The sequence below is a fragment of the Rhipicephalus microplus genome, chromosome 10 (assembly GCF_043290135.1).
Source record: "Rhipicephalus microplus isolate Deutch F79 chromosome 10, USDA_Rmic, whole genome shotgun sequence".
NCBI classification, from domain to species: Eukaryota; Metazoa; Arthropoda; class Arachnida; order Ixodida; family Ixodidae; genus Rhipicephalus; species Rhipicephalus microplus.
This window is the reverse complement of record NC_134709.1, coordinates 61,369,292-61,513,470: the sequence shown is the minus strand read 5'-3', so window position 1 is coordinate 61,513,470 and position 144,179 is coordinate 61,369,292. Positions and strand designations below refer to the sequence as shown.

Sequence of the window (144,179 nt, the reverse complement as noted above, 5' to 3'; positions counted from 1 at the left end):
CAGGTCCGCACAAAAGCAACAGTTCTTCCAACTGCTGTGTTTTGTCTACGATACTTCTTGCATTAAAGCAAAGACGCGTAAGTGGCTCTTTTGTTTTCGGTCACGCTTGAGAAGCGATTGGCTTCTTGTGACCATTGGTACGAGCACGTTTCACATCTACCACTTTATTTTCTATCTCATTCCATGTGAAGCATTCTCCGTTGATTTTAAGTTTGTCGTAAACTAGTGTCACCTTATCTCCGTTACTGCGATTCAGCGCAGACGCCTGCCACAGCTTCCTCCGAGTTTCACGAACAAACTTGAAATAGTCTTCTGATACAGATATGGCTGTATTTTTTAGTTTATAACAGTTTCGTAATACCAGCATTTTTTCTGTAAAATCATAGAAGCGCAATATAACCGATCGGTCGCGGTTAGGCTTCTGAAGACTGAGCCTGTGCACACTCTCAACAGATTTCATTTCGATTGATTGATTTGCGGGATTTAACGTCCCAAAACTACCATATGATTATGACAGACGCCGTAGTGGAGGACTACGGAAATTTTGACCAGATTTCACTTCGATGCCCAACATTTCAGAAAATATCCCTCGCGTCACAAGTCGTTGCACCATTTCTGGTTTTTGTTCTGTTTCTTTAAGACCATAAATATTGATACTGTTTCGGCGGCTTCTATTTTCAAATTCTATTTTGTTGTGCATTTCAGTAAACTCACTGTGCATAGCCGATACGGTCGCTACACAATTTTCTATCTTCTCCTGACAATTCTTTAATGACGTAAGGGTACTTTGAATCTGAGACAGCCTTAGCTGGAAATCTTTAAGACCCGTCTCAAGAGCTGTATGAGATGTCTTAAGTTCATTGACGACCTTAAGTATTTGATCTATTTTGTCAGGACCTGGGTTCTCTTATACGTCACCACTCAGTTGCAATAACAAAAATATCACGCGAACACACTGCAGATAGCAAAACAACATGTACTGTGGGCTTGGCAGCGCAACTAGTCGAACGTAACTAGTTTTAGTACATTTAACAAAGGACCGTTTATCACCAACCTGTATAACGAAGAGCAAGTAGTTTAGCATGATGCTCCGAATGGAGCCACCAAGCCCAGTGAAGCGCGCGCGGGTCATGTTCGGCCTTTTATGCAGTGTCGCCGATGTGCCAGATGTCGCTGGTGCGCCGAAAGGATCCTCCGGACGTGACGTGCGAAGCGTCGCATCATGATGGGGTTCGTTCTGCCATGCTGATAGCAGTAGCAGCGTCGTCTCAAGTTGCACGTGTTGGATACTTGATGACATCGGCGTTGTGGCGGAATGACCACAGCAACCCAGCAGGGAACTTAGCTTCTATTAGCGCGGCACATATGAAAAGGAAAGAGGAAAGAATACAGAGACGTCAAGACAGGTAGGCGCTAAACTTCCAACTGTTTATTTCATGCCCTTGACACCCATCTTATACATGCGTAGAAACACGACTCATCTTGCACGTGGTGACATCCCAAGAAACGTCATTTCCTTATCTGTCAAAGCAATCGAAGGTGAACTCACACACAAGTTTCCCATTTTTTCTATTGCCTCGGCTTCTTTGATCTCACGTGTCAGCTGATTGCGAGACCGGCTGATAACGGTGCAGCTATACAGATCAGGGGAGCACCCACACCCCTTGCAGTGCGCCGCCAAAGAAGATAAAGAGGATAGTCTTTCTTGGGGACCTTCGATAAAAAATTTTGGTCAGAAATGGTACCAAACAGTACCCCAAACAGCCGATCCCATCCTTAGCACCCAAAAATATTGCTCAATGTTCAGCGTTCATACTTGTGCGACTGTCAATTAAAAAGCTATTATTGCGCACATCTGAGGCACCATAACAATACGTCAATATTCTGCATGTGTGTCTTCATCCTAGAAAAGGCATACATAAGCAATTCTAAGAACCGTAGCGTTTATCACGTTGCGCTGACGATGCAACGCTTGCACAAAAAGGCAAGTGTTTCCAATGCATTGCTAAGACGACACAGTGGTGGCAACTTATTAGTCGCCTTGAGATCTACATCTTATCACCTCACAGACGGGCACGCACGCCACGTGCTTCTTTTTCTAAGATAACTGCCAGATAGCGTCCATGTCTCACGTGTGACGTGGCTTTCTGCGCTCGTTCGTCTCCGCTGCACGCTCGAGGCACTCTAACGGAGCGCCTCCAGAATACCATTCACCGATTTTCTTGCACAGAACATCGAATAAACGTGATATTCACTCTCTCCAAACGCAATACTATCGTCTTTCAGTGTAACGTTTGCAGTGTAACATGGAGATACATGACCAATTTTTTTTTTCCAACGTCTCGACAGGAGGGTCTGCCTTCGTCAAGTAATACAGGGCAAATGCAAAAACGCACTTCCTAAATACATGACTATGGCCGAGGCCCTCCACACGTGCATAACTGTAATCGTCGTAGATATAGCTTATATTATGTTACTATGAATAAACACAGGCATTTATAAGATAAGGTTATGACTCCATGAAAAAAACATTTCGTGAGCATGAGGTAGTTTTCAAGTACAAAGTGTAGGTTGGGCGCTGGTACCGGCTTACTTGTGGACACGAAAAGTCTCGTTAGGAAAGAAATCCATAAAAAACTTCAGCCGAAAAAATTATGACATGGTCACTGTGGTGTATACGAGATATCAGCGAGATGTGCCAGGACACGTCACAGTGGAGTTGTACAAGAATTAAGTGAAAAAAAAACATTATTAGCTATGATTCTGCCTTCTGTTGATAGCCATTCGGTGTGCCTACCGGTTTCTGTTTCAGCCTTTGGGATTTCGCTGCTTGCTACTTTCTTTCCTTGTGGCTTCATTTAATTTATACAATCTTTCCAACCGGAATTTCGCCCCGCCATGGTGGTCTAGTCGCAAAGGTACTCGGCTGCTGACCCGCAGGGCGCGGGTTCAAATCCCGGCGGTGGCGGCTGCATTTCCGATAGAGGCGGAATTGTTGTAGGCCTGTGTGCTCAGATTTGGGTGCACGTTAAAGAACCCCAGGTGGTCGAAATTTCCAGAGCCCTCCATTACGGCGTCTCTCATAATCATATGGTGGTTTTGGGACGTTAAACACCACATATCAATCAATCCAACCGGAATTTCAGGCGAGTGCTTCTATCTTTGCAGTTGTAGCTCTCAACATCCTCCCTCCATACTCATTATCCGCCCGTGTGCTTTTACGCATACGATTTGAAATACCAACAGTAGTAATAATAGTATTGACATAAATATTCTCTGTTAACCTTTTTTTATTTACTGGTGGCATTTCATCCTTTGTTTACAATGGGAATTTTCGCTTTTATTTCACTGTACACATTTCTAAACTCCGTTCTTATCTGCTTCAGAGCTACATACCTGCTAAGCAGGCCTCAGTCGGGAAATTCGCTGTTGGTTGGTTCTTCGTCCAACGAATTCTTTCATGCGACCACGGACGACGTTTCAGCTATGCAAAAAAGTTCTGACCTCAATAACATAGGAATTTGGCTTCGTTGAGGGCTGAGGTCATCACACAAATATATTTTCTGTATTAATTCATTCACAGTCTTATTTTTCTCGTTGCCTCTTCAGCCCATTCAGACAAGCTGGTCAATCTGTACACTCCCGAACCAATTAACATCACATTTCATTAAATACATTATTCTGCTGCTGGGGTCCTGCTTTTGTGAATGAGTTACCTTATGATTTGCTCTTCGCTGCTGCGCATAGCGCGATACATAAAAATAGCGTCGACAGTGCCTTCATAATCTTAGGGGCAAGGAAAGCTGTCGTATATTATAGAGCTGCGGGTGGGTGAATTAGTAGAGCGCCAAACAATAAATAAAAGGAATAGAAAACGAAAAAAAAACTTGTTTTTGCCTTAAATGAAGTTCACGTGAGTGCATAAAAAACCATGCGACGTTTTAGACCAACCTGTAACTTTCCAGACCAGTGATCATCAGCAAAACTCTGCCCGCAAGCAAGGTTGAAAATTTTTTAAGTAATACTCAAATATGGAATAATTGCTTTTTCTATGCTACCTCATCACCTTTCCTCACGCTAAATATATAGACGTTTAGCCACCCAAACAAGCTATAAGTGCCAAGTCTCCTTATTTGACCATTACGGCAAAAAATGAGAACATCTCTGCGAAGCAAGAACAGTTTCTCCTCAATCCTGATTTATAGCAGGCGTGAATGGCTATAAAACGAACGAACAAGGACATCAGCAATGAACTAGATTCTTTTTTATATGCCTATCAAGTCCCCCCTTGCACCCCCTACCCTCATTTACATATCAGGAAGGAGCCATCTACCAAGACGTGTAGCCTATGGCATGTCTCCTCGATGGCAAAATAGAGCGAAGCACTACGAAACAACACGCGAAGACTGGACAACGACAAGCACACAAACACAGCACTCCACTTGAGTGCTTCTTATCATCGTGCCTTTTTAGGGCGTTGTTCTTCCGGCACAGTATGCACCACCTGTCCAGCCTACACTTAGTGTTCCAACTGGAAACAATGCTCCACGTCCATAGACTGTTTCCGGAAATTTGTTTGAAGGGGTGTGCGGGAAGCAGAAAGATAGAAAACAGGGGCATCATGCAAATGATTGAATACTTTGTTTATGACCTTCAACTCCACTCCACTGCCACTTTGCTCTTTTTCTTTAGTATAAGAATGAAGTCTGTCAAAAACTCGCGTTATGTTTTCATATAGTAGCAGTGCTGTGAAACACCTAACATTGATGCTAACAAGCAAATGCGATGCTCCCGCACTGTGGGTCAAAATGTAAAGGCGGGAGACAGGGAGCGAGGCGAGACATCACGCAATGGAATAGATACCTTGTCGATAGCTCTCACCCCACGTCCTTCCACACCCACCCTTAAGTAGAAGGATGAAGCCTTTCACAAGGACCACAATCTCACACGACATCACTTTGTAGGGTGAAAAAGCTGAAAACATCGCCGCTGAGCAAGGTCATGTTTTATTTAGTGTTGATGCAAAATAAGTTCGGAAAGAAAGATACGGAAATCAATAAACACATCACGCAAGGCAGTGAATTCTTTGTCACTATCGTCTCTCACCCCCACATCTCTGGCGTTCTCCTCTCCCTGTTAAACATAAGGAAAACCTGCACTTACGGAATACCATACTTCCCAGCTGAGCGTGCTACGACTCGGCCGCTGGGATCGCACAGAGCTCTGGAGGTAAGTGGCGTCCGCAATACATGCATAACTGCTTTCATCTGCGTCTACTGTCAGGTGTCGGAAGCACGGTGTAAGATACCAACATCAACTGTATCTTACGCCGTGATCGGGAAACAGGCGCGCCTCGACATAGCACTCGTATTTAGTATTCTTATAATTGTAGTTGTGCCCTTATAGCACGGAGAGGTTGTTTATAAAGTACCATATGCCAAAATATTTGTCATCTTTCTTGCTTTGCTGATGCACGAAGCTCTTCTGAACGAAACTAAAGGTTTAAGGAGATTTTTGGCTGCAAGATAGGACTTCATTGCGCCGATGTTTGACTGTGATATAAAACATAAGCTTCTCCCTACGTCCACTACCCAAGAATGCAAATCTTTCGATTGTTATCCTACGTTACTGATTCTTGACGCTCTGATATAGCTGATGTCTCCAGGTGACACGAATAACGGAAAGCACCCCGTACGCCGCCCTTCGTACCTGCCGTTTCCCACGTGGAAGTCGCCGGGTGGTGCATGGCGCCCTCAGCGTCTGCACTGAACTATAATAAAGTTATACTCACTTGCTCACTCATTCCATCACCTACTTCACCGCCTCCTCGGGTGAAATAACTACTGTAAGTCGGACATGATAGGCCATTTGACGTGAAAGTGTTAAAGGAAAAAAATTGGCATCATATCCACGGAGTTAATGATGGAGAGTGGGGCGAAGCATTTGTCCGTTCATTCGTTCTTGCTTCCGTCCGTCCATGCGTCCGTCTGTGTGACCGTCCAAGCGTCCATCCGCCCGTCCGTGCGCGCGTCTGTTCGTGCGTTCGTCCTTGCGTTCGTCCATGCATCCGCCCCTGCGTCCGTTCATGCGTCCATCCATGCATCTGTCTGTGTGTCCGTTCGTCGATCTATTCAACACTCCAAGTGCCACCATGTCGCATCTCTTCATCATATATTCCACATGTAGAAGCACCGCCATCCAGCGGACATTCCAAGGACTAAACGAGAGGTGGCACACGCACACTTTCTTATGGTTTGCGCTTCGGGTCTATTTCCCACTTTTAACCACCTCGAGTCCATGGTATATACTAAGTTAACTGTATTCATGGCACTGCGGCCCAACGCTCGCTAAACCTTTCTGAAACCAAGGAGGTTACGTCTTGCGAGTATAATGTAGCAACCATTTTCCTGTCAGATAGTGCTCAATGTACATGCCATCGGCTGCTAATGGGGATCGCAGCGTGCGCGTAAACTAAAAGCCGAATGCTCCTGTCTCTCATTCCCCATTAACAGCAATTGGCATGTACACTGAGCACTATTTTTTATTGTTCAACAACGCACAGAAGAAATCTCTCACCGGCACCACCTTGGAGATCAAAATGTTATACTTGTTACATACTACAACGGCTACGAGGGACGAACAGGTGTTGCTATAGGGAGCTTCGCCCCTAAAAGTAACTGTGTATCAGTGCGTGCGACACTGCGAAGGACGACAAAACGTCACAAAATATACCTTCTCTCTGGAAGCGCTGTGGTAGATATGGGCGCCGTGTGGCAGTAATCAGAAAACGTAAGTTTTTGTTAGAATGCAGAGCAATCGGTAGGTGGCAGCAACATGTCGTTTTAGCGAGGCATAACAAAACACCCGTTGTCTCGTTTATACATCGTCGGATTGTCAGTTCACAATAATAAACATGTGGTTTTTAGAAGTACGTGCCTATGCATTTTCTAAATAACCACACTACCTAATACTCTGACATCAATATTGAGCCTCAAGTATGCGTGGTATTTTCTATTTTGATTCACAATGTTCACAAGTATTACCGCAGCCACGAGTTCAATATGGGTGGACGTTTTGCAAGGGTAAAACTTTCGCCAGGTGGCTTAAAACAGACAGATAGACAGACAGAAATTTCTTCGTTGAAGTACCCCAAGAATGACAGCCCTCATTAAAAATAGGGCAAGTTTGCACAAGGGGTGCCCAGCCTGAAAAGAGAGCTTAAAGTGGCACTTTGCAAAATGAAAAGGGGCACGGTGCCAGGCCACGACAAGATCACGGTAAAACTTCTCGCTAGTTTTCCCAATTCTGCATGTGTGCACCTCGTCAAATATATGAACCCCATCTCGAAAAGCCAACACAACCCGAAAGATTAGAAGACCACCTTGGTTATTTTTGCACCACAGTCGGGTGATCGTATAAGCATCGATAACCTGCATCTCATTTATCTACAACCTGCACAGGAAAGCTTATGGAAACAATGGTTCCAGAACGCCTCTCATGGTATCTCGAGCGCACAGCTGCCTTTGCTGATAAAATGTATGGCTTCCGATCACACATATTGAATTATCTCTGAGGTTAAACGACCCAAAACTACGAAATGTTTATGAGAAACGCCGTAGTGGAGGGGTCCAATAGATTCGACCACCTGGGGTTCTTTAACGTCCACCCAAATCTGAGCACAAGGGCATACAGCATTTCCGCCTCCACCAAAAATGTAGCCGCTGCAGCCGGGATTTGATCTCGTGACCTGCGGGTTAGCATCCGAGACCAACCGCTAGACCACCGCAGTGGGGCAGCCTCAGCAGTGTATTGTAACTAATCATGTCCAATAATGTTTGCGAGTGCAAGAATGACAGTGCAGTGGAGGTTTGCGCGCGCGCTTGGCTACTGTGGAAACGAGCCCGAAGAAGCAAAGAACAGCCGGCCAGCAAGCGAGCGTTCTCGGTCTTCTCTTCCAAACACGAGCCACGTGTCTCTGCTTTTCGATTCTTCCAAACCAGCCTTTAGTAAAAATGAAAATGGGAGGTTGTGGAACCATTACTCAACTTCATTTTCAATGCAAAGCATTTCTCAGCGAACTTCGGCGACTTTGAGCGTATCTATCTATCTATCTATCTATCTATCTATCTATCTATCTATCTATCTATCTATCTATCTATCTATCTATCTATCTATCTATCTATCTATCTATCTGTCTATCAATCTATCTATCTATCTATCTATCTATCTATCTATCTATCTATCTATCTATCTATCTACCGAGCTTCCTACCACTTCTAGCTCTCCTGGCCATTTCAATTGTGGTATCGATACCAAACTTGGTATGGCATAACATGACTGTATGAAGAACATGTTTGGCTAGTCATAACACGAAAATCGTGATATGTATGTCATGAGTGTCATGATTTACATTTCAAGGTCCTGCAGCTCTTGCGGTGGTTTCGTTCACATGGCATGTTGCAGAACTGGTATGGTATGACATGATTGCATGGTGAATACACGATACAGACGATAACATGAAAATCATTACATGCGTGTCATGTAACAACATGACTACATGCCACGCTCATGATGCGCTAGCGGCCTTTTGGATAGCATCACATATACCAAATTTGGTATTACGGGACGTGAATGCATGACAAAGGTATGATACTGGTGCAAACATGATAAACATGAGGTGCGTGTCATGTAACAACGGGACTACATGCTATGCTCATGATGTGATCCCGGCCGTTTCGCTAGCTTCGCATGTACCAAACTCGGCATTTCGCGACGCGAACAGACGATATAGGTAAATGACACATTCATACATGATAATCACGACGTGCGTGTCATGTACCAACCTGACTACATGCCACACTCATGATGCGCTCGCGGCCATTTTGCTCGCTTCACATATGCCAAATTTGGTATTACGTGACGTCAATGGATGACAAAGGTATGTGACTGGTGCAAATAGGATAATCATGAGATGCGTGTCTTGTGAAAACATGACTACTTGCCACAGTCAAGGCGCCAATACATTTCGACGTGACATGGTGCGCATGCTCACCGACATTTATTTCGTTGCGTCACGCCGGCGTTGCCACGCCAAGCGCCGGTCCTGCCATATACTAGCAGGCGCGCGCCGCGTTGCGTTGCTTTGACGCATGCGCGTTTCAGCGCGTCCAGCGTCCCTCCATCACGTAAAGAGGGAGACGCAGTGTTTTCTGGGTAATGCACGACACGAAATACAGCGTGTCGCATTTCTCACCGGTCGGCGTCGGGTCGCGCTGAGAAACGCTGGTCGCACCAGTCGCGCCTGGCGTCAAACTATAGTGCTCACGTTTTGCTAACGTAGCGTCCCTGTGCCCAGCGTGCGCGCGCCTCAACGCCACATTAGAGTATATTGGGCCCTTCAGGATACGCTCGTTGGCGTTTCGGTAGGTTTACATATACCAAATTTGGTGTTACGTGATGTCAATGGATGACGACATATATGACTGGTGCAAACATTATAATCCTCACACGCGCGTTTTGTAAGAATATGACAACATACCACTCTTATAGCGTGCTCACGGGCGTTTCGCTAGCTCCACATATACTAAATTTGGTATCACGTGACGTGAATAGATGAAGGGAAACGACACACGCAAACATAATAATTATGGCACGGAAGCCACGTGCAGCATCATTTACCTCCACCTCGCAACGTTGTGCTGATTTTGAAGTGACATATCAACCTCTCTCATTTGTGCTTCGCACATCATTGATTCCCACTATACGAGGGATTCGCCAATTTTTTATTAAAACTCTTCTTGGCCAGACTTTTTTATGTGCTGACTTTTCGTTTTATCCATGGACACCACCGTGTAGAACAGGACGCGTCTTGTCTATTGACCACCATTGATTCCATTACGTTAACTGGTTTCCCAGGACACTTGACCTTCACAGCTCCAACCAGAGCGACTGTATTAGTGGCCTGAGTGGGTCTTTAAGATCACTATTTCTTGCGTGAGTTGGAAATTCACTTTTTAAACAGGACCACTGGTTAACGCCAACTGGGGGAAAGAAAACGGGCATAGAGACGGAAGTGCTTCGATCTGCGTTCACGTGCTTTCCATTTGCCCGTGCTTACCACTGCTAAAAGTTTTCTTTAATAGTTTGGTCTGGTGAGGATCAATATTGTTGCTATGCCACTAGAAGTGTGTGCCATTATATTGGCTGCATTATACAGATATCTGGAGTTTGACTGTTGTAAACTTGCCAAGTGTAGAAGGCGGCTACCAAGAGGACTATAAAGTAGTAACCGAATACTCCAAAGATAAAGCGTGATCAACGCGTCACAAAAAATGACTTTATAGCTTTTTTAAAATTTTATGTTAAGCAATGTAATCGTGACGTTTATTTAAGCCCCACTGATTTCGTGAATCGTATTGATGGAATGTACACGAGTGAATTTGCTATTTCATTTGCAGAAGCCTCTTCTTTTGGTTTAATCAAAGACCTGGTGCCCTTATCGCATCAACACAATTTTCTAGGTTCAAAGGTGGCAAATTTGGTAAGTCATTGAATTTTTCACGTTTCTTTTTGGGAAGAAAGAGCACAATTTTTGAAATCTGTGCCTGGTTAGGAACCTTGAGGTGATATACAAAGAAGCAGAAATATCCCAATGAATCATTTGGGATTGTCCGGCTTTAATGCACCTTTTTCTGGTTTGTATAGGAAACATCTTTGTGGGATTCTTTCCAAATGCTGTTTAAACGTCAAACTCGTCTCTCCACTTCAACATTACTAGTTAATAACGTTTCACAATACATTTCAAGAACGTATGCTTTATTTAAAAGTCGTTTGCGGCGAGTAGTCTGCCATTTATATTTATTAAGGCATTGCTACTTTATGTGCAGCCATCTACAACTACCAGTGTCATGTTCACTGCCAGACATTCCGATTTCACATCTGCTGCAACAATATCACAGATAACGTAAATTATTCTGAATACGCACTGTCATTATTTTACCCTGACATTTATTCACAATCTGCCAACTACAGTGAAAGAGCACAGAAAACTTCCTGCACCTTATTAGCACAATTATACGGCACTCAGAGGATCAGCGTTTTTGATTTCACTTATCCGTGCGGCCATAACTTTACACAATCGGAAACAACAAATATTTTGAATTTGTAAACTATGACAACATATTTCAATTGCACTATTTCATGTCGTATTGCCTGCCTTTAGCCATAGGTGCCTGCCACAGTATTTTGTATTTCTCTCGAAACCGAGAAATTCTGGAGTGTTCTGACGCCAGTTTTTTTTTTCATCGTCTTACAACTTAGGCGAAAACGTGCGGTACGAAAATAAAGTGTCTGCTGTTTTTAACGAACAATTCAAGAGTGTATTGATAAGCGATCACATTGGTTACCATACGTTCTACAAAACTGCTTTCCCTTCCTGACCTTGTTATTTCCGAACACGAAGTATTCTAATTATGCTGTAGCAGCATTATATTTAAATATATATATATAGGACTTCACGATACGCCAAATTGTTTTTAAGCCATCAGGCAGAATAGCGTACGACACCCGTACATATTCTATTCAGGAGATTTAAAATCGAAGGAACGAAACTTTTTAGGGTTAAGCCTTGGGAGGATATCGCAGGGCATAAAGCTAGCATAAATATTTACAGGTGAACTTCATTAGAGTCAACATAATTTAGGCTTTTAGAACGTGTCATTCACAGATATTTCACTAGTTTTCTTTACAAACATACAGTTTTAGAAAGTCATCTCGACAATCACTGAGCAACTTGAAATTGTAGATGACTTTTCTCCAAGCTATAAACAAAGGGAAACAAACAGGTGTCTTATTTATGAATTTCAGCAAAGCATCCAACAAGCTCTGTCATGTAAACTAAATAGCTGCTCGCAACGTTAATCAATGGTAATGACAGCATGAATAAAAGCCTCCCCCAATGACCACCATCAATTTGTCCATCTAAATAAAACTTGGTCACATATAGCTCCTGTCAAGTCTGTCATATCACAGAGATCTCTTCTTTGAGCCCTTTTCTTGTTATATACAAATTAAGTCGTTCGATTTGCGTAAAATTAAGGCTTTAGGCTCACGACACCGGTTCGTATGAGAGAGTAACAATGTAATAGTACGAATTCTGTGTAAACGGTAATTATATTAAAGTAGTTGATTAGATTAAGTGATGACCAACATGCACTGATCTTGAAGAGACCCTACATATGTGGCTAACATTGAAAAAAAACTACTCATATATGGCTACGGGACATAGTCGTGCTGCAATCACAAGATAAACATGTCCCGAGGCATTATACGTAAGCAAGTCCTCAAATAGTAGAGCCGAGTAGCGAGAAGTAACACACAAAACAGAACAAGAACAATGTCTTGAGACCAACCTGTTCTCTTCTTACTAAACCACAAGTTGGTGTCCAGCCTTGAGGGCCGTTCCGGCAGGAAACTCCGATTCACGCCTGCGTAACCAAATTTCGGTAACTCCACGAAGACGGAAGCTGTCGTAGCTGAGCCTATCGGCATTTTACAATCTATCATGCACACTAAATCGTACAATAAAAGCCAGTGGTTGATGTCGTGTTCTTCAGTTCTGCTGGTGAATTAAGGATTTTGTTGTTGTGGCGCATTTGACCGCAGGTGACCCGCTGGCTCTGCGAGAAGTTTTTACCCATGAGAGCTACGGGGGGAGCATCTGGTTTCCGAGTTCCTGGGTTTGATAGATCTAGTGTCTCCATCAAATGACAAGAAGTATTCTAGGCTCCAGAGGCCTTCTAGGCTCAGTTAGTAGAGCCGACTAGCAGTAACACCCGCGACAACACAGGAAAAACGCTTTTTGAATGGCCAACCCATCGCCAACTTCTTTACGCCACATGTACACTGTTCATTGGTGTATATTAGATGCATCATAAATACGTACGCTCTTACATAGTGAGAAGTCTCTCGAGCTCGAAACATCTTGACACAACTTTAGCCATAAGGTGTTCTTTTTGAGAGGCGTATGAGCATAATCTACATTAACAATACGACTGTTGGCATATAAAAGACTCGTCCGGCCCGTCATAGAATACGCTGTATTATATGGGACCCGTTGAGTCAAACCAATATAAGAAAACTGAGAAGCACGAAAAAGAAAGGCTCGTAGATTTCAATACAATGTGTCTCACCGTACTCTATCGGTTTACGTCCAACAACTCACAGTAATTAGAACAAGCAGAATTCCTGGCTAGTGCCAACTGATATATTTCCCCATGTACTTTCAACGCCAGGAGGATTTCCCTCGAACTATTTTAAAACATGTAGTTCTTTGCGTATATTTTGGCCAAGAAAGACTCTACAGTCGCATTGATGAGGTATACGTCGACTAACTAGTTGCTACGCATTCTTGGATGTATATCTCTTAGACTAGGTGATACTTCCAGTATCTCTCACTTTTTTGCAATCAATACGCCCTAATATAAACACGAATCATTTCTTTGCATACTGGACATATTTGGAGCTTTTCTTTCTATGTATTTATCTATCCGGCCGCCTAGGTCTGGGTACTGTTATAATCGCCTCATCAAATTGGGGTCAAGAAGGCTTGGCTCTTATGTCTGTCTCCTCATGACGGAAATAATGCGCAAACTCTGTCGCAGTCGAGTTTAATCCTGTTTTCAAGACAGGTGTGAACCATACCCGTATACCACTGGCCACGGTATGCAAGGTATACGGGTGTGTCAGACATTTGACATCTACCGAGGAACGGTTGCAGCAGACACTGGTAATTCGCCTGTGTGATCGTTAGCAAAAGCCGACAACAGCAGCTCAGACCCGACGAATGCAACGAATAAATGTTATGGTTCAAGAAGAGTCGCAGCCCATCATTCCGTGTGCCAATCAAGTATTCCACCACAGGGCTACGCCAGGTTCGGGGGCTGCTTTTGAAATAGCCCTGATGCACGCGTAATATTGATGTAACGTAAATTGTGGTTGTATTGCTGCCCATCTAATCTTATAAGCATCATACTGTGCTCCTGCCACGCAGGCATCACTTTGGGTTGGTGTGAATTGTCCTTGAGAGCCGTGCACTGAAGTTGTTCTACAGAGTACTACAAAAGACTACCATCCTCGCAATCACAGGTATCACATTTTCGCCTATGCTTTCTAGTGTCGGTAATACTCATGTTGCTCTTGACATTGTTACGAAACCGTAGAGAACTTGTTATATGAAACATATGCAACTGTCCAGTATACATATCTTCGCCGATAACAATCATATGGTGGTTTTGGGACGTTAAACCCCACATATCAATCAATCAATCAATCATTTGTACTTGTTCAGCGTCATTTCGGAAGGCTTCGCGGATTAAAAAAACTCCCAAGCATCTCCCCGAGGGTGAACATGGTTAAGTGCGAATACACGGGGTGATGCTATGAGGGGTATTTATTATTTCGCACTATTATATTTATTAATCACACTATGGTGCCTTTATGGTGTAATGGTTCCTGGGAATCGCAATTTGATCACACGGGGGAGTTTACGTTAACTCACTGGCGAATGCCAACGGATTTTAACTTTACTCCCCCTCACGACCCGCTCTCGACGGGAGACTGAGAGAGAAGGCGGGCCCGCGAGAGAGAGGGGTGCGCGCGCAGCTGCAGCGAGCGAGGAGAGCGGAGGATCGAAGCGAAGGGGGAGGGGGTATAAGGCGCGTTACTGACACCGATATCAGCGTCGCGTCCGTGGCTTACTCGGTAGAGCGTCGCGCTGCGGCCCGCCAGCTCCTCTTTCTTTTAAAGATAGAGAGGACTGCGGACGCCGCCGACGGCGGAGGATGGTTTGGGGTCGCTTATAAAGTGTATTAACACTTAAAAGAATTGCGCGCCATAGTCACCTTCGCTGCACACGCTTCGCATGACAACAATTGTTACGGTACGGGTAATTATTTTTTGAAAAAAACTAGAACAAGCATGCCATAATGAGGTACCCTGCGCAAATACCGTGTTATGGGAATCGGCGATATGATGTAACAGGCTTGTTAATCTTCCAGGTTGCTCACCACCTAACGGCGTCACTGTGAATATGAGACTTGCAACATTAATCTGTTCTCTACTGGCAATACTGCTTCCAAGTTCAACCGCTGGCAGTCAATGTTTACCAGAAGGGACACCACCAAGTGCATCATCGCTCAACACCAATATCTCGGACCTCATACTTGTCTCCTTCAAGGAGCCTTTGCAACAAGTGCACTCCGAATTTACGCTCTTGATTCGCAAACCGATAACAATCTGGAGCATTGAAAACAAAGCGTTCGTAGAAAGTTTTTCCAGCGTCCATTTTCGGGGAAGGAAACCAGTGTTTGTCGTCATTGATACAAATGAAAGGACATCGTCACAGCACATTCTAAGCGTTAAGTGGTTTTCTTGCTCTTTAACATTTTTAAAGAGACACAAACCCAATATTATCGCACTCGCAGGTAATACGAGCATGACGTCACCTCTATCGGGTTGTGAAGCTGGATATATCACAGGCAACGGAACCTCCATACAGAATTACTTCAGGCCTGAAGAGTCTACTTCCGCTCTCGTGGGTGTGTCCAATGACACGCCACAGAATTTCAAGCCTCTAAAACGTTATGGTGCGCATGCACTTAGCGGATGCGAATTGAGAATAGCGTGCATGAAAAGGATGGAATCGGAAGCAACTGCAGCTACTTGCGAAGACGCGATATTTTTAGCGATTATCACGTTGCTGAATCGCGTAAACGTTTCAGTTAAACTGGTCGAGGCTCACAGCATTGCCGAGCAAGCAAAGCAGCTGCTGGATTTCACTACCGATATATTGCTTATTCCCGTCGGTATGACACCTGACATTCCTACACTGTATCACAGCCCTGCAATCCACATTGTCCATGGTACCTTCTTTTCTCGAATATATGCCCACCGTGTTGTTTCTCTTTTGGAAATTGCCATTGAGTGTTGGAAAATAGTGGCATCTATATTTGTCCTGCTAATGCTAGTTGTGGTTGTCTGTGCAATGATTACGGATAAAGGTCGATCACTTTATGAAGGTATCTCTGACACGGTGTTTTTCCTTCTGGCAGCTGTCCTTGCGACAGCGGCTGACCCACCGAAGATCAGTGGCCGTGCGTTTATTCTTGGCAAATCACTTCTCGGCTTATGGCTAGCTGCTGCACTCCCACTTTCTGCCTATTTCCGCACTGAGTTGACGGCTATCGTAATGCTTAAGCGCCCTGCATATCGCATAGACACGCTCCGAAAACTGGAAGATGCCCTCGACAGACAGCAAGTCGCCCCTTGCGTTGTCAAGGAAACTCTTAACCATTACGAAATGGATCCAACTTATTCAAACTATTCAAAATCCTTAACGCTACCTTCACTGGTCAAAAAACTTCAGCTTGCGTTCGCTCGACATGGAGAAGAAGCACTTGTAAGGGAAACCTTATTTGAGTGCTTCCAGTGCGCGTCTAGCCCAGATCGCGTCTGTTACGACGGCACTTGGCATCATGCCAGCACTTCGGGGCTAGCACTTACAAAAGCTCGTGTATTTACGGAGCACCTGAAGACTCAACTTGATTGTTACATAACGTTAAAATTGGAGTGGTTGCACAAGCCATTGAAAACATTTTTTCTCGCTGTTGAAGAACAAAAACTGATCGATTGGGACTGGATAGAACCTGAATACGAAAGCGTTGACACGCAATTTGATATGAGTGGACTTCTCACGTTACTGATCATACTACACGCGATCAGCTGCCACGTTCTTCTTCTCGAAGTAGTGGTTGCCCGTTACATACGGCGGGCATGATTGTATGCCGCCTACAGGGGGACAAGTCCAGTGTACCTAGCCACCACGCAGTGGAGTCCACTTTAGACGCAAGTGAAATTGTCGACATTGTCAATAGTTACCCTCCCTTCCTTCTTTTCTTCTCGTTTCTTTCTCTCTTGTATCTTCATATTCTGGTAGTATTGGATTCCCTTCGCAGTCTAGGAGAGATGTCGGTGCTGTGAAGGCTCAATATTATTCCCTGTTTCCAGAAGTCCGGAAGCGAACGCGAGAATGGCAATAGTTGAGGGGACTCGTTTCTTTAATAGACAAAAACTAGCGTAGCCAACACACTGACGAGAATGGACAGCACCACATAAAATAATATGAAATATTTAATTATGGCGAAATATATACTACATCAACTGACATTCACTACAGAGGGCAAGAAAATGGACATCTCTCGGAATTGCGTTGTAGTAAACGGGTGAAGCATCGGGGATAATTCTTACCGTAAATCACCCATAACGTTGCCCACTGGCGTATAAAAATGAGTGACGACACGCTTGCATGGTATACCCAATGTGTTTTCGCTGTTCAACCACCACTTCTCGCGTCATCAACTCGACATTGGCAGCTTCTTGGCGGGTTCGCCATTATGTCGCTGGTTCCCATGCTCTCGCCTCCAGGAAAATTTGCTGTCCTCGTTGACATTGATCCACCACGTCTCACGATCTCACCTCCGGAGTAGCAGTTTGTCGTCAGTGCTGCCACTTTGCCTGTGACGGGCGAGAGCGCTTTCACGATCGTTTTCATCCGGGATATACGTGGTCTGGAACGCACCAATTCTTCATCGCCATAATGTCATTGTCATTTTCATGACGTATACTTAGTCAGTAACTTGCAAATAGTGTGCCGTGATGATGGCAAGAGAATTTTCAGTCTAGAATGCGTCTATCTTCATCGTCATCACCGTCATCGTGTTGGCGTTTAGAGGGTATCTTGCATGTGCTCTGCCGGGCAACGCACTACTGACGAGCCTAGACACTTAGGTGCATCGGCCCTAAAACTCTGCATCGATGGAGACTGGTCGCCTATATGAAAATTTGTGCAATGGGTCCCAACAGACACAAATATTTTATTGCGATGGCAATTGCATGAATACTCGGTGTATTTGTGCCGTCGCCGTCTCCATTTTATCCAGAATATATATATTTATATTTATATATATATATGTATATATATATATATATATATATATATATATATATATATATATATATATATATATATATATATATATATATATATATATATATACATTGTGAGCGCTGACTATGCAGTTGACCATCTTCACCTGCGCATGCCAATCATCGTGATCATCATCACCGTACTCTTTCACCGCGTGTTCGGTTGCTGGCTCACGCGTCTGTGCTGAAAATACAACGGTCGCTTCGTCGTACCTGACGTCTTCTCACAAGGGGTGGAGCATGCTGTGATTCCAACATCCTCGTGCCTTACTGGTCACCCATGGAGCTCCGGTCTGGCCGACGGCTGTGCTTGCCAACAGTAATGGCGCGTAGCGACGCACCCCCTGCCGCCTTCGTTGCACCCACTCACCCTGCTGGGCCTCACCACACCGTACCTCGCAGCGAGATCCTTAAGTGTTTTCTGGCCTTCGCGGTGAGCACGTAAGAGAATAGCTGGACACTTACGACTGCACCAGTGCTTGCAATTACTGGGATGAGGCACACAAGCTGCGCTATGTTCCCTTTTATTTCAAAGAGGTCGCTAAGACGTGGTACTATAACCACGAAGATGACTTTCCTGACTGGTCAGCATTCACGGTGCAACTGCGTCAGATATACGGTACTTCGGCAGGATGCTCTTAGGTAGCGAAATCGAAACTTGCTACCCGCATCCAGAGGCCCGATAAATCGTAGACATCGTAGATTGAACGCGTTCTCGTTCTCTACCGCCACGCGCAAAATTACATGCCGGAGGCATGTCATTCTTGGTACGAGAGTGACCATGCTCCAAGGTCCAATCCCTACGTTTCAGGAACCTACATTCGCTTGTCACGACGTTCGCCTTCAGCTCCTTTGTCCCACGGTGACCCTCCTTGTTCCCGCTCACCCCACTGTCATTCACCGTCACTTTTCGCGTACTACTTCCCCCTTTAGGTTCTGCTCTGATGCCCGTCGACAGCCACTCGGAAAACTAGAAGCTTCATTTTTTGGAGGATAAACTACACGTCGTCGAAGTGTCATGATTCTTCCTGCGCGCCCTACACATTTACTGTCTGTTTGTGTAGAAGGCATTTCCGTTGACGCACTCTTGGTCACTGGAGCCACCAATACGGTCATTGATCGCGAACAATATCATCGTCTACAAAAAGTGCAAACTCCATATGTTGGTTCGATATTATGTGGTGCGAATGATCATCCAATTTGCCCTAACGGACAAAGCACTGTTCATGTCCTAATCGACGGAATTCGCTACCATGTACAACTTGCTGTGCTTTCTTCATGTGCTCATTCGAATATATTGCGCTGGGACTTCCTGTCAGCTGCTTCCACTGTCATTTCATGTGGTCTGCCTGTTATTCGCATTACGGACACTGAGCATTCGAGTGTTTACGATTTCTCGTCGCCTCACCTTGTCACAGCTGACTATTTTGTACTGCCTCCAGCCCAAGAACGTATTCTCACAATTAGGTCGAGCGATATCATTGACGGTGACGGAGTGGTTGTCCCTGTTCAGCGCTGCATTTTCCGAGCAATTGCCATCGCCTGTTGTTTAGAGCGGTTTTCACGTGGTCATGCCAGTCTCACCACCTACAACTCGACAACAGAGCCACAACTACTGCGAGAGGCGTTCATTGTTGCCAGCCTTATCGACATAGCACCGGTATGTGTCGTTTCTGTATCGTCTCCGTCGTCAGTCGCTAAGTGTACGCCACCAGTAGGCTCATATAATGCGCTTAAAGCCGCTTTGAGCCCACAGCTTACTCACACGCAAGCTAATGATTTAATTGCCCTTTTAACGAAGCACCAGACTTGTTTTCACGTTTGTTCGGATGGCTTGGGTAAAACTACGGCGGCCTCTCATCGCATCGCCACAGATGGGCCTCGTATCATTCGCCGGCGCCTTTACTGTGCCTTGTCTTCAGAACGCAAGGTTATCGAAAAACAAGTCAATCACATGCCAGCACGCAACGTTATCAGGCCTTCAGCAAGCCATTGGTCTTCTCCAGCTGTGAAAAAAAAAGAACGGATTAGTGCGGTATTTGCGTTGATAACGGGGCACTAAACAAAATTACCCGAAACATGTATATCCTACGCCTCGGATTGACGATTCGCTTGACACCTTACAGGGTGCAGAAAACTTTTCAAGCCTCTACTCACGATCTGGCTTTTGGAAGATCCCGATGCAAGAGTCTGATAGAGAGAAGACAGCATCTGCTACTCCTCATGGCCTCTTCGAATGTTATGCCTTTTCGGCTCTGCGAGGCCCCAGTCACATATCAGTGAATTATCGACAGGGTTCTGCGGGGCCTAAAATGGAAGACCTGCCTTTGTTACCTGGATGGAATTGTCATCTTTTCATTCAGCTTCTCGCAATACTAGAAGAGGTACTCACATGTATAGCAAAAGCCGGTCTCCAGCTAAATACCAAAAAGTGTCTGTTAGTGAGCCGCAGCATCAAAGTGTTAGGCCACGTTGTCAGTAAGCTTGACATCGAACCTATTCCGGACAAGGTGCCCGCTGTAGTGCACTTCCCAAAGCCCACCACGCTAAATGAACTTCGCAGCTTCTTCGGCTTAGCATCTAACCTCCACCGGTTTGTCGATTTCGCCACTATCTCGGCTCCTCTTCACAAGCTTGTGGCAACAAGGGCATCATTTATTTGGACTGATGACTGTGAAGCTGCTTTCCAGACCCTGAAGCGAAGCCTCATGTTGACTTGGACATCGTAATAAAATAATAATTCATTCACACATAATAAACACTGGCCACACAGGCTAAACTCAAACGCCACATAGGCCACAAACTGCACGAGAGTCTCTCCGAACGTCGTTCTTTTCTTTCACTACCTACCAAAAGGGCACGTGCATTTCCAACATTTGGCCATCCTACGGACCTTAACGTCCTCGTTAAGGTGTTTTTGGCAAAGTTACCACATGTGCTTTTTCATGCAAATTCTCGGCGATCTTATTAAACTACTTTTAAACGCGAATCATTTATTAGTGAACTTCGGCGACTTTGACCGTCTCTATCTATATACATATCTAGCCACTTACGTTTGGGTGCTCTCACGGTCACCCTGTTAGCTCAGCGGAAACCAAAATCAGCATAGGAGGGTAAGATGGTTTGACGAATATGACGCACTGGTCAAGACATGAATTAGGTTACAATCCCGTCGTCTACGTCGTCGAACACTTCCAGCCAGACAGTGGCACATGCCCACGGGCGGGTATGTGCCGCTGGTATGCGGGTATGTGCCACTTTATATCTAACTAGGAACGACGAGAACACACATGGGCAATTCTAACGCACAAGCCTCAAGAAATAGCCGACATCGGTAGCGTTGACCCGACAAATGCAAAGAATAAATGTCAGGGTCCAAGCTGGAATCAAACGCAAGCATTCTGCCTGGCAATGAAGCATTTTACCACAGAGCTACGCCAGGTTTTGGAACTATTTTTTCAAATAGACGCTAATCTTTGTGAAACGTCAGTTGTGGTTGCAGTGCTGTCTACTCAACTTTATAAACATTACATATGTACTCGTTTGATACAGCCGTCAAGTCGGGTTAACGTCAATTATGGTTAGTTGTCATGCGCTGAAGTTGATTTATGTAGCAGTGTCCAGGGCCAGCATACTCGCGAGCATAAGCGCTTAATATCAGCTTCAGGTGTTGCTAAAACGCACGTTCCAGGTGCCATCATTGTGCAAGTGCAAACAACTGGTTGTATAAACATATGCAACTCTTCAACATATGTCTGTGCGTGCAGCATTAGTTCATATATTTAGCGTCAATTCATTACGTGTCACTCAAAAAGAAAATTGCAACACGGTCACTTTCCCTCGGCATGCTTTGCATAACATTGATTCCCAGGTACGTGGGATCTACCGAATTTTTTTTATTCACACACGATAGAAACAAGATAAACAAGAAACAAACCAATTACACAAGGAATTAGATATGCGTATACACTGACGCGTTAAGTTCTTCCCGGTACGCAGAAGTTCACCCATTCGCTGCGGGAAACTTTCAAGAGAATTTAGTAACTTCCGGCCACCTTGACTGGCTTGACCTTCAAGAAAGCCACAACACGCACGATGTCAGAGTCGTCTTGTCTAAACTGGGACTTTGATGCTTGGTCAGGCACGGGCTTCGACTTTTGTTGGCCCGGCTGCGGTGGTTCCTTCTGCGGATGTCTTCAACATTACGAATGTTCTTGGTGTAGTCGGTTACTGTTGGCTTCCGCTGTTTCGGCTCACTATCTTCGTTCGAATTGGCCCAGGGCTGTTTGTTCTTCTTTCTTTGCGTCTGCACTTCGGCACTTTTTCCCGATTCTTTCAATGGCTTAACTGTTCTTTTACTTTTCTTCCGCCCGGGCTTCACCTTCGTCCTTGTTTTTTTTTACTTTCCTTCGCTCTTAGCTTCGGCTTGGCCCTTGTCCTTTGGCGTTCCCATTGCTCAGGCAGACATCTTCGGCTTCAGATCTTCTCCCTCCTACGTTGTCGGTGCTTTGCTGTCTCCGAAATTCTCGACATGTGGCGGGGCTTGTTTGAAAAACGGGATCACGTGTCTTTGGAGGGTCGCATCAGGCATGACTTCCAGTTCTTGTAGACTCGGGTCGTCGTCTGCTTCCACCGGGGCGCTTAATGTCAAGAGCAGACGACGGCCTGTCACGTAGACTTCGATCTCAGGTGTGGCGTGGCGGTCGACGGGCGGCAATGGTTGGTGTCGTTCCGCTCCTTGGTTTCCATTGGTCGTGAATTTTCTTGCCGTGGTAGCGGGCAGGCAGCGTTCTGAACCTAAAGGTGGTTTTAGGCTTCGGTTGCATGTGCCGAAAACTCGTTGTTGTTCAAGTTCGATGCGTTCAAGCTCCAAAATGTCGTGCAGCAGGTCGCAGTCATCTTGATGCGTCCGAACCAAGAGCATGATGCAGAATTCGCGTGACCTCAGCCCCAATAGAACTTGCTCTCACGTATCGTTGAAGTCCAGGTGTAGATCGTCCCAAAGACGCACCTTAGAGTGGACGTAGGCGGCCGTGCTCTCATTACGCTGCTGCGCGCGCTCTAGCATCCTGCGCCACAGTTCTGCAACGCGAGTCTGGCTGACGAAGGTCCTACAGAAGCGTGTATCGAACTCCTCCCACGACATGATCTGGGAGCTCTTCGAACAGTACCAGTCCTTGGCAGCTCCTATCAGTCGGGACTTAGCTGTTTCCAGCGTGTACGCAGCTGGCCCTCCGTGAAAGTTAGATGTTCTACGAATATTCTCGATCCATTCACGCGCAGAAGAAGCGTTTTAGGAGCCTTCGAAAGAACTTATGCTTTGTCTCAAGTCGGGAATAACCTGGAACGTTGGCACTGGTTGAGGTTTCGCCGACACAGTCAGTCGTTCCAGCAGGGTCAACGGGGACGGTCCTTTTCTTGGATAGCTTGTAGTAGTTCACGAGCTGTGATCTTGTTTCCACGATCAGAGTCCGCGTTTCCACCATCAGTCGGGTTGACTCGTTCGTCGGTACATTCCATCAGGCTTACGTTGACAGGCTTCGTACACTGACCAAACTCATTTTACCACCGTGGCGATTGGATGACGATCCCACTTCCGAAATATGTATTTCGACCTCGCAATAAAATAGTAATTTACTCACACATAATAACCACAGGCCACACTTACTAAACTCAAACGCCACACAGGCCACAAAACTGCAGCAGAGTCTCCCCTAACGTCGTCCTCTTCCTTCACTATCTACCAAAAGGGCGCGTGCATTTCCAACAGTCGCATCGGAGACAGTTTTTCGCCATTTTGATCCCACAGCCCCTACTATATTGCACACTGACACAAGTGGGCATAGAATCGGTGCTCTCCTGCTACATCAAGACCAGTCTTCGCAAGAGCAAGTCGTGGCTTACGCGAGCCGTACTCTCTCGCTCTCCAGCGGAACGTAAATACAGCATCGCTGTACAAGAACGTCTGGCTATCGTGTGGTCTGTGCCAAAACTTTGCCTCAATTTGTACTGCCACCGTTGCACGATCGTCACGGACCATCATGCGCTCTGTTGGTTGTCCTCCTTAAAGAAATTGGCAGGACGCCTCAGTCATTGGGGGATCCGACTGCAGGAGTATGACTACAGTGTCACCTACCGGTCGGCTCGAAAACACAGTGATACCGACGCTTTGTCACGCTGTCTGCTTTTGCAAAATCATAACGCAAGTGCCTGCTGCACAGGACAACCCAGCCAAGAGACCATGCAGATTACCAGTCTTAGTAATATCGAATTCACTGCACCAGATCACCTCCTTCATTCCACCGACCTGACATCGCTCTAACGTGCATACACATACTGCCGTAGAATCATCGATGGGCTCACCGGCTTGTCCCATGCTCCCAACAGACGCTTACGACGACAACTCGCGCGTTTTAAAGTTGACAATGGGGCCCTACTTCGGTAGATTTACCATCGTCTCGGTAGCCGATGTGTCCTGGCTATACCTCGCTCACTTCGACTCCAAGTTTTAGAAGCCTTTCATGGTCGCCCGATGGCTGGCCACTTGGGTTTTCTTAAAGCCTACGATCGCATTGAGACTTGCTGCTTCCGGCCTGGCCTCTCCACTAGTGTTTCCAAGTACGTCACTTCCTGTCGTCACGTCAGCACCGAAAGCTTTTGACATCTCTTCCCGCCGGCACTCTACAAACCTCTGCCATGTCCGTCCGCTCCCTTCGTACCTGATGTCGTCTCACAGTATGTATGTATGTATATGTATATATATATATATATATATATATATATATATATATATATATATATATATATATATATATATATATATATATATATATATATATATATATATATATATATATATATATATATATTATAAAGGAGATTTATTAAGCAGAAAGGTTGCTGCTTGGAAGGCTTGGAAGGCGATGCACCAGCCGCAATTTCCGAGCTCGAGCCGCTGCTGCACACTCGATGCTGCTGCCGCTGCTGCACACTCGATGCTGCTGCCTCTGCGCCGGAGTACTTCCTCTTCTTTACAATGGCCCCACGGAGAAAAAAAGGAGCCATCCTGGCGACTTAGTCCTGTGCAGGCGGCGTTGAACCGTGGTATTGCTTGAGCCTCTGTACGTGTACAACCTCGCGGTTGCGACGTCGCAAGTCTGATGGTGGCGTAAGAGGCTCAATGAGGTAGTTTACTGGCGAAGTTTGTTCGACAATACGATATGGCCCATCGTACTTTGGCAGAAGTTTGGAAGAGAGCCCAGGTGTGTGATGCGGCACTGACAGCCATACAAGAGAACCCGGAAGAAAAACGGGAGTTGAGGTCTGGGCATCACGAATTGCCTTTTGCCTGTTTTGGTCATCGCAGGTAAAGCGACGAGCTAACTGGCGGCATTCTTCTGCGTGTCTGGCGGCGTCCAAGATCGGTAGGCACTCGGACGCGTCTGGTCGATAGGGCAAAATGGTGTCAATGGTGTGGGAGGGGTGACGGCCGTAGAGGAGGTAAAAAGGGCAGAAGCCTGTTGTCGCTTGCGTTGCCGTATTGTAGGCGTATGTAATGAATGGGAGAACTAAGTCCCAGTTAGAGTGGTCAGGCGTCACATACATAGATAGCATGTCACCGAGAGTACGATTAAAGCGCTCGGTAGCCCCATTGGTTTGTGGGTGGTAAGCGGTACATGTGCGATGTACAATAGCACACTCAGCGAGCAATTTTTCAATGACCTCGGACAAGAAGGCGCGGCCGCGGTCACTGAGAAGTTCTTGAGGGCCTCCATGACGCAACACAAAATGACGTAGTAGGAAAGTGGCAACCTCTTGTGCTGTAGCCGTTTTAAGAGCAGCGGTCTCAGCATAGCGCGTTAGGTGGTCGATAGCAACTATTATCCACCTGTTGCCAGTCGGAGTCAATGAAAGTGGCCCATAAATATCTATTCCAACCCGTTTGAAGGGTCGGGAAGGGCATGGTAAAGGCTGCAGTTCACCGGCGGAGGCGTGTGGTGGAGATTTTCGGCGCTGGCATTCGGCACAAGAGCGGACGAAGTTGCGGACGAAGGTATACATGCCACGCCAGTAGTAGCGATGTCGAAGCCTTTCGTAGGTCTTGAAGACTCCTGCGTGGCCACATTGTGGGTCAGCGTGAAAAGAGGAACAAATCTGCGACCTCGGGGTTCGTGGAACGACGAGCAGCCACTTGCGTCCCTCTGGTGCGTAGTTACGTCGATAGAGAAGCGTGTCACGTATCGAGAAGTGTGGAACTTGGCGCCGAAGCGTTCGCGTCTTTGGGAGTTCAGAAGTGTCGGAAAAATGATTGAGGAGAGACGCAGTCCACGGGTCATTGCGTTGTTCGATAGCAATGGTGTCAAAGTCAAGCGATGACAATGTGGAATCGCAAGCGGAGTCAGCTGTGTCATTCTGGGACAGGGGGGAACGGGAAAGGGCGTCGGCGTCAGCATGCTTCCGTCCTGACCGATAAACCACGCGTATGTCGTAATCTTGAATTTTCAACGCCCAGCGAGCGAGGCGGCCAGATGGGTCTTTTAACGTCGAAAGCCAGCACAGCGCGTGGTGGTCGGTCACGACGTCAAAAGAACGACCATATAGATATGGGCGAAACTTTCCAAGGGCCCACACAATGGCCAAGCACTCCTTTTCTGTGACGCTGTAGTTGCTCTCAGCCTTGGTAAGTGTGCGACTAGCGTATGCCACGACGTATTCCTGATGTTCCGGTTTACGCTGTGCGAGCACAGCACCCAGGCCTACACCACTGGCGTCGGTGTGGATTTCAGTTGGCGCTTCAGGATCGAAATGGCGTAGAATTGGTGGCGTCGTAAGAAGCCGTCGCAGGGTGTTGAAAGCCTCGTCGCAGGCAGGGGACCACGATAAGAGGTCTTTACAGCTGCTGAGAAGTTGCGTGAGAGGTGATATAATAGACGAGAAGTTTCGGACGAATCGCCGGAAATACGAACACAAGCCGATGAAACTTCGAAGTTCTTTGATGGTGGCAGGTTTAGGAAACGCCGTAACAGCTCGCAATTTCTCGGGATCCGGGAAGATGCCTTCCTTGGAAACAACGTGGCCCAAAATGTTCAGTTGACGCATGGCAAATCGACATTTTTTGAGATTTAATTGCAAACCGGCGTTAGTTAAGCAAGTAAGGACGTGCTGAAGGCGACGTAAGTGTGTGTCGAAGTTAGGGGCGAAGACCACGATATCATCGAGGTAACACAAGCATATCTTCTATTTTAGTCCACGCAGGATGTTGTCCATCATTCGTTCGAACGTTGCAGGTGCATTGCAAAGTCCGAAGGGCATGACGGTGAATTCATATAAGCCGTCTGGCGTGACAAAAGCGGTTTTGGGGCGATCGGCCTCCGCCATAGGCACCTGCCAGTAGCCTGACCGCAAGTCTAACGAGGAAAAGAACTCGGCACCCTGCAAACTGTCCAAAGCATCGTCAATGCGCGGTAGTGGATAGACATCCTTCAGCGTGATCTTGTTCAATCGCCGGAAATCGACGCAAAAACGAATAGAACCGTCTTTCTTTTTGACGAGAACCACCGGAGACGCCCATGGGCTCTGTGAAGGTCGAATGACGCCTCTGCGAAGCATGTCGTCTACTTGGTCAGCAATGACGCGGCGTTCTGTAGCGGACACGCGATATGGTCGTTGTCGCAGCGGTGAGTGGGACCCAGTGTCGATGTGGTATTCTACTGCTAACGCACGGCCGAGAGATGTTTGTTCAACGTCGAAAGAGTAGCGGTAGCTCTCAAGAATGGTGAGGAGTTGTGAACGCTGCGAAGATGTCAAATCTGCAGAGATGAATGGTTGAAATATGTTTGCCGACGTTGAGTCAGGCGCTGAGACGACAGCCAGTTCACAGACGGAGGTAGAAGGCACCTCATCGGGGACGGATATAATTCTGGAAGAACTGATTGTCTCGACGTGGCCAAGGCACTCGCGACAAAGTAGAGATAAAGACGACGACTCATGATTATAAATTGGCATTGTGGTTGACCCTTCTACAAGATCGAGAGCAGCAAAAGGCAGGGGGAGAGCTCTTCGGGCGACGAATATTGGAGATGGTGTGAAGAAGACCGTGCCGTCGGATATGGCGCTGCATGAAACTGGCACGAACGCAAAAGAGCATGGAGGGATGTAGGTGTCATCGCTAACGACAAGTTTAGCGGCAAACTGGGTGTCGACGGACGCTTGGTCATCCAGTGAGCAAAATTCGACCTCAGCCCTAGCACAGTCGATTACGGCGTTTTGACGCGACAAAAAGTCCCATCCCAAAATAATATTATGGGAGCATGATGAAAGAACAACGAACTCTATCGTATACAGAACGTCCTGAATTGTCACGCGGGCTGTACATACTGCGGTCGGTTGAACAGGTTGAGCACTGGCTGTGCGAAGCGATAATCCGGAGAAAGGCGTCGTAACCTCACGAATTGAGCGGCAAAATCCAGCATCTATTACCGAAACAGCTGCACCGGTATCTACAAGAGCGACAGTAGGGATATTTTCGACGAACACATCAATAACATTGGTAGGTGACAAATGAGGACTTGGGCAAACCGAAACTTGCGCAGTTCTTGCCTCAAGAACTGCGTCGTCTAGTTTTCCTCCTCGTTAGGTGCGGGCCGTCGACGCATAGGAGAAGGCGAGCGGCGGCGTGGAGAGGGTGAGCGAAGACGTCCCGGCCGAGGGCGGTGGTCGTCCTGGTAGCGGGCTGGCATTGGAGTGGAGGAACCGTATCGCGCGTTGGAGTCCAGCGGGAAGAAAGGCTCACGGCGGTTTTCATTGGTGATATGCGTCCGGCGGCGGCAATACCTTGCGACGTGTCCGGGGTATCACAAGTGTAACAGATCGGGCGATTATCGAGGGTGCGCCACGGGTTGGCGGTGTTAGTGCTGGTCCAGTGAACTGGAGCTGGGGGATAGCTCGCGCGAGGCTGGAACGGAGGCGCAGGCGCCTTGCGAGTCGGCATGGCTGCAGCCGCGGCGTAGGTGAGAGGAGCAGCCACAAGATTAGGCTCGCGAGCAGCTGGTAAGGCCTCGGCGACCTCTCCTTGAATGACGTCACGTAGAGACGATGGTAAATTTGTGGTAGCTTCTGGTGTGAAAGGCACCAAGGAAAGCTGTCGTGCAACTTCTTCGCGGACAAATGCTTTTATTTCGGCCATTAGTGACGCGTGGTCATGACCACTGATCGCACTAGACAGCGATGCCAAATCGTGCGCTGGAGGACGTCTTGTCAGCGCTCGCTGCTTCCGCAATTCATCGTAGCTTTGGCAGAGGCTAATTACGTCGTTCACAGTGGTCGGGCTTTTCGCCAAGAGCGTTTGAAAAGCGTCGTCGTCAATCCCTTTGAGGATGTGCTTACATTTTTCAGCTTCCGTCATTTCGGCGTTCACGCGTCTGCACAAATCGACGACGTCCTCTATGTAACTTGTAAAGGTTTCACCCGTTTCTTGTGCGCGTGTGCGTAAACGTTGCTCGACACGAAGTTTTCGGACGGCAGGTCGATCGAAGACTGCTACAATCGACGTTTTAAATTGCGGCCACGTTCGGACGTCTGCCTGGTGGTTTCTAAGCCAAAGGCTGGCTACACCCGTGAGATAGAACGAAACGCGTGTCAATTTGTCCGCGTCCGTCCATCTGTTTAAAGCGCTCACCCGTTCGAAAGTCGAGAGCCACTCTTCAACGTCGTTGTCATCTGTTCCACTGAAGATTGGAGGCTCCCGCTGAGGAACACTGCCTGGACAGGTGGCCGGAAGAGATGGAAGCGTCTGCTGATCGGCGTCCGGCATAGCAGAAGGTAGCCGTCGAGAACGGAGTTCCAGGATGGTAGCGGGAAGGTGTAAGGGACGGTACCCGGCACGTCTCCACCAATTATAAAGGAGATTTATTAAGCAGAAAGGTTGGTGCTTGGAAGGCTTGGAAGGCGATGCACCAGCCGCAATTTCCGAGCTCGAGCCGCTGCTGCACACACGATGCTGCTGCCGCTGCTGCACACTCGATGCTGCTGCCTCTGCGCCGGAGTACTTCCTCTTCTTTACAATATATATATATATATTGTGGTAAAGCCTTTGAACAGTGGGTCGTCCTCTCCAGCGCCTTCTAGTGGGTCTCCCTTTTCATAAGTAGAAGAACAGCTCGTGCAGAGAGTCGGTCCCCGCATTCACTGTCGCTGACCCTTCGTCAGCTACGCATATAATACCATCACTCAGAGCACTACTGGCTTTTCACCTTTCTTTTAGATGCGGAGCATCTTATACTCGCGCCTTGTAGTGCGCCGTCCGTGCCGTCCGCGCCGTCCGCACCGCTTCTCGAACATTCGACAGCTGACGCGCGCGCATGCGCCGTCGCGCCGTCGCCCACTCTTCCACCATCTGTGCATCCCTTCCTCCTCTACACACCGCGCGCGCTTCACTCCTCCACCATCTGTGCACCCTTCCTCCTCTACACACCGCGTTCGACATCTACAATTCTCCTGATTCTCCAGTGGACGCGCATGTGGCGTCGCGCTTCGAGAACATTCAACAGCTGACAGTGCATGCGCCGTCGTGCTGTATATATACTCAAGGTCGGCGCTCGCTCGCTCAGTTGCCGCTCGTCGGTTGGTTTGTACGGCGCGTCGACGTCCAAGGTCGCGGTGAAATGAATTCCAACGAATCCACAAACACAATGATCGACGTCCCTTCGACCAGCGCCGCCCTTTCGCATACGTGTGTACGTGTTCACTCATTTAACACCCCCTCCTACAACCACGTTAACCAATTTAGCCATCGACCCAAGTAAGTCGCAATTTAACACCCCATTTCACAACCACGTTAACCAATTTAGCCATCGACCCAAGTAAGTCGCACATTAACACCCCGTTAACCAATTATATGGTCCGCATCCTCCTCAGTGTTCCCCCGAGGGAAGCTGCGGGCAATTTTTTTATTATATGGAAGGCACCCGTCACACACGATCGACACGATACTTCCGTACAGGCCAGATCCGTCTGAGTGGGCACCTATTTCTGCTACAGCCAAGCTTGCTGAAGAGTGTCGAGAGCTTGCAAAGACCTTCACTGCGCGTGCTCAAGAGCGGCAAAAAAGCATTCGCGCTGACGCCAGCACTACTGCGCCCACGTTCCTCCCTGGAGCGCTCGTCTGGCTCTCGATCCCTACCACTGCAACTGGCCTATCTTCAAAAATATTGCCCAATTACGAAGGCCCCTACCGTGTCGTCAAATGCACTCCTCCAGTCAACTTCTTGATTGAACCCATCAAACCATTTTCGGACATGCGCTGTCGAGGACGCGACATTGTTAACGTGGAGCGTCTCAAAGCCTACCATTACCCGCTCATTGTAACCAGCTAGTAGGTCGCCAGGCGGCTCCCTTTTCGTACCCGGGGTAGTTGTGGTAAAGCCTTTGAACAGTGGGTCGTCCTCTCCAGCACCTTCTAGTGGGTCTTCTTTTTCATAAAAAGAACGGCTCGTGCAGAGAGTCGGTCCCCGCATTTACTGTCACCTTATAATCGGCCAATCCCCTTCTTTGGGTACGAGCCATTTGCACAGGAAAACAACAACAACAACTGTCGCTGTCATGAATGATCGCGGAGTGTCCGCCAATAAACCTCGTAACATTATCTGTATATATGATGCCCTGACGAAGGCCAGTCCCCGGCCGTAACGTTGGCAATAAAGCATCGTTTTTCGTTTGCTCGTTCGCTTCTTCTGGTGACTTATAACTCGACCCGAATGCAGGAAGACTTTCAAGAAATATATATATAACTCATCCCCGGATGAAGGAAGGACCCCTCCCGAAACTGTTGGGAAATAAATATATTTATCCTTGTTGACAACACTCCCGTTGTGGCATATCCCATACCTCTCTCTCTCTCTATATATATATATATATATATATATATATATATATATATATATATATATATATATATTCAGCAGGAAGTTCAAGGGGTCTGGTACGTATAAAGAACACAAGCGAGTACACGTACGAAAGAGCAATACTTTTATGCCAACGTTTCAGCCGTGGCACGGCCTTCGTCAGGGAAGGCCGTGCCACCACGAACCACGGGAACCACGAAGGCCGAACCACGGGAACCACGAACCACGGGAACCACGGGAACCACGGGAACCACGAACCACGGGAACCACGGGAACCACGAACCACGAGTGCCACCACGGGAACCACGAAGGCCGTGGCACGGCCTTCGTGGTTCCCTGACGAAGGCCGTGCCACGGCTGAAACGTTGGCATAAAAGTATTGCTCTTTCGTACGTGTACTCGCTTGTGTTCTTTATATATATATATATATATATATATATATATATATATATATATATATATATATATATATATAGCGGTCACAACGTGGTTTATTTCTACGTTTTGGCCTAGAGTCTGGCCTTCTTCATCAGGATTAAAGATACAGTTTGTTGGTGCTCAGCTTTATACAATCTCAACTCAGAGGGCAAGGAAAGAGAAAAAAAAGACAGAAACGAAAAAAAGGAAAAAAGAAAATTAAAAAGGAAAGAAAATGAAGAAAAAAGAGAAGAGAAAAATATTATACGGCGGACGCCCCTCGGTGCCCCCCTTCCACTCTTCCCTCCACTTCCCCCTTCATCTGTCTCACCCTTCTCCCCTTCACCTTTCTGATGTCAGCGGTCTGTGTATGTTTCCGTTCACTAACGCATTCCTCCCGATCAGACGGCCCCTCCTGGCACTGGCGGTTCGGTGTGGGGCAAAAAAGAGCTTTTCAGGAAGTCCTAAGCCTTTAACTACTCGGAGTCCCGTAAACAATTCGTCGTAGAAGGAGGGGTGCCGCATATTGTGGCAGAGGCTGGTAAGCGGGCATTTTAGGAAGTTCTAAGCCTTTGAATACTCCGCGCCCTGTCAATCATTTCGTCGTAAAAAGAGGGGTGGCCCGTATTGCGGTAGGCTGTGCAAGCGGGTGCAATGCGAATTCCTTGCCCGCTTCTGGATTACGCGTGTAGTGGGGGCCTCCCGGCTGTGCAGAGGGTTGCTGTTGGGCATGTCATGTATGGCACAATTGATTGGGTAGTAAAATAAAACAGAAAACAGACGACAGCTGCACTTAGGAAGAGTAGTTACACTTGGAATTGTTTTGGATTGTCCAGTGCCCTTCGCAGCTGCAGTGCCGTGAACTCAGTTACTATTTTCATTGTTGCCGTTATTGTTTTCTAATGCTCTAGTTGCTGCAAGTGTACCAGGATTCTCATTTATTCCTCTATCGATGGTGTTAAATCGGTGCATAAGGTATGACTCTCGTTGTTCACGTTCTCGATTTGATTTAAATCTCGTCTCTAAGAGCGTTACTGATAGTTTGTCGAATACATGGTCGGGAAGATTAAGATGTTTTGATAGAGGTAGACTTGGGGCTGATCTCGCATGGGCTCTGTGATTATTGAAGCAAATCCTAAATGGTGTTTCTGTTTGTCCGATGTACTGCATACCACACACGTTGCATTCGAGTAGGTATACCACATTAGAGGAATCGCATGTTAGGTTTCCTCGTATGTTAATCGAAAACTTGGATTGCGTGCTGGTTGCTTTGTCTGTTCTCGCATCGCCTTACATACAAGACATCGTGGCTTTAAACAAGGGCGGCATGAATTATTGGGGGGTGATGTGTTAATTTGGGAGTGGACAAGAGTGTCTTTGAGGTTGCGTGGTCGTCGGTAAACGACGCCTGGAGCGGCAGGGAATGCGCGTTTCAGACGTTCACTTTGTTCCAGAATGTTGTAATGTCGTTTCGGATATTGTTTACATTGGGGAAGTTTGTGCTGTGTGTCAAGCAGAGGTTTGTTCGTTGTGGGTCTTCTCGTGGTGGTCGCTTCATAAGTAAGTCTTCACGCTTTAGTTTTCTCGCTTTTTGAACAGCGTCAATAATTACATGTGGGGGGTATTTTTGTTTCTCGAGCATAAGTTTTAGCCTCTGTGAGCTCGTGTCGAATTCAGCGTCTCTAGAGCAGATTCGCTTAAACCGGTGAGCCTGGCTGTGTGGAATACTCTTTTTTACAGTGGCGTGGGTGATCGCTTTGGTAAAGGAGGTATTGTTGTCGATCCGTTGGTTTGCGATATAGGGTTGTAGAGAGCTTCTCTTCTTCTATCGTTATGGTAACATCAAGAAAATTTACGGTAACTTGCGAGTATGTGTGTGTGACGTGTACATTCGGATGTACAGCATTGTAAGTGTTGATAAAGCTGAGAAGTTCGTCCTCGCTGTGGGTCCAAATAAGAAAGATGTCGTTCATGTATCTTCTGTATAACATTGGTTTCAAGGAACTTTGTGCAAGAAATTCAGATTCTAGCTTTCCCATAAATATGTTGGCATAATTAGGTGCCATTTTGGTGCCCATAGTGATCCCGCTGATTTGTCCAAAATACTCTTGGTTAAACTCGAATGAATTTAATTCGAGGACCATCCTCGTCAAAGTTGCAATGGCAGGGAAATCTGGGGTGTTAGGATGTCTATGGTTTGTGTACATGTTTTGTAATACAGCTGTGCCGTCATCGTGAGGAATATTTGTATATAATGAAGAGACATCAAGAGTAACCAAGTACGAGTTTTTCGGCACACAGATACCTGCAATGTCTTGAAGAAAATGTGTGGTGTCTTTTATGTACGACGCGGGGGTGCATGAAATGTTGCTTATTAGTTTGTTCACGTACCCAGTTCAGTTATTGTACCGATGCCTGATATGATTGGTCGACCTGGGTTACCTGGTTTATGAATTTTTGGGGGGATGTAGAAGCGACCTGAAGGAGGGTATGCTGCTTGCATCAGTTTGTGGTCAGTGTTGGTTATCTTTTCTCCATCCAACAGTTTCTTTAGTTCTGTTGATACGATATGTTTGTATTCGTCTGTCGGATTACCTGGGAGGCGTTCGTGAAATCTTGAGTCGTCTAGTTGGCGGTATGCTTCTTGTAAGTAGTTAGTTGTATTAAGGACTACAATTGCTCCTCCTTTGTCCGCGGGTTTTATTGTTATGTCTGTCCTAGATGCCAAATTTTTCATACTTATTTTTTCAGATGTTGTCAAGTTTTTTTGGTTTCTTTTCTGTCTGTGGTATTCGTGTACTATATCTTTCTGTACTGCGGTCATATAAAGGTGCAAGCACTTGTCTCGATTACTGTTCGGTGTCCAATCTTTTGATTTATGACGGTGAATTGTTTCGTGGTTAGAAGGCCTGTCCAAGAAATATTCGCGCAACCTTAAGCTTCGAGCGAAGTTGTCGAGGTCTCGGAACAAGTGGAATTCATCGAAAAATTTTGAGACAATAATGCCAAGGAATACATAGGGGATGTTAGAACAAATGTAATGTAAATAAGAAGATAGAAAAGGGGGTGAAAAATTAACCTATATATATATATATATATATATATATATATATTGAGACAATAATGCCAAGGAATACATAGGGGATGTTAGAACAAATGTAATGTAAATAAGAAGATAGAAAAGTGGGTGAAAAATTAACCTATATATATATATTGTTGCGTACATGCACGAAGACGAAGAAGCGTATATGGTGAACGCACTTGTCGCCCAGAGCGAGAGAGGAAGAAGGGGATCAGGAGGATCTTTAAGCAGTCGACCGCTTCTGAGCTGCCCCTCACGACCTAATAAACGGCCCTTTTAACGTCTACCAGTCTCTTTCGAACGTAAGAGAGTGGTGGAGGAGCTGGGTAAGCGCTTCAACAACGGAACGATCACTGCCACAGCTTCGACGAAGCCGTCGACTTGCCGGTCTCCCACCATCCACCGTGAGTGACTTCGACATGCCCGAAGAAGGAGGCGTTTCTAAGACGGCACCATCTGGCCCGCTTCCGTACTACCGAGTTTCACCGCCCTTCGGAGGAAAAGCCGAAGAAAATGTCGACGCCTGGCTCATCAAGTAAAAACGTGTGGGCAAGTCCAAAGGTTGGCATGCAGCCGCTATGCTAGCCAACGTAATGTTCTCTCTGACCGACACCACACTGGTATGGTACGAGAACCACGAGGACGCACTCACGACATGGGATCTTTTTGTTGAAGAGCTCAGGGCGTGTTTCGGCTACTCGGTGTCTAGAAAGAAGCGGGCTGAGCAAACACTGTCGCAACGGGCACAGCTACCAGGTGAGACATGCACCACTTACATAGAAGTGTTAAGGCTGTGCAAGGTGGTCTGTGTTACCATGTCGGAAAAGGACAAAGTTGGGCATCTGCTCAAAGGGATTGCTGAGGACGTGTATAATTTTCTAAATGGAAAAGAAAGCTTCAGATCTGTGTCCGGCGTCATTCAGCATTGCCGTACGTTTGAAACGCTCAAGATGCGTCGAATTGCGCTCAAGTTTGGTCGGCTGGCTAACGTTATAACTGTTGCCAGTGTGGACACAAATCCTGGCCTCGACCTTTTTTCTACCAATCGACAGATTGTTCGTGAAGAACTGTCCCGCCGAGAAATGTTGTGTTCGACAGCTGACCATCGCGAGTTTTGTCTGCCACGTGAGGCTATGGATGTGCTTCCTTTGACCCCAAGGCAACTGACGATGAGCGCAGCAACTGTGGAGTACAGCCCAGCCCCACAGTCAAAGATGACAACCAGATTTCCCACGTCGCGGTATGACCGACGCTCTCAGCGCATACCTCCAGGGTGTATGTTTAAAAACAAAGTGCGTGTTTTGGTGGATCATGCGCCTGTGACGGCCTTGGTGGACACAGGTGCAACGATTTGCGTGATGAGTGCTTCCTTTAAAGACGTGTTAGGGCGGAAATTTGTTTTTACCTGGGATGAAACTTCGATGTTCTGTGGAGTGAGCGGAGAGCCATTGCGCCCATTTGGTGTGTGTATTGCTGAGGTATTTTTGGGAGGCCTTATGATAACGACAGAGTTTGCGATTATTCCTCGGTTGACACATGATGTCATTCTCGGCATGGACTTCTTGCGAGAATGTGGTGCCACTGTGGACTGTCGCACGGGGAAAGTCTTTGTGAGTTGCCAGATGCCTTCAGAACTTCTGGAAACTCCAGCGAATGACCAAACTACGCTGTGTGTCTGTGGAGATACGTTCATACCTGCGTTGTCTACCGTACGTGTTCCTGTTGTTTGTCGCGGCGCGGATTCTGACAGCTTCGATGCGAGCGTAGAACCAATGCACATAAACTGCGTAAAGAAGAATGTGTTGGTTCCCCATTGTGTGGTGTCGATTGATGGCGGACGAACTGGCCTATGGACTGTAAACTGTTTCTCTGAGCCCGTGACACTACCCAATGGTTTGAAAGTAGCTTCGGTCAGCAAAGAACACGTGACATTATCAGTGGTTGAGCTCACAGACGTGCCGGAAGAACGTGACGGAACTGGTTGTCACAATTTGGATGGGGCGCTTACGGCAACGATAGATAAGTCGCTTAGCTCAAGCGAGCGCCGAACTTTAATGAATGTGCTGTTGAAGCACGTTTCGGTATTTGACTTTGCGCAGAAGAGCAAAATAATCTCTATCCCCCTGTCTCGAACGCGCCATACCATCAACACTGGCGCGGCAAGTTCGATTCGCCAAAAACCATATCGTGTTTCCCCGTCAGAAAGACAACTTATCAATGACCAAGTGCAGGAAATGATGCAAAAAAGAGTGGTACAAGAGTCAGCCAGTCCGTGGGCAGCACCGGTAATCCTTGTTAAGAAGAAAGATGGATCTTGGAGATTTTGCGTCGACTATCGCCGACTGAATGCCGTGATTAAAAAGGACGTACACCCGCTGCCCCGTATAGAGAACGCAATAGACTGCTTACATTCGGCCTCTTATTTTTCCTCCGTAGACTTGCGATCCAGTTATTGGCAAATTCCGATGCACCCAGAGGACAAGAAAAAGACTGCCTTTGTAACCCCTGATGGGCTCTTTGAATTCAACGTGATGCCATTTGGACTGTGCAATGTACCGGCAACGTTCGAGAGGTGTATGGACAGCATCCTGTGTGGCTTGAAGTGGAACATCTGCATGTGCTACCTCGACGACGTCGTCATCTTTGGCCGCACGTTCAGTGAACACAACTCTCGTCTGGACAATGTTTTGAACTGCATCCGAAACGCTGGCCTAATTTTAAACTCGAATAAATACCACTTTGGAGACCGCCAGACGCTTGTGCGTGGGCATCTCATTGACAAGGATGGAATCCGCTCTGACCCCCAGAAGATAGCAGCAGCTGAGGCGTTCAATGCGCCGCGTTCCGTCAAGGAGCTTCGTAGTTTCCTGGGGCTTTGTTCGTACTTCCGCCGCTTTATTCCAAAGTTTGCCGACGTTGCGTATCCTCTCACATGCCTCTTACGAAAGGACGATTCCTTTGAGTAGACTCCGGAGTGCGATTCTTCATTCCGTCAATTGAAGTTTTTGCTGACGTCACGACCCGTCCTTCAGCACTTCAGTCCTTCTGCTCCGACAGAGCTTCATACGGATGCTAGCGGCATAGGTATTGGAGCCGTCCTAGGACAACGTTACGGCGACTGCGAACTCGTAATCGCGTACGCAAGTCGCTCCCTAAGCAGGCCGGAACAAAGCTACACTGTTAAGGAACAAAAATGCCTGGCGGTATTATTTCCAATTCAGCGGTTTAGATCTTATCTGTACGGACGCCCATTCACAGTCGTAACCGACCACCACTCGTTGTGTTGGCTTGTCAACCTTTGTGACCCTTGTGGCCACCTTGCGCGCTGGGTGCTCCGGCTACACGAATACAGTTTTACCGTCGCTCACAAGAGTGGTCGTCGACATGCTGACTCGGACTGTCTTTCACGTATGCCACTTAGCACAACGGACTGTGAATCGGATGACCTTGACCAGCTTGTAGCGTCTGTGTCGCCTACGTTCCCGGACTACCCCAGTTTCAGAGCAGAACAGCGGAAGGACGCTCAACTAGCACCACTATTCGCCGCTGCATCCGCTTCCACTAGTGCACGCCATTTCAGTATGCGTGATGGACTGTTGTTCAAAAGGAACCTCTCCAGCAGTGGCGCGCGTTTCCTTCTAGTGGTCCCGGAGAGCCTGCGAAGCATTATTATGAGTGTCATGCACGACGACCCTACATCTGGACATTTAGGTTTCGCGCGGACGCTTCACCGGACTAAAGAGCGCTTTTATTGGCCTGGTATGCAGAAGTCTGTTGAGAGTTATATGGCAAGCTGCATGCCATGTCAGCGTCACAAACGTCCATCAGCTGGTCCAGCTGGTCTTCTACAGCCGATGCCTACTCCGAGCGCACCTTTCGAACAAGTGGGCATTGACTTTCTGGGCCCCTTCCCGAAATCGGCTAAGGGCAACCGATGAATAATTGTTTGCCTCGACTACCACACACGCTACTGCGAGACGGTGGTCATCCCCTCTGCAACTGCCAGTGAAGGCTCGTCGTTTTTGTTACAGTACGTGATCCTCCGACATAGCCCACCTCGCCTGATTATCAGTGATCGTGGACGACAATTCACAGCGGATGTCGTGGAGGAGCTACTCCGTTTATGTGAATCCCGCCTGCGTCACTCGACACCACACCACCCCCAAACTAATGGGCTGACGGAGCGTACCAACCGCACCATTATCAACATGTTGTCTGTGTATGTCTCATGCGACCACAAGAACTGAAATGACGTACTCCCGTTCATTCCTTGCGCGTTCAACACCGCGAAGCATGAGATTACAGGCTATAGCCCTTTCTTTTTGCTTTATGCACGTTCGCCCCGGCACACAATCGACACAATATTGCCTTTCTGTGACCCCGACAACGTCACTGTCGCCGAGACTCTCTGCCTCGCCGAAGAGGCGCGTCGCATAGCTCGACTACACACATTGGCATCGCAAGACAAAGCGAAGGCACGCTATGACATTCACCATTGACCAGTGATTTATCGCCGTGGTGATCTGGTGTGGTTGTGGACTCCGATGCGCAAGCGCGGGTTATGCCAAAAGTTTTTGGCCACTTACGATGGACCTTTTGTCATTGTCGACAGACTTACAAAGGTCAACTATGTAATAGCTCGTCTCACGGCGAGTGGCCGACGAGCTGCCAAAACTCAAGTGGTTCATGTTGCCCGCCTGAAACTGCACACGCCACGACAACTCGACTGACTCGTCCGGTGGCCTTCGTCTACGCGAAGAGGAATGTTGCGTACATGCACGAAGACAAAAAAGCGTATACGGTGAGCGCACTTGTCGCCCAGAGCGAGAGAGCAAGAACAGGATCGGGAGGATCTTTAACTAGTCGGCCGCTTCTGAGCTGCCCCTCACGACCTAATAAACGGCCCCTTTTAACGTCTACCAGTCTCTTTCAAACGTAACAATATATATATATATATATATATATATATATATATATATATATATATATATATATATATATATATATATGTATGTGTGTGTGTGTGTGTGTGTGTGTGTGTGTGTGTGTGTGTGTGTGTGTGTGTGTGTGTGTGTGTGTGTGTGTGTGTGTAGTATGAAAGTAAATGCGCTTTCACATAACTGTTCGTTCAGCCGACGTTTTGATGGCAGCCCCATCTTTTTCAAGGCATACCAATATTCACAGATTTTCCATGTCTTCTCATAGCTTGCTGAGACAGGATGGAATGGGGACAGAATGGAAAGATGAACGAGAAAGGAAAAGGGAGAAAAAATGAAAAGAACAGAAAAATGGAGAAAGATAATAAGGAAAGAGTAAAAAGGAAAACAAAAAAGTAGAAAAAGAAGAAAGAAAAACACGACGTGAATAGGAATAGATGGCATCTCGAGATGCCGTCCTCTTCTGACAATGCCCATGGGACCCTGCTATATTTGCTGAACAAAAGAGATTTCACTTCCCGTTTACTGACATCGCTATGTGTTCCTGCGTATTTCTCTATTTCCTTGCATAATTCATCTAGTCCATAGATTCCGTGCTTCTGTGTTACTGTAGCCCCGCCGTGGTGGTCTAGTGGCTAAGGTACTCGGCTGCTGACCCGCACGTCGCGGGACCGAATCCCGGCTGCAGTGGCTGCATTTCCGATGGAGGCGGAAATGTTCTAGGCCTGTGTGCTCAGATTTGGGTGCACGTTAAAGACCGCCAGGTGGCCTAAATTTCCGGAGCCCTCCACTACGGCGTCTCTCATAATCATATCGTGGTTTTGGGACGTTAAACCTCACAAATCAATCAATTCTGTTACATTATATATTCCCTCCTCCCGAAAGAGTGGGCAGGCGTCGTGTTCCTGTTTGCTGTAGTTGTCCCCTTGTTTCCTGTTTGTTCCGTCTCCCTTAGTTCACTCTCTTTTGATTGATTTGTAGTTATGCTGATCTCCTACACGCGCACTTTACAAGCACCTTTATAACTTCAGATGTGAACATCAGAACACCTCATTTTGGTGTTGCACTTCAATCTAACGCTTTCTTGCAGGTTGTTGTGCTCTATGCTACTTGTTAAGGTGACATTCTGCATTGGATATGTTTCACGTACTGCTTTTGTGTACTGTAATGGCGTTGACATGTTTTTCATTATTGTTTCGCCATGTCACATTGTGACGCACAGAAGTTTAGGCCTCACCGGCAAGCAGGCTTGGTATATTTCCTTTTGCATGACGGTATACTTCGCAATTTAGGCATGTCTAAATGCAAGCAATACTTCGAATACTTCAGAACACTATGTAGTAGGTTAAAGTATTTCCACAATGCTTAGGCAGCCTCAAGGTAGTTGATATACTTGCTGTGTTGAACCCATCTCAAGACAGCGCAAAGACTACTTATGTTTTCAGTTACAGAGTTTTCCGGGTTCAGCACTGTCCTTTCAACTGGTGCACAATATCACTTCACCGTTCACAACGTCAGAGAGTTTTGGTTGCCCCAGATCAAAAAACATGCTCTACTGCAATCTGTCTCTGTTTCGGTTATTAACAGTATGATTTCACATAAGCCATTAAGAAACCACAATTCATAGTGTTTGAAGTGTCATGCCTGTTGAAACGTGTATTGAAAAACTTTCGATATAGAACAGTTTTGAGCAATGGCACTGTTTTTTTTTACATTTCTCGCAGGATCATAGCTAAACTGCACAAAATAATTGGCATCGTTCGTACGATTATGTGTAATCTTAATTTGGTTATACTGAAAGCTGCCTTTTAGTATTATGTGGATATTGGTTCTATCACTGCTGTGGTTGACTGAGCAACCGATTGCAATGTGCAAAAGTCCCCACTGCGTGCGGTGTTGTTATTCGTTTGTGTTATGAACGTGTTGTCTCAATTAGCACATACGTTCAATAAAGTTTGCCACACGTCTTCCTTGTGCTCTCTCTTCCTTTTTTTATCTTTCTACGTGTTCTCTTGTTTGTCGTATGATTCTTTTTTTTTTTTATTCTGGGCATTTTTGTATTCGGAGAAGTATTCCTCTTCATTCGAGGTAAGAGTACTTTCTGCAAGAGTGCATTACCACCTTCATATCCTGAAATGAGTATAGTGTCAAGTTCCTTTGCTCCAGTTCTGTTATCACCCCGTTATACTACGTTCACCGCAAACCGCGCCTGCGACGTTCGAGAAGCTTCGAGGTTTTAGTAGATTGTCCCGCCGCGGTGGCCTAGTTTCTAAGGTACTCCACTGCTGACCCGAAGATCACCGGATCAAATTCCGTCTGCAGCGGCTGCATTTACGATCAAGTCGGAAATGTTGTAGGCCCATGTGCTCAGATTTGGGTGCACGGTAAAGAACCCCAGGTGGTCTAAACTTTCGGAGCCCTCCACTACGGCATCTCTCATATTTATATGGTGGTTTTGGGACGTTACACCCCACATCAATCATCGAGGCTTAAATAGAACGTTTTGTTAAGGTTACGCCCACTTCGGGAACATCACAGATTATTCGAGAACCTACGTCACCACTTGCGATAACGCTAGAATATTTGGCGGCAAGGGTATGTATGCCGACACGCTTCGCCGCTTGTCAGTTGATCGACGGCCAAAGTTCTGTTCGCCGCTATCAGTGCCAGTGTCTTAGTTTCTTTTTGCGTGGCCTGTCTAGGGCCCGAATAAACAGTTTCTTCTTGGACATTAGGGTCGGCAGGGAAATGAATCGGCCCACGCCACTACCCGCGAACTCGTCAGCCGGGCTGCCCCCTGCCCACAGCACATCCGACCCGTCATTGAAGAGACGGAGGCTGTTCAAAACACCTATTCGTCGTTACTCAAGCATAACAGGCTGGAGAGACGAGTATACCCTCCACCACACCCAAAACTGACAAAATAGGAAAGCGTCATACTGGGACGCTTGCAAAGCAGCACGTACACACATGGGGTCCTAATGCACCGTCCCTACCCAACGAGATATAGCTCTATGTGCCCGCTCTGCAGCGTACCGGACACTCTGGCACACTTGCTTCTTGCATGCCAGTGTATTGCCAGACGCAATCTGCAACAACACGACTGATCATGAAGCGGGGCGGACGAACGAAGACCTAACCGAAACGTGGGAGCCGAAACTCGCCCGCGAGCACCTAGAAGACCAACAACAACTCGTCGCCAGGGCCAAGAGCGCCGCAGAAGCCAGAGGGTTCCTGGACTAAGGAGCCCTCCCAGCTCAGGGTGACACCGAGCATTGCTCAGGGCACTGTTTAGAAACTAAACGTGTACTTATCTCTCTCTTTGACGTGGAGCCTGCTCCCTTCGTTCACGTCACGACCCCGTGACAATATAATTACTACTAGTAAGTTATCAGCTCTGCCGCGCGAATCCCAGCGCAGAAACGTGCCGAGCTTTAGCGCTTGCTCACCTTTAGAACAACCAGTGACCATACCAGCGACTGTAGTAGATCGTCTGTGAAAGCAAAGTAAGGAAAGATATAAATGTGAGATAAAGGTGGAGCATTTTCCTTCTTAGCACAAATGCTCCCGCAAAGGAAGGTGGAAAGAGCTAGGATAATGAGCAACCTACATCATGTTGTAATGTTAAAGCACCTTATAGTTTTTGCCGAAGATGCTGCTAGTGAACACACTGCTTCATCAAGGCTCAAGATAAGTGAGAAACGAAATGAAGCATCTACATAAATGCCCTACATTTAACAAAGAGGAATGCAACCTGGGCTTGAAATGAGCCAAACTTCATTTGATTGTTATGTGGGGTTTAACGTTCCAAAACCAAATGAGCCAAACTTCAAAGCCAGTATACACTGGGTTACAGCGAAACGCGGTTTTTCGCCTTTTTAAATCTGAGGGCTTATTGTACCAGCCTTAATGTTTCCGGGCTCCTTTGCGAACTCAATGCTAGATTGGCCTTCTCGCAATACGTTTGTAAGGGAGTATCAGGCGTCCCATGCAACAACTGATGTTTTATTCGCAGCCACATTCTCGGTAATAAATTGAATTCTTTCCGCATGCATGTACATTTGTCATGGCCACAAAGCACTGAAACTTCGGGAGCATTCTGCTGAGGTGTACGTCTTGCATGTCGTGCTGACGTCTTCTCCTAGAAAGGTCTTTTAATACTCTACCAGGAAATATATCAACTCAGCCTTAGCGAGAGCTCTAATTTTACGTTTTCTTTTTCTAAGCAAGGTAGGCCGGTATACAATACGAGCTTTTGTCAAGATATGCATCCCAAAAGCATGGCCCCAGTCTAGTGCATTTAGTGTGTCATTCGACACTGTCATTCATTTATTTTTAGGGCACATCCCACCTAGTTCTCCTCGCTGCCCTTTGAGCCCCTCTTGCTTACTGGCTTCTTGTTATCTCTGGTACTTTTCAGTGAGGCACTTTTGTACTTCTCCCTACGCATCTCGACAGGGCCAATTATTACCGGAGTTTAAATGTTCAGAAGAGTCTACTTGAGAAAAACTTCAGCCAAATTGGTGGTCCTGGTTCGAGCCGAAAGTTACACTGAATTGTTGTAATATAGTAGCGTAATTTTTCTTAACATAAAGGAAAAAAACCTGTCATTGGCATGAAGAAATGAAAATAACAAATATGGTCATGAAAATATCATCAGTTTTTTTTGTAGTCAATCGCTGGCAGAGCGCTTAATCACGCGCATCTCGCCCTGTGTACTTTCAGATCGGTTTCTCCAACGCACAAAACACAATGTTAACCAAAGGGGTATACAAGCGCATCCGACCGCTAGTGTGCCTGTGCCCCAGCAAGATACCTGTGTTCAGCGTTAGAGTCGCACCCAAGTTTTAAAGACGATAGTCTTTCTTGGGGACCTTCGACGCAAAAGTTTTGGTCTGCCTGTATGTACAATTGTCTGTTTGTCCGCCCTTAACGGTACAATAAACGGCAACAAAATGGCCAAACTATACTCCAAACGGCCGACCTCATCCGCAGCGCCCACCAATATCGCTCAAGGTTCAGCGTTCCTACTTGGGCCATTGTCAAATAAAAGGCAATTATTGCGTATATCTGAGGCATCATAACAACACGTATATATTCGGTATGTACCATAACAACGCGTATATATTCTGTATGTGCGTCTTTTACTAGAAAATGCATAAATAAGTGATTCTTAGGACCGTAGCGTTTATCACACTGCGCTGACCTTGCAACGCTTGCACGAAAAGGCAGGTGTTTCAAACACTCTGCTAGGACGACACGGTAGCGGCACCTACCCGTCGCCTTGCGTTCTACGCTTTATCACCTCAGAGACGGGCACGCACGCCGCGCACTTCATTTTATATGATAACTGCCAGCTAGCGCTCATGTCTCACGTGTGACGTGACTTGATGCGCTCGTTCGCCTCCGCTGCATGCTCGAGGCACTTTACGCAGCGTCTCCAGAATACCATTCACCGATTTACCTGCGCAGAACATCAAATATTGGTTTTGTTCACTCTCTCCAGCAGCAAGACTAATGTCTTTTGTCTGTTACACCGCAAATGTCGACGACATTTGCAGTGTAACATGTAGATACGGGGCCACATTTTTTTTTTGTTCCAGCAATTATATGGGCGCTTGTTTGTCCGCATATAGACCGCCACGACAATAATCGCGGCTTGTCTATAAAGGAGAGACAGATAGACTCATTCTGTTTCCCCTCTAGCCCATGCCTGGTGGCATTTTTTTCGATCACTCTTCAACGTTGCACGGTATGCCTTCTTAACCCAAGATCAAATTCTATTTTTATTTCATTGTATATGTATGTTCAGAACCTCCATTTTTATGTGGTTCAGAGCAACATACCGGCGGTCACTGCCTTGCAGGCCTCAGCCGGGAAATTCACTATTCGTTCTCTACACCATTCAACGGATTCTTCTATGCGACCACGGTAGACGTTTCAGCTATGCAAGATAGCATCAGCCTCAATGATATGGAAATTTGGCTTCGTTGACGACTATAAGGTCACCACACAAATATAATTTCTCTATTTATTCTTTGACAGTCTTGTTTTTCCCGTTGCCCCTTAATCCCATGCGCACAAGCTGGTCATGGGCAGTGGGTGACAACATTGATAAATATATATATATAAGTTCTTTTTCTGAATACTACCTTCAGTTGATTATAAGCACTGGCGTTGTTCCCTCTCTTTGTCCGTGTGTCAGTGTGCGCTTAATATAAGTTACGAAGCTGGTCAGTCTGGACACTACCTAACCGGTTACATCACACTTTCTTAAACACGCCATTGCGTTGTTGGGGACCTGTTTCTGTAAATGAGTTCCCTTGTGATTTGGTGTAAGCTGCTGCACGTAGCGCTATATTTAGCCATAATTTTGATAGGGCCTTCAGAAAGTTGGGGGCAAAGAAAGTTATCGTACATCATAGAGCTGTGGGTGAGCGAAATAGTAGAGAGTCAAATGAGAAATAAAACAAACAGAATAGGAAAAAACTTTACTTTATATGATGATCGCGTGAACGCTTAAGAAACTGTGCGACGTTTTAGGGCAACCGGTAATTTTCCACACCAGGGGTTATGAGCGAAACTCCATCCGCAAGCCAATTGATTTTTTATTATAATTGAAACATGCAATAATTGCTTTTCCTATCCTAGCTCTTCTCGTCTCCTCACGCTAAGTATAAATAAAAAGTCAGCCCCCCAAACAAGCTATAAAATCCAAGCATCCTTAATTGACCACTAGGGCAAGAAAATTGAGAACATCACTGACTGACATGTAGAAAAAAATGGTGTGCGTGTGAACATTTGATGACAGAGTGAACTGCTGCAAGCACACTGTACAATGACATGATCATTGAACTAACTTCACTTTTCTATTATGTTTGTTCTTTTGTTTGTTTGTTTGTTTCTGGGTGCCATTCAGCAATATTATTTTATTTTTTTCGCAGCAGAACTTATTCATAAAAAGTATCCAAAGCAATATGGACCTCAGCATGTCCACAGCGAAAACAGGTGGACATACCGGAACAGTTTCCCTCAATCCTGATTTACGACGTGTGTGAATGGCAATATAGCGAGCGGATAAGGGCATTAGCTGCGGCTAGATTGTTTTTTTTTCTATTGACTCGCCCCTTGCACCCCCCATTTACACATAGAGAAAAAGCCAGCAACCCAGACGAGTAGCCTACGCCACGTCTCCTTAATGGCACAATAGAGCGAAACGCCACAAAACAGCGCGCAAATATGGAACAACGACAAGCACACAAACACAGCGCTCAGTTTGAGTGCTTCTTATCACCGTTTCTTACTGGGGCGCTGTTTTTCAGGTGAAGTATGCACCACCTGTCCAGCCTGCACTCTGTGTTGCAAATGGAAACAATAATCTGCGCCTATAGACTGTTTCTAGAATTTCGATAGAAGGTAAGTGCGGGAAGCAGAAAGATACGTAACAGAGGCATCACGCATAGGATTAGATACTTTGTTTATGGCCTTCAATTTCACTCCACTGCCACTTTGCTCTTTTACTTTAGTGTAAGAATGAAGTCTGTCACCTACACGAAAAACTCGCGTTATGTCTTCATATAGTAGCAGTGCTGGGAAACACCTAACACTGATGCTAACAAGCAAATGCGATGTTCTCTCATTGAGGATCAAAGGCAAGAGCGGAAAAGTAGACAAAAAGCAAGGTGAGACATCACGCAATAAAATGAAGACCTTGTCGATCGCTATCAGTCCACGTCCTTGCACAACCACTCTTAAGTAGAAGGATGAAGCCTTTCACAAAGACCCCAATCTCACACCACACCACGTTGTGGGGTGAAAAAGTTGAAAACATTGCCACTGAGGAAGGTCATGTTCCTTATGGAAAATAAGTACGGAAAAGAAGATACGGAAATCAATAAACACATCACGCAAGGCAGTTGATTCTTTGTCACCATCGCCTGTTTCTCCTCACCTCTGGCATCCTTCTCTCCCTGTTAAACATCAGAAAAACCTGCACTTACGGCATACCATACTTCCCAGCTGGGCATGCTATGACTCGGTAGTTGAGATCACACAGCGCTCTAGAGGTAAGTGGCGCCCGTACCACGTGCATAACCACGTTCACCAGCATCTACTAACAGATATCGGCAGCATGATGATCGGGTTATGATACCTTACACCGTGATCGGGAGACAGGGGCGGCTCTCTATTGCACTCGTATTTTGTCTTCTTGTAATCGTAGTTGCGCACTTACAGCGTGAATAGGTTGTTTTTTAAAGTACCATATGCCAAACAAAAATGCCATTTGCCAAGGTTTTTGTCATCTTTCTTGCTTTGCTGAAACGTAAAAATATCGTCTGACCGAAACTAGAAGTTTAAGAAGGTTTTTTTTATTGTAACTTTCACATCCTTGTAACAAAAAACTTCGCAAACACTTGTTTTGTCCCATAGCCTAACTGGCTAGTAGAGGGACCAATTGTGTGACGTACTTACATACTTGCGCAAGCGGTTACACAGCGACAAAGGACATCAAACTGGATACAATGTTTCAAAATAGAAAAAAAGCAAAAAACACATGATTGAACTATACAAAGAAACATAGCGCGCCACCTAGCTACTTACAGCACAGAATAATTTTTTTTCGGCTGCAAGTAGGATTTCATTATGCCAATGTTTCACTGTGATATTAGATATAGGCATCTCCCAACGTGCACTTCACAAGCATGTAACAATTCAGGTCTCCCCATTCGAGTGTTATTCTAGGTTGCTCATTCTAACTCCCTGATATAGCTGGTGTCTTGACTCGACCCGTATAAAGAAAAGCACCCCAGTTCTAACGTGGAAGTAGCCGGGTGGTGCGTGGCCACTTCAGAGTCTGCACTGAACTATAATAAATTTATACTTACTTGCTCACTCACCCCAACCCCTACTTCACCGGCTCCTCGGGTGAAATGAATAATGAATGCTATTTTTGGCCCACTCTAAGTGCGACATGTGGGGCCACTTAGACGTGAAAGCACTAAAGGGAAAAGTGGCCGCGTATCTACGTGTGACACTGCAAAGCACATTGAAAGGAAATAGTCTTCTGTCTGGAGCCGACGTGGTAGATAGGGGCGCCATGTGGCAGCAATCGAAAAACTAAAGGTTTTTTTTTTTTTTTTTAGAATGCAGACCGATTGGTACGTGGTCGCACCATGTCGTTTCTGCGAGTAATAGGAAACCCCCGCAGTCTGGTTCATAGCGTCGGATTGATAGTTCACTGTAATAAACACTGCGGTCTTTAAAGAACGTGTCTATGCATTTGTTAAATAAACAGACTGCCTAATACTCTGACGTTAATTTTGCGGCTCAAATATGCGTCGTATTTGCTTTTTAATTCACAACGTTCTCAAGTATTAACGCAGCCACTAGATCAAGATGGCTGCGCGTTTTGCCAGGGGTCGAACTTTCGCCAGGTGGCTCAATTGGTTGACAGAAAACAGATATACATACAGGTTAAAAGCTCTGTGTTAAAGTACCTCAACAAAGCCAGTCGTCGTTAAAAATACCACAGCTTTGCACTAGGGGCGCTAAGCCTGGTGAGACACCTCAAAGCGGCACTTGGTAAAATGAAAAAGGGCATGGCGCCAGGTCCAGAGGAAATCATGGTGAAACTTCTCGCTAGTCTTTCCTATTCAGCATACATGAACTTCTTCAATGGTATATAGAGCGCACAAGTGCCTTTTCTGACAGAATGTACAGCTTCCGACCACCCAAATTGACCCCAGATGTTTTACTACAATTTCACCGTAAAGTATTACAGCCTCAAACTGTGCGCATCTGCGATGAGGTCGTCCTTGCCCTAGGTCTGAAAGGCGCCTTCAACAATGGGAAACGTAGCGTTGTCCTAGGTAATCTTAACACAACAAGTGGCGGTGAGAGGACCTTTTTCTACATACGAGATTTCTTGTCTGAGAGGGAGGCCCTTCTTCCCATTGAGGACGACGAATACGGTCCCTACCTCATGTGCATGAGTGGCACACCACAAGGAGCGGTCTTTTCACCGCTAGTATTTACCATCGTCTTGATGTAGGCTCCGACGGAGCTGGCTCGGATCTCAAACGTCCAACATGCGTTGTATGCCGATGATGTTTTAATATGAAACACATCGCAAAACATGGTAGAAATTGAGCCCAGTCTACAAAAGGCTGTCTCCGCTATCGACTCATATCCGTCCGCATGTGGGCTCCCGTGCGCCCTAGCTAAATCTGAATTTGTCCATATCAAAGCCAACTTAAAAGACAAAACACGCATCTGCCTGACCCTCACAGGGGCACCCATCCGCGAAGCAGAAGAGATCAGAATCCTTGGCTTGTACATTCACAGTCGCCTCAAAATTTATATAACCATCGCCAAACTCAAAAAGACCAGCGAACTAGTGAGGCAGACGATTCACCGCGTCTCAATTAAGCACGGAGGACTGTGAGGTAGTGATGTACTTCTGCTCTCCCAGGCCTTCGTCATAAGCTAAGTCCTGTACCCCCACTCTCTATGCGTCTATGCAAAATAGCGAACGCATAGACGCAATAATACAGAGCGCCACCAAACGGGCTCTCGTTCTCCCAATCATCACATACAATGCGCGTTTGACCGCACTTGGTGTGATCAACTCGCTGCAGGGGCTCATCGAAGCCCATCTAGTAAACCAGTACAATCGACTTGCGCAGACGCCTTTAGGGCGGCTCCTTCTCGCTCGTCTCTACATACAACACGATCTTGAAACAGAGGACACGCTCCGGGTACGAGAACTTTGGAGGCACAAATGTTTTCTATAGTCTCTACCGAAAAACATGGGCTAGGAGCTGCACTAGGGCAGATGGAAAGCGCGCGTTCGAGCGCTGGAAACACGGTATGGCAGTAACACAAAGGTTTACTACGTGGACATCACCAGACCTGCACCAAGGAGATTTTATACGACAGCAGTATTCCACCAGAAAACGCAGGTTGATGGCCTTTGCCTTTAAGGCTCGATACTCCACACACGCGAAGAAGGTCGCTATTTCATTTTTATTCAGAAAATACTGCGGTCGCTGAAGACCAGGCAGGTGGGAAACATTGCCATAAACAGTGTATGCAAACATCGTCAAAAAATTGTAATAAACAAATTTGCAAGAATACAAATTGAGTGATACAAGAAATACAACAAAAATATAGCAACTTTTAAAAAATAAATAATGGCAAAAACGAAGTGATGCCTTAAAGCACGAAGAAAAATAATACACACATGCACACAGCCAAATTTATACATATAAAAACGCCTCAAGTGTTACAAGTACTGAAGACTAAAATCTGAAGAGATGTTATAACAAGCACTAGAAATATGAAGAAGGTGCACCTATGTCATGGTTTGGATGCTCCGAGCAATGCTTTCTCGAAGTCATCACATCAAACGATATCAGATGGTAAGCTATTTCATTCAATAATTGTTCGGGGAAAGAAGGAATTTGTAAAGATGTTAGTGCGAATGGAGTAAGGGAGCAGGTTATGCATATAACAATGCATAGTTGAGTGAGGAGAAAATGGTTGTATGTATTTGTGGACAGTAATATTCAGCTTACCATTATAAATAAAATGCAAAACTTTCAGGCGCACGACTCTACGGCGTTCTTCAAGCACAGGGATGTCGTTGTCTTTCATTAATTTTGTGGGAGGATCAGTTAATTGAAACTTAGAAAAAATCAAACGAACAGCGTGTCTTTGAACCATGTTTTTGAATATCTTTTTTTGTCAAAAGGATCCCAAAACACTGATGCGTATTCTAGTTTTAGCAAAATATACGTTTTGAACGCGAGAATTTTTAATTTTGGAGGGGCTTTTTTTTATTTGTGCTTTAAAAAACCAAGCTTTCGAGAAGCTGATGCGCAGACACTTGTTATATATGAGGACCAAGAAAGTGTGTTTGTAATGGTAACTCCTAGGTATTTATAATCATTTACTTTTTTTTTCTGGCGTTCCATGGACGTGTTAGATGAACGTGAATAGCCGTTTGTTTTTTGTCACACGTAGGAGTATTTTTTCGTCAGGGTTTAATGTCATTGACGACCGAGTGCACCACTCACTAACATGTGTTAATGCAAGACTTAGATCAACCTGATCTTGTTGGCATGTCACTTTTTTATACAGTACACAGTCGTCAGGGAAAAATCTGATAATAATGTTGGACTCAACCTTGTCAGCTATGTCTTTTATGTATATAAGAAAAAGAATCGGCCCTAAAACACTTCCCTGTGGAACACCTGATAACACCGGCAATCTGTTAGAAATATGTCCCGCCACGTCAACGTACTGTGCGCGATTTGAAAGATAAGCATCTATCCAAGTTATGACAAAAAATTTAAATTCATGTTTCGGAGCTTTAAGAGAAGTTCGCCATGTGAAGCGAGGTCGAATGCCTTGCTAAAGTCTAAGAATATTAAATCAACCTGGCCTGAAGAATCAAGTATTCATGCAATATCATGAAATGTTTCAACAAGTTGCGTACACGTTGACAGTCTTTTCCGAAAGCCATGCTGGGAAGGAGACAACAGGTTATTATTTTCGAGAAAATCGGTAATAAAGTGAGCAATTATATGTTCAAGTACCTTGCAGCATGTAGACGTTAAAGAAATTGTGCGGTAGTTTTCCTTCAGCAAGCGATAACCTTTTTTATGCACAGCTTTTTTATGCACAGACTGGCGAGAGGCCAGTCATCTGGTAATGTAGCCATTTTTAGTGATTCGGAGAATATATTGGTTAAAATATGCGATATTGGTTCAGCGTATCTACGTAAGAAAGAATTAGGAATTCCGTCGGGGCCACCAGAGGATTTTTTTTACGCGAACTAACAGAGATAACACACCCTAAAGCTTATGAAATTCTAATCAGGCAAGAATAGAACAAGATTGAGATGTGCGGCACCTTCCGAAAAAAACGTGGAATGAAGATAGTCATTCATTATGTTGGAAATTTCTGTTAAGTCGGTAAATACTTGGGCATTCTCTTTTAACTTTTCTAAAGGAGGAGCTTTATTTTTGAAGTATTGCCAAAATTTTTCTGGATTATTCTTTCTGAAACCCGGTATGGTTGATGAAAAATATCTATCTCGGGATGCTGTTAGTGCGCAGGAAAGTTCAACTTGAAGTTGTTGAATTCGATCAGGATTTCTGTTTGATTCCTTTCTCGCGCGCTTCAGACTTCGCCTAATGTGTAGAATGTCCCGGGTTACCCAGGCATTGGCCCTTCTTGTTTTAACGTGGCGGTAAGAAACGAAAAATTTCAAACAGTGCAGTACGGCCTGTTTAAAGGATAGCCACAAAGCAATGACATCACAGTGGGGTTCATGGTCTACTAGCTGCCATAATACATCAAGAATACATTGATCATCAGCCTTGGCCACATCTTTTACAATTTTCGTAACTGTTTTGGGGTGTTGCACACTGTCAGCAAGTTTACAAGGCACCAGTACTAGCTTGTGGTCTGAGATACCCTCTTCCATTGATACGTCATACAAGGAAATATCTCTGTTGAGAAATACCAGATCTAATATCGAACCATGATTGCCAATCACCCTCGTGTTTTCAAGTACCACTTGCTGGAGGTCGCAAGAAAGCATAATGTCATACAGAGGGCTATCAACTAGATTGGCATTCGACTCTTGTGACCATTTAATGGAGGGCAAGTTGAAATCCTCAGCCATTAAAATACGAGGACATTTTAACAACGACATGCGATCGCGTAGCAATGATAAGAACTCGGGAGGAGAAGACGGAGGCCGATAGACAGCACATAAAACAACCACGTGACCCCAGCACCTTACATTTAGAAAAAGGCTTTCGTGGTCATCTACCTGAGTGAAATCGCTGGCGGGAAAACTGTTTCTTAGTATTATCGCCACGCCTCCACACCTACTCGTGCGATCGCGTCAAAAGATCTGATACGAAGGAGGAATTACATCCGCATCACAGATATCACAATGCAACCATGTATCAGACACCATCGTTATATGCGGATCATATCTCAAAATAAGTTGTTCAACCTGTTAAGTCTTATTCACTAAACGTCGAGCATTTAAACTGATCAGTCTAAGTTCCTTCGAACGAGTGGGCGTGAGAAGTTATTGATTATCACGTGGCCTACAAGCTTGCCGGAAAAGGACACGCTGGTTACTAGCCTCTACCCACACGTAAAGGCTACTATCAATACTAAGCTTATCGTTGGCAAGGAAAACATGTTTTCCTTGGGATTTTTCATCCTGAGCGGTTTCCCAGAGAAGGCGCCTTTTACGCAGGTTGTAGTGCCTGTAGTGATTCTGCAAATAAATGTTTGTGCCTTTAAGCTTTTTAGCTTTCCGCATGATGGCTTTTTTTTCTAGGGAGTCCTGGAAGTAAACAATCACAGGCCTTTTGCCAGATTTCTGCCCAAGACGGTGAATTATAGCAACAGAACGAACGGTTTCTTTTCACTTTTGTGAGAAGAGCTTGTCGACCACTTCCCGTCGCAGCGATTTTTCATTTTCGCCTTGTTGTTCACTAATTCCATGAACAATGATGTTGCAGCGCCAACTGCGATTCTGAAGATCCGCCAGATTAGTTTCTTGCTCAATGGCTTCTTTTAAGCTTTAAACTTCTGCCTGGAGTGAGTCAACTTCAGAAGTTTTTTCACGAATCTCCAACAACCGTTCGTTAACTTCTGCCCATTTAGCACTTAGAGATGGCACAGTTCTTTGTGATGTTGAAAGACGTTCGCGAATGTCGGCTAGTTCAGACAAGATTCTGGCCTAGCCAGATTTAAGTGATGCGAACATTTCCTCGACAGCCGGACCGGGATGAAGTTCAATGTCACCACAAACAAGCAGTTTAAAGACGCAAATACAGTCGTACGCTATCAACAAGCATGTCCGTGGGCACGGCAAAACTAAAAAAATTAGGTCATCACTTTTAAATGATGAGTAACTAACCTGTGTTGTAAGCAGGAAACGTTTGGTAAGTGACATGATGCCTCCGGTCTCGCCTGCCCACTGGTGAAGAAGCGTTGGCGCAAGCTTAGCTCTCTCGCACCACGCTCCCAATGTAATCATTACCCACATAAATGGAAGGGGGGGGGGACATAAGTGGTACACAACATATGCACAACTCCGTGCACAAATGCAATAAAAGAGGAAGCATACAAATGGAAACAATAAATAGAAACACAGGTGAAGACCAGCGCACTCAATGAAATTTCAGGCGGCTCACAGACCTGTGCGCGAGGCGCTAAGGTTGCAGATTGGCTCTCAAAACATTCAATTGAACCTCTAAATGACGGCAGCATCACCTACCTACGAAGCCCCACGATTGCCAACAGCATTGACGTGACCTTCTTAACAAGTTCAGATGCTCGCAACTTTCACTGTGCACCGATTTGGAAGCAAGTGTGAGTGATCACTATCCAATCATATTAATAGCTGCTGGTGCAAAAGAACGCCACGTCTGCGCGCATCACAGGTCACAGCGGAAGCTCGTAGAGCGGCCTTACTGATTTCCTATCAATTATTTTATTACTCGCGCAGCTGCGTGAACATTGAGGTTCAACCTACATGGAAGTGATACGAGAATAATCAGAAAAATTTTCCCAGCTATTGTTCGAATATTTTTAGAAGAGGCATTTTATATGTTTCGAAAAATTTATCTATCTATCTATCTATCTATCTATCTATCTATCTATCTATCTATTCATCTATCTATCTATCTATCTATCTATCTATCTATCTGTCTGTCTGTCTGTCTGTCTGTCTGTCTGTCTGTCTGTCTGTCTGTCTGTCTGTCTGTCTGTCTGTCTGTCCGTCCGTCCGTCCGTCCGTCCGTCCTTTAGTGAAGCGCATACAGTTTTGATACCTAAAATTAAACAGTCTGAGAAGTTAAACAGCGTTACTTCGTATAGACCTCTATCACTAACTAATTGTGGTTACAAGATTTTAATAAAGGTACTAGCACTAGCAGAAGATAGAACTAACATGAGGCGTTCTGTTAGTCAGGGCTTCCCGCTGAGTCCCCGACTGTTCAGTTTTTATGCAGAATTGTTGTGCTTAGCTTGAAACAGAAGAATTCTTGGCTTTAGGTTACAAGAATTGGAAGTTAAAAGTCTGGCGTTTGTCGACGGTGTGGATGTTTGTTGTACCGATAGAGATAGTGTTCCAACTACCATCACTGTAGTTAAAAAGTTCGGCAGTGCAACTGACGGTCTAGTAAACTGGCGAAGGTGTCTGCGCTTCTGGCATGGAGAGTGGTCGTGCAGACCAAACTATTTTGGCAATGTTAAGTGAATGACCACACCTGTCATGTACCTTAGTGTGCCGCTGGATCATTATAAAGATAATGAGAACTACCGGCAAGAAGAAGCGAAAGAAATCCGGATGGAAGCCAATAGACGCAACGGTAATCATCTGTACGTGTTTTCGAGGGTGACTGTGTGCAATTGCTTCTTTATCTCAAAACGTTGGTATGCGATGCAAGTATTGCATTGTTCAACGGCAAACATAAAGAAGCTCCATTGCATTTTGGCAGTGTTCATGTGGGCCTTCGACTGGCAGAGTTGCAGGCGAACCACACGGCCACGCTTCTGCTAATTTTTATGCGTGTTTATACAAAATCTAAATGCCCAAATGCTCACAAAAGTTTCCAATATCACACCTATCACGTTTTTTTTTTGGTGGGGAACTAATAAAACCTTCCTACACCAACAAGGAGTTTTTATTCTGTGACATAAGCCCACGTTATTTACCAGAGATGGGGCTCATGCATTGACAAAGACGAAGAAAAATAAATTGTCGGATTAATTCAACCCTTGTAATGGCAGGAAAGCGCCTGGTAGACATGGCTTGGCTTTCAAAATAAAAGCCCCGACGCCTCATAAAATGTGAAAAAGGGCCACAGGTAGCGTCCACGTTCTCTCAGTGATGCAGGAAGCATTATTCATCAGATGACGTCATGAGGACGTCAAAGCTGGCCAATATTTGCAACATAATTACGACGCCTCACCTTGGTACTACACAACCTGCCGTCGTACGGTGACGTCATCAAAAAACGTCGACGCTTGGCCAAAAGTGAACTGATCATGGGGGCAATGCACAATCACATATACGGTAGAGAACGCTTAATTTCCGCAGATCCCGGAGGCAGACAAATAAAAACCTCCTGTGAAGAAATCTATCAGGAATGGGCTCCTTGCAATTGAAGCGGACGAAAAAATACGATATGGCTTTGGCTTTTCGCTCGTCTTAGCCTAATGCACATAGGACCGCGTAACTTCTTATCGATGCCTCTCTACAGACCATTGCGGAACAAGGTATGTCAAGTCATTCTAGTGAGCCACTGCGCTATAGGAATTTGTGTTCTTTTTTTTATGTGGTCTGCTGCGAATAGCGTGACGTTGCGATGCTGCAGGCTCGCACGAAATCTCTCTGAAGATATAAAGGAAAAGAGCCTGCAGGCCCGCTTGTCAAGTCTTCTTCTCCGTGTGTCTTTCATTACTTAGCCTGGCTTGTTCCATATCCTTATCGTTCTTCTTCTGCGGTCGTCCCCGTTTCTGAGAGTGCAACGCGTCCGTTGCGATGTCATCGATTGCATAACGTGAGCCTTCAATACCTAAATGGCTTTTTATGGCAGAGTCCACTTCAAGCACTTAAATGTCTAAATGGCGTGCCACATCATCCGGCCGTGTGTGGTATCGTCACAATATCGCCCCTACCTGCGCAGATTCCTTCACCATATTCTGCCATTATTTTCTGTTCGTACACCGTGCGTTTGCCAAGTTCTCAAGGCTCATTCGCGTGCACGTTCGTGAAAACCTGTCACTGGTTGCGCGAGCGTAGAGTTGCGCGAAAACGGAAAAAACAAAACAACATAGTTTTATTGCGTTGCTGCCTCTTCAGTAATGTCATAGATAGCTGCTTTTAAACTCCACAGATTTCTCTGTAACCTGATTAACGGCGTCGACACGTGAAAATATTCAATGGCCTTTCCTGAAGCAAGCCCGCTTTTTTTGGGTGAGTGGAATAATGTCAAGTGTTGCTTTGATTTATTCGGTGCTCTATGCGAGGTAGCGAGGTTTATAGTAAATGCAAGAAGATGTGTGATAGCAGATGCGGCATGCTGTTCAACTTCTTCAACTTTTTGTTGCATTTTTGCTTCAGATCAGTATTGGTTTGAACATTCTGTTACATTCGAGCTTTTGTGTAATCGCCTATTGAGGATATATATATATACATATATATATATATATATATATATATATATATATATATATATATATATATATATATATATATATATATATATATATATATATATATAGCCCCTCATTGAAATATTTATAATGCTTTTTTCGTATGATCTCAAGCATTGCCAATTGCTGGCGCTATTATAATGTATCGTTATAGAAAAGAAGCCGTGTCAATCACCTTTCAGTTTCGCTTCCAATGAAATCCGGAAAGACCCCTCCCAATGAACCTAATAGCGGCCGCCGATCGTTGATTCCACATACAAAATAGTCTCGCTTATGAAATCAGCAGTGTCCCCCGAAGGCGTTATGGTCAAGCTCATGACGTCAGGTTGGAGCGTGGGCCCATTGCAGCGGCCTTGTGTGCATCCGCTTTGGATGAGAACATACTGGCCACTTCTATAGTTGTGTGCGACTGTAGTGCAATTGCGTAGGCGGTGTTAATAGTAGGTTTATAAATATTGCCATGACACTGCAGGTGCTCATACAACTCATTACACGCATCGAAATAAAAATATGTATTATTAGATAATTTCATCGTGTTTCTCGGCTATTGTGTTCGTTTCTATAGTTTTACGTTTATTTATTATTGAACCTACTAAGAAAGTATGCGTGAGTCTCTACTGCATGGCGTCAACTAAGTGTAGTGTGTAAAGCAGTAGAATTGCAGTTTAAATATGAAAGGATACATTTAACAAGGATACTATTTTTGGAAGACAGGACATGAAAGATTTTCTAACACCGGTATTACGTTGTACGGGGGACACTATAGGTGGCACAGTCGTTTCGGTAAAATAAGACTGGTTCTACATGGACGAGAGTATTGCTTCGTCACCAGTTCTTTGTGTCTCATTGTGCATTAACAAGGCTCAGCAGTGTTCCGCAACTAATCATGCTTGATAATGTTACCGAGTGCAAGGTTGAAAGTGCCACAGGGGGCGTCGCACGCGCTTGGCTGCTGCGAAAACAAGACAGAAGCAAAGTAAGAACAGCCGGCCAGCGAACGAGCGTTCTCAATATTCTCTGCCAAACACAAGCTACGTCTCTACTTTTAATTTCTCACAAACCAGCTTTCGGTATGAAAGAATAAGTGGGGTCGTGGAACCATTACTTAACTTTTTTTATTGACGTTTTTCGCGACCCGACTTCTCTGAGTTCTGAATGTCTTATCCATGGACACCGCCGTAGAAGAGGACACGTCTTGTCTATTGACCACCATTGATTCCATTACGCTAACTGGTTGCCCAGGACACTTGACCTTGACGTCTCCAACCCGGCCTACTGTATTAGTGGCAGCATTGAGTGGGTCTTTAAGATCACTATTTCTTGCGTGAGTTGGAAATTCGCTTTTTAAACGGGACCACTGGTGAACGCGAACTGGGGGAAAGGAAACAGACATAGAGACGGAAGTGCTTCCATCTGCGTTCAGGTGCTTTCCATTTGCCCGTTCTTACCACTGCTAACAGTTTTTTTTAATATTTTTAATATTATGGTCCAGCGAGGATCAATATTGTTGCTATAGCCACTAGTGATGGGTGCCAATATATTGGCTGCATTATACAGATATCTGGAGTTTGGGCGTTGGAAGCTTGCCAAGTTGAGAAGGCTGCTACAGAGAGTGCTGTGTAAAAAATAGTCACCGAATACTGCAAGGTAAAGTGTGATGAAAGCGCCACAAAAAATTACTGTTTAGCTTTTATTAAATATAAAGTTGAACAATGTTATCGAGAGTTTTAGTTCAGTTTCACTGATTTCATGAACCGTATTGATGACATGTACACGAGTCAATCTGCTATTTAGTTTGCAAAATCATCTTTTATTGGTTTTTTAAGGGCTTATCATATCAAAACAATTTGGCAGAATAAAAGCTGGCAGATTTGCATGTCACTGAATTTTTATGTTTGTTTTTCTGAAGGAATGGCGTGATTCTTTAGTATTGTGCTGGGTTAGAAATATTGATGTCTCGTATACAGAGTAGGAAACATTCCAATAAATCTCTTGGAACTGTTAGGCTTTAATGCGCCTTTTGTTGGTTTGTATGAGAAATGTCTTTAAATGCTTCTTTCCAAATGCTGTATAAATGTCAAAGTCATCTCTCCGCTTCAACAATGCTTGTGAATAACGCTTCACAGTACATTTCAAGAACGCATGCTTTATGTAAAAGTCGTTTGCGGGCAAATAGTCTGCCATTCAGAGTTATCCTGCCATCACAGACCACTCATCCTTCTCAGGTGACTCTTGAACATCCTCGTGTTCCTGAAGTTTTCCGTGGGGAAAAGTATGAAGACGTAGAGGACTGGCTCGAACAATTCGAACGGGTCGCTGTATTCAACCACTGGAGCGAACAGCACAAACTTGGCCGTGCATATTTCGCACTGGAAGATAGCGCTCGCACGTGGTACGAGAACCGCGAGGCTACATTTTAATCTTGGGAGGGTTTCCCTCGAAAGCGCCTCGCTACATTTTTGAACTGGGACCGACGGGATCGCGCACAGCAACTGATTGAGGCCCGCGAGCAAAAACCCAATGAAACAACCCCCATGTACGCAGAGGGAATGATCCGTCTGTTTCGACGAGCTGACCCTGACATGCCCGAGGCGAAGAAGGTGCGTCACCTAATGCATGGTGTCAAGGAACCAGTGTTTGCGAGCTTCGTACGAAATCCACCTACAACAGTAGATGAATTTATAAGAGAGGCGACTATCGAACGCGCACCGCAATGCTGCAGCTCGGAATTCTGCCGCATGCGAAAGTTTCCTGCGACAAATGATTAGGGCAATACTGCGTGAGGTACTTCGGGTCCTCTGCGTTCCTTCTACCCAGCCGCCTGTCGCACCTGTTGCCGACATCGTCCGCCAGGAGTTGAGGCAAGGGGTTAAACCTACCGTGCCAAATCCTGAGCCACATCCAGTGAGCTACGCTGATGTAGTCCGTCGTCCTCCACCGTCATTTGTGGCGACACTCATCAGGCCACGACCCACTGTCGTACCTTGGTGTCAACGGGATTCTACGAGACGACAACCAGTTCGCCGAACTGACTTATAGTGCATGGCCGACCGTCAAACTATTTGCTTCCACTTCGAAGAACCCGGTAACATTGCCCGCTATTGCTGTTATGGCGATTCCGGGTTCGGGAACTTTTATTGTCCCGCTTATTTCCGCTCTTAAAACCGTCGTGCCCACGATACCGATAAACTGTCGCCTGGCCAAGCACACCGCGTCGCTGGCGATCTTCATCACCTGCGCGTCACCGTGACTTCCCTCAGAGCTACGTGGACGTCACCAGAGGCAGTTCCCCTAGCCCGCGCCGGGGAATCTAACTGCTGCGACCTCGGGGGGCAAGGTTGCCAATCGTCGAGACACTGAAAAGTTCCCCCTATCATCGCAAGAAGGTATGACGACAACGACGACGAATATGACGACGAATACTAATACCGATGAAGTTGTACGTGCCGATCTGAGCGTTCCCATTGACGGACATCACGTTACAGCACTGGTCGACACTGGCACCGACTTTTCAATCATGCGATAATACCTTGCCGACCGCCTTAGAAAGGTCAAGGCACTGTGGACAGGGCCACACATAAGGAGTGCTGGTGGTCCGCTGATGACTCCCGCGGGTAAATGCACCACTCGACTTCCCATCGGGGATTCTAGCTTCGTGGCTGCTTTCGTCCTGTTGCCAGATTGCTGTAAAGAGATAATTTTGGGCATGGATTTTCTTCAAGATCATGGCGCTGTTGTCAACATCCCTCAACGTGCGTATGGTGACGTCTTGCGCACATTCATATGTCAACAACAGCAGCGAAGAACCACGCGGCCGTTTGCGAATAGCCGACGATGTGACGTTCCCACCGAGATCCTGCTGCCTTCTGTTCGTGTCCAGTGGGTGGCCTTGCTATAAAGATGTGATAGCGGAGCACATCGAATAACGCGTTCGATGCTCTAACCACTTAGCTACCACAGCGGCCGGCTAGCGGAGCACATAGTCACTCTTTTGTTCACGCAAGGCATTTCCATCGCGAGGAGTGTTCTGGCGCTTACTGGTGAACCAGCAGAAGTGCTCCTCACAAACTACAGCAGCGAGCGCCGTCAAATCTAGAAGGGTACCGTCATTGCCTACTACGACGATGTAGACCAAGCCGAGGATTGTTCTGCTTTGCAACGAGACGACGCGACTGTCCCCGCCTCGACAACCTTGTCGGCGGACATCTGCTCCACGCTACCACTCTCTGATAGGAAGCACCTGCTTAAACGTATACACCAATTCGAAGACTGCTTTTCGCGTACGTCAAAGGTCCAGCAAACACCATTGACCAAGCACCGCATGATTACTGAAGACAACACGCAACCAATTTGGCAAAACCCCTACCGTGTGGCTCCAAAAGAACGCGAGGAGATTCAGAAGCAAGTACAAAAGACGCTCGCGGATGACGTCATACAATCTTTGAAAAGTCCTTAGGCGTCCCCCGTGGTTCTGGTGAGGAAAAAAGACGGCAGCTTGCGCTTTTGTATTGATTATCGCAAGTTGAACGAAGTCGTGAATAAAGACGTTTATCCACTTCCCCGCATAGACGATTGACTCGATCGGCTGCGTCATGCGTGCTATTTCTCTTCAATTGACCTCCGAAGCGGCTACTGGTAGAGAGAAGTCGACGAGAGAGATCGTGAAAAAAATGGCCTTTGTGACGCTCGATAGCCTTTACGAATTTAAGGTGCTTCCTATTGGATTGTGCTCGGCGTCTGCCACTTTTCAGCGTCTCATGGACACCGTACCATCAGGCCTGAAGTGGCAAACATGCTTGGTGTTTGTGGACGATGTTATTGTATTCTCAGGAACATTCGAGGAACATCTCAGCCATTTATTCACCGTCCTGCAAGCCATACGTTTGGCCGGCCTTACTTTAAAACCGGAAAAAATGTCATTTTGGTTTCAATGAACTCAGCTTCCTAGGCCACGTGGTCAGTCACGAGGGTGTTCGACCTGACCCGGCCAAAGTAGACGCCGTAGCGCAATGTCGTGCCCCACCTGACAAAAATGCCGTGTTAAGCTTCTTAAGGTTTTGCGCCTATTGCCGGCAATATATCGAGAACCTTTTGTCTATTTCGGCGCCATTGACACAACTCACACGTGAAGACGTCCCCTTCTTTTGGGGTGAACAAGAGCAAATGGCATTCAACGAACTACGACAGCGCCTGCAAACACCTCCAGCCCTTGCGCAGTTCGATTAAGAAGCCCCTACAGCACTTCACATTGACGAAAGCAATGTAGGTCTGGGTGCCGTTCAGGTACAGTGGCAAGACGGCTGTGAAAGAGTAATAGCCTACGCCAGCAGAACTCCCTCTCGCACGGAGAACTGCTCGACTACCGAGGAGTGTCTCGACGTGGTGTGGGCGGTCGTCAAATTTCGTCCATATTTGTGCGGCCGCTTCTTCGAGGTTGTTAGCGACCATCACTCTTTGTGCTGGCTCACCAACCTTAAAGATCCATCTGGTCGTTTGGCGGGCGGGAGCCTAAGGCTTCGAGAGTTCGACATAACCATCATCTATAAATCTGGGAAGAGGCACACCGACGCCGAATGTCTTTCACGGTCACCAGCGGAGACTGTAGCTCGTGATAATGAAAACATCGACATGGCATTGTTGGTAGTTGTCAACACAGCCACTGTTAAACGAGAGCAGTGCAGTGACCCCGAGCTGTTACCACTCATTGAATATTTAGAACGACGACGTAAAGACGTGCCGTCGTTATTTGCCAGAGGACTGCCATCTTTTTGCTTGCGAAACGATGTTCTCTATAAGAAAAACTTCTCACCAGCCGGCAACCCGCACTTGCTCGTCGTGCCCGACTCTCTTCGAAAAGAAATTATGGAAGCGGGCCATGATGAAGCAACTTCTGGTCATCTAGACTACACCTGAGCACTGTGCCGACTACGATGCAAGTGCTACTGGCCAAAGTTACTAGCTGCTATTAACCATCACGTGCGAACTTGCACCGACTGCCAAAGACGCAAAGCGCCTCCCAGCAAGCCAGCCGGTCTTTTACATCCAGTCGAAACACCAGCGAAGCCATTCACCCAGATTGGAATAGATTTTCTGAGTTCCTTTCCAACTTCCACAATAAGGAACAGATGGACTATTGTGGCCACCGATTACCTCTCCCGTTATGCGGAGACTAAAGCTATGCAGCGCGACACAGCAGCAGAAACCACTCGGTTTTTCATCGAAAACATCGTCCTTCGATATGGCGCTCCGACAGCAGTGATCACAGACAGAGGACCTGCCTTCACCGCAGAGCTTTTGGAGTCGGTTCTCAGACTCAGCGGTACAGCTCACTGGAGAACAACTGCATATCACCCGCAGACAAACGGACTGACGGAGCGCCTCAATAGGACCCTCATATACATGATCAGCATGTACGTTGACACGGAACATAAAAACTGGGATCAGATATTGCCATACGTGACCTTTGCCTATAATACTGCTCGACAAGACACCACTGTATTGACACCGTTCAGTCTGATCTATGGTCGCGAAGTCGCAACAACGTTGGACGCCATGTTGCCGCATGAGTGTGACGACTTCCATGTAGACGCCAAGGAATTCACTCAGCGCGCCGAAGAAGCCAGACAGCTCGCGTGTGTGCGCATCTGTCATCAACGGCATCCAGATGCACAACGGTACGACCCCCAACACAAGTTCATTAGCTACACACCAGGCGACAAGGTCTGGGTCTGGATTCCGATACGTCAAAGTGGACTGTCTGAAAAACTGCTAAGATGGTACTTTAGTCCATACAGCATCACGCGACGCTTGAATGACGTGAACTACGAAGTTGCTTCCGACACTGATTGTAGTTCTAAGCGCCAAAAGCATTTACCCGAAGTCGTGCACGTCGTGCGTATGAAACTAAATTTATCGAGTTAATTAACTCCCGGTTACCCTGTTGGCGCGACCACTTCATAGCCTGCTATAGCACCTAAGTTACGCATCGGGACAATGCCTCTTTCGGAGGGAGGCAAATGTCACGTGCTTGCTCAAGAAAGACAATGGCAGTTGTGCATGTGCCATGAAGGACAATGAAATGGGTGAAAAAAGGAACTTGCTTGCGCGTTTTATTGAAAAGACCCATCTACTTCTGATGCATCAATCTCTCCGGCAAGACCTCTGTTTTGACGTCGTGACAATAATACCTTCCATTAGCCGTAGGCACCTGTCACAGTACTTTGTCTTTGCGTCGAAACCGAGAAGTTCTGGAGTGTTCTGACGCCAATTTTTTCACCGCATAACAACTTTGCCGAAAACGTGTGGGATGAGAAGACAGTGTGCGCTGCTTTTGATGAACAACTCAAAAAGGGCAATGGTAAGCGATCACAGTTGGTTACAATGCGTTCTACAAAACTGCCTTCTCTTCCTGACCTTGTTATTTTCGAACACGCACTATTCTAAATATGCTGTATCAGCATTATAATAAACTAATATACAGGACGTCACGATGTGTCAAACTGTTTATAAGCCATTAGGCAGAATGGGGTACGAGATCCGTACATATTCTATTTAGAAGACTTATAAGCGAAGGAACAAAAGTATCTGGGGTGATGTCTTGACAAAATATAAGGCCAAAGAGCTAGCATAAAGATCTACAGATGAACTTCATTAGCATCACCACCATTTAAGTTCATAGAACGTGCCACTTACAAACATTTCACCAGTTTTCTTCATAAACATATAGTTTGAGGAAGTCCTCTCAACAACCACTGAGCAAGTTTGAATTGTAGATGACTTCCCCAAGCTATAAACGAATGGAAACAAACAGGTGCCTTATTTATGAATTTCAGCAAAGCATCCAACAAGCTCAGTCATGTAAACTAATTAGCTGCTCGCAACGTTAATCAATGGCAATGATAGCATGAATAAAAGCCTCCCCTAATGACCACCATCAATTTGTCCATGTAAATAAAACTTGTTCACATGAAGTTCCTGTCAAGTTTGGCATATCACAGGGATCTTATCTTGGAGCGCTTATTTTGTTATATACAAATCAAGTCGTTAAATTAGCGTAAACTTAAGGCTTTAGGCTAACGACTTCGGTTCGTATGAGATAGTAACAATGTAATAGTACGAGTTCTGTGTAAACCATAATTATATTAAGGTAGTTGATTAGTTTAAGAGATGACTAACGTGCGCTTATATTTAAGAGATCTTACATATGCGGCTAACATTGAAAAAAGCTACTCATATATGGCTACGGGACAGAAGACATGCTGTAAACGCAAGTTAAACAGGTCTAGAGGCATTATACGTAAGCACGTCCTCAAATGACAGAGCCGGGTAGCGAAAAGGAACACACAAAACAGCACAAGAACAAGGTTTTGAGACCAACCTGTTCTCTTCTTCCTAATCCACAAGTTGGAGGCCAGCCTTGAGTGCCGTTCTAGCAGGAAACTGCGATTCAAGCCTGCGGAACCAGATATTGGTAACTCCAGAAAGGTGGAAGCTGTCGTAGCTGAGCCTATCGTCATGATTCAATCCATCATTCACACTAACTAAATCGTACAATAGGAGCCAGTGGTCGATGTCACAATCTTCGATTCTACTAAAGAATAAAGGATCTCGTTGTCGTGGCGTATCTGCATGACCGCAGGTGATCGGCTTTTCGAGGAGTTATCATGCATAAGAGCTACGGGGGGAGCATCTGGTTTCTCAGTTCTTGGGTTTGAAATATCTATAGTACCTCCATCAAATCAAAAGATAAGAGGTGTTCTAGGCCCCAGAGACACTCTACGCTCAGATGGTAGAGTCAAGCAGCGGTAACACCCAGAACAACACGGGAAAGACAGTTTGTTATGACCCCAGCGTTGTCCTCTTCTTCAGAAGCCGCATGTACAGTGTTCATTGGTGTCCATTACATTCATCGTATATCTGTAGGCCTTTCAATAGCAAGAGATCTCTCAAGCTCGAAACATTTTTACACAACTCCAGTCTTACGGTGTTCTTTTTAGGACGCGTATGTGCATTATCTACACCAACAATACGATTATTGGCATATAAAAGACTCATCCGGCCAGTCTTAGAATACGCTTTATTATATGGGACCCGTTGAGTCAAACCAATACAAGAAAACTGGAAATCACGAAAAAGAAAGGTTCGTAGATTTCAATACAATGTGTCGGGCCGTATTCTATCGGCCTACCTTTTACAATTCACAGTAATGAGAAGTTGAATTCTTGGCTAGTGCCGACGGATATTTCTTACCATGTACTTTCGACGCCAGGTGTGTTTGCCTCGAACTATACTAAAATCATGTAGTTCTTTGCACATATTTTGGACAAGTTGGGTTTTTGTTAGCTGTATAATACACTAAGCGCCAATGAAAATTGTTGGCACAAAGAGGTGATGTCCCGTTATCTTCGGGCATATAGACTCCACAGTCGCATTGCTGAGGTATACGTGGAATAACTAGTTGCTACGCATTCTGGGGTGCACATCTCTTAGGCTAAGTCAAATGTCCAGTATTTCTCCTTTTTTGCAATTGCTACGCGCTAATAATAAACACGAATTATTTTTTGTTTGCGTACTGCATACATTTTGAGCATTTCTTTTTATGTATTTATCTATCTGGCCACCTACGTCTGTGTGCTGTTGTGATCCCCTCCTCAACTTGGGGTAGACCAAAGTATTGTGGGAGGAGAAGGTTTCGCTAATATGTCTGTCTCCTCATGACACAAATATTGCGCAAATTCTGTCGCAGACGACGTTAAACCCTTTATTCAAGACAGGTGTAAACCATACCCATACATCACTGGCCACGGTATGCGAGTATGTGGGCGTGGTAGACATTTGATATCTAACGAGGAACGGTTAGAGCAGCCACTTATATTTCACATGCGTGAACGTTAAGAAAAGCCGACAACTGCATCTCGGACCTGACAAATGCAACAAATAAATGTTATGGTCCCAGCAGGAGACGCCGCCAATCATTCTGTGTGTCAATCAAGTATTCCACCAGAAGGCTACGCCAGGTTTGGGATCTGCTTATAAAAGAGTCCTGGTGCAAGCGTAATACCGATATAAAGTTAATTGTAGTTTCAATGCTGCCCATCTATTTCTATAAACGTCATATTGTGCTCCTACTACGCAGGCATCACTTTGGATTGGTGTCAACTGTCCTTGAGTGCCATTCACTGAACTTGTTCTACAGAGTACTACCCAGGACTACTATCCTCACAATCACAGGTGCTATATTTTCACCTACGCTTTCTAGTTTTGGTAGTACTCATATTGTTCTTGACGAGGTTACGAAACTGTACACAACTGGTTATATTAAACATGCCCGGCTGTCAAATACGCATGTCTTCGCGCACAACGTTTGTACATATTCAGGGTCATTTCGGAAGGTTTCTTGGAATAAGAAGAATTGCGCACCATAGTCAGCTTTGCTGCGTACGCTTCGCATGACAACAAATGTTATAGTACAGGTAATTTTTTGAAAAAACTAGAAAAAGCCTACGATAATGGAGTACCCTACGCAAATACCGCGTTATGGGAATCAGCGATATGAAGTAACAGGCTTGTTCATCTTCCAGGTTGCTCACCACCTAACGTCGTCACTGTGAATATGAGACTTGCCACATCAATCTGTTCTCTACTGGTATTACTGCTTCCAAGTTCAACCACTGGCAGTCAATGTTTACCAGAAGAGACAGCACAGAGTGCATCATCCCTCAACACCAATATCTCGGACCTCATACTTGTCTCCTTCAAGGAGCGTTTGCAACCAGTGCACTCCAAATTTGCGCTCTTGGTCCGCAGACCGATAACCATCTGGAGCATGGAAAACAAAGCATTCGAGGACAATTTTTCCAGCGTTCACTTTCGGGGAAAGAAAGCAGTGTTTGTCATCATTGATACAAGTGAAAGAGCATCGTCACCGCAGACACTGAGCGTTAAGTGGTTTACTTGCTCTTTGTTATTCTTGACCAGACACAAACCCTATATTACTGCACTCGCAGGTAATACGAGCATGACACCACCAAGATCGGGTTGTGAAGCAGGATATATCACAGGCAACGAAACCTCCATACAGAATTATTTCTGGCGTCAAGAGTCTGCTGCTGCGCTCAAGGTAACCTCCAATAACACGCCACAAAATATGAAGCCTATAAAGCGTTATGGTGCGCATGCCCTTAGCGGATGCGAATTGAGAATAGCGTGCATGAAAAGGATGGAATCGGAACCAACTGCAGCTACTTGCGAAGACGCGATATTTACAGCAATTCTCGCGTTGCTGAATCGCGTAAACGTTTCAGTTAAACTGGTCGAGGTTCGCAACATTGCCGAGCAAAGAGGGACGCTACATAATTTCACCAACGATATAATGCTTATTCCCATGGTTATAACACATCTCTATCCTACACTGTATCACATCCCTGCAATCCACATTGTCCACGATACCTTCTTTTCTCGAATATATGCCCACCGTGTTGTTTCTCTCCTGGAAATCGCCATCGAGTGTTGGAAGATAGTGGCATCTATAATTGTCTTGCTTGCGCTAGTTGTGGTTGTCTCTGCAATGATGACCGATAAAGATGGATCATTTTATCAAGGTATCTCTGATACGACGTTTTTCCTTCTGGCAGCTGTCCTTGGGACAGGGGCTGACCAACCGAAGACCAGTGGCCGTATGGTTATTGTTGGGAAAGCACTTCTCGGCTTATGGCTAGCTGCTTCACTCCCACTTTCCGTCTATTTCCGCACTGAGTTGACGGCTATCGTAATGCTTAAGCGCCCCGCATATCGCATCGACACGCTTCGAAAACTGGAAGATGCCCTCGACAGACAGCAAGTCGCCCCTTGCGTTGTCAGGGAAACAATTAACCATTTCGAAATGGATCCAAATTATTCAGATTACTCAAAATCCCTAACGCTACCTTCGCTGGTCAAAAAGCTTCAGCGTGAGTTCGCTCGACATGGAGAAGAAGCACTTGTAAGGGAAACCTTATTTGAGTGCTTCGAGTGCGCGTCTAGCCCAGATCGCGTCTGTTACGACGGCACTTGGCATCATGCCAGCACTTCGGGGCTAGAACTTACAAAAGCTCGAGTATTTACGGAGCACCTCAAGACTAAAATTGATAGTTATATAACATTCAAATTGGACTGGTTGCACGAGCCGTTGAAAACACTTTTTCTTGCTGTTCAAGAGAAAAAACTGATCGATTTTGATTGGATAGAGCCCGAATACGAAAGCGTGGACACTGAATTTGATATGAGCGGGCTTCTCACGTTACTGTTCATATTGCACGCGATTAGCTGCCACGTTCTTCTTCTCGAAGTAGTGGTTGCCCGTTACGTACGGCGGGCATGATTGTGCGCTGCCTATATGTGGACAAGTCTAGTGTAATTAGCTACCACGCAGTGTAGTCCACTTTGGACACAAGTGAAATGGTCTACATTGTCTCTGGTTAACCTCCCTGCCTTCTTTTTTCTCCTTTCTCTCTCTCTCTTGTCTCTGGTAGCTCGGGTTTCTTTTTTTAGTCTAGGAGATGTGTTTGTTCTGTCCAGGCTAAATATTATTCCCTGTTTCAAGAAGTCCGAAAGTGAAGGAAAGAGTCGTAATAGATAATGGGGCTGGTTTCTTTGATAGAAAAAAAACTAGTGGGGTCAACAGCTTGCGGAGCATGGACAGCTAGGCGTACACTTTTGTGCAAAATTTAAATATTGCTTATTATATGCCACATAAATTGATATTCACTACAGAGGGCAAGAAAATACACATTTCTAGAAATCACGTCATGACAAATAGGCAAAGCACTAGAGATTGTTCTAACCGTAAATCACCATTACGTTGGCCACTTGCGTATGTAAATGAGTGAAGACACGTGTGTACAGTTTTGTACACGTGTGTTGAAATTTTTAAACTACAGTGAAAAAAAACAACAAAGAAATTACCTCAGGCTATTACTTCTCCGCCTATATCGACCTAAAGGCGAAAGCCTTCTTCATCTTTTGCAGATATAGCAGCATCGGTGTTGTTTCATTTCACGCTAAGGAATATCACCAACTGCTCCGCCTGTCACAAGGCCGTGCTGAAGCTCGTCATAACACTTCAGATACGTCACTCAGATTCGCCCTAGAGGCTTTTTTCCGCTTTGGGCGTCGGTGAGCAGATAGGGACCATACATATGATTTTTGTGCAGGTAAACTAAATCATACGTCGTATGGAGGTAGTTGAAGTGATGTCACGCACTCTACCGCCAAAGTGACCTCTGACAACAGGCGGTCACGTGGAGCGCAAGAAGTGCACGTTGCCCAGCTGAAGCATTACCACCACTCACTCTCTTGGAGAGCTTCGTCTGCACCTGTGGGAATTCTCTGGCTGGAGGGGCTTGCTTGAGCCAACAAGGGTAGGATGTACCAACAAACGGCGAGCCTTTGAGGAGCTGATCATCCTATCTCTTGCCCTGCACTAAGCATCTCTCTCTCGACTCACCTCGTCAATATACCTGCTTTATCATTGCAATGTTGAAGTGAGAAATGACTGCCCTTGCTCTATTATCTGATTGGTAATGACGTTTCTCTGTCACACCAGCGGAATGCTGTAGTCCTAATGTCGAACAATCCGCCAAATACTTCCAGTCCTTCCACTCACAAACGTAGGTTTACATAAGTATCGCAAAGATTCAGATCAACCCATGATTATGAGTTTTAATACGCGTGGCTGAGTAGTATTTTGGTGAGTGTCTTTGATATAGCCTGGTACCTATCTATTTAAACGCACGAATACCGGTATTTCGACCTCTTTTGGGTAGACAGACGTTTTGTACAGGAATGAGTGAGTGCAGACTGCGTTTTGATATTTAAGCTAGCACTGGTGATTGCTATCAATATACCACTGCGCTGAAGCATGGCATGATCTCAAAGATAATATATTTATAATATATCAGTGACACAGTCATACTTGCCATTCTCTCTGACAGTAACCTTTCACCGTGCACATGGCTGGACGGATTCCGTTGTCTGTTTTTTTTTTTGTGAAAAAACTGAATTCTTCTTATAGCTCTATTCCAGTCAGTCATTTTCAAAATTGGCTTGAAATTGGTTCTCATAGCTCTGTCTAACTATTATAAAAATGTCTGCTAAAATGATTTGAGGACCCTTCATAGCGCAGTATTAAATAATTACACTGATCACGTACATTTTTGTGCGATAATATAACCAAAGTCACTGCACCTATTTGCGCCGTTTTTCCTAATGCGGAATCTGCTGTTCGTTTGCTATAAACTGTCTTCTTTCTCCAGTGAGTGATGTTTCGTTTGTCATAAGTACAAGTGCTCAAGGTGCATGCCGATCGTATGCAAGTGGGAATGGTGTGTTAAGGCACCAAAAAGTACACGATGATATGCAGCGCTGCCACGCTCGAGCACGTGATTGGTGGGCATGGGCTCGTGGCACGCGACCCGAGTCATGGTGGAAAGCCCCATTGTGGAGCTCCGTACCTAAAATGCCGAGGAAGTTAGGGTTGCAACCATGGCGAACGCAGGAGGCACCCGGTTCCAGAGGCTGCCGCCACAAGAGGCCGAGAAGTGGCCGTCGCCCTCGAGAGACCCGAGCGAGGCTGACCGGACGTATTGCACCATACCGCAGCACTTCTCGGTGCGCCAACAGCTCTTCCTTTTCAAGTCATAATGGCAGCGGGCCACACAAGAGCGATCCGAGTGCCCTGTCATGAATTGGGTCTGGCAGCATGAAATGGTTTCGTTGACACTGACGAGTAAGGCCTAACCTGGTCAGGTCAAACACGACAAAGACGACTGCGATGCGGCGGAACAGGACAAGAGGCTTGTTGTGTGAATACGACCGACAACGGTGTATTGAGGATACGTTGACGCGCCGTAGACACGGCGCCGACGTTGTGAACATTAAGAAAGCTCGAACGGAGAGCGAGCGTTCGAGCAACCAAAGTCATGCCAGAGTGTGTAAGAACTGGCTAGATGTGAACCATGATTGGATTACAGTTCCTGTTTCACTTCATAGTGTACTTTGTACGTTTCGTTTTCGAGTGAAGCTAGAGTGTATGATTGTTGTTTACAGTGGCCGTGTCCCAATTCTAGACAGCATCGTAGACAGTCTGCGCTGACAGCTTAGAAGACAGCATTGCACTTATGTTTGTCCGAGAAATAGTATGCGTCTAGACGCCGTCTACTGGACGAGACACTACCTTGCGTCGAGAAGAGAAAGCTAGGATAAACATGACTGTTACGTTTGTAGCTTATTTCGTGTTTAAATCTACAAAAAATTGAACATTACTCCTATCGAACGTCTGAAGAAGCCTCTGCTTGAGAGCAGAGGCTTCTTCAGACGGCATTATCTATGGACAATATCTGAGATTTCCGAGCAGTTCGATGAGCTACCATCTTATTTGGGCAGCAAAGTAGATGCGTGTTTTCTTTTTTCGATGATACTGTCTTCTCGAAGCTGTCCGATTTTCCGGCTACGGTGAGTATTGCAACACACCCACTTTTGTTTCGTAAACTTAGTGCCACGATGGTGTCTCCCGTCTTTTCTTTTCGATCCCAATCCTTAGCAAAAACACCCGACATAATTGTGACATGCCGTTTTAACGCGTGCTAGCCTGCGTGAGCAATTGCAAACAGCAAAGAGCACCATTGCGTGCAGTGTCATTCTTCAATTTTGTGCGTGCAAACATGTTTGACACACCAGTCACAGTATGCAGCTTGTTTCAATAAAGGCCTCTAAGGCGCCCTCCGAGTGTTCTATTATTTTCGTTCCAGGCTACAAATTCGCACATTACGCCACTGATATATCCGTGGAGGTGAAAGTCCGAAGGTGTAAGAGTTTTATGCTCTGAGAAGTATTGGTGAAAGAAGCGTGCTCTGTCAGCAAACATGCACTGTTTTTGAGCTTCGAAACGCACTTCAAAAAATACTGGACCATCATACGCCAATATTGGTCATTGAAATGGCAGGAACGTGAATAGTAAACATGGGTTAGTATATCGCATATCTGGCGATTTCCCAAAAAAATGAATGATTTGGGACCTCTGTTTAAAAGCAAGGGAAGGAAGAGTTCAGCTATCAGAGAAAGGTGAGAGGATCCTTTGCTTTTACATCCACTCTACCCTGCTCCACCCCTCCCTCTAGGCAAAAGCAGGAAGCAAGCTATTTGGACGTCGAAACTATTCTATGCCTTTTAAATGGGGAAAATTATGGACCTTTCACACGTTCATAATCTGCGACTGTGCGGATGCATCGTCGAAGAGTGCGCCATGGTTTTGACGTCCCCAAAGCGTCCACAGGAGTAAACTTAGTTACACCTAGTGCAGCAAGCTTGCTAATCACAGTGAAGCCAGTGCTTCACGATTGTTTACCATGGCTCGGCTCAAAATATTGGAGGCCATGAGCTGTCAGCTTTGAACAGGGGCACTGTTGAAACATCGCAAAAAGGGTCAAAAACTTTGTATATGACGAGAATGAACGCGCAGTCGAGAAAAATGATTCGGAGACTCTTCATTCAGTACATGAACAACACTGTGTCTTCGTAATTAAAGCGCACTTCTGACAACGTTCAGTTATGGCAGAAGTGATCGCCGTATTCGTGATTCGATGCCCGCTGAGGATAAATGTTTCTCTCTTCATGCGTCTCACGTATTGTGCTAAGAGTGAACTCCGTGTATTTATGACCTCGTGTGTGCATTCTAATTAAATATAGATTAATATTCTTTATTCTTTGTTCAAAGTATACCTGCAGCGCCCGAAGGCGTTATAGTAGGGGGGTTACAGATTCGAAAGAAACAAATTTTCATTTACAGCAGACACTTGTACACTTGTGAGCCCATTCCACTCATGTATTGTTCTGACAAAAAAAAAGAATTTGATAAAATTTCAGTCCTGGGACGGTACTCCCTCAGTTTAAAAGGATGATCAATTCGATTTGACAAATAATACGGCGTCTGTAAAAACATATCCTTATTGATTCCAGTTTTATTATTAACTATTATATATAAGAGTTTTAATCGCAATTTTCTTCTACGCGATGAAAGCAGCTCCCAATTCAATTCTTGTTTCATAGCAGTAGAGCTTTCCCGCCATTGATACCGTCCCAGGACAAACCTTGCCGCCCTGTTCTGTATTTTTTCTATCTTATCACAAAGATATACCTGCGCCGGATCCCACACAGCGCAAGCGTGTGGGATCCGGCGCAGGTATATCTCTAAATATGTGTTTCCTCGTCTTCTTCCTTTCTTTCCTCTTACCTTTATTTACTCAATTTTTTTTCATCCTTCAACGCCAAGCAGGAGTTTTGTCAAGGCGGTTATGCGGGCTAGTTGGTTTCGGTTCCTTGTATTCATATTTGTAGCGCGAAAAGGAAAAAATACGGAGACACAGAAGGAACACATGAGCACGGTGGGTGCAGTAGGTTTGCCCATGTTTGCGGTGTACTTTATCTATATGCCCTTTGTATCCTTATATGAATGAGTATACTCCTTTTTTGTTCGTCACATCTCGTATCAACTAAATACATTACTTACTAGACTGTCACTGTGTCATCATTAGTCATTTTATAGGTTGTTATGACAGCAGTAATCTAATAGAGTGGCACGCAGGTTTTAAATATTTCAAGAATGTTTGTTGTTTACGGGATGCAATTCAGGTCAGAAGTGTTCAAAGCTGCGGCACCATACCTATTTCTATTCAATTTTCAAAACCCGAGTATTCGGCTCTTGATGAGGCATGATTTGTATGTTTCATTAGGTCCAATGTCAATCGAATGGCCGGGTGTATTTCTGAACATGGCTTATCACAGGTCAAGTATACTTCAAACGAATATGGAGAATAGACTATTCACGGAATACCCAAGTATACGTTTGCACCTATATACATGATGCTCGTTGGCCAGACACACGGGCACATGTTGCCTTCAGAATTTTTCTCAGACACTTGTGTTTTCCACCATCTCTTTAGCCCATGCACAGCAGAAAAGGCGTAAATCACTGCGCGAAGCTCATAAATACGTTCCCCTACCACAAATGTTCTACTTGTTTTCATTATTTTCGGCATGACTGACTGTAAGGCACTTCGCTTAGCGCAGCACATAGTGATTGCTTTGACACCCTTCTTGAAACATCAGTTATGACGTCAGCCATTTAGCGCTGAGCGATCGCAACATGTCTGTACGTTTTGCTGTCATGACGTAGCAAAACCGCCCTGTATGCCCTGTGTTACGTATGCTGAACTGTGAAATGCTCAAATCATTTGGTTGGTAACATAAATTACGCTATGTCACTATTGGTCCTATCATTCCCGGTTTAAGTGAATAAAGGCTAAACAATAACATCGCAACTTCAAACCGCGATATTCTTCAATTTGTGGCATACACATGTTTGACTCAAAATGTTTGTTATGTATTCGGTTTAAATAAAGTTAATCGACACGTCCTCCGTGTAACAGTTTTTCTAATGTCTTTTCCTCTGAAGTTCACAAGTGGTTTTTCTATATATTTTTGGAAAGACCTTCGCAGTATCTGAAAAATCACTCGTAGTTTGTTGAGACTTTTTTTATTATGAAGAATACATCATATTTAGACCTGTTATATGCTTGCGCAAAGATAAAAGCAGATTTTTTATCATTATTTTGATTCAATAGCAAAATGAGGCGTGGATGATTGCGTGATGGTTCTTGCGACCGTGGTAATTTTTCATCCCTTCCCTCAACACGTGACAACATAATCCTTAAGGTTTTACATACCAAAATCATATCATCATGAAGGACGCCATGACAGGGCTCAGGAAACTTTCAACATTGGCTGTTCTTTAACGCGCACCTAAGTATAGGAGCAGCCACCAACAGCGCTAATAAATAAGTTTCTACATGCTAACATGTACAGGAAAACATAAATGAGCGAAAATTTACGCAGGCAATGAAATCAATAAAGCATATGCGTGTCCGACAAATGAAGCAAACTGTAGAGGACAAAAACAAAACTAATGTAAGACATGTAAAATACCTGAAGAAACTATAAATTTGAATACAAGGTTTCAACAATCAAAAGACAACAACATCAATAAGGAATGTGTTTGACCGATAGATGAAACACAGTTTGGATAACATAACCAAACGTTAATGTGATTTACACAAGAAAATACTTCAGGGAATATGAAACAAAGATGTGTAACGCTATACCGTATGTCCACACAATTAACTCCCTTCACCTCAGGTGTTGGAGCGGTGCCAAGTAGATCAAGTCACAACTGCGCGTAAACGTCACTCTCTCCCTCAGCCACAGCAGCTGCCGGCTCCTCCACCCACTTGCAACAAACTTCTCTCTTGCTTCTCCCTTTCTATCACCCGAAACGCGCGAGTGCACGTCGAGTGCAAACGACAGATTTAGTTGCGCCTCCACAGCAGTCGTATGAACGTTTCCTGTCATTGCAAATTGGCTAGTAGGCTTCGTTCCTACAGCTGCTATGGACGCGTGACTATATCTGCCTACTCTTTCGGCTCATTTTTCTGTGACGAAATTTGCACGAAACCCAACCCACCTCCCGTGTGTTTGCGTTTCAAACAAACGTTTACTCGAGTAAACGCTACACCGAGATTCGCTTCAAACCGTTTCTCCAGAACTCACGTAGACGTCCGTTTCAACCGGGTCAACGCTGTGCGCACCACTGCTGCTTCGCATCCCATCAGGGTTCTCTTCAAGGAGATGATCCATAATTTCTCTTATTAGTTTACAGATCTCTCTGCATATCAGTGTCTGCACATACAGCTCCATTAGGTGTGCTAGCCGTCTCATATGTAACTCGTATACGCAGGCTACCGAGGTATCTATAATACACACAAAAATGTCATGAAAGGCGAAATTTTGTGGATATTTCACCCTAATTAGACCTAGTACCCCTATAAAGAAAGAAAGAAGGCGTAACACAAGTTAAAAAAAAAGGTTGAACAGTTGTTGTTAAAGCGTTCAGTTGTCTTCTACCACACCCGAAGCACGCTACCGAGATCCTATCTCATGGTTTCTCACCAGTGAAAGGTTTAAAACGAGGTTTAAAACTGCAGCTTGCGAAAAATCAACAAGAACTTTCACGGCATATTGACGGAGCGAATGATAAGTGGGGCGAAGCGTCCATGCGTCCGTTCGTGCGTCCATCTGTCTGTCTGTCTGTCTGTCTGTCTGTCTGTCTGTCTGTCTGTCTGTCTGTCTGTCTGTCTGTCTGTCTGTCTGTCTCTCTGTCCCTGTCTTCCATACGAAAGCCACTAACACCTTCTAGTGATATTTCTAAAAACATGTAGACACAACGCCATCTATTGAGCAGTTCATGAACTAGGGGTGGCTATATACTGCTACTACTATACTAATAGTAGTAGTAGTAGTAGTAGTAGTAGTAGTAGTAGTAGTAGTAGTAGTAGTAGTAGTAGTAGTACTGCTATTACTACAAGTACTACTATATTACTACTACTACTTTACTACTACTAATACTACTACTACTATTGCTGCTGCTACTACTACTACAGAGTAGAGAACAATGCCCACCCTTAGGAGCTTCAACGCTAAAAAAAGCAAGAAACGGTCACTAAGTACTACGTGTATAGGAAAAAAGCTAAATTTTGCTTATAAGCATGCTTTTTAACACAGGTGCAACGACTATAGTCGTTGCACCTGTGTTAACCAAGTTCTGGCTATTTCATGGACGATACTGCTTAGAGTATGGTTCAGTTTAAGACAAACGTGTGCTTCTTGACAGATTGGGGCTGGTACACGATGAGACTGTCGTTCATTGGCCACTCGGAACAGGGCCTCTGAATGCAGCGAAGAGGTGCTTCAGCATTGAAGTGTAGTTTAGCTTCTTCTAGTTGTCCGGCTACAATACTATATGTAAAAGAAACACCCTGTAATAGTGCTCGTGTGTAACATGGCATCCTATGATGTTTGCTTTCTTTGACATTTTTTTCGTTGCTTTTTTTACGAGTAAAACATGCAACATTTCACTCGTCAGTGTTTCCCTTGTGCATCAAAACTTGTGCTTTTCGCATACCCAGTGTTGTAAACGTTGTATAATCATTTGTAATACTTTGGTAGCCGTTTAGCAACGTGTGCATTGTTTCATGATTGACCGTACGCTGTTTTCTTTTGTTATTTGCTGTTTTTCTCTCTTTGTGGTTTGCTTATTTTATGTAAACCTGAAACTGATTTTGATGCATTTTCTTTTTATTTCCTAATTTCTTGAAGTTTTGAAAATCGACGTCAAATTGTTTTTTCATGTTGGTGCTCTGCGGAGTTTTGTAATGCCAAGTGAAAAGGGGTAGGAGCCTCGTCAAGCTGCTAACGTAGCAGCTTTTTGCTCTTTTCTTTGCGTTTTCTTTTCGCAAATCTGTGAAGAAAATGCTCAATAAAGCTGAAACTGAAACTGAAGGAGCCAGTGACTGATGTACATGGCTGAAGGATAACGACCTAAAAATTGACGAGTTAATGAAATTTGGACAGTCAGAGCTGGAAAGGTGCAGAAACGTGTTTAATTACCACCGTAGTGCTAATACAACTGCATGTCATGTGCTAGTTGGTCATACCTGCAAATGCCAACATTTAGACGTAAAGGAGACGGCAACAGGAACACCGTCCTGGCACACGTCTTGTCTACAGTATTCCTTCTCTTCACTCCCTTTGCGCCTAGATGTTTGCATAAGCTGAAGACAAAGGGTTGGTATATACATGATCTGGTCCATACGCTCACGTCACAGCGTATTATCTGCAGGAATATTCTTTTAAGTACACTCGCACACGCTTTAATAGCAACTCGCTTACAGCTGTGGCTCGCCACCGCTCATCTTGCTGTGTCACTTTACGTCCGGCAATCACTCGGCCCACCGCTGGTTGTTTTAGCTGCAGCGTAGTCTAGACCATCGACGATCTTCACGACGAGGTTATCACAAGAGGCCCCACACACGAGTGTTCGAGGCCTCCTGCTCACAGGATTTACGGTAACAGACAGCCTGACGTCGGCACGTTGCCTTGACAGCGGCAGAATGTGTTAGGTAAGAGTATATTAGTGTTTGCCGTCCAACGCTGCCAGATACCTACGATCGATGAAGAGCGTGATGATGTTATGCCTGCGAAGAAGGTGGGAAAATGCCTCATCAACAGTCCTATGTCCTTCTCTGTCTCATTTCACGTACTTTGTGCCTTTAGCTCTTTCATCATGTTTGTCAAATGACGTTTATTCGTAATTCACCCTTAAAGGCCCTGTTGGGGCATCATATAAGGGCTGAGCATACGTAAAAAAAGGAGCGTCGAAGCAATGTGTGATTAATTAAATCACTAACGACAACATGTAAAAGCTGTGCCTCACATATATTGCAATGACAACCAAACACCGAAGTAAAGCGTCATAACTTAAGCACTCAGTGCATAAATAATTAGAAATTATCTACAGTGTTAATAAAATGAAAAAAAACTGGAAGCTGGACAGCGGTTGTCTGTGTAGGAGTACACGTAAAAAGCACTCTCTTGAAAAACATATGTTTGTTTTTCTTTCTTGTAGCTTTACCAGCCCCAACTTTGAAATATTTATAATAAGATGCCTATGATGGCCAATATTGCTCTTAAAAGATCCTTCAGTACCTGATATTTCTAGCAAAATATAAGCAAAGGCTCAATCGAAGTGACAGTAGTCTGGTGCGCGCCTTCACGAGATGGCATAACAGGGTTCAAATAGTCGATGTGTTACGTGCCAAAGACCAGTAGTTTCTCACGCTACACTAAATAAAGATCACCAAAGTGAATCTATATTACTATATAATGCCTTAAAACGATCTAGTCTTGCACTGAAAAGCCACAACACTTCCTATCACTTACATCAACACGTAGAGCGAATATGAAATCAGGGTAGGAAGTAATGACGTGAACACGACACAGTTTCTTACCTTCGCTGCATCGGCTCAGCTCTACTGCGTACAAAGAGCACCATCTGTGCCGACGATTAAAACTCTTGAGCTTTCATAACAACCGGCATTTTGTGTACCGCATCGCTAATATGAACCAACTTCTCTACCATATTATGTACAGAACAGCTTCATGAATACATGGAATATATTTCATACATGAGTGCGATGTCGTGAATACAAAAATTGCGCAGGGCTATTCGGCCGATGAGCGTCCAGCACTTACCTTATCGGCAAGAGCAGCAGTATGATGACAGGAAAGACCATCTGGACGTAGGGCCAGGGTGCAAATCCAAAGAAGCATAGCACTGCAAGTTGCACAGCCTGGCAGACGGTAAAGCAGTGTATTTTTCTCTGTGGGCAGCGTCGAATGTAATGGTTGGGAGGGTATGCCGCCTGTTCCGTGAAAAATAGCGTGACACGCTCGAACATTTGGTTACCTGAAAAACAAACATGAACTCACCCTGTAGAAGACTTCATCAGTAACCCTCAGCTATGGCATTGCTAATGTTACATCTCTAATACACTTCGTAAATTGTGCACAGCAGGAGGCTTACGTACGCTGTCTTGTCGAGGCTACCTGGCCATCCTGAGCACGAGATTTTTCTACCAACGTGCCGAAAATAAATATACATGTATGTATCTTTCCTTTTTGCTCTGAATGAAAAATTACGTAATGAGGGGGTGGGAGGGGGGGGTAGTACGTGTTTGAACTGCCATGTAATTTCGAGGCATGCTACAGTGAAGCGCTCCAAAAATTTCGACAACTTGGTGTTCTGTAACATCCTCTCACTGACAATTTTTTTTTCAGTTTGCGGGTCATTAGCATTCAGCCTCCTTGGAGATGTGACCGCCGCGTCCTGGATCAAAAACAACGACTGTGAAACTGTTTCGCGGCAGCATGCGGCTCGCGTCATGTCAGCAGCCGAACACCGTAACGATTGTTCTACCACGATGGACAAAAAATATAGCATGACACGCGAAAAGCTAATCTGTTAAGGTCATAGTCAAAATTTTTCAAGAAGTTCTGAAGAAGCTTGTGAGAATGCTAGCCCGCCATTATGGCTGAGTTTTCATGAATGTATCGTGCAATGGTAATGGCATTTCCAAAGTGTTCAAAGGGACTTCCACGCTGGCAAAACTGTCCACAAATATTTATCCAGACGTAATGTGACAAAGCTTTTACAAGCCTATATTTTAATTCGCAGGATTACATGGGACGACCTCCACAAAACAGGGTTGCCTCCGATTTTTCAGTCAACTCTAAAACATCTGTTCTTGCTTCCAATTCGGAATATGACTATAATCTTGACTTAAAGCACGTCGTACGCCAACGGTACTCATAATATATTTCTTTTTCTTATTCACCGCACTTGTTCCAGATTCTGACTTTAGTAGTAAGTTTTCTTGAAATCTTTATTGCCCAATCAACCTAAAATTTTAAAAACAGTTCGTATTTAAACTTGTTCATTCATTTATTCGGAGTCCATCGAAATGAATCACCTACAATTAAACGTGCTTTCCTGAACCCTTTAGGCACAAATTCTCATATTTCTCTCATGAAGCTATTTCTCTCATGAAGCGATCAACATATTTAAGAGGAACTGACTGCTGTCAATCATACACTAACACACTTTTTTTCACTTTCGCTTAAGACTCGAACGACTTGGTACGTAATCTAACCATGTAAGATAGGGTTCGCCAACATGCTGTCAACATGAAACTGCCAACATGCCGCCGACATTAAACATAAAATGAGCCGCATGTGGCCTACGACACTGTTTTATGTGGCCCCCAACACTATACGAGAACGCTTCCTCTCCCTTTCTCTGGTCACTACGTGTCCAAAGGTCCACATGGCAGTTTTGATCACAAACGGGGTTTTCGCATGCAACCTATGTTTGTAAACCACAACCTTGTAACATGCTTCCAGAAAATAAGCATGACGTTTTTTTTTTCAGTACTGCAGATCGTTCAAATTTTGGCTCCTTGCCTGCGCAGCTCCCCACCCCTCGCCTCTCAATTTGTCATTCGGCCCCAGCTGTGCTGGTTTCATGCAAATGTGTCCCTGTACTTTAAAGGCCCAGCCCCTTGTGTAAGGCATTATCTTCGGAACTTCTGCGCTACGCCACAACCCCTGAAGCAAGAGGGGACATCAAAAATTCCAAAAGAAAAAAAAATGGAAAATGATTTTTTTTTCATTCAGTGTTTTTTGTAACACGAACATTTAGGAACCTTTTCAAAGAAGGGAGCAGGGCTCCTTATGTTTTTTTTTTTTGTCAAATTTACAAAGCTTGAGCGCAACTTTGAATATTCTCCCCTCCCCCCTCAATTATTACCTTTCATTCTGCCTCGACCTTCAGATATCAAATGCCGCTTTACCAGGCCAACATGTGCATCCCACGGAACACACATGCACACACACAACACTGGGCATTTTCATTGCTTCTGCAGCCAGCCTTGAATTTCAATTTCCGGTCTGTTCTAAACGCGCTAACAACACGTACTGCGCACTTCGAGCGAATGCTGGGAGATTCGACGTTTTTTTTTTCATTTAGTGGTCTCTAGGCTCTTGATGCCTACTGCACTGTCACTCGCATCCGCCTAAGACATCATTGAACCACTCGTCTTTGTGTCCTGCAACCTTAATACATCATTAAGGACTGCCAGCTTGAACTATACTAATTCCACTCTCTCAGAAATGCAACAATGTAAGGCATTTGTATAAATTGTTAAACAAAATCAATTTTGTTTTTTATTTTGCAAGGTCTTTTTTTATTTTGCAATTTTAATTTTTCACTTTTCAAATTTCATTTTTTTTTTCATTTTGCATTTTACCTATACATAGCTTTTCTTACGCTGAGAGATCTGTTACACCACCAACAAAGAAATATGTGCAAACCTATAAGCGACGTCACAGCCATGTACAGGAACAACCCGTCCAGGACAGCGGTGGGAATGTAGGACAGTGGGTACGGGAGCAACAGCAGCGACAGTCCGATGAACAGGCTCGACAGGATGCCGGTAAGACGAGTCTCGCGAGACCGCACGACGACCTCGTGCACGTGGCCCTGGTCGACGCGCTCCTCGAGGTCGGCCAGACAGCGCGCGTGCAGCGGCGAGTGCGGCAGCACGCCGTGCATCCAGGGCAGCCCGAAGACCGAGAGGCCCGCGTTGAGTAAAGCGACCACCAGCAGGTCCAGGTGGTAGGCGCTACCCTTGCGCAGCTTGTTGCTCGGGTTGTTCACCATCGCGGCGGAGATGTTTTGGTCCATGAAGAACAACAGGGACAGCGCGAAGCCCAGGCCCATGGCTCCGAAGATCCCGGCCACCGAAAGAGACTCGAACGGAGCACGTTCCAAGCCGTAGCCTTCGGAGATGCGGAACTGTTCGGCTGGGATTGGGAGTCACAAATGTTTGAGAGATAGGGGAAAAAAAGAGAGATCAACCTTTAAAACGAAACCCCCTGAGATGACACCAACGTTTATGGCCTAGATTGCTACTCGAGGTGTCACTTAAATAAAGTGATATATGCAGCGATCGCATACGTACACAAACAATAGTAAAGTCACATGAAGACATCTATAACAAACATTCACAAAGTTTTCTCAAGTCATGTCGTACTAAAATACCAACAGCACTTTTGCGTCGCACATCGCATGACTGCTATCTTGCCGCGGGCATAGAAGGGGCTGCGGCTTCAAGCTCAAGTAGTGTTGCAGTTCTTCCGAGCGAATTGAGCATCTCTATGAGGAATCGCCGCGCTGCAATCCTTTGGGGGTGAGCCAAGTCGGCGCAATGTATTTGCTCGAAGGAACCTGTGGCGTGGTCTTAATGCACGTTGATTTCAATGCAGGTGTCCGAGACCCCTCAATGTTGCCTTGTAGGAACTTCACACCCTGAAAGCCGGACAAACTTTACAAGCGAGTCATTGCATCAAGTTCGTTCCTGCAGACGTTGCAGTCCTTTGTTTCTTCTCGGACTAGAGTGCTTGTCATCCCTCTAATCAAAAACCCTGCACTCGCCGGTGGGCACCAACTATTATTGGGCAGTGGTTAAGCGACGGGACGCGCCGACTAGTATTGGTTAACGCAGTTGAAATTACAGCTAGGTTGACGAAAGTATGGCTGCAGGCCGAAGTTGGCTACCCGGCTGTTATTATTACGGTTTCCTTGCCCTCACACCATACACTTCACCACCAGCGCAAATATCACATCGCAACGGTCACTCAATATTTCTTGCAACAAAGTTTGCACTTTCACTTTTCCATCTGCTTTTCTTTTCCTCGTGTAGCTGTGTAAAGGAATGGCCTTCTCTACCACAACCCTGCTATAGGAAAAAGTAGCTGCATTTCTCTCGTCAGGAAATTTTTATGCTTTTTTAATCTCACCCTTTATGCAATACCCTGTTTTGAGCTTGAATGAATGAGTGAATGAATGAATGACTGAATGAATGACAACGGCATAATCAGTATTTATGCTCAATGTATTGATCAAGTTTTTTTTTTTTCAATCTCTTCTTATTGTTTTTTTTCTTTCTCACATTGGCACTTCAGTAGCATGGTCTTCGTGGTTGACAAAAGCGCACTGGTCGACTGGAAGCCACGAAGTGGGTGGTTAACCAGTGTGCACCGTACAGTAGCGCCTATCTGACAAAGAATTACTCTAATCCGATAACATGTAGCTATCTGGAGAACTCACGCTTCTTTTATATCTTACATTAGTGTAGTTTTACAATGAAATTCGCAGGATGTTGAAGATCATATAAAATGCGTCTGGGTAGAGGAGAGTATTGTCTGAGTTCCACCCAAATTTTATTTAAAAACCTGTTCTATACTGTAACACAATCGGCAACGCATACGCGTTCTTGGGAATGCAATAGTCGGGTTTCTCGGGGCGCTTTACTTGCCACTCCTGTGTTACATGCCCGCAATATTTTCCCCCATTCCTCACATTCTTTGGTTTCTGGCACGGCTTTAGAAAAGCCGTGTGGCCACGTCGCAACAAGCTTGCTCTTGGACCCTTGTTTCCCCATTGAGGTTTCATTTTGTAGCAGGCAATGGTGTAAACATTTTGTATTTCTAATACACGCAGATATATCCACCTTGGTCGCTTAGCAGATAAAGTGTCGTGGTGACGCGGGTGACGGGGAACTCGCCCTTCTCCTTGCGGAAAAGTCGTGCGGCACCCCTTTATCTCGGAGGCTTTGGTTCTGGCGATACCAGCCGTTCCTACCACTACCAGACCCCTGCCTAAGCGTGGGACGGCAGCACAGAAAAATTGAAAACGCGGAGCCCCATCTACGGCAACAGCCATTTCCACGGAAGGAGAAGGAGAAAACACGCTTCTGCTTTGATATAGGAGCATGGTGAAGAACACTAAGTAGCAGAAGTTAATCCGGAATCCATTAGACCGGGGCTGCCTCACATTTACCTCGCAGATTCGACTTGTAAAATGCTGGAAATTATAATTACATATGCACTTTATAAAAAGGCAGGAGTATTTTATTTTTTTTTTTGTGAGACTCGCTCGATGTATTCCGTGCCGAATGGTTGTGTCTCCGCGAGCTCCGACGACAGCGCCGCTCTGGCCGACCGGCTCACCCTCTGCCATCTCCTGACGCCGTGAATCTCTCGCTGAGTGGTGCCCCGCCTTCGGACTCCTTCGACCGTGTCGATATTTCTCTATCCCCTCTTTACTTCTGCGAGTGGGTGTCCTCATAACTATCTCTATCCCTTTTATTCCCTCCTTGCCCCCATCTCTCGTAAGCCACTGTTTAAGTGTCGCACTATGATGCAGACTGTTACGGTGCTCACTTTTATATTCTTTTCTCTTATGAGAATCACTTACACACACTTTTTGCGAGTCCTTACTAGCAGTGTATAACCCTCTTTTAAGATACGCACAAACGCTTTTGAACATTCATTAGACTCCCGTAAGAGAGTCATGGGATTGAAAAGAGTTAAGGTGTCTTTTTAGAGTGTATATAAGCAGCAAGTCAGAGCTCGCCAAAAGAAGTGCACCCAAAATTCTGCATAAAAAGGCACAGTTAGAAATGCAAACATGGCAGACGTTCGGGGCACTGTTGAACGAGAAATGTAGTTGGAGCCACTGTTCTGACAACTGCACCTTCCTTCTTGAAGGCAGCACTGCCTAGAGGAAGAGGAGTCCATTCGTAGAAATATCGGTTGCAGCAACAATTCGTTTGTGCCAATATTTAACGTAAATTCGTATACAACGTAACCAGTCTAAAGAAGCCTCTCCTAGATGACGGACGCACGGCTGCCGGTGACCTCTGCGACTAAAGAAATAGTCCCACTCAAGAAGTCGGCAATGTTCTCCGCAGGAGCATTCCCCATCCGCCCGTCTGTTGACGCAAGTCTGGAATGCGCACCCATTGTGACAGGCTTGAGTCCATCGTGCCTTAAGGAGAAAGTGCCTCTGGGGAGGACTTCTACATAATTGTTACGTAGTATTCAATGCAATAAAACAGAATCACGAGGAGGGATGACAACGCGTGCACTGAGTTTTGTCCTCCCATATCGTCCTTGCATCACTTTGCTCTAACCACTGCCTATATGTCTTACCAACGAAGCCGAGTTTCTCCCCCTTGCACTTTGTAACTGGTCAGTTGGGTTTAGCTTAAGTTTTCGCAAACAATCGTGTACAAGTCAACGCAAAACTCACTCTTGACGTCCCTGAACATGAAGGAGCCGACGAAGCTGAACACAACCACAGCCACGGGCAGTGCGTAGTCAGACAGCAGGTTGCGCAAGTACGAGTGCAGGTAAGGGGTCTTGTTGAAGTTGTACAGCGTCACACCCAACATGCAAGTGCCCAGTGTGAGCATGAGGAAGAGGAGGCTCGTGTCCCGCTGGCAGCTTGAGGCCTCCACGAGAACCGCGTCGTAGCTGCTGGAGTTATTAACGGCCGCGATGGGATAAACGTGCCCGCCGGTAGCCGAGACAGTGTCGACACAGACTGGCGCGAGGTAGTTATGCAAAAAGTTCTTGTACACGTCACGACCAGCGTCAACGCAGAACGCTATCGTGATGAAGAGGGAGAAGATTTCCTCGGTGGACCTGCAAACCATAGGACACTGGTTGCTTCATTCTGTTACTTTCTATGGGATTAGCACAGGACTAATGCACCAAGCACGTGAAGTAACGGATTGAAATCTAAAGCCTTAATGTTTCCAGTTCATTTATTTTATGCCTCCTCGGCTCCCCAATTCAAGCTTTCTCTTCCTCGCGTCATGTTCCAAAGCACCCAGGATAGGCCCACCTTGGGCCGAGCAACAATGATATTTGATCACGTCATTATTAATGTCAAAGTCGTGTCATGATCACATAAAGCATTTTGCTTACCTGTGACATCTCGAATCGGGTGACCTTATGGGTCATTCATGCTCACTCCGACATCCCTAGCGGTCACTTTTCGCATCTGACGAGTTATCTGCTTCTAAAAAATAAGACGTAAAAGAAGACTACTTCAATTACGCAGACGAACACTAAAGCCTGCAGGCGCTACATAAATAGAATATTTGTGGGGCACATTTTTGAACGTTACTGAATCCTTATATGTCACACTCCTCCTTTCGCATTCTACTGCATCGAGGTTCATTTGTAACAAAAATTAGCAATCACTGACAATGGCCAAACTGAGATGACAAAGCACAGTTTGGAACAATCTACGATGGCACAGTTGCTGCCAGTTGGCATTGCACTTGGAACAACAATTGTGAGACTCCGCAGCGTTTTCGTGAAGTGTCATCATCATCATCATCATCAGCAGCAGCAGCAGCCTGTCTACGCCCACTGCATGGAAAAAACCTCTCCCATGATCCGCCACTCAACCCGGTCATGTGCTTTCCGTCGCCACGTTATCTCTGCCAACGTTTTAATCTCATTGCCTCACCTAACTTTCTCTCTCCCCTTCGTGCGTTTGCCTTCTGTGGCAATCCAGTCAGTTACACTTGATGACAAGTGGTTATCCTGCGTACGTGCTATGTACCCGGCTCATGTTCATTCCTTCGTCTTGATTTCAATCATGATATCCTTAACCTCGGTTTCTTCCCTGACCCATTCTCCTCTCGTATTGTCTCTTAAGGTTACACTGTGATTTTTCTTTCCATCGTTCGCTGCATCGTCCTCAATTTCAGCTGAACCCTCTTTGCAAGCCTCCATGTTTCTGCTCCGTAAGTAAGCACTGGCAACATGCGGATGTTATATACTATCCTCATGATTTCAGAATGCTTACTGAACGTGATCCACCCCCATCCTTAATTATCTATTTATCTCGCTCTCATGGTTCGACTCCACGATTACTACCTGCCCTAAGTAGACATCTGCCTTTACAACTTTCAGCGTCTGCCCCGCCGCGGTGGTCTAGTGGCTAAGGTACTCGGCTGCTGACCCGCAGGTCGCGGGTTCGAATCCCGGCTGCGGCGGCTGCATTTCCGATGGGGGCGGAAATGTTGTAGGCCCGTGTGCTCAGATTTTGGTGCACGTTAAAGAACCCCAGGTGGTCGAAATTTCCGGAGCCCTCCACTACGGCGTCTCTCATAATCATATGGTGGTTTTGGGACGTTAAACGCCACATATCAATCAATAAACTTTCAGCGTCTCTCCACCTACCCCAAAGTGCAGTCTTCTGCCGATACTGTTGCACATTACTTAAGTTTTGTGCATATTAATTCTAAGACCTACTTTTCTGCTTTCCGCGACTAGTTCTGCAATCATGAGCTGCAATACGTTCTCAGAGTTACTCGTCAAGGCAATGTCATCAGCGAATCGCACGTCTGTAAAATTTTTTCCATTAACTCTTATGCATACTCTTCCCAATCTAGGGTGATGAAAACTTCCAGTTAGCATGCGCTGAATAGCATTAAAGACATCGTGTTTCCCTGCCTTCTGCCTTTTTTATTGGGATTCTGTCACTTTCCTTGTGAAGAACTATGGTGGCTGTGGATCCACTGTAGATTTCTTCTAGTATGTTTACGTGCGGTTCTTTGATTCCCCGATTTTGCAGTGCCTGCATTACTACGGATGTCTCGACTGAGTCAAATGCCTTATCGTAATCTATGAAGGCTATGTATAAGGTTGGCTGTATTCCGCGCATTTCTCTATTACCTGATGAATGGTATGAATATAGTTTAATGTGAAGTAGCATGTACGAAATTCTGCTTGGTCCTTTGGTTGACTGAACTCTAATGTAGCCTAAATTCTATTAGCTGTTCTTTTTGTAACTAGTTTGTAGAGAATGGACAGTAAGCTAACTGGCCTGTAATTTTTCAAGTCTTTGACGTCTCCTTTCATATGAAGTAAAATTATGTTCGCGTTCTTTCAAGATTCTGGTGCCCTTCCCGTCAAGAGACACTTCGTATATAAGGTGGCTAGTTTGTGTAACACAATCTTTTCGCCAACTTTCAGAAGGTCTGTTGTGATCCTCACCAGCGGCTCCACCTCTTTTCATTTCTTCTAGGGCTTTCCTTACTTCCCCTGCCGTTACTGGTAGAATGTCGAATTCCTGTGGACTATCATTGTTTGTCACCATATTATCCTGGCTGTCTTGGCTTCTGTAAAGCTTTTTGTAGAACTCCGCCACCTCGACAATCCTATCTATATTGGTGAGTACATTGCCTTTCTTGTTCCCTAATGCATAAATACGTTTTTTTCCTATGTACAAGATTGCCTTCGCAGCTTTTAGGCTTCTGCCTCTTTTTACAGCCTGCTCAATTCTCTCAATGTTATACCTTCTGACGTCGCCCCACCGTGATGGTCTAGTGGCTAAGATACTGGCTGCTGACCCACAGGTTGCGGGATTGAATCCCGGCTGCGGCAGCTGCAATATCGATGGAGGCGAAAATGCTGTATGTCCATGTGCTCAGATTTCGGTGTACGTTAAAGAACCCCAGGTGGTCGGAATTTCCGGAGCCCTCCACTACGGCGTCTCTCATAATCATCAAATGGTGATTTTGAGACGTTCAACCCCACAAATCAATTAATCAAATCAACTTCTGACACCGGCCACCTTACGCCTACTGAATAACTTTGAAAGCTCCACTAGCTCTACTTCATCGGGTGCAATTGAGGCTTTCATGGTTTCTCATCTCTTAGTAAGATATTTTGTCTCCTGAGATTGTTTACCAGTGTCTTGTCTAGCGACAGTAACTCTTCTCAAGCCAGCATGGTTTCGCACTTGCTGAAGCACATGTCTAATAGTTCAGAAATCGAAATGCGCTTTGTTGTGCCGAAGAATTCGCAAAATGGGGTTATTTCTAGTAAATCTTAGATGGTTTGCTTTCCCTTTTATCGTACAAAGACGGTTGTATAAGGAGTTTGTTTTTAAGGCAACCAGAGCTTTACGTCGGCTAGTTTGCGCAGCCTGACATAGCATAACGCAGCGTTGAGATGCTTATCTTGAATACACCCTTCTTGTCTTCGCTGTCCGTTGCCCTCGCATAAGCTGCCAGAAGCAAACAAGGATCTTTATGAGGATGCCACTGCCCCCCCTTTATGACCTTTTATTGCACACTGCGCATGTCTCAAAACGTGAAACCTACGGGAGGAAGCATTACGTGCAGGTGGGCCTCATTTAACAAGCTCACTTTTTATCCCCTTACGGGGGTTCTGAGAACGTCGTATGTATAGCGTCGTACCTAGTAAAAATGAGTCCTCACGACACGATTGCGCGATGACGTGCGTAAAGGAGAAAAATGTGACGCGCTCATGTTTTACGGTGAAGGAAAACATCTATAATTACAGATACGCCAATACGGTTCAGTGGAGTTTAGTGTTACGCCATGTCCAGGGGCGTTTTGGAATACCCACTCATAGGGTTTCCGATAACAAGACATTTTGAGAAGTAAAGGTTCCGCAGCGAAGCGTGGTGGCAACTTTTTGTGAAAGGTGCACCAAGCTTTTGGGCAAAGTGTTTATTAGTCATGTGCTGCGGCACAGCACCTCATAAAGCGCAATTTCGAAGCCTGTAAGACTCTGCGGGTTGTATGTGCTAACACAGTGAATGGTGCTCACCTGGTGCACCATTTCATGATCTTGCTTGCGTCAAAGATGACGTAGACGAACAGAAAGAAGCTGTTCCAGACACCGACGCAGGCGTACATGGCGGTGAAGTCGAAACCATAGTCCTCACTTATGTCGTAGATGACTGCGGTAGAAAATGTCGACTGTGCAAGAATGAACGGCTTCGTAATAATGTTGTGTATTAGCACATTACCGCAAAAAGACAACAGAAACATTGAATAAACAGGGTGCGCATGTGAAGGTTCTTGAAAAATGACATGGAAGCCCAGCTTTCATGCTCAAGTAAGGGCTCGTACGCTAAGTTTTGAAATATCTTTATATATTTGTTTCATTTTTGTCGAGACCCCTTCCTTGGCATGCACCTAAGTGTCTTAATAAACAAGTACGGAAACTTTCCGTTGGGTCAGCCCCACGGACTACGACGACAGTTTCGTGATTTCCTACAACTATCGTTTCAAAGCTAGAGTCATGTATGTGGCACGTCAGGTCGAAACATTAGACCGATGACTTCAATTTATGTGCACTCAGTTTTAGAAATATAGCTGTGCTTCCTCTGAATTCCGAAGCTATAAGCTGGGTATTCTTACTTGTGTATCGAGTCCTGCATTACGTGGTCTCTTTACTGCGTACCTTTTATGTAGAGGCTCAGTGGCGCTGTTGTCATCAGAATAACGAGTGGCTGGCCACTGAAGAGCGCGAAGCCCAGTCCTCCAATGGTCTGGCTGAGCATGCACTTTTTGACGTCTGCAATGCACATGACCGAGGAAGAGTCGTTACGTAAGCTATTCTTGAGTAGTAATGAGACAGCACCTGGAAGCCTGCTAAGGCACTCTTTCAATCTATCAATTTGCTACCACTGTTCAAAATACATGCAAAAACTGTAAAACAGCTCATCTTCAATCGTATAGACATCTAACGAAAAGGGCATATTAATCGCTACATAGAAAGCTTTTTTTTTTCAAAATGGCATTCAAATGCAGGCTTCTCCAAGACAGTGCTATTTCTATTTCATCCCAAATGTTTTGATATTTAAGGCTACGCTTCTCCCCCATAATGCGCGGGCACAAGTTTTCCTGATGCTCGATTCTTTAATTACGCAGGCCTTGCATTGCTTCCTAGAGCCCCTTTCCCGGGATACCCCGTATACACAGACTGGCTGCGTCCCGGGACGCAGCCAGTCTGTGTATACGTGTTTTCAATGATAATACTTTTGCTGCGATAAGACATGCTACGTGCGCAAAGGCATCGTTTTGAACTTTCAACACCCCATGGAAAGCCATAATGGAAGAAGCTACAATTAATGACACTCAGTCGCTCTCAGGTTAACGGTTCACTACGGAAATCGCACGTATCAAAAGTATAGCCGATACACGTGACTATAGAGCTTCGTTTTGCACTTATCATGCGTAATACGTTCTATGAACGCTCCAGGTGAGGGGCCCTACTTGTTATGGCTATAATTCGCATTGCTTTTCCGTGAGATATTTGTCAAAATTAAGCAGTAAAACTTTGCCCGAATCCCAGTCCTGTCGCATAGAGGCTGTCATTATATAAAGCACCCCCATATTTATGCAAGAAAAAAGTGCCTATAGATTTACGCGCACAAACAAAGAAGAAAGAGCATTACCAAAGCAGGAAATGTCAAGTTTTTTTGCACCCAATACTTATGTACTGCAAATTCACCATGTTGCACAATTTGCAGCTGCGTACACACTAAGTCCTTCCTTCCACAGAATCAACGTTCGCTTACCAATTTTCCCGTGCGTGTTTGTGTCGTTCAGTGCCCCAAATGCTATGGTCGGCAGGAGGCAGCCGAAGTAGAGGAAGAACGTGGTGCATATCGTTTTGTACAGCGTGCGCGGACCAACTATACCTGCACATTGAACACCAGGAAAACCATTGGGGTAAGTAGAAGTCGCGGTTGGGATAGTTGGTGCACGTCTGGATTGAACAGTCAACTTCACGCCGAATTACAGAGGAAGAAAAAACATGGACACCATGGGGTGAAAGTGTTGAGGAAAAAGTGTTAAGCTGAATATATCTTACCTAATCTTAGCGTCAAACAGGGATGCGTTCGACTGTACCACTACGGTGGTTCAGCTCTCATTTAATACCAACTTGGCTAATGCCAAAACGTTTGATGTTTTCAGTGAAGGAATGAAATTAAGACCTCCGGTACGCGTATTCTCCTGAATAACACCATGACAGCACCACAGTAATTGAAACATTCCCACATCAGTGAATGCAGACGTATTGAAGTGAACACCAACACATTGCTCTATCTCGCCATACACTGAACCATCATACCCAATAAAAAAGAAAACTTATATTGACAATCAATCGAGAAAGTGAAACTAAAACATTTAAGCCAAGCACATTCTCCTGAATAACGAGCCTTTCTAGGCCACCCTGCACAGAGAAATGGCGTAAGGGCTAGGACGGCTCACACAAACAGTATACAGAAAATATTTGCGGCGAAATATAAAGGGTACGAAGCGTACGCTCACGCTAATTCGTAAACCGTTAGTATTTTTTTTTCTCGGGTAGCGGCTGCAGTAACTTTGCTTACATCTTGCATTGAGAAAATATGTTTGGATGTTTCCGTTTTTGGTTTCTTAATGAGCTGTAGCGTCAGTTACTTTCGGTTAAACTCTACGAATTTTTATCGCGGTTTTATTATTTTATTTTATTTACAAATACTGCTGTCTCATGCCTGGTACATTGCAGGAGCGGGTACAGAAAAATCAACGAAAGCACAGAAACAAGCAATAGTGCACACAAATTTATGTGACTAACACATAAAAGTTTTCCCGAACTCTGCAGTGTTCATTCTACGCAATGCACCATCAAGCTTGTTCCAAACTTCCACCACACGCGGAAAAAAGAGAATTTGAAACAATCCAAACGAGACCTGAAGGGTACAAGGTTCAAAGCGTCTGTACTACGTGTTGTACGCGCTGGTATATCAGCGAAAGACAAGGGCGCGTGAACGCGGGTCATTTTGTGTACAATCTTGTGCAACAAGATAATACTCTCACGTGTACGGCGGTGTTCCAGTGAATTAAGTGACAACAAATGAGCATGTGAAGACGGGGAGAAGTCCCCCTAATAACGGTTAAAAACGAACCGTATAGCCTTATTCTGCACAGATTCTAACCTGTGCATTTAACGTTTCATACGCCTCTTGATCGTTTTGAATCAGGCGCGGTCTTCGCCAGTCCGTCATAGAACAATCTTAGCGTACACTGCGTGGGTCTCTCATCTCGTTTAATCAGCTTGTTCAATTAATCAATCCATGTTCGGCACTGGTGAAAACGAAGCAACCTGTTACGACGCACTACTAAAAGTGCCGCACTTCCGCTGTTAGGAGCTCATCGAAACACTAAGTATATACCATGTCGATCATAGCGTGTCACAGAAATGAAAACTTCGCCAACGAATACTACGCTACGTAATGCAAATTCTGGGCTTATAATGCTACTTAAATGCTTTGATCTTACGTAAGTTGAGTAAGTGTGCATGCGTCAAACCGACGTGATGGCGTGAGTGGGATGTATAGTAAACTCGAATTTCACGTCGACGCAACGTGGTGAACTTGGCGTGACCGACTTCCGCCGCAACTGGTGCACGCGAACACAGCATCGCACTAAAAAGTGCCCCTGAAGAGTCAGCTATACGGTGTTGCACACACACAAAGGGTCCCTTCGGCCAACGGACGATCTTCTGTCAAGCCTCGTAGGTCGATCCACTTTACCGTTCACTTTACCGAGCGGCGAGAGCGACGCACGTCGCCCCGAAAGTAGGCGTCGGTGGTTCAGTGGTAGAATACTCGCCTGCCACGAAAGTAGAGCCACCGATGTCCAGCCTTGCTGTGCACATTCCGACAGGCATCAGTAATTGGCCGCCTGCCGTCCTTAAGTGAGGTCCCGTTCACGCTGTCTTTACTTCCTTGAGGCGTACAGCAAGGTCATCACTGATAATAGAGAAGTCAGCCCCGGTGTCGACTAAACCTTTGACTTGCTGTCCATCCACAAGAACAGTAAGGCCTGGGGTCACAGTTTCGTCGGTATTACGTCTTGTCGGCTTTACAGCGTCCTGAGGTGGGAGTAATGGGGGCATTTTTTCTTCGTCTTGACAGCCTGCAACCTTACCCCCTGAGGTCGCCGCCTTCAGTTTCACCTGTGTGGGCTGGGTGACCTCGCTCCTCTCGTGTCGGCAAAAGTGCGGCGCTGCAACGAAGGTGACTGGGCAGGAGAAGGAGAGCGTGGTCGATGTCGGAAGACCGGCTCGTAATCAGTTATAGTCTCGTCATCACTGTTACGGCGGCCGTCGAATGGGGGTCGAGGTACCGGAGGTCCTTGAGAACCGACTTCTCCACGGCGGGATACGTAGTCGTTGGCATGTCGAATGTCAAACCGTGGCCTGAGAGGGCGAGACGAATCGGCGCGGTGCCAGTAATAGTGGGCTATGTGGCCTACACCTCCGCAGTTGAAACAGAGTGGACGCCTGTCGACAGTGCGCCAGGTGTCTATTCGGCGAAGCTGTGGTTGCCGTGATGACTCTTCACGCGACGAAGGCCATGGCAGGCCAGAAGACGACTGGTCGTATGGGGGCTGGATGGGTGGGCGACACGATGTCTCCCCCTGTGGTGGTGACCAAGGAACAGTTGCAGGTGGCGGGTAGTATGAAGGCGGAGCGGGTGGGGAGCTTTGAAGGGTGGTGGCGTACGTCATGGGACATTGTTCGGGGGCAGGATCAGCTGTCGAGAATGCTTGGCGGATTTCGTCACGGACGACTTGAGTGACAGATGCCATGGGTGTATCCACTACCGGAGTCCGCAGCCTTTGCAGTTCTTCATGAACAATCTCTCTAATCATGTCACGTAAAGAGCTATGACTGTCAAACGTCACAGCGGCGGCCTGAATTTGGGGCCTGCTGCACAAGCGGTCATATTGTCGGCAGCGTTGGTGAAGGGCCCACTTGATAGCCGACGCTTCTTTAATGAAGTTCTCTACAGTGCTTGGCGGGTTGCGCAGAAGTCCAGCGAACAGCTGCTCTTTCACGGCACGCATGAGGTGGCGCAACTTCCTATCTTCGGTCATCTGCGGGTCAGCCCTCCGAAATAAACTTGTCATGTCTTCGGCGAACATGGCGACCGTTTCATTGGGTTTTTGGACCCTTAGCTCTAGTAGTTGGTGGGCGCGGTCACGTCTGTCGACATTGGCAAAAGTTTCAACCATCTTCTGGTGAAAGTCGGTCCATGTGGACAAGTTGCCTTCTCTGTTCTCGTACCAAGTACGAGCGCTGTCACCGAGATAGAAGTAGGCCTGGCCGAGCTTTTCCTGAGCAGACCACTGGTTGATCTTTGCAACACGGTCATAGTGGTCTAACCAGTCTTCTACATCTTCGTGTGCGCCACCACCAAAGTGTTTATGCTCCAGCGATTGAAAAAACGTTACCTGGGATGGAGTGGGAGGACTGGTGCCGAGAAGTACAGGCTGGGGGCTGGTGTTAGCCATTTCTAGATGTCGGGTAAAGGTTTTCTGCGAGGGGTTGCAGTCTGTTAGCCATTTCTAGATGTCCGGTAAAGGTTTTCTGCCAGGGGTTGCAGTCTGGTGAAATACCTCGTAGCCGACGACTGAATCGATGGACAGGGGTTGCAGTAGGCACGTCCGGGCTGGATGAACGGCTCCCACTAGGAGTGTGAAGCATCGGGCAGCGTCGCGGCCCAGCTCCTCCACCATGTCGCAGTGCAATGCGAACAAAAGATGACAGCAGCTTACGGCAGCGAAAAGAGCGTATTCAGGATCAGCTGTACAGCAAGATGCCTGCTTCGTTGCCGTTCCGAAAAACCACCTGGCCCACTAGCTGGAATCTACAAAACATTCCTATCATCGTTCTTTTTCATATAAACACGTGTCAATATATATATATATATATATATATATATATATATATAAATTAAGTTGCACAATTGCAGTAACAGCAGGAAGGAGGACCACAGGACGTCGACAAGTTGCCCATTGTGGTGGATCATTTTTGCAAGACAGCTTTCACTTACGTGGTGCCACTTTCTGTCTGGTACGTGATTAAGGTATCAAGCTTATTATGGCTTACCGTCTACGTAATCACTTATGTAGTAGGACAGCCGGCGTCGAACGTCGTCACACAAGCCTCTGGCTATGATGTGCTTGCGTTTGTGCTGGAAAACGTAAGGTGCATCACATTAGGTACGAATAGGTACATTATGACAAGGTCATAAAAACGAAAGTGATTGCAGCAATGATATGGCTTTCGAACTCGGCATCACCTATTTATAACAGGCAGAAAAAAAGTTTGATACGAAGGCGTGGTAATTTATTTACATTTTATGCTGCATAGATAATCGTGTCTCCTTTTTTGGATGAAGTTTTTTGTGTTTTTTTTACGTATGTGCTCATAGGAAAGTTTCCGTTGCGGCACAGTCATGATGCTAGAAGAACGACTTCGTAAACGTTTCAAAAATTACTAAATGTCACTTGCTGAGCGTGAAGGCGGAGAATAGCAATGTTCACTGCAAGAAAGCTTTAGAGTAGGGTACCAAGTTTTTTTTTTTTTTGCGTGCGCTATTCTGTTGGTGTGTCATCAGGCTTTTGCCAAAGTTCAATTTTCGTGAGCATCAAACAGTGGCAAAAGAATAATCAGTTTGCAAAGCACAGCCCCACTTGCCGAAATATTCGTTTTATTTCTAAATTCGTTTTATTATTATTTATTTAAATTTACCTCGAGTTTTCGCTCACGAACAATGCCGAGTTTTCCCTCGCAACTGACGATGCCACTACCGACACAGGAATTACAGTTAAATGAGCTATGAGCTTTAACGCTATGGGCTTTAACGCTATGGAATAAAAAAAACCCAGTTCCAGTACTCACCGTAGACGGCTAAAATAGACAGCTAAATGAATGGCGGCCATCTTAAGTCCCATTCCAATTCTCACGTAGCCGGCAAAGTAGACAGCTTCTAGAAGAGCGCATCGTAGACAAATACAATGCAGGCTACTTTGCTGTCTAAACAAGATGGCGACTCAGCGAATCGCTCAGATAGACCTAATCTCGCCGGAACGGTCGTCTGCACACAAGCAGACGCTTTTCCAAAAGCTCAATGTGAAGAACGTTTATTTTTCAGATTTTAACACAAATTAAGCTAGAAAACACAACTGTTACGTTTGATTATTTTGGCTTTTTCTTCTCAACGCGAGGTGGCGCTTCATCGCGTAAAAGCCATCTAGACGTGTTCCAATTTTCGGACAGCATGGGTTCGGTGCTGTCTTCTAAGCATTCTGCGTAGACTGTCTACGTGCTGTCTGAGAATCGGAACACAGCCATTGAGGACGTCTCAAGGTTGCTTTTTTCATCATCTAGGCTTTGTATTCTGGCGCTGTAGTCAGACGGGAAAACTTGACGGAACGGTCCATAGGGAGCGCATGTGTTCCATTGGCAGATTCTCGTCAGTCGCGCTCCGCCAGAGTGGAATGCTCCGGGGCAGAGTTCATCGCCTCCCACGCATCAACCAATAAATGGCACTATATAATAAATGTGCATAAACTCTCTTGTAATTGCACGCTCATTTTTTCCCCATATGCACCTGCACCTTCCTTGCCGGCTTCTGCAGAAGTGATTAGCCACACTCGCAATAACTGTCTGATTGCCTAATACTTGAGCTCGGCTAATCGGCGCAGTGACGCACCCAATGACATCCAGTTTAGACAAACTCACGCTCTCTTGCTTAGCTTCCGGCGGGTGAACGTTGAGGGACAGGGCGGTCCTTTGATCGACGATGAGGCGGTCCGCATGCTCCGACAGTTCTTCGACGAAGCGCGCTGGCGTACGAGCCTCCCAGAGTCGATGACGCAACGCCGAGTCGGCGAACAGCGTGGCAAACGTGCGAGCCGTCTCCAGCGCACTCTTGGTGCTTTTCTCCCTGCTAGGAGACAGGGCGACGACCAGGAACCGCACGTCACCGCAGGTGTGACCCATGTTGGCGGCGTGTTTAAGCCGTGCCATGGCCACGCGCTTCTTTTGGAGCGTTGGCACGGAGCACCTGTGATACCCCCAACCGCAAGATTCATTATTTCTGCCGCTGAAGCTGGCGTTTAAACATGCCGATATCAATCTCAATTTGTAAAAAAAATAATTAGGTTGTATACCTTTCAAAATGATTGTATGGTTATGACAAGGAGAGAGAGGGGGGGGGGGGCAAATGAAAGGCAGCAAGGTTAACCAGGTAGTACCTGGTTTGCTATCCTACACGGGAGGAAAAGGAGAAAAATAATAAAGAAAGCAGGGAGGAAAGATAGAACAAATGATACGCGCACGCATATGCCAGCGTAACCGCGCCAACTTAGACAGCCACAACTGGAAAAGCTTTCAGAACAGTTGTTCTACGGCTCTCTAAAAATGGAATGAAATCCTAGATCTCTAAAAAAGGCTAGCAAGGGCTGGCTCCAACGAGTTCAGAAGTTTCCGTGTGCATTGAGCTCGTAGTTATGAAAGACCTCAACAAAGCGAAGACTTGACTTTTGTCGTGGGAATCACCGATGGACAATGATGTACGCCGCGGGGAATTTTGCGCTGGCTCTTTATGAGTGCGCAGGGTTGGTCATAAGGGCCATGTGACATCCGCCACCGCTTTCTAAACCTGCGTTTCTTTCGGCCTCTCTCACCGAGATGCATTGGGTGGTCGTGGTGGTGGCAGTGGGGGTAACTGTTGCTTAGGGAAATACTGATGAACTGTCGGAGAAGGAAATCGAATTATCTGCCCAAGTAGAGCTGGAGTAGCCTTAGAGGTTCGTCGCTGGTGAGGCCCCCGATGTAGATAAGATGTACATTTTTACACAAATAGACGACGCTTGGATGACGCTTCGAGCAATTCATAGATGTTGGAACACTTCAGGCTGATTGCAGGCAGCATTCCGCATGGCGTGTCTTCGCAGAGCGGGGCCAAATTACCACGTTCCTGTGATCTTCAGTGAAATGGCCCATTTTTACTACATATGGCACTGAACTGCTTTCGGGTTTTTCTATAGACCACGCGATGAAAGTAACCCACCTGCATGTGGGATGGCAATTTGTGGCCTTTGAAGACAATCGTTACGCAGAGCGAAGGGCGCAGTCGTGAGACTTGTACTCTGTCTCTGTGCTCTCTAACTTCCTTGATTACCATTGGAAGGTCGCCAGAAGTAATGGAGAAGGAATGGAATATAAGTACATGCACCCCTATCTTATCGTTACTTCTGCCAGCAAAAACCTCCTGGATTATTAATTGCTTGTGTTCTACTACCAAAAATCACAATGCCGTTACAAGACGAGCAATAGCCAGGAACTCGGCAATATTTTCGATCACCTCTGGTTTATCATAAAGAAAACGAGGGGCAAAAAACTAAGGGTAGGCAACCTAGTTATTTAAGCCGGGGTTAAACGCAATAAACGCTACATACACTTGGAAGTCAGCGCATGGCATGTGCTGTTCGTCCCGTGCGTGTCAGGTTTTCACAATGTTTAACACTATGCACTCATACCAACACGCCCAGCTTACTACTCTTTCCATCGCCTTGGGTTTTTTAACACCCTCTTCAAGAACACGGGTGCTGTCTGCAATGCAGCTGTCATGGTAGACGAGAGTCTAACGCGGCCCCGCGAACTTTGTAGCGCGGCATCCTGCGGGCTGTTACCAAGGTGGGTATATATACCGGCACTGGTATCCGAACCACGGTGAGTCGAATCTCGGTGCCGTGCCGCTCCCAACCCGATTTTTAAATAAAATCCACGTGGTAATAGAACTGTATTAGGAGGCCTGGGGTGCGGCCTCAACGGTGACCACCACCGGTAACGCACTCTCTCACCAGAGAAAGATTGGCCAGCATGGTGCAGTATCTGGCCACTACCTCCCACATGCATACGTCAATTAACTCACGGCCCTCAGTTCCCAGCGGCTAAGAAGCAACTGACCATGGCGGTGGTCAGATTTGCAACGCAGCAGAGTGTGCTAAGAATCTCTGGATCCCGACAGGCCACCATTAGAACCTGAACTTGGCCGCGTTTAACACTAGAACCTTATCTAGTGAGGCAAGACCAGCTGTACTATTCGAGGAGCTAGAGGGTGTTAAATGGGATGTAATAGAGCTCACTGAGGTTAGGAGGCGTGATGAAGCCAATACCCTGCTACAGAATGGGCAAGTCTTGTGCTATCGCGGATTGGCTGACAGAAAGGAACTAGAAGTGGAATTCCTTATTCACAGAAACAAAACCGGCCACATAGTGGAATACTATAGCATTATTAAAAGAGTGGTAGGTATCGTGACTAAAGTGAATAAGACATACAAGATGAAGGTGGTGCCGGCTTGATTGATTTGTGGGGTTTAACGTCTCAAAACCATCATAAGATTATGAGAGACGCCGGATATGAGGGCTCCGGATATTTCGAACACCTGGGGTTCTTTAACTTGCACTCAAATCTGAGCACACGGGTTTACACCATTTCCGCCTCCATCGGAAATGCAGCCGCCGCAGCCGGGATTCGATCCCGCGACCTGCGGGCCAGCAGCCGAGTACCTTAGCCCCTAGACCACCACGGCGGGGCAAGGTGGTGAAGGCTAAGGCATCTACATCCAGCCATGATGACGCGTCAGTTGAAAGCTTCTATGAATACGTGAAATCCGCAATGAGTAAGGTAAAAGCACAGTATACTATACTGATGAGAGACTTCAATTCCAAAGTACGAAAGAAGCAGGCTGAAGACTAGGCAGTAGCAGATTACGGCATCGGTACTCAAATGCCAAAGGGGAACCATTCGTAGAATTAGCACAACGCAATAATTTACAGATCTTGAATACCTTCTACCGAAGACGAGGGAACCATAAGTGAAGTGAACATGATGGAGCACTAATGACGAAAGTAAGAACGAAACATACTTTATACAAAGTGCACACCCAGGCATCGTGCAAAATGTGGAAGTGGTTAACAAGGTAAGATGCAGTGACCACAAAATGGTACGGTCTCGAATTCGCCAAAACTTGAAAAAGGAATGACATTAACTGATACGCAAGAAGCCAATCAATGAGCTAGCACTAAGAGACAAACTACAGGCCTATTGAGAGTCTCGCTTCAGACAGGTATTCAGCTCTTATCGACAAAACTAGCCTTAGCGTTGACGCAATGAATGAATATCTGACGAGTACCATTAGGGAGTGTGCAGTGGAAGTTGGAGGTATGGCAGTTAGACAGGACACTGGCAAGCTGTCTCAGGAAACTAAGAGCCTCATTAAGAAGCGTAAAAGCATGAAAGCCTCAGGTACAACAGACAAAATAGAGTTGGCGGAGCTTAAGAAATTGATTAATAAGTGTAAGGTATTCGATGTAAGAAGTTATAACATGGAGATAATTGAACACGCTCTGAAGAACAGAGGAATCGTCAAAGCAGTAAATAGGAAACTTGGGATAGCCAAAATCAGATGTATGCACTAAGATACAAGGAAGACAAAATAACTACCAATATGTATAGGATAGTTAAAATAGTGGATGAGTTTTACAGAGATCTGTATAGCAGCCGGGACAGCCACAGCATTCCTTTAAGAACTAGCAGTAACCCAGCTGGCACCCCACCAGTAATGATGGAAGAAGTCAGAAAAGCCTTGGAGAGCATACAAAAAGGCAAAGCTGCTGGTGAAGATCAGGTAACATCAGATCTGCTGAAAGATGGAGGATAGACTTTGTTAGAAAAAATATCCACCCTGTTAACGAGATGTCTCCTGACAGGAAGAGTACCAGAATCTTGCAAGAGTGCCAACATCATCTTAATATGTAAGAAATGAGATGACAAGAACTTGAAGAATAACAGGCCTATCAGCTTGCTCTCTGTAGTATACAAGCTATTTACAAAGGTAATTGCTAACAGAGTACAGAAAACATTAGAATTCAATCGACCAAACGAACAAGCAGGATTTCGAACAGGCTACTCAACAATTGACCACATTCATACTATCAATCAGGTAATAGAGAAATGCTCAGAATACAGCCAACCACTATACATTGCCTTCATTAATAACGAGAAGGCATCTGATTCAGTAGAAATATCAGCAGTCGCGCAGACACTGCGGAATCAAGGCGCCGACTAAGCGTATATAAACATTTCTGAGGAAATGTACAGGAGATCGACTGCTAACATAGTGCTATACAAAGAAAGCAACAGAATACCAATCAAGAAGGGTGTAAGGCAGGGGAATACAATCTCTCCAATGCTATTTACCACGTGCTTACAGGAGCGTGGAAGCTTGGGCAAGTTGGTAGGAAATAACTGAATGCAGGAACAGCGCAACCTAGAAGTAGTTACTTCGTAACTACGGAAGCGAAAAAACAAGGACAGAAAATAGCGCTGACTTTCAACAAAGATTTATAGCCGGAGTGGTGTACATATATAGGCGAAAAATGAGAAAAATGGGCATGCGTAGAAGGGTGCAGGAACAACTACTGCGATACAATGTCAGCAAAACTCTTGTCTCTTGTTGAATGGGCTGAAAAAACAAATACATATGTAACTTAAAAAAGAACGACATACGCTATCTTCTTTTGCAACAACGCAACCGATGGGCAACTTACACATTTAGTGTCAAAGTTGTTTATTTGATAAGTTTCAATGTTTTTTTCGCTTCCGTAGTTACGAAGTAACTACTTCTAGGTCACGCTGTTCCTGCATTCAGCTTACAGGAGATTTTCATAGGCCTAGAATGGGAAGAGTTAGGAATGCGAGTCAACGGAGATTACCTTAATAATCTGCGATTCACCTATGACATTGCATTGCTGAGTAACTCAGAGGACGAATTGCAACTCATCCTTAGAATTGGACAAGGAGAGCGGGAAGGTGGGCCTTAAAATTATTCCGCAGAAAACTAAAGTAATGTACAACAACCTCGGTGGAGAACAGTGCTTTGAGATAGGTAATAGTGCACTAAATGTTGTAAAAGACTATGGCTACTTAGGAGAGGTAATATCCGTGGAGCCGAACCAAGAGATACGAGTAACTAGAAGAATAATAATGGGGTGGAGCACAATTGGCAAGCACTTTAAAATCATGACAGGTATATAGCCAATATCCCTCAAGGGGAAGGTATGTAACAGCTGCATCTTGCCGGTACTTAGCTATGGAGCAGAGTCCTGGAGAGTTACAAAGAAGGTTCAGCTTAAATTAAGGATGACGCAGCGAGCAATGAAAAGGAAAATGGTAGGCGTAACCTTAAGAGACAAGAAGAGAGCAGAGTGGATCAGGGAACAAACCGGGGTTAAGGATATCATAGTTTGAATCAAGAAGAGTAAATGGACATGGGCCCGGCATGTGGATCGCAGACAGGATAACCGCTGGCCATTAAGGGTAACTAACTGGATTCCCAGAGAAGGCAAGCGGGCTAGGGGAGAGAGAAAAATGGGTGGGCAGATGAGATTAAAATGTTTGCGGGTATAAAATAGCAGAAGCAAGGACAGGGCCGTGTTAACTGGACGAACATGGGAGAGGCCTTTGTCTTGCAGTGGACGTAGTCAGGCTGATGTTTTTTGTCGGGAATAACACTGTGACGGTCAGTGCACCTTTATATCCACTCAAAGGTGTAAGGCGAAAGCCTCACCCAATTGTCTCCAACTTGCCCACTTTTGCTCGAGCTATTATTCTGTTGTAGCTCAGCAATTATTCCACTCTGTGGAGTTATTGAATGGCTCAGAACTTTTTGGTTAATAATTGATTTGTGGGGTTTAACGTCCCAAAACCACCATATGATTATGAGAGACGCCGTAGTGGAGGGCTCCGGAAATTTCGACCACCTGGGGTTCTTTAACGTGCACCCAAATCTGAGCACACGGGCCTACAACATTTCCGCCTCCATCGGAAAGTCAGCCACCGCAGCCAGGATTCGATCCCGCGACCTGCGGGTCAGCAGTCGAGTACCTTAGCCACTAGACCACCGCGGCGGGGCTCTCTTTGGTTAATAAATGTGAAGCATTTCTTAGTGAACTTCAGCGACTTTGAGCATATATATATAACATAACGGAACATAACGGACCGGCCCTAATGTGGAAATCATGACATACGTGTCATGTAAGAACATGACTACATACCACGCTCGTGATGCGCTCACGGCCAATCACTATCTTCACATATACTAAATTTATTATTACGTAACGCGAACAGACGACGAAGGTAATTGGCACGTCCAAACATGATAATCATGACATGCGTGTCATGCAAAACATGACCACATTCTACGCTCATAGCCCGCTCGGGGCTGGTTCGTTAGCTTCACATATACCAAATTTAGTATCACAAGACGTGAACAGACGACGAAGGTAAATGACACGTCCAAACATGATCATCATGACATGCGTGCCTTGTAAAACATGACTACATCATGCTACGATCATAGCGTTCTCGCGGTCGTTTCGCCAGCTCCACATATGCGTATCACGGTATCACGGTATCACATATGTGTATTTGGTATCACGTGACGGAATAGATGACGAACGTAAATGACACGTCTAAGTATAATAATCACATGTAAGTCATGTACGGCATCATTTACAGCCGCCTCGTAATGCTGTACTACTTTTAAAGTGACGTTACCAATCTTCCTTATTCGTGCTTCGCATATCATCGATGCCCAAGGTACGTGGGATCTGCCTTTTTTTTTACTGTGATTATGAACATTTCTTATTTCAAATACTATTCCTTCGCTTCGTCTTTCAATATATTTTGAAGGACTACGTCCATGGCGTTGTGTTTTTTTTTCTTTTTGACAATTTTATCTTGGGGGAAATGTGGCGTCACCTTCTGTGCGAGTTGCTCAACAACGAACGTATTTTAGGGGCTTGACTTGAAACTTGAATACAGCTACACAGATAAAGATTCTTTGAATAAAAACCCACTTTGCCGACCACCCTAGTTCAAATGGTATAGAATGTTTTCCAGATAGCATGTTTTAATTCGATAACCGTTTCGTTCACTCTAACTCACTTAGCAGCTCAGCACGCTGAAAGTGGAAACAGCTTGATGACTCCAGAAACTTACAAGACGCACATCCAGCTCTGGTCGTACTCGAAGTTACCATTCTCGTAGCTCCAAACGCCCTGGATAGTCCTCGTTGGCATGGCAACTGCAAAACATACTCGTCATCCTCAATCTGCAAAAGCACTGGTCGACTATGAAAGCATTTGAGAGCAGATGAATATATGCAGTCGTTAGGCTTGTTAGGCTACCGGTTTAAGGCTATCGAATTGCTAAAATTTCCCCTGCTAGACGCTGCACGAAAACAACACAAAAAATCGCCGCCAAGCACTCCGTACAAATGGTTAACCAGTGAAAGATGAAACGTGCGGCCCCTGGATTTGATTGATTGATATGTGGGGTTTAACTACCCAAAACCACCATACGATTGTGAGAGACGCCGTAGCGGAGGGCTCCGGAAATTTTGACCATCTGGGGTTCTTTAACGTGCACCGAAATCTGAGCACACGGGCCTGCATTTCCGCCTCCATCGGACATGCAGCCACCGTAGCCGGGATTTGATCCCGCGACCTGCGGGTCAGCAGCCGAGTATCTTAGTCACTATACCACCGCGGCGGGGCCGGCCCCTGGGTTTAACAGTGGGTTCGACTTGACATGGCACACAAGGCTTTCACAATTATTTGTTACATATTCGTGCTTCTTAATAGGTTAGACACACGTTTGGCTTGAGTTTAGCATAGGGGTTATTTGACATGCCATACATTGTGCCTCGAATGATCGTGGTCATGAAAGATGATGATGAGTGGTTAAATGCGTTTCTCACTACGTTAATCACAGTGGTTGTTTTTAAACCACAGGCGTTGGTAGACAACGCAGTCGAAGCCAATGTGCCATTCGGGGAACTCCCGCCGAAAGCGGCCGTTCTCTCGGCGAACGAGCTCCCGTAATCACCACATTGACGCCGTAATGCCGCGTTGTTGCAAGCGTTTGACATCGCGAGCTCACTCAGTGGCCTGTGGTTTCTAGAAGCCGCCCGCTACCGGTGCTTGAGTTCCCGTACGCGATATAGCGTGGCTAAGAAGTTGCTGGATCACGGTACGCAGTTGCTGCCGGCGCTCGGCCTCCCGGGCACGTTTTTGTGCCCATGGACGGCACCATCGGCCCCTCCAATGCGAGCTCTCTCTCTCGTTTTCACTGTCGGCGCACTTCTAGAGTTGTTCGTGGCATACCCACGTGGAAAGCTCCAGGAGAAAGAGATGCACGCGTGCCCAGTGCCAGGGCTGCGACAGTATAGACGACGTTACTCACAACGCAGCCAATGGTGCGCGAGCATGGGTGCGACGCTGCGAACGACGCAACTGACAACACAGGCAATGTAGACCGCTCGTGACACCGCTGCCAGACGGTTTTTAGGGGTGAAACCCCTTATAGCGGCACCCGTTCGTTGCTCCCAGTTGTTGTCGTAGTCCTAGTGTGTCACCAGTCTTACGTTTTGACCTGCAAGGTGGTGCCGGTGGGATATTTTTCCTGGGTGTTATTGAACAACAAAAAATTCGTAGCGTGTGCGTTAACTAAAAGCCGGATTCTCCTGTCTCTCATTCCTCATTAGCAGTCATTGACATGTACATTGAGCAATAAATTACAAGAAAGTGTTGCTACGTTATACTTGCTGGGCGTAACCTCCTTGGTTTTAGAAAGGTTTAGCGAGCGTTGAGCCGCAGTGCCATGAATACAGTGAAGTAGAATATGCCATGAACTCGAGGTGGTTAAAGGTGGGAAGTAGGTACGAAGCCCAAGCCGTAAGAAAGTAAAAGCCGAATTCTCCTGTCCCTCATTCCCCATTAGCAGCCATTGGCATGTACATTGAGCACTATCTGACAAGAAAAGGTTGCTACGTTACACTCGCTGGGTGTAACATCCTTAGTTTTAGAAAGGTTTAGCGAGCGTTGAGCCACAGTGCTATGAATACAGTGAACTAGTATATACAATGAAGTCGAGGTGGTTAAAAGAGGCAAGTAGACACGAAGCGCAAGCCGTAAGAAAGTGTGCGTGTGCCACCTCTCGTTTAGTCTTTGGAATGTCCGCTGGATGGCGGTGCTTCTATATAGGGAATATATGATGAAAAGATGCGAGATGGTGGTACTTGGAGTGTTGAAAAGATGGACGAACGGACACAGAGACAGATGCATGGATGGACGCATGAATGGACGCAGGGGCGGATGCATGGACGAACACAGGGACGGGCGCACGAACAGACGCACGCACGGATGGCCGGATGGACGCATGGCTGGTCACACAGACGGACGCATGAACGGACGGAAGCAAGAACGAATGGACGGACGGATGTTTCGCTTCACTCTCCATCATTCGCTCCGTGAAAATGCTGCCATTTTTTTTTCTCCTAGTCATATGCAGCTTTCGCTGTAAAAACCAGCAGTTTCGTGTCAGAATATAACCGATGAGCGAAGCTCTAAGAAATGGGACGCATAGGAGCATGCGCCTGATCTCGCTGCTGGCTTTTATGACGGCGGTAGGGTGGGGAGTGGTTGGGGAGAGCGTCTGTGCGCTCTGTGGCGGTAACTACTGAGTGAGCGACTCACGCGGTGCAGCGCGAGCCATTCGCCTCCGCTCCTGCGCCCGCTGGGAGTGCGCACCCGTTGCTTTGCTCGGCGCGATTGCCCGACACTGGGAGCTTCAATGGCAATGGCGGCGACGGCGGAGAGCGGGCCTAAGTACCGCCTAACAATGTATGGCATCATTCTTCAATAGCTTTCCTTAAAAGGCTGTAAAAGCATCAAAAATTGTTTAATCGGCTGCCTATGATACACCTCCGCACAGTTATTGATTTGCAGTTTTCTTACAGTAGTTGGATTAATGTATTGGTAGCTCAAGGTGCTAAACATTATATAAACAGTGTTTCAGCAACAGCTTTGTGACTGCGTCTACGTAATGACTGTCCACTGCAGGTTTTTTTTTATATGCCGCTACCCGACCGTGTTAAGCGAGGCAGAACGCCACGTGCTCTGCAGTTCGGACAAAACATGTGTCAATCACAGGCTGTATAGTTGTCGACCTACGTTAGCGGTTCACCTGCTGTGTGATTACGTGCTCGACACACAGACGCGTGTTCTATTTCAAAGAGCGATGCAATGGAATCCCTCTATACACTCACCTTGCACAAGATGCAAAATTATGCATTGTAGCGGCGCCAGTTTGGTCGCATTGTCATTGACCCTGATAAACTAGGTCGTAGGGCACGTGCTATAGTCCACTCATGACACACCTAATTGAATTTCCCGATTTTCTTTCTTCTTTTCTGTGCTTAGTTTAGGAATTTATTTCGAATAAAGAGCGAAGTATACTACTCCCACATGCCATGCAGTTGCGTCACTTTGATTCGGGTGCGAAGTAATAAAAATATAAGTTTACTGTTCAAAACTGTATTGCTGTTCATGGTTACAAATAAGCAGCGCACGACGTTTTACAAAAGAGAGACGATAGGGACACCGCTGCACTCTCAACTAGTTTATTTCGTAAAAGACCTTGGTTATTATACAACAAGACGGTGTACCACGTGCTACAATGACAACGTATTTTCTAAAAAACCAACTTCGCAATCGCTCAAAGTAATCGATGCTTGGCTTATACAGTAATCTTTTCTTTTTGCGATGTGGAAGGCCTCGATCACTTCCCTTGTCATCTTATCTCTGTGGCTGGCAAGAATTTTAGTCTCAGTTTAGGGCCGGTGCATAAATACAAGGTTAACGGAGCACAAGAGAGCATTAGCTAATAATGCCTACTCGCACTTAAGACGGCACTGCTTGGAATGTGGCTGCTCCCCGCTGTTCTCTGAGACTAAAATTCTTGCCAGCCACAGAGATAAGATGACAAGGGAAGTGATCGAGGCCTTCCACATCGCAAAAAGAAAAGATTACTGTATAAGCCAAGCATCGATTACTTTGAGCGATTGCGAAGTTGGTTTTTTAGAAAATACGTTGTCATTGTAGCACGTGGTACACCGTCTTGTTGTATAATAACCAAGGTCTTTTACGAAATAAACTAGTTGAGAGTGCAGCGGTGTCCCTATCGTCTCTCTTTTGTAAAACGTCGTGCGCTGCTTATTTGTAACCATGAACTATCACCAACTCGCCCAACTTTCGGTTTTACTGTATTGCTGTGGTATACGTCCCGCTTACTTCAGCGATGTTGAATTGCTGAAGCACTCCGATGCCGTACTCCTGCGTGACATACCGTTTCTTGGGCGCAATGAGAAATAATTTAAGGAGTCACAGTTTTGCACACAAAGGCGAAACAATGAACGTGATAGCAACTAAGTGGAAGGTCACGCGAATAATGACAAGCAGATTGAAACGTGCCCCGTGTTTCTCACGCAAAAACGACGCACGAAACGTACACAAAGGTACAGATAAACGCGAATGAGCGTTTCAATTGATACTTCGCTGTGTCTTAGAAGCGCGCTCTTTTCTCAAACTGAGACTATGCAACGAGTGCAGTGGGAACTACAACATAATGGGGTTCCGGTGAAAGTCCAGGGCGTGCAGTTGTCCCCACCGCGAGATAAGCGAGCACACGCGTGAACGTCCACTCCCCTCGTTCCGTGGGGCAAAGTACGTGAGGGAGATGACAGAGCACGCTGCCGCTTCGCGACGATTTGGCGACGCGCGCTCATTGCGTCATCTCGTTGGTACGGCCGAAAACGCTTTAGTTCCCCCAAGATGCCCATCGCCAGCGGTAAGTGGTAGATGTAAGCAGCTTGCCGTTTCAACGTTCAAGTAGGTGTTCATTCGTGGCTCAGTGCCTAACGTCTCGCACTCACAAGCAAGAGGTCGGACGTTCAGTTCCGCATGCCGGAGTCTTTATCTGGGTTTTTTCTTGCGTTTTCATATATATATATATATATATATATATATATATATATATGGTGAATGAAGGCGATGCCAATGGCAAAATTCGGCCGAAAGTGTCCATATAACTGCTATCGGAATGATACGACTTTACGTGCCAAAAACAGATCTGAGGCACACCGCAGTGGAGGCTTCGGCAAATTTCCAATGCACAAGATTTTTAAGGGGTCCCTAAAACACTTTTTCAGATAACCATGGAGCAAATTCACTGGAAGAGCTGATTGCCTCACGAACTCATCGCCGCCAAAATTTTAGGAATCCGTCCAATGCGAGTGGAGTTACAAAGAATTTTTGCATGCTGCAATTGCATTCTCTCTTCTCTCGTCCCGATGAAAGCGCTCGAAGCTGTGCAGAGAGGGATGGCAAGGGCAAAGAAAATACTTCACCCACGCCTCTGACTTTGAGCACTCTTTTCTTTTTTTTTTCTTCGAACGCGCGACTTCTTCACTTTGATCACGCGCGCCCGCATCGATCCAGAAGTCGCGGCCTCCCATGATGTTCTCTGCAAGAACCGAGCGCGCCATGTTCAAATCAGCCAATGGCGGATAGATGGGCTTACTGAGATTAATTTCGTGATTTGTCGAGAGAAGAGATTTTTAGCTGACTTTCATAATTCCTTGTGAATTCTAGGCCACGCGCTGCACTATAATATTTGGCTCGCGTGTTGTCGTGAGCTACTACCGATCGGCAGCGTTTCCTCATCATGCTCAAAAAGTGTTGCAGGGCCCTTTCAAACGAGCACCTTTTCCAAGCACATGGGTCTGCATCGAAACTGCGACCACCACGGCCGGCATCGAGAACCCGTGACTTTCGACTCAGCAGCTGAGCTCCATCAGCACTGCACCACCTCGGCGGTGGGGCTACGGATACTTAAACACAGAAATCACAATGAAGGCATTTATATTTACCGCACAGTGCCACTCCGCTGCGCTATGGTTGTGCTAAATACCTAGAATGGAAGAGTGCTGTCGACATTTTAGTCAATAGGTAGCGATGGCTGTGAGAATTTCGGGAGGCATGACTATCGTCCGTGGAGAACAGCGCTTTTCGATGCGAGAGAGAATAGACCACTGCAAACACCAGATATTACATTCAGGCTAAAAGTAGCCAAAGTAGCCACGTCATTCAACTTTATCACCTAGTGGCCAAGTTCAACAGAACTGGTATTATGAATGCTGCTCTCATTCAACAATAATTATGTATTGAATAACCGAGACCACACAAAAAACGTAGTGCCAACAGGCATGTGTGCCTATAGGCAGAACGTTTGTTGGCACTACGTTGCGCCAACAGGCAGAAAACTTGCCTGTTGGCACTACGTTGTGCCAACAGGCAGAACAGTGCCAACAGTTCTAGGGCCATGTGGCCCTGGAACTGTTGGCACTGTTCCAGGGCAGAGATGATCGGACGCCACGAGAATGTGCCATAAAAGGCTTTGGGCGCAATAAATATAAAATCATAAAAGCTATGTACAGAGGTAATGCATTTTCTGATGGCTAATTCTAGCGAAACACTAACCATACAAAACAGCCTGAGTGATGCAAAAATATATCATTTCAATTCATGAATGTCAAGTACTCGCAGGAATGACGGAGTGATTTAGGCAATAATTCTCACCTTGTTCGGCTACGAACAGCGATTTCTTGGTTTCACTCACACTTGTTCCTGGTTCGCTAGATTCCAGAACCTGAAATGGCATTTACGACTGTGGTAAATAGTTGGGGGGTGAATCGCAGTCATAATCAATAAGATCCTTAACCTTGTATAGTTATTATCCTCCTAAATAATATTCCGTTGATCTCTCGAGTTTTTTTACGAAAATTGCTGGAAATGTTTTCGGAAATGAATAAACTAGCAGTCCTAATCGTGACTTCAACCCATACTTTACTGTGTCTCAACTTGGCTAATCAAGGCTTTCCAGTGCTAGCTCAGTTTTCCTTGCGTCAAGGAATAACAAGACAACCGGGAGGTTTAACTTTATCGCATGTCTATTGTCTTTATTGCCTGGTGAAGTCTGTGCTTTAATTGTTCAGTCAGGAACGACGAATAGTCAACGCACTTCGACTACACAATGGGAAAAGGAATTCCACGTGCAGCTCTACAACACTAGATAATGAAGCTGCTCGGCACTCTACTTGCGAAGGCACAGAGTGATTTTGGGTGCAGCCAGCGCCTCTGGCGGTGGCGGTACGAAGGAATCACCCCGTGTCGCAGTTCATCATCGTGAATGCATCGCACTAGTGCCCCACTGAAACATCTTGCCCGGGTTGACCTTGGAAACTAGGCTGAGTTTGAAGGTGAGGTTCGCGCAACGAGATGTTTTCTGTGCTGTTACCAAGATCGCCTTAAAATCATTCCTCATTCATTAGCAGCAAACAAGAGCGCTATTTTGCGATGGGTGCATAGCTCAATATCAGTTACATGCGTAACATAGGTGAATGTACACTATGGGTCACTGTTAAAAGGGTACATTTATGAGCGCCGTTCATATTACCGGTCCTATACCAGAAAGTGGATAAGGAAATTATGTTCATGCACAGCACTAGTTTCTGTCCCACGGAGTCACAACTGTGAATCACCAGTAGTCTAGTGCAAATATAAGCCACTGTTCTCTTGCAGGAGAGTGAGATCTAAACAAACCCTGCACACAAATGTTCTCTTTAACAGTGCACCTGTCTTTACGCCTAGTGTGCCCGGCACAACAGTACCAAGTGAATCAGATACATTCACGTGAAAAAACTAGAACAAATATAACAATTGATGGAGCTTTATGTATGATATCCACGATACGACTATGAAAGATGTCGCAGTGGAGGGCTCTGGAAATTTCGACCTCCTGGGGTTCTTCAGCGGGCACCTATACGTAAATGCACGGGCCTCAAGCACTTTCGCCTCTATCGAAAATGTGGCCGCCGCTGCCGGGGTTCAAACCCGCGACCTGCGGGTAAGCAGTCAAGCAATTGTGGCGACATCGAAATATAAACTGTCGTGCAGTTGTGGCGACATACCTTTTTCAAGACGACATCCACAACGTCTTCCAAAGTTGTCTCTTGAACGTCAAGTAGCACCGTTGCGTCCCGCAGAAAGTAGCGGATGTCCAAGGAAGCTCGCACCTCGTTGTTAAAATCCTTCATAGGAACTACCTACAGAGCAGTGAAGTTAATAATACCTTATTACTCAGCGAACTGTTCAAATGTGAGAAAGAGGAATGCAGTGAAATATTTTGAATATTTACACAACATTGCACACTATAGGGGCACCTTTGTAAAGAATGAACGCCTATCTAATGCACAGTTACGAAGAAATTTCCCGTCTCCTAATTAAACCTATATATTGTAACGGACTAGTAAAAGGTAGATAAGAGAAGGAGAGGAAGACGAATAGTCTTGGCATGATCGCAGTGTGCTGCCGCGAACGACCATCGTTAACCTCCTGTAAATAAAACCATTTTATCACAGCTCGCTGTTACAGCTGTGGTGGAGGTGCTGGGTAATCGACACCCGAATACGGAGGTTGAACCGCGAGTACTTCGACGGAGCCGTCGCATTTCTGGATTTCCACCGAATCCATCTGGGCTGGACATGTCCCACAACGCAAATGAACACCGAACCCTCTTGACTTCTGCGCCGATCAGTTCGGCTCTACAACTGAGAGATGCTCGTCCCTTTGCCGGCAGACCAGATGAAGACGTCGAGGCTTGGCTCATCCATTACAAACGGATGAGCGCCGCTAACAAATGGGATGCCGCTTCTCAGCTTTTGTACGTCGCGTTCTTTCTGATGGATACTGCATTAATGTGGTACGAGAATCGGGAGGAAAGGCTAACGACTTGGGACAGATTTGTTTCTGAAATCAAAGAGCGTTTCGGTGACCCAACAACGAAAAAGAAAAGATCAGAACAAACACCAATGCAACGCGCTCAAGTGCCAGGTGAAACTTGCACGACCTACATTGAGGAAGTCATAAAGCTATGTAAGACCACTGACTCCGGAGTGTCTGAGGAAGGCACATTCTAGAACAAATCGCCGAGAATGTTTACAGTTTCCTCAACGCGAAAGACACCTTGACATCTGTCACCGATGTCATTCGTCATTTCCGCACTTTTGAGCAACTAAAGACGAGGCGCATCACGCCGAAGTTCAGCAGGCTAGCCAATGTGACAACAGCAACCAGGCGCTTGATCAGCAACCAGGCGTAGTATAGTCAGCAACCAGGCGCTTGATCTTGCATCAACAATTCGACAAATAGTACGTGAAGAACTCGGCCTGTACGCGCAAGTGGCACACCGCCCAAGCAATCATCCCCCGTACCAGCCACCAGAGTTCGAGCGAAACGTTGCTTCATTCTCCTCGCACCATGTGACGGAGGACTGAGGATTCTGACGCCACACCTCAGTATCAGCCACGTCTCTACGATAGAGGCCCTACCTATGACGCACGATCACGACGAGCACAGGCGCATTCTTATGCTCAGGACTCTCAGCCGGACTACGTCCCGCTGTGGCAAAGACAGTACCGGCCCTACTACCAAAATGCAACTTACGACGAATGCAATGGATTCCAGATAGTGGCGAAACCCGTTCTTCGCGTGATAACGAACTTCCTCGCCGACTGCAAGGCCCAGGATTCGTTCGGATGAATATAGCGAAAACCGTGACCCTCCCGTGTGCTACAACTGTGATTTCACTGGGCATATCGCTCATTATTGCCGCCAACAACGCCGCCAATCACGAAGGACACCAGCGATGTCTTCACCACCAAGACCCGGTGCTTCATATGACCTGCGCACAACCGACTTGTTTCCAAGGGACCGTTTTTCGCGCGAGACCAGACACAGTGATTCGCCAGCATCCGAGCGGAGTTTGACACCACCATCCAACCGTTCTCGTCGCTCGCCGTCTCCTCTGCGTCGTTCTTCTTCTCCGCCGCCGGGAAACTAGCATCCACGGCCAATGAAAGTGAGGTCGCCGGATGGTCTTTTCAAGATATACCTCTGCCTATTGTTATGCTCAAAAACAAAGTGAAAGTGAATAGGATGCCTTGCGTTCTCCTTATTGCGAAATTGCGAGCACCGTCTACATCTCATACAGCTAGAGTTACCAACCATCCCTGATTTTGTGGGATTGCCCATTGCAACTTTTTATGCGGCGTCCCGAGCCCCACGCTCGCCCAGACGGGACAACTATATGTCTTAGATTTCTTCCGCAACATCAAGTTAGGAATCTACATTCGATCTCACGCACTCCCAACAAAGCACGTCACGCTGCAGAACGCGAAGTTCGCACGAACCACGCGCACGAAGCAATTCTGCGATGGCTGCATGGAGCATTGCTCAATTCACACACACACACACACACACACACACACACACACACACACACACACACACACACACACACACACACACACACACACACACACACACACACACACACACACACACAGACAGACACACACACAGACAGACAGACACACAGACAGACAGACAGACAGACAGACAGACAGACAGACAGACAGACAGACAGACAGACAGACAGACAGACAGACAGACAGACAGATAGACAGACAGACAGATAGACAGATAGATAGATAGATAGATAGATAGATAGATAGATAGATAGATAGATAGATAGATAAGTAGATAAGTAGATAAATAGATAAGTAGATAAATAGATAAATAGATAAATAGATAAATAGATAAATAGATAAATAGATAAATAGATAAATAGATAAATAGATATATAGATAAATAGATATATAGATATATAGATAAATAGATATATAGATATATAGATATATAGATATATAGATAAATAGATAAATAGATAAATAGATAGATAGATAGATAGATAGATAGATAGATAGATAGATAGATAGATAGATAGATAGATAGATAGATAGATAGATAGATAGATAGATAGATAGATAGATAGATAGATAGATAGATAGATAGATAGATAGATAGATAGATAGATAGATAGATAGATAGATAGATAGATAGATAGATAGATAGATAGATAGATAGATAGATAGATAGATAGATAGATAGATAGATAGATAGATAGATAGATAGATAGATATTTAAATCCTACGCATTTAAAATATCAGCGACCTGATTCTGCATTTGCTTGCGCAGCGCCGCGCTGAGTTGCAGATAAACAGTCAAGTCTGAGACATCGATACAGCGTGAACGTTCACCGAGTTATTATTGACAGTTTTTTTCGACCACCCGCTAACAGGCTTCAGTGCATTGCGAAACAGCCGATCTAGTAACCACAATCGCATTCGCTATTTTGGTAGAGACCGCAGTACGCGCATCACAGTAAATGATGCTCCAGACAGGAAACAACTCCTGCAAGGTTCAGTACACCAATCTGTGATCGCATGTCGCGCGCAGCATATGTTTTCGTATGGCATTGTTTGAAAATGTGCTGCTTGGGCGAGTTGCTTCATGATAAAGATAAATTTACGAACGTAAAAAACTGAACATTTAGGAAGGACACACACACGCACTGTATTGTTGGTTCCTTCATAGTATGTCAAAAATATTACTGAAACGAACGTGTGATGGCCTTCTGCGCCACGTGCATGCTTTTTTTCTCTGTTCTTTCGCTCGGCTCTCCTTGCTATTGTAATAGAGTTATTGAACAACATATGCGCAATAGCCTTTTACATATTTTATTCCTTTATTCTCCTTATTGGAAGAGTAGAGAAACACTATAGTGAACATGGAACAGGTGAGATGGCGTAAGTTCTATAGCCGACAGCTGCATCTCACTTCGCAAACTACTGCTTGTTCAACCACGTGATCTGAAATAAAGGCGCATATCTGCGCAAAAAGACACAGGAATTACTCATTTCTATCGCATGTATCCTGAGGTATGTGTTGTTTCTCTGCAACATGACCCTCCTTCGCGGGCGAAGCACATTTTCAGACCTACATCTTATCCGAACTGGCCCATCTTCATGACAACCTCGCCGTCCGAATGTAATAACTTTTGGCGCTTAACTTTCCACAACTACGCTACGACTGTGAGAGACGCCGTAGCCTCAACTGAGCACGGCGCTGCGCGAACAAGTGCAGAATCAGGTCACTGATCTTTTAAATGCGAAGCATTTCTTTGCGTACTGCAGGCATTTTGGTATCTATCTATCCATCCATCCATCCATCCATCCATCCATCCATCTACCTATCCATCTACCTATCCATCTACCTATCCATCTACCTATACATACATCCATCCATCCAGCCATCCATCTATCCATCTATCTACCTATCTATCAATCTATACACGCGCCTCAAGCGTTCCCACTTCCAACGAAAATCCGGCTGCCGCAGTAGTGACTCAATCCTGCGAACGTCGCGTTAGCAGTGCAGTAACTAGACCACAATGGCGGTTTTGCCGCCCAAGAGAGCAGCAGGACAGACATAAGTCACACCTTAATTGCATCCCGCCACATAGATACGATGAGGTACGAGGGGTGGGTGACGGGAGTGTAAAAGTTTCAGGTCGCTATCCCATGTATTCCTGCTTGGAAGGTGGCCTGTGAAATTTTGGATAGGACTGTATGTCTAGCATATATATTTTTTATGAACACATTTTATTTCTGGAAAGTTAGAGGAAAACAAAGCGAAACTGAAGGCCATTAGGCCTGACGTGGCTTCGCTACGTGAAATGTCAAAACTTTCAGCAAAGAGTGCTACACTGAATAATAATTATCAAAACACCAGGAGCAGGAAAATCACAGAACACAACAATAGCACAGGTATTTACAAAATAGGCTACACAGACATGCAAAATCAGACATCAAGGCTATTTCAATAAAATAAAGATAAATTGAAAAGACACGCACTTACACAATTGTATTACATAATAATACATTCATATACACTCATAAATTCATACATACATTTGCACATATGTACGTACATGTTTCCGTGTATACATGGGTTTTGTACCTAAAGGTGAGGCAGTAAAATATGAGAAACCCAGCCAGGAATGCTGTGAAGACGATGTTTGCTTCAATCTATTAAATGCCTAGATCTTTTTCGTGATATTTTCGTGATATTTAACATCAACCATCTGCTAGTTGATAGATATTGATTTTTTAGGCGAACATCGGACGTGGGACAGGTTCATTTCATGAGGTGATATATTGCGTTTCATCGCCAGGCAGAACTTTTCCGTATCATGGAAATCGTACGACGAAGGTTTGACGTCATATGACAGCCGTCTGCTATGGTCACGTGACCTCACCTGTTGACGTTCAAGTCGACTCGCCTGTAGGCTGTTACCATAGCAACGTTATCTTTCTTGTAGTCAAGAGTCCGACGGAGTCCCGTATGGTCGGGGACAAACATAGTGCACAATAACAAAAACACCGACCAAGGTGAAATACACAAAACTTAAAAAGACGTTTCGGCTCCCCACACGGGAGCCTTGTTCACAGTGACCGCAAATGGCGTCGTGCGCTCTTCTTATGCATGTTTCATCACGTGTTGCAGACATCGCACGTACACAGGGGGGGAGTGTCCCAATATTTCTGTTCTACGTATGCGCCGTAGGTTGAATGGGCTGAGATTCTATGTGCAATCGTGGTAACAACTTTCCTTCCGCGGCAATGGTGCAGGCTTTATCCCAGTCGATAGCGTGCCCAGTCGACGCAACATGTTCTGCGAGGGCATTCGACGCTACTTTCTTGTTCTTGACATCATTAAAATGTTCCCGGAGCCTTCTTTTGTAATTGCCCGTTTCGCCAATGTATCCGTATTCACAGTTTTTGCAAAGAATTTTATACACCACGCCACGAAAATCATGTCTGTCCAACTTATCTTTGCCATTTGTAAGACTGCCTCGGAGCTTTCGTGTCGGAACGTGAGCCGCTTGGACGTCATAGCCGCGCAGTACCCGAGCGAGGGTCTCGCTGAAGCCGGGGACGTAAGGCACCGATGCGCGTTTTCTTGTAGCAATCATGTGTGACTGAGCCGGACGCTGCAGTTGTCGCTGCACCAAGTTTATGAAGGAAAGCGGGTATCCGCAAGTAGACAGTTCCCGTCGAACAGACTCAACATCTTCTACTGCGTCTTCTTCCTTAGAACAAACTCTCCAAGCGCGCTTTACCAGTGTAGACACAACAGAACGTTTATGGCAGGATGGGTGCACAGAATTAAAGCTTAGAAAATGACTACACAGGACCCTCTCGCCGCTCGTTGGAAAAAGTGAAACGCACTTAAGGAATTCCAGTAATTTCATTGATAAGGTACGCGACATGGTACTAGATGACAATGATGTTCTAGCATCTTTTGATGTACGGTCGCTTTTTACAAGTGTACCTGTTGGTCTGGCAATCGACATGTGCAAGACAGCCCTTGAGTCAGACCAATCATTGTCGGACATAACGCCCATCGATGTTCCTGATCTGTTACGGTTGCTCAAGTTCTGCTTAGAGAGCACCTACTTTATACTCAGGAGCAAATACTACAAGCAGGTGCATGGCACTGCAATGGGATCTTCTGTGTCCGTCACTGTCACAAACCTTACCATGGAGGCTGTTAAAAACCGGGCTCTCGCTTCATTTGCTGCCCCATCCAAACTTTCCTTTGATATGTTGATGATTGTTTCTGTGTTTTGCAACAGGATGCCCTGCCACTATTCTTGGAACAGCTAAATTCCGTGGAAGCCGCGAAACAGTTTACCGTTGAAGAAGAATCAAACGGCTGTCTTGCGTTTCTTGACGCCCTCGTGAAACGAGACGGTAGGCGCCTGACTTTCAGCGTGTACAGAAAAGAAACCCACACCGGTCGTTTTCTAAGCTTCCATTCTGTGCACCCATCCTGCCATAAACGTTCTGTTGTGTCTACACTCGTAAAGCGCGCTTGGAGGATTTGTTCTAAGGAAGAAGACGCAGTAGAAGATGTTGAGTCCGTTCGACGAGAGCTGGCTACTTGCGGATACCCGCTTTCCTTCATGAACTCTGTGCAGCGACAACTGCCACGTCCGGCTCAGTCACACACCATTGCTACAAGAAAATGCGCATCGGTGCCTTAGGTCCCAGGCTTCAGCGAGACCCTCGTTCGGGTATTACGCGGCTACGACGTCCAAGTGGCTCACGTTCCGACACGAAAGCTCCGAGGCCGTCTTACAAATGTCAAAGATAAGTTAAACAGACATGATTTTCCCGGCGTGGTGTATAAAATTCATTGCAAAGACTGAATACGGATACATTGGCGAAACGGGCAATTACAAAAGAAGGCGCCGGGAACATTTTAATGACGTCAAGAACAAGAAAGTAGTTTCTAATGCCCTCGCAGAACATGTTGCGTCTACCGGGCACACTATCGACTGGGATAAAGCCTGCATCATTGCCATGGAAAGAAAGTTGTTACCACGATTGCGCGTGGAATCTCTAGCCATTCAAACTACGGCGCATACGTAGAACAGAAATATTGGGACACTCCCCCCTGTGTACGCGCGATGTCTGCAACACGTGATGAAACATGCATAAGAAGAGCGCACTACGCCATTTGCGGTATCTGTGAACAAGGCTACCGTGTGGGAAGCCAAAACATCTTTTTAAGTTTTGTGTATTTCACCTTGGTCGGCGTTTTTGTTATTTTGCGTTATCTTTCTTATATCCCAAATGCAATGGCCCTGTCGCCTCTACAAAGGCAACAATATGAGGGAAGTAGTCATGCCTACACTTTTTTTCTTTAGTTTGAACTCTGGAGAACGAAATGGCGCTGAAACGTGGTAGTTGGTTATTTATGATCGTAAAATTATAATGCAAAAAATTATGAACGTTTGCCTGTGTATATTTGTCTACTATTGTTTTTCTTGCGCTGTTACTGTATCTTAACTTTACGCAAACTACTCCAACCTCAAAGACGAGAAAGTGGTTTGTTTATCGCCTTTGATACGCTTTAGCTATTCCAAAACACGCGGACAAGTCCAGGCTTAAACGGGAAGTCTACTTGGCTATTACGCTTTTCAGCTACAGGTTGATACCTGCTCTCACGCAATCGAAACCACAAAAAAGACTGAGTGATTTTTTTAGTTTATCTTGCACGGTGTCATTGCGAGACAACACAGAATGGTAGTGCACTTTCATATGGCGAAGCAAGGGGAGTGATTGTTTGCAAGTAACATTCCTTATGCAAAGACTAACCAAGAGCTTATTATCTGATGATGTTCCTTTAGAAGACTGCTAACGCTATTAATTGTGCCGAGAAGAAGAGAAACTCCAGGATATCCTGCAAACACGGGCGCATGACATAAACAGTGACTTGAGATGAATGGTTCTTCAAGTTACGTGCTTATATTTCAAGCACGATGAGTAACCAACTTGCCGCCCAATCAGCCATTTTGGCCACGAGGTGATAACGCGCCCGTGTACGCGTAGAGGCTCTTTACGGGCCCTTTAAACCGCGGGCGCAAGTAGGTGCGCAAAATCATGCCACCTGCGGCATCCTACGTTTCACGTGAGGCACCTGATTCATGAATATGATCCAGCTGCGGTGAGTTACATACCAGACGTAACGTAGCGCAGTTGGCGGACGGTTTCAGCACAGGCATTATTGCATATGTATTAGTCAGAAGGTCACTCCAACCTTTCTCCCTCTCTCTCTTTGTCGGCGCATTTTTACTGTGTATCCCGTGCTCCCGCGGCAATGACCTGCCTCTGATGCACCGAAACGCATTTCTCTTTAGCTTCATGTGCCACATGCTGCGATATAGTTCAACAAGACAAGGTGGTACAACTCTAAGTGAAGCGTTATTAAAAAAGCTTGGAGGACTTTGGAGCTGCGCCTGCACGAGTAGAACGTGACAGCGTAACCATGATAGGGTAACAAAAGTTTCTGGCATAATTCTTCATCGTAGTCATCCACAGCACAAAATCAATATTGCACTAAGTTCCTTTCAAGTGTGCAGCGGGTAGCACGCTTCTCCTAAGAATGACGAAGGACGGCATAGTGAATGCCTGTTTATACTACACAATGATTTATAGTGTAGTGGGTACCCTGCGAGTGTGCTTGCAGCATTTTCAAATAAAAAGGCTCTGAAAGGTCGCTCTTCCAGCTTTCGCTGTGACAGTGATGTGTGTTCCGCGCAGGCCTGGCGGATGTTATGTTATGTTGTTGCTATGTTTTGTTATGTTATGTTATGTTGTTGTTATGTTATGTTATGTTATGTTGTTATCTAATGCTTGCGTTTTGGGTAGTGCACAAACGTAATGCAATGTGGCATAGGACAGCGCAAAAAAATGATGATGTTTCCGCTGTGTTCCGTACCCCGTTTTTCGCGCTTTGCTGCCACAAGGTCCGTGATTAAACTAGCCCACCAAAAAAACTGTCGCTGTTCAATGGCGGCAAACACATCAGTGGCTACAATGAGCTTGTATGAAGACTTCGTTCTTGATTGCAATAATTTTCCCATTCTTTTAGTAGTTTTTGTCTATTTACCACCTCAAGCTCTTCGAATAATGATGTTCCAACAAATTTTGTCACAATAATTGTCTGTCCGCGAGTACTTCAAACACTTTTCCACCAAATAAAGATCACGAATAAATGCCAACCTCAACCCACCTCCAGTTGGGACGACAGCAGGCACACCTCGCCACCTTCACCTGAAAGTAGCCAAATCACTGTTACTTCACTGTCGTGTGAAGTGCGTAGAGTGTGGGGCATAGAGTTACACAAACGCGCGGTAAAAATACTAATGATTGTTGCTAGAGCTTCTCATAAGTATTTGAATTAAGACGTTCGCTTTAACCAAGGTATGTGCCTATTTGGCCACCATTTACCAACATCGCTTTTAGGATTGCACTGCAGTGTTACTACACAAAAAAAAATGAGGCAGCTTCTTACTCGTTGAGACAGGTTTGGAGCAGTGTATGCAGCCTTTTTGTTCTCCTTCAGTTTGTTTCTCCCTCACTCTCCTTTTTTTCGTTTATTTTTTGTCATTCTCTTTTCGCTGTTTATTTCTACTATTTCGCTCTTTTTTTTGTTTATTTCCCTGTTTTCATTACCATTTTCCCCTTCACTCTGTGTTTATCACCTGCTTCTTCTTTATGTTCAATTTTTTTCGACAGGCCTCTAGCCCCAAACGTGCTCCACACTCATCACAATTACGGAGTACAAGAGAAAAAATACTTCTCCTTTCCAGGCTACAAACAAACAAACAAAGGCACAAGCGCAAGGCCCTCAGTGTGCTACAGATGACTTTGCCAAACGTAGGTTTACCGGCGCTACGCCAAACTTCGAGAGCCCACGACGACGGCACCATACACGGAAGCGTATGAAAGGCCAGCCACCTAAAGTGCTCTGCCATTAAAACACGTAAGATGCACGAATTGTGGATTTTTTTTCTGCCTTAAGATGATGCTCACTACATTATGAATTTATAAGTCTTTTTCCAATTGAATATTGGTAAATTTATGTAAAGAGAGGGTGGTTCTATTGCGTTGCGCCAGCTATACTCACCCTCTTTTGCACCATAGTCCTCGTCGAAAAGTTGAAAAAATAGCACAAGGCCATGACAAAAGCACAGAGTATAACACTCATGTACCCAGTTCATGCTCTTCAATACAAAAATGTGTCCAAGCAACAGAAAAATTGAACAAACACACTCATTCACAGTATGAAAATGTCCACGCATAATCATCAAAGTTCGCTAAAATATGTCTCATGTCTCATTGACTTGAGTTGAATTATCGATATTTTTATTCTCGAAATACTACCTGATGGGCGTGATAATTACGCATAATTGTTTTTTTACTCTAACTCAGGTATATATTCTTCACACTACTACACTGTATAAGTATTCATGCTCATTAATTTCGCTAATTGTGCTTATTCCTTATCAGTTCTTTATTGCGACAAAGATTTGCTTTTGAGCCACAATATTTTTGTTAAATGTGTGCTCTTAGGCCAATGTTGTGTATGAAGTGAAGTAGTGTCTAGTGGAATCGGTTTTCATGCATCCAGCGGTTGTAACTGTGTGTCGCCGTAGCGAAGGTCGGCTTGAAGGAGGTGACGGGAGAGTTCTGGCGGCAGCCCTTACATGTCCATAAAAAGTGGTATGTATCTGCTTGCATCGCTGGAGTGGGACAATACGGACACGTATCACCAACTTCTAAATGTCACCAGTTCCATGGTGATATAACGGCCGGTGTAAGGGCCACCCCTGCCCGCCCGAAGCCTCCTAAGCACAACTTCCCTCTCGTTTTTTCGTTGTTGTTGATTGAAGATGCTTTTCTGTCCGATTTAAATCTCACTGCAGTCTGAGTTCCGAACGAACTCCTGTAAATCTGTTACTGCCAAAGCAAACAAAAAAAAACACTTGAGGTCGCTTGATGTCCGCCTTCAAGAGTTCGACGCTAGAGCGGGGTCGGCGCCTGTTCGCGTAGTCGTCTCATATGCTTGCCAGGCTTCGCTTTTTAGGTGACACCTCAACCTTGCCGAGAAGAAAATAACGTCTTCTGTCTATGGAAGTGCAAAACGTCACAATTCATCATAGTCCAATACAGCGAAGTACACACCACGCGTCCGCAAGGAAACACGCACATCTGCACAATATGTTGACACGCTATTCCTGATGCTCAATTACTTCTGAGTGTTCCGTAATGAATGGATCTTTAAATTACCCACTCGTTGCGCAATTAACACGGTATAATTCCTGAAGCGATTATATGCTTCTGACACGCAATACTGCATGTCTGTTTTAGTGCAATAATGCATGTTTTAACGGGAGCCCTTGCGCTACATCACACCTGTATTTGTTTTTGTTTTTGTTTTTGGAGCTGTTTCAAGCTCTACTGTCACTGTGGTCGAACGCCTGACTGTCACGCAGACGATCCCCCCAATTCCACTCGAACCGAAGATGATCATTGTTTATTTGGATCTCCGAACTTTTGCCTCAACCAACCACGCCGACATCGGAATTTATGCAAAAGGACATCTCTAATCTCAAAGAAAGCCACTGAAACGTCAAAAAAAACTCAGGCAGAAGCAGAAACAGCAAACGCAGAGAGGTTTCTACCTCTCAGTTTTTTTTTTCTTTTTCGACGTTTCAGTTACTTTCTTCGAGTGTAAGTATTGTAGGGGGGTTTCGAGGCCACTCGGCCCACAAGCCCGCAGGGAAGACGCGGAGCCCGACCAGAAACTTTGTTTATTGACCGGAACACAGACCGCAACTTCCCGCTGCCAGCGGCTGCCGCGTACCGCGAGCACACCCGCGACCCTCATCCTCCTCCACTATCTCCGATCAGCGTGCTCGTGGTGGCTGCTCCCATGGTGTGTACCAACTTGCCCAACAAAGAACACTCTCGAGCTCTGTAATGCTCACGTGTTACTGCGCTCATTATTCTAGAAAAGCGAATCCTTTCTGACGTACTTCACTGGTTTCAGGGTTTCTCATGTCGTACATCCGACAAGTACGTGGCAGGAACAGCTAAGGTTGGCGTTGTGAGCGAGTGAACGACGCTGGCGGGTGCTTCGCGGGTAGTTCTTGGGGTAAACTCTTGTAGGGTTGCATAAGGTTGTGGCTGGGAGCGTCCTGCCGTCCTGATTGGCCCACGCGCTGGCTCTTGACGATACCCATCAACCGTGACAAAGCATGGCGCCCCAAGTGATGGCACATTGGGTTAAAGTTTCTCTACTTAAACACCTGCACCGACGTTCTACTATAATTGGCGCTTGGGTGTGACAGCAACGGAACTGCGTAAAATTGTATGCATCGGTCACCGAAGCTGGGTCTATTGCATGCTGTAAGCGTGGTGACGATTAAATGCAATTTTGCGCAACTATAAAGTGAAGGTGACATTAGGTCGAAGTGCATAACTTCTAAACTTGGTAACACTCTCAATCGGCGCACAAGTTTACATTCATCGGTTACCGTGTTTCGATTGTATGTCAAAGCGTGCCGCCGCTTGACGGCCAGATACCTCTCAGAAAGCAAAGGTACTGTAACCTCTTGATGCACCAAGTTCCTTCCAAGAGTGCGGCGGGTACCACTCTTCTCCTAAGAATGACGAAGGATGGCATAGCGAATGCCGGCATATACTACACAATATGGTGTAGGGGGTACCCTGAAAGGGTGCTTTCAGCAGTTCCAAATAAAAAGGCATTCAAAGGCCGCTTTTTTTTCTCAGATCTATCACGTGTTATGTAATCGATGCTTTTAACCAATAAAAACTGAAACTGAACCTATTGATGCCGAAATACTACTCTCCAAGGATCACGTTCGAGATCAAGAAGAGGCCAATGGACTTTTTCAGGAAACTCGTAGTAAACAAGTTGTAGTGGCATGATGCACACAAGCTAGGATTCATCTGTGTGAAATACGCAGCATGGCTCATTGTCGCTCTTAATTTTACAAATAAAAAAAAGAAACACTCTGGGGTCTGTATAGCGTTCATTGCTTGGAAAGCCGCATGTAAAATGCCCAATATGGTTGAGGCGTCAAGTTCAGGTGCATTAAAAACTACCGCGATACGCAATGGGCATCGTAACGTGTGCGCAGAACAGACGAGAGATGGGTCGTTCATCGATGCAAGCTGGGCGATCGAAGGCCACGAGTGCAACTGGGCATTACGAGATGCGCAAAAAGAAATGTAAAAAAAGCGAAAGGAACTTCGAAACACTTCATAACGTCAGCCTGTCCAACTTTGCATCCTTGTGTAGAACTGGGCAAGTTATTTCGAGTTCATTCTACGGCAGCGCGAAAAAAGACGGACGGCACGTGTAAATGAAGTTCGCAGTGCTGTGCTCAAGAAAAAAAAACACGTGTGGAACGAAACGATGTGGCTGCAGTAGATTACAGGAAAATATACAGGTCATAATTTGATACAGGCTTTGCTGTCAGAACTGCGACCTGCCTGCCAGTCATTTGGACGAAAGTCGAGGCAGGTGATTTCCGTTATAAACGGAATGCTTTTTTGCTGTAATGTAAACGCTGCATACTAGGAATAAACGATTGATCCCTGATTATCATATTATCATTGTTATATAGATATCATTCAGACATTGTCTTAAAAGGTATATGAGAAATTCGGCTGAAATTGAGCATGAACTTCCAAGTTTTCGACCTAAAGCTGCGCGACAGGCACTTTGTTTGTGCACTAAAAATTTACATGATATGCGGGAAGTTCTTGACGTTATGGATACAACAAAATACTGTTGGATACGGCATCCCCGCAAACGCTCTCTGGGTTGGACAGCGGCGGCTGTAGGCCGAGCCTATATTTATCCTTCGCTTGCAATCGACCATGAGAGCGCGAACCTATTCATTCATGCGAAAGATTTGGAAACATCAAAACCCGAAAAAAAGCGACCGTTGGTGCAAACACGAGAGATGCAAAAAGTCGTCATGTGATGACGTTACCCTATGAGACTCAGTGCACAAAAATTTGTGATGTCACATTATGCCAACATCGCGTGACACCGTCTCTAGATCGAAGATTGACCAATCTAAGAGGCGATGTAAAATCACGTGAGCGGCACAAATCTTCGAATTCATCTGATTTCAATGGCAGTGTGTAAACCTCCTTGGGCATGGAAAGCGTCTGAGGAAGGGGGATCAGCACAAGTGACTGAGAAGTAGGCTGAAGCCTCATGGGCGGAGTTACTTTTTTTTTCTTCTCCGCGCTGAGAAAGACGGCCTCATGAACCTATAGCGTTCAATAAGAGTATAACGTCAAGAAAGGTAAATTTGATTGAAGCTGGTAAATCTTGTTTTCAGAACCCTGGCTATTAGCCAATTAGGCATTGATAGAGTTCATGAATAAAAGTATTAACGAAAGCAGAAATTTGTTTTATAGGACGGGGAGAGGGGATCCGAGCCGGCAAGTGCGATCAAGTGTCATTTTGTGCGCTCTTCTACGTCCGAGAAAAATGAGGAAAGAGGGAGGGCTAGGCCCTGAACACGCCACTGATTAGAACCGAAATGGAAGCTTAAGATTTTGGGGAGAATTTTCCGCCCAGACTTCCGAATCCGCGTGATACTTTGGCGTCACGGATATCAATGTTTTTTTGCTGTTGTTCTTCGTATTTTTTTTATTTTTAGCCACATTGGTGCGACAAATTTTTCTAAAACATGTCATGTTTCCTTTCGGGCTCCACGCAACCATTTACTTTTTTAGTTTGTGGGGTTGCTAACGCCCCCTGTAAAGTCTTTTGCGCCTCGTGTCGCACTCGTGCTTTGTGAATATGCCGCAGTTAGGGTCCACAACCATCCAGTGGTAGGTGGCGTTGTGCTCGCAAGTATTTACCTCCACCACCATCATCATCATGGTTAGCACGGTTGCGCGCGCAGTGACGCCTGGCGGCAAGCCTGGGTGGTGGCCCATAAGAGAGATGAGCGGTCCTTCTTGTCGGGGGCGGCTGGCGCAAACAATTGTCTCCCGCGGTGGGTCCCTGCTGACGGCACCGCGGGCCCTCGTGGTGAGTCGACCGTTTGCGACGCCACCTACGCGTTACCTTGATTGTTATGTTCACTGAGTGTATTGTAATATTGTGTAAGATTGCTTTAGCGTGTTGATCACTTGCGATGTACGTTAGTTCGGCTGGCGATATCGTCGTACTAAAAGTAAATGAAGAAATGTGTTGTTTGGTTTGGTCCAACTACGTCTACTGCGCCCTTGTGTTCCGGGAGCGGCGCGCTTCATTACGATATCCCACAAGTTTTCGTGAGGGGGAAGTATCTAGGCCCTAGCAGAACGCCATTGCATTGCGTGTGATATAGGCTGAAACAGGGGTGACATTCATTTATTTTATTTATTTATTTATTTATTTACAAAATACTGCAGGCCCATTTAAGGGCCCCAGCAGGAGGGGCAAAGATCATAACATTGCACACAGGTGCAAAACAGCAAGAACAAATAGATACATCATATACAAAAGGTACAAAAACATAGATCATGGTTAAATAAGCTCAAGTGCCTCTACAGAGCCGGTTAACGATTGAGGTAGGCAGTTCCAGTCATTTATGGTTCGAGGAAAGAACAAGTATTTGAAAATGTTTGTTCTGGCGAAATTCGGTGTTAATGAATGAGTTTGTCGATGCCGGGTTTGTCTTGTCGTAAGCGGTTTCAGATACAAATCACGGTTTACTGACAGCTTGTTGTTATTTAAAAGAAAAAAAATTTGAGCCTGTGAGTTTTACGACGTTTTTCAATTGTGGGTATACTGTTTTCTTTCATAAGGTTTGTAGGGGAATCAGTTCTTCAGTACTTGGAGTAAATAAAACGCACCGCTTTGCGTTGGATTAGTTCGAGAGCCTCAATGTTTCTTTTTGTGTATGGGATCCAGACGATTGAGGCATATTCCAATGAGGGGCGTATAACAGTCAAATAAGTTAGTTTTTTTACAGTAGAAGGAGCATGCTTTAGTTTGTGTCTCAAAAGACCAAGTTTACGGAAAGACGATGCGCAAATATTAGAGATGTGCTTATTCCAGCTGAGGTCGTTTGTTAGAGTGACACCAAGGTACTTATACTCAACAACCTCAGCTAGTGTCTGGGTACCGGATTGATATGTAAATGCTAAAATATTTTTTTTTTGTTGGTTGCTCGCATAAAGACGGTTTTGTCTGTGTTTCACCTCATCTCCCATTTCTCGCACCATGCAAAGATATTTTGGAGGTTAGTGTTTAGCAAGACCTGGTCATCCTAGGAAGTTATTTCATTAAACAGCACACAATCATCAGCAAACAGTCTGATCTGAACTGGCGAGGAAACAGTATCAACAATGTCATTAATATAAATTAAAAATAATAAAGGTCCAAGTACACTCCCTTGGGGAACCCCAGAAGTTACAGGGAATGGGTCAGAGCAATTACCGGCAATGCTTACGAACTGAACGCGGTCAGACAAATAGAAAGAAATCCAGGAAATTATAAATTCTGGAAGGCCAATCGATTCCAGTTTTTGAATGAGCTTATCATGAGGAACAAGATCGAATGCCTTCGTGAAATTCAAAAAGATGACATCAACTTGACCTGCCTTATCTAAAATATGTGAAGAACTGTGCACAACAGAAATTAACTGCGTTTCTGTGGAAAACCCTTTCCTGAAAACGTGATGAACATCCGAAAGTATGTTATTTTCATTAAGAAACGTTATAATAAATTTAGCTATGATATGTTCAAGCACTTTGCAAGACGAAGACGTTATAGAAATCGGACGATAGTTTGGCACCAAATCTTTATCACCCTTTTTGTGCACTGGAGCAATGCGTCCTACTTTCCAGTCACGAGGCAAGCGGCCGGAACGGATAGAAGCGCAGAAAATGATTATAAGGAATTCCGATAGCATCTCGGCATATCGTCGTAAAAAAGTGTTGGGAATTTGGTCAGAACCGGTTGAAGTTTTAGTTTTTCAAATTCAGGAGCAACGAAACAATACCGGGTAAAGATAAAATATCTGGAACGTCGTCATTACTTCGAGAAAATTGGTGCAGTGGCTCGTTAGAGGCTGAAAAAACATCATGGAAGTACAAATTGAAATGATTGGCAATAGTTTTCTTGTCGACGACACTTTCTCCTTCATGTGTTATTTGCTCAACACAATTGGTCTTTTTGCTCAAAAAGTTCCAAAACTTTTGTGGGGCAGACGTAATAAAGTTGGGTATAGTATCCTGAAAGTATCTAAACTTAGCCATCCTCACAGCCTCATTCAGTGTGTCTGGGCAGAAAAAGTGATATTGCGTGGAGCACCCTTGCGCTTAAGCCGCTTTAGTTTCCTTTTCATGTGCAAGACATTTCCCGTGATCCAAGGATTTGATTTGGGCGTTTTTTTTTTTCACTTTGCTAGGAATAAAATTATCTAGACAATGCAGGCATATTTCTTTGAATTTGTTCCACAATACCTCAGGGTCAGTTCCTTGAAAGCTGCTGAGGGAAAGATCGAGGTGGTCCAGAACACTTTCGTCATTTGCACGCGAAAATTCTTTCACAGTTATTGATTTGGCATGGCGCGTAGTTCAAACAGCCCGCATGGGACAAGAAAAGTAAACCTTGTAGTGATCAGAAAGGCCAGGGTCGACCGATACGGAAAAACGTTCAATCGATCTCGTTATAAAAACCAGGTGAAGCAAGGATGCACTTGCGCCATGCACCCGTGTCGGTGCTCAACATTGCGCATGCGCAGGACATTTGATGGCAGCGCGTGGTAGCGCACGCATCAGATCGGCGCGCTAAGCACGCCCTCTGGGCCATACAGATCACTGCAAACGTAATGATAGCTCAGGCAAGTCTGAACATTTTTTTTTAAGTTGAGCACTTATGTGTGAACGCCACGATACGATTACGCGGCACGCCATGCAAGTGGGAACACCGGGTGAATTTCGACCACTTAAGGTCAGGACTGACACGAACATTTTGCGTTTTTTTTTCTCCGCCAGCCATCGAGATTCTGGATAACGAGCTGCTATACCCGAATCAGTGTGGGCGTATAGCCGAATCAGGGCGTTTAATTTTTTTTAACTAGTTTTGGTTCTTGCTGTCCCGACACAACGTGAGGTAATCGTTATGCGCTCTCGAAAGACATCGCGACATCCACGGCCGCTCTGCACAAGTGGCCATTTTGGAAGTTTTGGCCCCCGACATCGCCTTAACTAGTCAGACTGCCGCGTAAAGTCCCCATAGATTTTACTGTAGCCTGACGTCGAGGCAGTGTTGATGTCGGTAAGTGTGTCATGAGAAAACAGACTAATATTCAAAAAGCGTTTCCTAAGCTCCACACTTACTCAGGGCCATCTCTGTGTGCAGGAGATTTGCGTGGCAGACTAAACTCTCCTTCGAAACACAGTGTCAGTACGCATTTAATGATCCTATATAGTTTAACACAAGCGGTTATTTATCGCCTTTAACGAAAACCTAGATTGCACTGAAACCCGCATCTCCCAAACTATAGTGCGATAACACCGTAGTCTTTACGCTATTACGTTGGGCCTGTGCTCACAGAACTGACCGTTCTCCAGGTTTGAAACCGTGCCTTCTACACATAGCCTGGCGACGCGATACTATAGCCGCTAGGATACCAAGGTGGGCCCACAGCTTACTACAGAACTTCAGACAACGTAAGTTTTAGGCATCTTGTTATTGAATTTCATCTGCATTAAAATAGGTGCTTGAGTAAGTTGGAAAGAATTCATTGCAGTAAAGGTCTGCGCTTCGCGTCATGACAGACAAATCTGTCCTGTCTCGTTTTCTTCCACTCGCGCGTCGAAGAACAAAATACAAAGAAAAATATCGCGAAATGCGTGCACTTGCAGGCACGCGTCTATTTCATCTGTTTCTGTAGCGTAAGATACAACGCAACAACAGAGTATAACACAAGTCGTTGGCCGGGTTGGGGGGGGGGGGGGTGCTAGAACTCACCATTCTCCAGGTGCCATCGGTCGTCCCTGTAGCACCAGCGGTAGTCGCTCTTCTCGAGTTCCGGCTGGGGAGACGAGGAGAACGTACCGTTTGCGCCAGCTGTCGTTTCAGCGGACCGAGGTGCGTCGCTGGAGGCAGACGTCGGCTCACCGAAGGACCAGCGAAGTCCGCGAACACTCATGACGGCAAGCAGGACCGGAGCCGTCGTCCTACAAGGGAGGACTACGCTTAGACGCGGCGAGCGCTGGCTTCGGAGGCCTCCCGGAGTTCAAGAGAGCCGACGGCAGCGAGGGGACGACGACGCGAATATGTCATTCGCCACGGCGCGATGCACGTGCTGCGAAGAACGCCGCAATTTCGACAAAGCGATATTTCGCCCTCTGCCTCTTTTTTTCTCTTTCCCAGTTCGTTTTTATCGCTGGAGCGGCGAGGCAGTACCGTTGCTGCTGCCGCTGCTTGCCGTCGGCATGCGATTCCCTTCGTGACGGTAAACTTGCGCCGTTGCTCTATGCGCACGCCGCGAAGCGCTGGCTCAATCAACTAGACCGTTTCGACGGGAAACACGGAATCATTTACGTCCCGAAAACAAAGCAAAAGATTGAAGATGACGGTGACGTACGTGTGCATTTCAGAGCGAGAGTCGCAAAAACAGGCGCGGATTGCCGAAGAGTGTCGTGTCAATATTTATTGATGGGAATGTCGTTGAACGAAGACTTGCGATTCGCGAGCGTGGACAGTGAATTGCGCGCCGGTCGGCAGTGACTGTCGGCTTCCGGTCCAGGCTACACCGCATTAAAGCGGTCAACATTGTTGAGCGGATACTTTAATGGGTCTCTAACCTAAGTTGAGTTCAAATTCGAGGAGATGCTTTCTTTCTCGCCTTCTTCGTCCTATACGTATGGGCGCAGTGTCTTCCTCGCCACTTGTGTCTTTATAAAATGCTTAAACATTAACAACCCAGACGAACCAAAATTTCGTGCTTTTTGACTGCACACACTGTTATTTCTGTTTGCGCAGTCGGAAACACTAAAATCGAAGTGAAATTCTTTCATCACGCGCCACAGTCATTTGAGACAATTGAGGCGGAACGGGCGTGCGGCTACAAGGGAAGGCATGGTGGAATTCGACACGTATACAAGACAATTGGTGGGATACAATTAACGACTAATATACCTCGTACATAGACCACGATGTCACGTGAATAAACTGCTAATGTTGCAAATCGTGTCGAGAAAACAGGAAACACCTTTGTCAGGCTTTTTTTTTTCTGTGGCGCTCAAAAGCTGCAAGTGTGGGTACAAGCGTACATGAGGCTTCGGGTTTTAGGGACAAACATAGAAAGCTGGACACGTCCACCATAGAAGCAAGTAAGAGATGGTTAAAGCATAGGTGGGAAAAAATTGATGATAAATGACAAAAACAGTGGGGAAACTACGTCATTCTGCCAGAAGAGGCAGAGAGATGGAACATAAATTTACTTTTTTTGTTATAGTAAGATCAATTTTATCGAAGTAGTTGAGGCATTGAGCGAACATAAAAATAAGTTATTTTTCTTTTTTTGTGAGCCTGGTGGCACACGTGTCACCGCTTCGTTATAAAAAGGGCGCTACTAGCATCAATCTATTCATTCGACTGACTGCTGCGTGGGCTGTGCCTGGGTGCGCGGGGAACGACTACCTCTCTGTCTCCTGGATCGTCGCCGTGCGTTTCGGAGGGTTAATGGAGCACGGACGAAGTTGAAACGCAGAGCCGCAGTGGCTCGTGCTCGTCGCCAGACAGACAGTAAAGACGGACGGATGGAAGCATGGACGGAAGCCCAGACGGGCAGACGCACGCATGGACGGACGGACGAACACATGGACATATGAACGGACGGGTTCATGGATGAACGGACGGACGCATGGATGGTCGGACGAAAGCAAGGAAGGACAGATGCAAGGACGAACGAACAGACGGACGCTTCGCTCATCATCATTCACTCTGTCGATGTGCTGTGAACTTTTTTCCTCTCTCTCTCTTTCTCTATATCTCTCTCTTTTGCTTGGCATGTCGTGTTTTATTTATGCGAGCGCGCGCTTGTGCACAAGGAGTGTGTGCGCTGAGCACTGTATTTCGACGCAGTCTTCTTCAAAACAGCACTCAAATGTATGTACCAGAACGTGGCAAAATGATTTATACGTACCACAGAATAATGGCCACTCTTTGTTAACTCAATTTCCGGAAAGGTTAATTTTGACATCATAATTAGTGATGATTAATATTCAGTGAATCTCACCAAAGGATGAATGCAATCTGTCCTTGAAATTCCCTGATTTTGCACTTTAGCTTTTTTTTCCTGGCCATACCCTTATTTCTGGCCTTTCAGAATGCTTTCAGGCGACATTCTTCAGTGTGATAAAACAGCGCAGTCAACTCATGCAAAACAGACCCGTTTCTTCGTCTCAGTGCAGTAAATGTTTTCCGCGTGTACCTAGAGCCTCAGAAACGTGTTTTCAAACCACGCATGCCTCTGATACACCACATCAGAGTCCGATACTGCCTCAAGGTTTCGCACCACATAGCAAAAACCACCTGTTCGCGCGCTCTACACAGACGTAGCCGAGGCCTTACGTAAATAATCGTGGACCCTTTTGAGAATTAACAATTTTACCTGCTGATTGCACTTGTTCGTTGCTTATGATGTTTAAATTTCTTTGAATGCATTCTCTGCAGGGGCCGCAAAACGGAGGAGTAGGGGGGGGGGGGGGGGAAGGGAGTGATTATCCAACATCCTTCAAGCCTCTCATCGGCATGCGCATAGTTCTCTTTCAGGGGAATGAAAGTTCATCGCAGCACACCCCCCTCCCTTTTATGTCAGTGTATGGGGCTGGCTTTATGACCCCCTCTCTTAGTTGAAAAGAGAGAGGGGCGGCTTGTGCGCACGCCTGTGGTTGACAGAAGCGAAAACAAGGTTTCATTAAGGCAGAACGAAAGCGAGAAAGCATTCATAATCCTTCATAATCCTTCAATGACCAGGAGTATACCTTAAAAATGATTTCGCCACACGTGGATATTATGACCAACAAATATGACCCGGCTGGAAATTTAAGTGGACATCAAGGTACTGCAGCTGATTGCCAACTGAAATTTCTTAAGTAGACATCCCCCTTTTGATCACTGAATTACACTAGTCTAAAGCTGCCTACCTAGAAAACTTTTCTTTTACATTTGAAACAAGAACTGCTTACAACGACGATTTGCATACAACGTTCATCTATTCGGTCGAGCATCGGTTGTTTTGTTTTTCAGTTGCGTGCCTATACCAATGTCCCTTGCAAACATCAACTTGTCATCAGTGACCAGTTAAGGTTGCGTGCAGAACACTCGTATCAATTTCAGGGCCTCCTGCTGGTGTTCTTTCGCCATCACGTCCCTGAGTATCACAAGTTCCCCTTGAAGAATAATTTTCTTTCGTTTCGTATGTTTTATGTCACGTGCTTCTTCCTTTGCTAATGTAAACGTAAAGAAACAGAGAACTGCTGTAGCTGCAGGGTGATCTGTATGAACGAATTACCGTGCATATGGCATGGCAATCCGTATAAACATATTACCGTATCTGTATTACCGTATTCACACGGTAATTCGTATGAACGTAAACTTGAATTGGTATAATGAGAACCGCCCACGCATGCAGCCCGTTCACCTGTCGTTATTTTCGGAGTCATCTCAGTCTTCATAAGGAAGTGTGTGAGTCACAAGGCACGAAGTACGATATACGCGAATCGCAAAGCCCCGCCGCGGTGGTCTAGTGGCTAAGGTACTCGGTTGCTGATGCGCAGGTCACGGGTTTGAATCCCGGCTGCGGTGGCTGCATTTCCGATGGAGGCGGAAATGTTGTCGGCCCGTGTGCTCAGATTTGGGTGCACGTTAAAGAAACCCAGGTCGAAATTTCTGGAGCCCTCTACTACGGCGTCTCTCATAATCATATGGTGGTTTGGGGACGTTAAACTCCACATATCAATCAATCAGCGAATCGCAAAGCATCACGGTGCACCAGCTCAAAGCAAGCGAGCACCATGTGAACGCACGCTTTTCAAACGGCAGATTGTGAAACTTCGTATGACTGTAGATGTGGTTGGGAGAAAATGGAGGGGACACAAGTTTCAACCTTCTGCCCCATAGTTTAGTAGCACCCGAAGTTCTTCTTACAATCACGTGGGGTTCTTTCAGCCTGGTTTAGCGACCTTTTTGATGTCTGCCCACAAACACCTCCACACGCATCATTCCGCTGTAGAAAAATAACGCGATTTTTTTTAGCTCTGTCTACATAGCCAGCAGACTCTCTCGCCACAAGCGCGTGCCCTTTCCCCCAAAGCTGCACATATGCGTCGTTATTCGGTGCTATACGGTGATTTGTGCAATATGCATATAATCGTCCTGCTTCTCATTTTTTTTTAGCGAACAACATTTCGTTCCCTATAGCACGGCGAATATCCGCAGCATGTACTACATTCTCATGAGCACCTGTGTGGCGTCACCCGCAGTCTGACGTTCTCGCGGCGTTTGTGTCGCAGCTGTCAATAAAGCTATCCTGCGTCATTGTGGGGAGGAGAGGGTCATTGACGACATTTTGGGTCGTGGCCTTTAAAGTAGCGCTAACCAAAGTTCTTGCTGCTTTTGTTGCTGTTGATGATATGGGGAGTTTAACGTCCCAACACCACCATATGATTATTAGAGACGCCGTAGTGGAGGGCTCCGAAAATTTCGACCAGTTCTTGTTGTTGTTGTTGTTGTTGTTGTTGTTGTTGTTGTTGTTGTTGTTGTTGTTGTTGTTGTTGTTGTTGTTGTTGTTGTTGTTGTTGTTGTTGTTGTTGTTGTTGTTGTTGTTGTTGTTGTTGTTGTTGTTGTTGTTGTTGTTGTTGTTGTTGTTGTTGTTGTTGTTGTTGTTGCAATAGGCAGCGGAGGACCCTCTTGACACGGCTAGAAAGCTAGTTCACTTGAGCGCGTGACGTTCAAATATTCAAAGACCAATTCGCAGTTTCGGTTACAGAGAACGCCAATCGAAGCATGACCAAGGAAGTTTTTAAAAATGCTTGGGCATGACCCATAGTGGTTCTCATGTTGTGAACAGAGCCGGCTACACGTGAGCGCACAAAACCGCATGAGCCATGCGTTGACAACTAACTCTAATAAACGAGAGCTTCGTGGAGGCTGCTATATTCCGCTCTTTGGTGTTGCTATGCGTCACCCCCCCCCCCCCCCGTCCCCTCCAAAAAAATGCCCTGCTCGTTAGTCTTTCTACTCCCGTGCAGGTCCGCCACCTCTTTCCGTGGAATAGAAGCGAGCACTCCCAAGAATTTTGGCAGACAAAAGAAAAACTTGTGACGCAGGTGAGGCGCTTGGTTGTTTAGACGTTAATAATCAAAGGTTGAGAATATCATCATTTTGGTCGACATTTAGGCGCAGTTTATATTGCGTAATGCTCTAATTCAAAATTAGGTTTATATCTTTATCGAGAGACCTTACTCAAAAGGTTTATACCTCAATCAAATTAACAAAATTGCCGCAAGAGCGCCATATCCATGGCAAGTAAGTCATGTTGTTCATGGCATGAAACTCTTGATTTACTTGTTATGGGATGTCATTTACGCTTGTCGTACACTCAGGTTACGCCATAACGATCTTATTATACCTCACATTACCCAGCAGCCACTTGAGTACAAAGTCGTAGTTGAAGGGGGTCAGACAGACAGACAGACAGACAGACAGACAGATGGACGGATGGGCAAACGGATGGACGGACGGACAGACGGATGGATGGATGGATGGATGGATGGATGGATGGATGGATGGATGGATGGATGGATGGATGGATGGATGGATGGATGGATGGACGGACGGACGGACGGATGGATGGACGGACGGATGGATGGACGGATGGATGGATGGATGGATGGACGGATGGATGGATAAATGGATCGATGAATGGATGGATGGATAGACGGATGGATGGATGGATGGATGGATGGATGGATGGATGGATGGATGGATGGATGGATGGATGGATGGATGGATGGATGGATGGATGGATGGATGGATGGATGGATGGATGGATGGATGGATGGATGGATGGATGGATGGATGGATGGATGGAGTCGTAAATGTTCGCTAAGAAATCCTTCGAATTTAAAGTGTGGTTGTAAACAGCGTTCTCATGTGCCCAGCCTCTTCTCTGTCTTCGTCTTCTACACATTCGCTCTGTGTCATGTCCCACCAGCAAGTCCGGACTGATACCTAAAATACGCTGCGGTTCACCCACGACGGGACCGATTCCGCACCTGCACGGTGCGTTATAATCTGTCCGCGCATCACATAAAGTGAGAAAGGTGCACCACGCTATCACTTTGGAGTCGACAAGTGTGTAACAGCGGTTGAATTGAATTACTTGTATTTTGTGTCACTCAGCTCAACCTCAACAACGAATGTACGTCGGCTCACCCAACATGCAGCTTCACACCGAATGTACTTACACCGTTGTCTAGTGTGGACTGCGCGAACACATAATGATGAGCCTTCCCGTTCAGCCTGATAAGCCTTCCCGAACACATACTTGTGCGTCAGTTTTCGCATCAGCCTTGTCCGTTTGCCACAAGGAGGTTAAAAAAACACACCCTTTATTTGCTGGAGCTGGGTCACAACAAAAAAACATGAAGTCTGGTCGTTAGAGCAGTTATGCTGTGGCCGGCTAAGTTCGTGGTGGAAGATTAGACGCCGGTAATGTCCTTGCTTACGTCACACGTTTGCTGTGGCACAGCCGGCACTGCGCCGTTGCGAGCACAGCGGCGACGGCCGTTTTCCCACTTCCTCCTGCGATAAAAGTTGTGCGATACAACGTAAAAATAAAGATAAAACTGTGTCATCAGTCGTAAAAAGCGTTCAACGTAAGAGCAAACCTAGGAATATAGGATAAGGGTGACGGGTCGCACAACGGCGGTTCTCAAAAAGCGAAAAAGGCGTTGCTGTATTTCTTTTTTTCTTACATTCCTTCCATGTCTATTTCTTTTTTTTTTTAAAAAGCCTGCTTTCACACAAAATGGGATCATTTCAGGGTTACAAAGTCGATATTTTGGCGAACACCCACCTGGCAGGGCAAAGGCACGAACGAGATTAACACAGCGCCGATCAAGGCAAATATACATTCACAAAAGTGTGGCACGTCTGGTAAGGCGGTATGAAGATGAAATAGTCGATATACGAGAAAGCAGGTTGTGATGAAGGATGTCATAGACATCATGGGTGATCGAATGGCATTATTTGCATTTTATGAAACCATGGCGCGCTGTTATCATCATATTTCGCATTGTTTTTAATTCAAAGTGCTCGCTTTTGTAGAATCTGTACAAGTTCTGGATATGTTTCAAAAGTCCACCCCCATGAATCTATGCGAAATGATACGTGGCAACGAAAGAAATAGAAATGGAGCAGTCGTAGACTATTACTTTGAAAATAATTTTTGGTGGTCAATAGTTTCTGGCAGTTAATCTTTCCTTACGGAGTTGGTGTTTCCGTGCTCCGTATTTGTCGGGACTATCGCAAGTAATCCAACAGCCGAAATTGCGGTACCTTCACAATTGGGCAGTTCTCTATCCGGTAGCTAACGTGAAGTAGCAGCTTCGAACAATAGCTCGATAGCCACACGCTCCACCACTCTTTATACAAGTGCAAGTCGTCCGTCTCGTTGGATCAGTAGCTACGTAGCTACTGATAGCTACGGTTGCTTACCCAGTGGTCGAGGGGTCGTGGTTTCGATTTCGGTCGTGGCAGTGACATTTCGATGGAGGCTGAGCACTGTGCGATGTTGGTGCACGTTAAAGAACACCAGATGATCAAAATTTGAGGAGCCCTCCACTAGGCCGTCTTTCATAACTAAATCATAGTTTTAGAATGAAAAACCTCTCATATTATTATACGTTTTTTAGCTAGCTACAGAAGCACGTTACGTAAAGGCAGCAATACGGAACCTGCTGACGAATGAGCATGCGCAAACATTCTACGCGCATACGGAAAAGAACCGTGTCGAATTTGTGTGACATGTTTCCGCAGCTTGCTAAAAACCTCAATCACAAGTGTGAAGCTGTCTGTACAATCAGAGTAAGTGTGATCCTATGTTCATTGCACTAAAGTACCATAACACTGTAGTCCTGGCTGCGAGTGTGTCTCGAAATATGGCGTGTGGCCGGCATAGAAGAGAGGCACGGGTTCGTTTGCATGCCACCACTCTGCAGCGCGAATATTCACGCATTTCGGCACGCATTTCAAGAGACGCTGTCGGACTCTTTACTGGCATCAGAATGAATGGTCGCCATAAGGGCGCTGCCATTTATCCGCGTTGCTGATAAGTGAGCGCTTAATTTGGGTCATTCAAAAGACGGCATTTGCGAGGCCACATTTATGACGTCCAATCGAGTGACGTCTTCTTTGTCACTCCGACCAACTCAAGTGACGCACAGAAGTGGCACTCGCGACAGCCATTTTCCCAACGGCGTCACATTCATGTCGCCCCGTCTTGTTCGGTATAGTCGCTTCTTCACCTGTTTTAGTTGAATCTTAACTCTAAACAGTATAGTGAAATACTACTAGATGTCTCGATCGTATCTGCGCCTTCGTTAGTTAAGCAGGTCACTATGTCAAGTAGGATATACGTACAGCCTCGGCCAAGTTTGTATAGAGCACGCAAACACCGGTTTTTGCTCTGCGGGGCGAAACCTTGAGGCAGTATCAGGCTCCGACGTGCTGGTGTGTCAGGAGCAGACGCGGTCCAGTAGCTAGGCTAACCTCGTCAAACCCCGAAACTGCTTCAAGGCGTCGCCTCGCGGAGCAAAGACCAGCTGCTCACGTGCTATAGACACAAACGCAGCCGAGACTGTACACAGCGATCCATTGTTAAAGGAAACATTGGATTGCGTAGCGGTCGCTTAGTGCCTCTGCCGGATGGAGGCTGTGGCAGCAATGAGCTTGACACAAGGGCAGTGCGTACTATGAGTGATGTTCTATCGGCGCGTATATAGTGATGACGTCTATAGTGATGAGTTCACGTATATAGCGATGGCGTGACGAAAAAGCACCAGTGACAGTGCTTAGTGTGGGAAACTTCTAGACGTCTAAACTACCACAGGAAGGAAGAACGACAGAAAAAGAGCGTCAACTGGCAACTGATTTATTTGCAGAAGAAACACGGGAAATATA

At 45.6% G+C, this 144,179-nt stretch overlaps 1 protein-coding gene across 1 annotated transcript; it reads right to left on the bottom strand.

Annotated features, from left to right (window-relative positions):
• Positions 1-80,408: 80,408 nt before the first annotated feature.
• LOC119180869 (solute carrier family 4 member 11-like) lies at positions 80,409-135,270 on the bottom strand. Its single transcript, XM_037432005.2, has 14 exons — positions 134,955-135,270; positions 125,163-125,203; positions 115,589-115,723; positions 114,198-114,267; positions 107,719-107,803; positions 100,389-100,713; positions 98,751-98,835; positions 94,384-94,506; positions 93,264-93,377; positions 92,625-92,757; positions 88,276-88,670; positions 84,492-84,983; positions 81,816-82,029; positions 80,409-80,758 (listed from the first exon to the last, which is right to left on the bottom strand). The coding sequence occupies exons 1-14, from the start codon at positions 135,133-135,135 to the stop codon at positions 80,695-80,697; spliced, it is 2,457 nt and encodes an 818-aa protein (XP_037287902.2). The 5' UTR covers positions 135,136-135,270; the 3' UTR covers positions 80,409-80,694.
• Between the last annotated feature and the right edge of the window lie 8,909 nt (positions 135,271-144,179).

Coding starts and splice junctions, on each gene's coding strand:
- LOC119180869 (XM_037432005.2), bottom strand. CDS start 135,135: ATGAGTGTTCGCGGACTTCGCTGGTCCTTCGGTGAGCCGACGTCTGCC. Junction 100,714..107,718: donor CAGAGCTGGATGTGCGTCTT/GTAAGTTTCTGG, acceptor GGGGTATCACAG/GTGCTCCGTGCCAACGCTCC. Junction 82,030..84,491: donor GGCTGTGACGTCGCTTATAG/GTTTGCACATAT, acceptor TTTGTTTTTCAG/GTAACCAAATGTTCGAGCGT.